The sequence below is a fragment of the Crotalus tigris genome, unplaced genomic scaffold (assembly GCF_016545835.1).
Source record: "Crotalus tigris isolate CLP2741 ecotype Arizona unplaced genomic scaffold, ASM1654583v1 scf7180000018058.1502924, whole genome shotgun sequence".
Classification (NCBI taxonomy): Eukaryota; Metazoa; Chordata; class Lepidosauria; order Squamata; family Viperidae; genus Crotalus; species Crotalus tigris.
In genome coordinates this window covers 14,151-136,046 of record NW_024096801.1, presented here as the reverse complement: position 1 = coordinate 136,046, position 121,896 = coordinate 14,151, and the positions used below count along the sequence as shown (strand labels likewise).

Here is a 121,896-nt window from a genome sequence, read left to right as displayed (position 1 = left end):
GTTATCCTTTTGTGATCCTGAATCTCTTGCCAGTTCTTTTTATCGACAAATTCCATTTTAACATATGGCTAATTCTTCAGTACAATTCTTCAAATTCATAAGTGCAATCATCTTTTCTAATTGCTTCCATTTTACTTTATTTATTTAATTTATATTTATTTAAATTTTTATATTTATTTATAAAATCTATTTTGTTCTGAATGATAAAAACTCTAAGTTATTTAGTTCAGATTATTTCCTCCAGAGAACTCCTGAATTAGCATTGTAGACATCTAGAAATGTTCTTACATGAGAAATGATCTGATGTTTGTAGATGTGATGCATGCCGTAACAACCTGATTTCCATGGGATTCACATTGATGAATGGCAGGTTGTTGGCAGCCATAAGGCCAGAACAAGCTGGGGCACAAAGAGCATGAACAATGTGAAAAAGAAACAGGCAAAGGGGGTTCAGAAAGGGGTACCCTCATGTTCTTTCCCCCAATACCCCCATGTAATGAAAAGACATGGACACAGGATGTCACTCTATCACAAGTACAAGATGAAGGATTATGGGGCATGGCCGAGGAGCATGGGAGAGAAGTGAAAGGCTATTGAAGTCCCAGAAAGAGGAGTCCAATATCTTGCTGAGGATTACTTATATTGGCAGATGTCATTGTTAGGGCTGAATGCAACAGAGTAGAGTGGGCTGTCTGGCATGCTCACTCTTTCATCTGTCTGGGAAAGATAGATGAGTTTTCCCTTGCACTTCAACCAATCCCCCTCTTCAAACTTCAGCTCTGTAGGGTGTGTGGCACAGGAGAAGAGGCGGAGCGTCACACTTATACCAGTAATGTCTAGCAGACACCCCAGCTGCACTTCACATAGCCTCATTAGACAGCAACAGAAGCGAGAGAGAGAGAGAGAGAGAGAGAGAGAGAGAGAGAGAGAGAGAGAGAGAGAGAGAGAGAGAGACTGGACACCCCAGAGGTTCTTCAGCACAAAAGGAAGTGGGTAAGTTCTCGATGCCATTGTGGTTCCAGTTACTGTGGTGAGGACTCTACTACCTAGGCTGCAAAGATGGGGTCCTGACAGGACAATCTTCAAGGGGGATTATTCATATAACTGTTTTTGTGTGTAAATTTATGCACATATTATGATATTTTGCAAAAGAGTATGGAAGAATGAGCTAATGTCTCCAGGCAGGAATCAAAGTTAGCACATAGGGTTTGTCTTTTGATGTCTAATGAAATATCTATTATTGATCCTGATATTCGTCAGAAAGTGTTTGTTAAAAAATGGTTTTGGCTCTCGTCCAGGCACCCAGAATGTAAAAAATTACAGGCAGAAGAAAAAATGGGCAGAAATGGGCAGGTGTGCATGAATGGCTTAATGCTGAATTCCAATAAATCAATCATTTATTGGTTACTGCTCTGAGTTATATTTTTTGTGGTGCCACATGTAAAGCACTGAGATGTCATTTTGTTTCTTTGTTGCAACCTGCAGCACACCTGGACAATAAATGGCAGAATTAACAGTAAATAGCAATGGTATAAGATCACATATACTGTATAACATGGGGAAGATTGGAAAAATAAATACAGAAAAGCAATGGTTTCTTTCAATGTCTACTTTTATATAGAGATGGCTTACAAAAACTGGGACTTTGGGCAAAATGCATGAATATGGGAAGGATTTTTTCATACATTCAGTGCTCTCAATGAATGTTGCCTTATGTCTGTCTAACACAGTACCCAGTAATTGTAGAACATTAATGTAAATATAAAGAAGTTGCTTAATCATTATATTTTCCCATCATTAACCAAGTAAAAAATGGCATTCTCAGTGGCTGCTTCACACTTAAGGAACTCTCATATTTTTGGAAATGTTGTAATGCTAAAATTGAGGATTATCAAAAAGTTTCAATACTTTTGTACAAATAGGTTAATTTTTGCATCAAGCAACCAATTGGTTCCATATATATTATAGTAAATATATAGCTAGTAATCAGAATATAGAAATATATTAACCAAAAATTTAGTAGACAAATGGGCGTTTGATTTAAAAGAAAGGCAGCATTTGAATTAAAACAGGGTAGCAGATCTAATAAAGGCTTTTTTTAGAATACATATGCCTATTTTTCATTTTGTTTTATAATTTTATCACATTGCTCCATACACTTTTTTTTGACTGATGTGCAGCACATCATCAGACATTTGAACCATATGAATTAGTTTATGAATCAATTCAGAACAATATTCTTGTTGATATGGATGGCTAAATTTGAGAAATACAGTCTTGGGAAATAATGACTTGATACTGACAAAAAGCACCTGGCTAGATCATCATTGCTAATTCAGGAAAAGATGGTGTTGCTCAGAGCTATTGTGTGAATCGGGCCTTAAGGGCTGATGCATATGTCAGTTGGTTGGGTAAAATAAATCCCTGGGATCTTGTTAATTATAATTTAATCAGAATTGTTTATGAGGAAAGAGAATTGCAGATAATTAATGGTGACCCTGTATAACCCAGGGATATTCTTTCTCACAACATTCTTGTTAAAGAACCACTGTTCTTACTCTATGTCAATCACAATGCCTTTATCTCCTCCATTTTTGTTCACAGCTCCTTACAGATCTTGGGTCAAGACATACTTGAAGAAGTCAAGCATTTGACCTTTTCAAATACTAGTTTTCTGAAATGACTGTAGAAATCCAATTTTATTCAGTATTTAAGTACTAAGAATGAGTACTTTAGGCTGAATTTTACCGTTAGTTAAACAAATTCTCTCATACCAACCACAGAATTAAAAAAGAAAAAATTGTAAGGACTGGGTGAGGAAAATTTGTTTTAGACGCGGACCAACTTATATGTCATATAACATGTCATGTCACCTGCGGTTAATGGGAAACAATTACTTTGTTATTACTAAAACGCACAGGAAACATTTCAGTAGTGCATGAGAGGGGATATATGGTGTTTTATTTTATTCTGGCTCCAGAAATTCCCCTTTTTTAAAACAATAATAATTCCCAGATATTTTTTCAAAAATGCATTGATTATTCATGTTTATTTTCATGGCCCAGAAATAAGCTGAGGTGGTTTTGGTTCACTTAAAAAAAAGAAAAGAAAAAAAAAATAAGTGAAAAAGGTGAAGATAGCAGAAGCAATTACAAATAGTACGGACTGGAATCTGACTTCAAGGATTTTCAAATGCTGAAGGGTAAAAGTGTAACATGGAAATCTTTCTTATTTATCCTAGTGTTCAGTGTTAATTTGGCAACCTTTAGCCCAAAGATGTATGTTTTTTTAAGCCTTCTAGGCAAAACAAAACAAAATAAATAAAATAAAAATCTACTGGAAAAATAGGATAATAGGATTTTTTTTCTTTTGTAACTTCAAAGGTATTATTTTCCTTCTCTTGGGCTTGAGATAGAATAGGTGCAAAGATTCTGAAGTCCTAGAGCAACAGTGCATAATGTAGGTGGGCTCAGAAGAAAAAAGAAAAAAAGAAAAAAAAAAGAAAAAGGTGAATTCAAAATGCAATTTAATTTATACTAAGATATAAATGTATTTATTAAATAGCTAATTACTAAATTTGAATCATTTTAAATCCAATCACATTTAATAATTTAGAAATATTTAATAATGTCCTCCTCCTGTCACAAAAATGGCAATGCATTGCAACTGAAGCTATAACAGCTCCACATAAGTCTAAAACCAAGCCTGGCCTTTTTGAAATACCGTTTAAAAAAGGAATGTATATTTGCCCCCTTCTTACTGATTTTTTCCCTGTTGCTTAAAAAAGAGGAAATTAAGAATTTTGCAAGTTTGTCAATTCTATGCAGCTATACATGTATTGCCACATACTGTACATGTTTTTGCAATGAAGGAACCGATACAAATTGAAGCAAAGTTGGGAAATAAAATTGCCATGTAAGATGTGCCACTTTTGTCCATTCAAAAGGGAAGAGTGGATTTGTAAGCTGAATTTGTCTTGTTTGAATATTGCACAAAAACCATTTTTATCTCAAGTTCATGTATGTGAAATGCACATTTCTTTTGCATATATGTGAGATCACAGATTGTTCACCATAGAGCTCAGTGTCTTAAATCCAAAATTAGAAATTTACAAAAAAAATATATGGTTGGGCTAGAAAATAGATGTACAAAATAGATAGCTTTATTCTGAGAAGGGATCAGCAAAGTTCACATCTAGCTTTCTTTTAGAAGTTCAGAATAAAGGGATTACTCTCAAATATGTTATTCAAGAAGGCTTTCAGCAAAAAGTCCATTAAGGGTTACCAGAGATATAAACATATTTATTTTAGTCTTGATCAAATAAACTAATTTTGTTTTAATTTGTTCATTTTCACAAAATTCTTCAATGCTTTAACAAGCCTCTTTTATAAATCTAATATAAACAAATTATCCAGGTCACTCTCTTTGTTTGTTTTTTGTATATCCCTTTCAAACATTACAACATCCATTGATTTCAGTGTCTAGTGTAACATTTTTTCCAAATCATTATTTTAGTCTGTCATTTTAAAATCCCCTTTCAGATCATTCTCAATTTAATCAGCTAAAATTGTTCCTCTTCCATAACATTGTTTAAATGCAGTCTATCTGTACAGCAATCACTAAGAGTTAAGAGTTAACAAAAGTTAAGTTCTGCCTTCATCATTCAACAGTATCCTTCAATATGTCCAATGTTAAAGTATTTTGCTTCATTCTCTATCTGTAAATTAAATGTAAGTGTTCTTCTCTTTTAATTTTACTCTTTAGTTCTTTCTAGCTTATCTTAGTGGCCGATTGTCTTATTATGTACCTATATTTAAAACATTAAGGAAAAGGCATTTTCCTATGGAAAGCATTCTTATTTTTAATTCCAAAATCTTATTTCAAATTTATCTGGATTTGTAATTTTCTAAAATCAAATTTTTTATCACCCTACTGCTTTTACATCACTCAGCCAGTGATGTAAAAACTGTTAATCCAAAGGTCTTAATAGCTGAAAAGCAGATAACAAGCAATTTCTAAAAGTGATGAAAATGAACTCTGAGAACCCAGGATCTGCTTAAAGGTGTCAAACACGGTTGAGCAAGATAGTTGTTCCCTCATCTCCCAGGGTTTTGAATCTTGCAGACCAAGATCTTACAATCTCCTTGGGAGGAACAACTGCCCGGGGGCACTTGTGAAAGATCTCAAGTCTATTCTTTGTCTGGAGAAAAATTACAATGAACCACAATAATCACCATTTCTTCATTAGACTGAGAGTTGGGTCAATTTTTTGTGGCGCTATCTTCAAATTGCCATTATTTCTGGAAATTGGAGGTACCACCATTTCCCAGTATTTAATGGGGCAAGACACTTCATTTGTCTAACACTTAAAGTAAGATGCAATATTCATAACTATCTATACAATTGCTGTAAGTTTTGACATTTATATTATGACATTTATTTGTGATATTTACTAGGCGGAACAAACAAATAAGGACTGTGTCATAAGAATAGCAAGAACATATAACAAGAACAATAACATATATCTTGATGGAGAATTATTTCTGCAACATTGTCCCTATGAAAAGAAATTCTGAAAAGTATTCATGGATAGTAGAGATTAACTAGGAGCCTCTGTACAAAATACTTTCTCCTTAGGTAAAAAAAGTTTAAATATGATTCTCTAAAGTGTTTTAGGATTGTATCACTTGGATTGAGCCCCAAATTCCCATAACCCTTAGAGCATGTAGGACAGAACACTTGGCATGAAATCAGAAGCCAGGCAAATTGGCATTAAGTGACTGTGTCCATTTTCAGTGGGTCACTAGAAATACAATAAAGAACATGACATCGGGCCAGTTTGCAATGATTTTGCTACCCCAAAATGGAAGAGAAGCAAGAGAATGCCTAAAAAAAGGCCAGCCCTGAAATATTTTCCACTCTTCATTCCAAGATTTCACAGTTCTGTAACTAGGACAAAATTCTGCAAATGGCATTACTTAGGGAAAATGATATACTTAAAGAACCTGCTAAATTCTGCCTTGCTAAATTTGGAATGAGATTTGCATGTGGAAATGGGGGAGAGGGGAGGGAGAGACCACCCATGAGACATGGTGTCTAAAAACACGAAGGAAGGATTGTAGTTTTGGTTCATGTATAGATGCATGAATCAGCTACCTGCATATCAAGCTTCCCAGGATTGGCACATAAGAGATTGTGGGACAAAAACTTTCAAGGAAATCAAGGTCACCTCTAAACACACTGCCAATGCATTTCCATTATTATTGCTATTGCATTGCTTTGGACACTAGGAAAACAACTGAAAAGCTTCACAGTAAAGGCTCACTAACTGAGTACAGTAGACTGGCTAACTTAATTAAATTCCTGTATTGATTCACCAAGACCTATATATTGATTAACTTCATAGTGAAAAATAATGATTCACCTCTTAGATAGGAAAGTCGCATTCATATGGAAAAAATGGCAATGCCTTTTCCCTTTCCAAACTTAAAACTGAAGTTTACCAAGTTTTACAAAGATTACATCTTTCAATATAAAAGGAAGAGATCAAGTTAAGGAAAACTGTGTATGTTTGTCAATTGCAAGGGTTTTTTCCCCCTGAAAGTGTTGTTGGTCAATCTGTAGCAAATAGCCTGCACATATACAAGGAGAATGCAGGAAAGGTGCTCTCCTCTTTTGGTCATGAGTCAGGTTTCCCAGAGGCCTCTGTAGCTGTAGTATGACCCTATTTATTGCCTGTTTTGAAGTAAGACTACATAGAAAGCATATACAACTTGCTGGAAAATTGGAAGAGTGCATCAACTTTCTTTTCCTCTTGTATTGCCAAAGAAATCTAAGATTAATGAAAACAACAATATCCATGTTAAGTCTCATAGACCTAGACAGATTTCATTCTTGGGGTACTGAGTGCAGAATAAATAAATCTTACTTTTCTTTTCTAATCTATAAAGCTGTAAGATAATAAAAGCCCAGTCCAGCACAATTCCAACAAAGAGGAAAAATAAAAGCTCTCAAAAGAAACCAGCATGGCTGATCAATTGAAAGATAAAAAGGACAAGTATAGAAAGTGGAAAGAGGGGCACATAACTTAAGTCAGAATATCAGCAAATAGCTTGCAATGATGAAGTGAAGAAAGCTAAGGCTCAAAATGAACTAAGGCTTGTGACCAAAGTCAAAAATAACAAAAAAAGCTTATTTCAACATGTAAAAAACAAGAAAAAAGTGAAGGAAGTGATTGGTCCATTAGTGGGTGAAAGTGGCAAGAAGATGACAAGCAACAGGGAGAAAGCAGAACTATTTAACTCGTTTTTTGCATCTGTCTTTACACAAAGGAGAAAAAGCAGACCAACCTACCAAAAATAGTGCCATAAAAAACAGAATAGAAATGCAAGTTAAGATAGACAAGAAAATGGTAAGTGAGTACCTGTCCAGCCTAGACGAGTTCAAATCATCAGGATGAGATGGATTACACCCCAGGGTTCTCAAGGAACTGGCAGATGTGATCTCAGAAATATTGAACTATATTTTTCAAAGATCCTGGAGCACTGGGGAACTACCGGAGGACTGGAAAAGAGCTGATATAGTTCCCATCTTCAAAAAAGGGAAAAAAATGGACCCAGGAAATTACAGATCTATCAGCCTGACCTCAATACCTGGGAAAATTCTGGAAAAGATAATCAAACAACGAATCAGCGAACACCTAGAGGCAAACAAAGTCATTACTAAAAGCCAACATGGGTTTGTCAAAAACAGATCATGCCAGACAAACCTTATTGCATTCTTTGACCAAGTGACAAAATTAGTGGACCAGAGGAAAGCTGTGGATATAATTTACTTGGACTTCAGTAAGGCATTTGACAAAGTAGATCACAACCTACTACTAGATAAGATAGAAAAATGCAGGTTAGACAGCATCACCACCAGATGGATCCGTAGCTGGCTGACCGGCCGTACTCAGTATGTAGTCCTCAATGGAACCGCATCTACATGGAGGGAAGTGTGTAGTGGGGTGCCCCAGGGCTCTGTTCTGGGCCCAGTGCTCTTCAACATCTTTGTCAACGATTTGGACGAGGGGATAGATGGGGAACTCATCAAATTTGCAGACAACACCAAGGAATAGCCAACACTCCAGAAGACAGGCTTAGGATACAGGAGGATTTGGATAGACTTGAACACTGAGCACTATCTAACGCTATCTAAAATGAAATTCAATGGTGAAAAAAGTAAGGTTCTACATTTAGGCAAGAAAAACCAAATGTACAAGTATAATATAGAGGGTATCTTGCTCAATAGTAGTAACTGTGAGAGGGATGTCGGAGTCCTAGTGGACAATCACTTAAATATGAGGCAGTAGTGTGCTGCAGCTGCCAAAAAGGCCAACATAGTGCTGGGCTGCATTAACAAAGGGATAGAATCAAGATCACATGAAGTATTAATATCACTTTACAATGCCTTGGTAAGGCCACACTTGGAATACTGCATCCAGTTTTGCTCACCACAATGTAAAAAAGATGCTGAGACTCTAGAAAGAGTACAGAGAAGAGCAACAAAGATGACTAGAGGACTGGAGGCTAAAGTATATAAGGAAAGGCTGCTGGAATTGGGTATGTCTAGTTTAATGAAGAGAAGGACGAGGGGGGACATGATAGCAGAGTTCCAATATCTCAGAGGCTGCCACAAAGAAGAGGGAGTCAAGCTATTTTCCAAGGCGCCTGAAAGCAGGACAAGAAGCAACGGATGGAAACTAATCAAGGAGAGAAGCAACCTAGAACTGAGGAGAAACTTCCTGACAGTTAGAACAATTAACCAGTGGAACAACATGCCTCGAGAAGTGGTGAATCCTCCAATACTGGAAGTTTTTAAGAAGAGACTGGACAGCCATTTGTCTGAAATGGTATAGGATTTCCTGCCTGAGCAGAGGTTGGACTAGATGACCTCCAAGGTACCTTCCAACTTTATTATTATTATTATTAAAACCAAAGAACAACAATAATAAATCTGTATGTTCAAAAAAAAAAAGGACTTGAAAGAAAAATTTTTGGGGCTTCAGGAAAAGAAACTCATGGGTGACAACTGACCATACTTCACTTGAGTTCTATTATGTGCCATTAATGTTCTTAATACACAGAACATGGAAGGGGAAACTGTTTATTTTGCTGTTTTGTAACTCTGCTTTCTGTAGGACTGAATGCAAGTAAAAGGTATAAAGAAAATTATAATTACAAGAAAAATTAAAATATTTATTTCATATTATGATGCAGATTGGAGCATGCAGAGTTCATGAATAAAAGCTACAAACTAAAACTGTTAAAAGTGATGGCAGATTTCAGTGTTGCAAAATACTGTTAATGTAGATTAACAATGAAGCACAATTAACTCATCTAGTCATGTTTCTTGTATGATTTACCTGAGAGGGTTGACATCAAATTTTTAAGTCAAATACAAATCTCTGACTGTCACTTTGTCTGGTGAATTAGGCTGGGTCTAATTCTTCTCTGACCATTAAGGCACTGGAGCCTCCTCTCTCTCTTGTCTGAGAGAGCAGCATCATGATTCCTTATTCTTTGAGGCCATTTTCTTATACTGTTGCAATAAGATATACTCACCAACTTCTTTGTATTTCTTTTAGGCTTTCACCATGAATCGTACCTTGGGGATGGAGGCACAGGCTCGTCTCACAGACATGTTGGAGATCACTGCCCAGAGCCTGGTGCACATGGAAGTATCAGAACATTACCAAGTCATCAAGGAGCTGGGCAAGGGGAAATATGGCCAGGTGGTCCTGGTAATGCACAGGCAAAGAGGTAAAGATTGTCTTGTATAGTCAAACAATCCCACTCTCTTTCCAACTAAACCATTTTAAATGTATTTCTTTGTTTATTTCCAACCTTTATTATTTTTACAAATAACATATCCACAACCCATCTTTCTCCTCTTATTTCCCCCACAACAAGGGCTGAGAAAGAGGGACTGGCCCAAAGTCACCCAGAAGGCTCTCATGGCTAAAGTGGGAGTAGAACTCACAGTCTCCCACTTTCTGAGGAGGTTTTTTGAATGCAGGACTAGTAGGAGTCAGGACATGAAGATGAATGGAGAAATCAAAAAATAAAATATAATTAAATATATCTAGTACAATTATATTTACATTTTCTTAAAATGTCTTCCTTCTACCACTTGAAAAATTGAAATTTGATTGAGGTGAACAATAAGGGCTATATTCAAAGCTATGGAGAGTGTATGAAATGCTGGAGTTTCAGGTTAGGCTGTCCTGCTTTATACTGATTTGACATACTGATTAATAGTATTTTGATCCCAGCTGAATAACAGTCAGATATTCAGTTTCAATGGAAAATAGTTTCCATTATAGTTGCTTTTGAAAAAACAGATTGATTCATATCACCTAGAGCTAAGGAGAAATTTCCTGACAGAACAATTAATCAGTGGAACAACCTGCCTCCAGAAGATGCAAATGCTCCAACACTGGAAGTTTTTAAGAAGAGACTGGACAGCCATTTGTCTGAAATGGTATAGGGTTTCTGGCCTGAGCAGGCGGTTGAACTAGATAACCTCTAAGGTCCCTTCCTCCTCCTCCTCCTCCTCCTCCTCCTCCTCCTCCTCCTCCTCCTCCTCCTCCTCCTCCTCCTCCTCCTCCTCCTCCTATTGATCATCACACAGTCAGCCAGATGTTCAGACTTGATTTGGCATTTTTGTCTACCTACCAAGTCCTTATCAAGGACCTGGGATAGGCAGATGTGGATGTTTGATAGTATTACAGATATCGTCGCAGGATGGAAGCAGTTCCTAGTAAGGCCGCCTTTTGCAATTGACTAATGGCGAATTTGTCAATGCCAATGTTGTTCAAGTGGTGCTCCAGTTGTTTTGGGATTGCACCCGAGGTGCCTATTAGTATTGTACTACCCTTGCTTGCCTTTGCCACAGTCTTTCTATTTCTATTTGTAGGTCTTTGTATTTTGTTATCTTCTCCAGTTCTTTTTCCTCTATTCTGCTGTCTCCAGGCACTGCCACGTCCACTATCCAGATTTTTTTGTCTTTCTTATCGACAATTGTTAAGTCCGGGGTGTTATGTTGCAGGTGCTTGTCTGTTTGAATTCTGAAGTCCCAGAGCAGTTTAACTTTATCATTTTCTATGGCTTTCTCTATTTTATGATCAGACCAGTTATTGCTTACAGGCAAATGATATTTCTTGCAGATCTTCCAATGCACCATTGTTGCTACTTTGTCATGCCGCTGCTTGTAGTCAGTCTGTGCAATCTTCTTGCAACAGCTTACCAGGTGGTCCACTGTTTCTTCAGCTTCTTTGCATAGGTAGCACTTACAGTCTGTTGCTGTCTTCTCAATTTTGACTTTATATGCATTTGTCCTTAAGGCTTGGTCTTGTGCAGCCAGAATTAGTCCCTCGCTCTCTTTCTTCAATTTTCCTGCTCTTAGCCATTGCCAGGTCTTGTTAATATCTGCTTTCCCAGCTATTTTTTTAAATGTATTGGCCATGTAGTGCTTTGTCTTCCCATGCCTCTATTCTGTTCTTCATTTGGTCTTTCTTGTAGGCGAGTTTGGTCTCTCCAGTAATCAGTAAGCCTTCCTGATATACTAATTTCAGTGCATCTTCATCATTGTTCTTCAGATATTCTTCCAAAGCCATTTTTTTTCTTCAACCATCTGATGTACTTGTAGCATTCCACGTCCACCTATTTGCCTTGGTAGATAAAGTCTGTCAATGTCACTGCATGGATGAAGGGCATGATTCATTGTCATTATTTTTCTGGTTTTCCTATCCATTGCTTTAATTCTGCTTGAGTCCAGTCCACTATTCCAGCTGTGTATCTAATGGCTGGAATTGCCCAGGTGTTGATTGCCTTTATGGTATTTCCTCCATTGAATTTGGATTTTAAGATCTTCTTCACTCTCTTGATGTATTCACCTCTAATCTTTTTCTTGACTTCAGTGTGCTTGATGTTGTCAGCTTGAAGGATACCCAAGTATTTGTAGTACTCTTCCTCATCCAGACTCTTAATGTTATTTTCGTGGGGCATCTTGATTCCTTCAGTTTTCATTATTTTTCCTTGTTTGATAGTAATTGTGGCACATTTGTCCAAGCCAAACTCCATTACAATATCTTGGCTATATATACGGACAGTGTTGAGCAGCAATTCTATTTCAGATGATGTTTTTCCATCAGCTTCAGATCATCCATGTAAAGGAGATGGGATAGTCTGGTAGATGTTTTTGATGTTTGATAGCCATGTCCTGAGTTATTCAGTATTGTTGACAGAGGAAACAGTGCAATAACAAATAGTAATGGTGATAATGAATCTCCTTGAAATATTCCTCTCTTGATATTAACCTCTCCCAGTCTCTCACCATTGATCTGCAACTGTGTCCTCCATTGTGCCATCGATCTTTGCACAAATTTTCTGATGTTTCTACTGACTCCTGTTATTTCTAGGCACTTTATTATCCAATCATGTGGCAGAGAGTCAAATGCCTTTTTGTAGTCAATCCATGCCACATTTAGGTTGGTCTTCCTTCTCTTGCAGTTTTCCAAAATCATTTTGTCTATTAGGAGTTGATCTTTTGTTCCTCTGCTATTGGGGCGGTTTCCTTTTTGCTCAGGTGGAAAGAGATTGTTTTCAACTAGATGCTGTTGTACTGCGTTAGCTATCACACCAGTTAGTAATTTGAAAGTTGTTGGCAAGCAGGTAATTGACCTGTAGTTGCCTGGTGTTGCCCCTTTTGCTGGATTTTTCATTATTAGGTAGGTTTTCCCAGTTGTTAGCCACTTTTCAATTTCTCCTCCTTGTAGTATATTGTTGAACTGCTTGGCAATGAGTGGGTGTATAACAGTTAGATGTTTCAACCAAAACCCATGTAGTTCATCTTCACCTGGTGCTGACCAATTTTTGATTTTCCTTGCTCTTTTTTCTACAATTTTTTTTGTTATTACTAGTTCTTTCATTTCAATTTCTGTTTTATTTGCATCCACCTCTTTTAACCAAGCCGCATCCTTGTTGTATTTCTTTGGGTTATCCCATATCTCAAAGCCTTACCAGAAGTAATTCAGAATGTAGAAACAAACCAGGGGGACTTGGCAGTGAAGGAATCCAGCAGAGATATACAACTGTTCTCATTTGGAAACCAGGCACCTCTTCCTCAGGAAGAACAAAACTCTCTAACTAAAGAAATAAAAGAATTGAAACAAAGAATAACTGAGCATTTAGAACAGCACAAAAACAACAGAATAAGGCATCCTGCATTGAAGTTTGTTCCAAAGAAACAGCTAGCACAAGCAGTAAAAGATGCAAATACTGCAATATCAAGTATAAGCACCAATTCACTGCAAGAAACAAACCAACTAATGTACAGCACAGCGGCAGTTATAACTGAATACCTGGGATGCAAAATCAACAAAGAAGAAAAACAAACAAACAGTGCACCACAAATATATATATATATCCCACCACCTACCTGGAAAAAACCACCAGATCCAAAATAAAAGCCTCCCCCATTAGCGAAGAGATCCAGCAAAGAATCATTCCCAGAGAGAAATCATCCAGATGCCCCAAACTCTATGGTCTCCCCAAGATACACAAAGAAGGAACCCCACTCAGACCTATAGTCAGCTCCATAGCTCACCTCTACAAAACCTAGCCAAATTTCTCGCCAAAGAACTACAGCCCTATGCAGAATCCATCACCTCACACGTAAAAAACTCATTCCAGTTTATAAAGATCATAAAGAAACAAAACTTACAGCCCAGCGACCTACTAGTGAGCTTCGATGTCATATCCCTCTTCACCCAAGTGCCTATCAAAGAAGCCTTGACAGCTATTCAAAACAAATATAACCCCCCCAAACACATCTTAGATCTGACCAACCACTGCCTATCCAACACATACTTCATCTATAATGGACAAAAATACAAACAAACAGAAGGAGCACCCATGGGATCACCCCTCTCACCTGTCATTGCCAACCTCTACATGGAACACTTTGAAACCCAAGCTCTAGAAAAATCGGATCACAAACCCAAACTCTGGCTCAGATACGTAGACGACACCTTCATAATCTGGCCACATGGGAAAGAAAAACTGGACAACTTCCTCACACACCTCAACAGCCTACACCCCAAAATACAGTTCACCATGGAAACAGAAGCTAACAACCAACTTCCCTTCCTGGATGTCTTAGTCTACAAGAAATCCAATGGCTCCCTAGGACACACCATCTACCAGAAGAAAACACACACAAACCGCTATCTGCACGCTCTCTCACACCACCACCCAGCACAGATCAACTCTGTAGCCAAGACACTCATCTCCAGAACAAAACGCTTAGCTGACGAACAACACCTAAAACCCGAACTACACACTCTCACCAATGTACTAACATCCAATGGATTCCATAGAAATAAGATTACAAACCTAATCCAAAAAGAAACCCCCACTAAAATCCAAGACAAAGAACAAGAAAACGGCAAAGCCCTCCTCCCATACATAAAAGGCACCACAGACAGAATCAGTAAGATCCTCCATAAACACAACATCAAAACAGCATTCTGCACAAACAGAAAAATATCCACCATCCTTAGAAACCCCAAAGATAAAATTGAATTAGAAAATCAAGGAGTATACGAAATCCCATGCACCACTTGTCCCACCACATACATCGGACAAACCAACAGAAGAATAAGTGCACGCATTGAAGAACATAAGAACTCAGTCAAAAAAGAGGAACCAACATCTTCCCTGGTCCAACACCTTAAAGCCACAGGACATGAAATTGACTTTAAAAATACCAGAACCATTGCCAAAAGTGAACATTTTAATAACAGAATAATCAGAGAAGCCATCGAGATAGAAAAACGCCCACACAGCATGAACAAGCGAGATGATACCTCCCGCCTACCAGCCATTTGGAAACCCGCCCTTATTGACAAACGACTCCCTAACACAAAAAATGATACCAGACCCACACTCACAAAAACCACACAGGATGTCACCACCACACATCCATGCAAAAAGCAAACCCAAAGCCACACCGATGATGAGGCACGACCACAAACCAGAAGCCAGACCACAGCTGCATCATTAGCCACTTTAAACCCCTCCAATCCATACATGAAGCAAACTGACACCCTCCATGAAGATGAGGCACGACCACGAACGCGAAGCCAAAAAATAGCAAGGCAGCCCAAAATCTTAAACCCCCTGCAACTCAGACTAACCTGAGCACAACCAAACAGAACACTCCCCCAGCCAATCAGAGCACAGCCACAGCCCAACCCCCCAGCCAATCAGAGCACAGCCAAGCCCCTAACCAATCAGAACACACCTCCACCCAATCAGAACACAGCCAAGCTCCCACCCAATCAGTTCATACCCCCACTGGCAATTAAAAGGAAGAAACAGCTAAGACCACACATTGCTGCTCGAAGCACGAAGCTGAAAACACCAGCCTGAAGATGACAAATGGGACTTCATCGAAACGTCACCAAGACACTTCCAATTTTACATGGGAGAAAACCCGAACAACCAAAGACCTACATACAAACACCCACAAAAAGCTCAGAAAACACACACACACACACACACACATTTATATATATATTATTATTGTTATCGATCATCGCACAGTCAGCCAGATGTTCAGACTGGATTTGGCATTTTGTCTACCTATCGAGTCCTTACCCAGGACCTGGGATAGGCAGATGTGGATGTTTGATGGTATTACAGATATCGTCGCAGGATGGAAGCAGTTCCTAATAAGGCCGCCTTTTGCAATTGACTAATAGCGAATTTGTCAATGCCAATGGTGTTCAAGTGGTGCTCCAGTTGTTTTGGGATTGCACCCAAGGAGCCTATGACTATTGGTACTACCCTTGCTTGCTTTTGCCACAGTCTTTCTATTTCTATTTGTAGGTCTTTGTATTTTGTTATCTTCTCCAGTTCTTTCTCTTCTATTCTGCTATCTCCAGGCACTGCCACGTCCACTATCCAGACTTTTTTGTCTTTCTTATCGACAATTGTTAAGTCTGGGGTGTTATGTTGCAGGTGCTTGTCTGTTTGAATTCTGAAGTCCCAGAGCAGTTTAATTTTATCATTTTCTATGACTTTCTCTATTTTATGATCCCACCAGTTTTTGCTTACAGGCAAATGATATTTTTTGCAGATCTTCCAATGCACCATTGTTGCTACTTTGTCATGCCGCTGCTTGTAATCAGTCTGTGCAATCTTCTTGCAACAGCTTACCAAGTGGTCCACTGTTTCTTCAGCTTCTTTGCATAGGCGGCACTTACTGTCTGTTGCTGTCTTCTCAATTTTGACTTTGTATGCATTTGTCCTTAAGGCTTGGTCTTGTGCAGCCAGAATTAGTCCCTCGGTCTCTTTCTTCAATTTTCCTGCTCTTAGCCATTGCCAGGTTTTATTATTATCTGCTTTCCCAGCTATTTTTTTCATGTATTGGCCATGTAGTGCTTTGTCTTCCCATGCCTCTATTCTGTTCTTCATTTGGTCTTTCTTGTAGGCCAGTTTGGTCTCTCCAGTAGTTAGTAAGCCTTCCTGATATACTAATTTCAGTGCATCTTCATCATTGTTCTTCAGATATTCTTCCAAAGCCATTTTTTCTTCTTCAACCATCTGATGTACTTGTAGCATTCCACGCCCACCTATTTGCCTTGGTAGATAAAGTCTATCAATGTCACTGCGTGGATGAAGGGCATGATTCATTGTCATTATTTTTCTGGTCTGCCTATCCATTGCTTTTAGTTCTGCTTGAGTCCAGTCCACTATTCCAGCTGTGTACCTAATGACTGGGATTGCCCAGGTGTTGATTGCCTTTATGGTATTTCCTCCATTGAGTTTGGATTTTAAGATCTTCTTCACTCTCTTGATGTATTCACCTCTAATCTTTTTCTTGACTTCAGTGTGCTTGATGTTGTCAGCTTGAAGGATACCCAAGTATTTGTAGTACTCTTCCTCATCCAGACTCTTAATGTTATTTTCGTGGGGCATCTTGATTCCTTCAGTTTTCACTATTTTTCCTTGTTTGATAGTAAGTGTGGCACATTTGTCCAAGCCAAACTCCATTACAATATCTTGGCTATATATACGGACAGTGTTGAGCAGCGATTCTATTTCAGATGATGTTTTTCCATACAGCTTCAGATCATCCATGTAAAGGAGGTGGGATAGTCTGGCAGATGTTTTTGATGTTTGATAGCCATGTCCTGAGTTATTCAGTATTGTTGACAGAGGAAACAGTGCAATAACAAATAGTAATGGTGATAATGAATCTCCTTGAAATATTCCTCTCTTGATATTAACCTCTCCCAGCCTCTCACCATTGATCTGCAACTGTGTCTTCCATTGTGCCATCGATCTTTGCACAAATTTTCTGATGTTTCTACTGACTCCTGTTATTTCTAGGCACTTTATTATCCAATCATGTGGCAGAGAGTCAAATGCCTTTTTGTAGTCAATCCATGCCACATTCAGGTTGGTCTTCCTTCTCTTGCAGTTTTCCAAGATCATTTTGTCTATTAGGAGTTGATCTTTTGTTCCTCTGCTATTGGGGCGGTTTCCTTTCATCATCATCATCATCATCATCATCATCATCATCATCATCATCATCATTATTATTATTATTATTATTATGCTAGTGACCCTATATCAGTGTTTTCAAACTTGACAGCTTTCACATGTGTGACTTTCAATTCCCAGAATTCTTCAGAGTTCTGCATGTTTCTGCCTACAATCTGAACCCTTAGATGCACATATGTATGTATGCACTATATGTATGTTTTTCTCTCTCTGTGTGTTTGTGGGTCTACAGAAATACAGAGAAGACAATATGTAAAGACAAATTTTAAAAGTGATAATATGCACACATCTAATACATTAATGATTAAGTTATAATACCAAAAGAAAAATAAGAAATAAAATATTTCAAAAATTAACAAGCTAAATTGATACAAACCATGATCACTTATACATTTAGTAACAATGTAGTAAATTTTGCATACAAATTGTCTATATTTTCTAAATATGAATCATACACTAAAGGAAAACATAGTTTTTGATTAGTAAAAATAATAATCTTTTTGAAAATTGATCAATAGCAGATTTCAAATTTTTGATGTTTGGATTAATGATACTTCTCCAATATCTTGTGCAATTCTGTTAATAGACGATATCCTACAATGGCTTGTGGTGTATACAAAATAATTTGTTATCAGAAGCCACCAGATCATTGTTACAAAGACAAAATCAACCACGATTTCCTGATAAATACCCAATAATTTTTGAGCTGTCACTTATTTGAGCCAAGTTTTTAAATTAAAATTAAATAATGATGCGATTGGTTGCTATGGTTAGAGTAAAAGTTATCCCCCCCCCATGTATAAATGTAAAGTGCATTCATTACTAAACCCAAGGAATGTTTCCCCCCCTGCTTCCAATATATATGGTGCTTAAAGTGCCCTTATAAGAAAATATTCATAGCAAGCTGAATTGACTCCAATAGGGAGAGGCTTAGTTGGGAACTCGTGGCTAAGTAAACCTAATTGTTTCTATTAACTGAGAGAGTACAGCTGCCATGCTGACCTAGTAGAAAATGACAGAGTCACTTTGGTCTAGTAACTGAGAGGGACCTTGGAGTCCTAATAGCCGATCACTTGAATATGAGCCAGCAGTGTGCTCATGGGTTATATAAACAGAGGCATAGAATCAAGATCATGTGAAGTATTAGTACCGCTTTATAAAACCCTAATGAAACCACACGTGGAATACTGCAGCCAATTTTGGTCACCATATCACAAAAAAGATGTTGAGAGTCTGGAAAAAATTGAGAGAAGAGCAGCTAAGATGATTCAAAGGCCTGGAGATGAAAACATATGACTGTAGGATTTGGTTCCTGGCTAATCTAAAGAAAAGAATAGTATCCCAGTATTTGAGGGGCTGCTACAAAGAAGAGGAGGTCAAATTATTCTCCAAAGGATCAGAGGGCAGGACAAGAAACAATGGTTGGAAACAACCTGGAATTAAGGAGAAACTTCCTAACAGTGAGGACAATTAACCAGTGGAACAGCTTGCCTTCAGAAATCAAGGGTGCTCCATCACTGGAGGTTTTAAAGAAGAGACTGGACAGTCACTTGTCTGAGATGGTATAGGTTCTCCTGCTTGAGCGGGGGGCTGGACTAGAAGACCTCCAAGGTCCCTTCTAGCTATATTCTATTCTAATGGTTAAGGCACCAGGTTAAAAAGTGTGAGTCCATGAATTCTAGTCCTGCCTTAGCCATGAAAGATAGCTGGGTAGTTTTGGGCCAGTTACTCTCTCTCAGCCCAACTCACCTGATAGGATTGTTGTGGTAGGGAAAATAGGAGGAGGTAGGGTGTTGAATATGTTTGCTGTCTAGAGCTAATTGTAAAAATAAATGTGGGATATAAATAAGTAAGTAAGTAAATAAGTAAGTAAGTCACCCATATGGGTTTATCTAAAATAGTTCAACATCACACTGTAGATAATGGGCACTAATATATAATACATAATATAAGCTCTGTTTTTATTGTTGCTCATGGCCACTCAGTAAAGTATCAAAGCTTTGCTGAGTATCTGGTATATAATATATGATTGCTTATAAGCATGCCAATAAAATTATGTTGTATCTTCAAATTATTTGTTTGCTTTAGACGAGTCAGATTTGGGCTACAACAGTACATCTGTACTTATATACATAATATCTATTCTGTGAACAGAGTTTTATTCTAGCCCTTGTCTCTCAACACAAGAGTTTCTCAAAAATGTGAAGGGGAATTCCTCTTGCCGAGTCTCATTCTACTGCAGATGTGGTTTAGTAGAAATTTAAATACTGACTTTACAGTATTTTTTTCCTGAACTGGAAAAGAATTTGATCCTAGAGTCTTTCAATTTGAATAAAAAAGAATTGAGAAGGAACAAAAAATTAAATCATTTATTCAAAAACAAACAAAATACTTAATATAGTGTATAAAATCATATTTGCAAGAATTTGTACAGGATGCTATATTTCAGGCTCTTCAGCTCTGAGGTACATTAGGCAAGAATTCAACTGTATACCTGTTTCCTGCTTGTCACACTGATTTGATCAACATATACATTTCAGGCATTATTTTTTTTTAAAAAAAATAGTCCTGGAGAGATTAACATTATATATATACATGAGGTGACACAACAATAAAAAATGGGCAACTCTATTGTGCATTTAAATATATATAAAAGTAAAAATTATGTTTAGCATATTGATGAAAAAATGAAGAAATAACAAAATTACAGAAAGAGGAAAGAAATTGTTAAGCAAAGGTTCTCATTACATGAGTATGAAAACAAATCTGTTTTTCTTATGTTATTTGTAGCACTTAGTGTTATTCCTAGCATTTAACTGCAATCATTTAATATATACTAACTTCTTTCAGCAGCCCCTACCCCCCCCCGCCCCCCACAAACCCCAATGGTGATGTGATCACATTTTGATAATAGGCTCGCCTTTATAGCTGTTTGCAGTGTCTTGTGATCACATGGCTCCAATTTGCAATGTGTTTTTATCAGTCTCTGGCATTTATCTCTGATTTCTGGCAAAAACACGCATTAGGAAAGTGAATTCATTTAACAATTATGTTTCCACTTAACAGTCATATCTTCAAACTGGTCATGTGATGGTTTGACTTATGACCATGACAACTTGTGACTATAATTGCAGGTTCAGTTATGGTTGTAAGTTGAGGATTATCTGTCATAATGACCCAAAGTTTTGGTGACTTTGCATAAGATATTTTGCATACAGAAAGCACTGCTGGATTCAATGCCTGAAATTACACAATGACCAAAAGGCAGAAAAAACGTCTGATTATTGGAAAATGAGGATCTTGATGTCTTATCCATATTTCTGCCTCTCCCAACTTCTCTCAGGGACACCTATGGCTCTCAAGCTACTACCTAAATCTAGCACCAAGCTCCAGAATTTCCTATATGAATACTGTGTGGCACTCTCACTTTCTGCACATCCTGCCATCATTGGTATGTTTGGCATTGCTATAGAGTCCAGCCAGCATTATGGTTTTCTCTATGAAGCAGCCTTTCATCGAGATCTTATTTCCATTATCAAGCCCAAGGTAAGCATATTTTTATATTTCAAGATTAAAAAAATAGTATTATTATTAGATTTTATACTTACTGTATATTTTAACATCTACAATTTGTTATTTTAGATTTTAATAATAATAATGACTTGAACATTGGGCACTATTTAACAAAATTAAATTCAACAGTGACAAAAAATACAGTTCTACATTTAGGCAAGAAAAACCAAATACACAGGTATAGTGTGGGTGATACCTAAATCAATAGTAGTAACTATGAAAGGAATCTTGGAGTCCTAGTGGACATCACTTCAATATGAGCCAGCAGTGCATTGTAGTTGCCTAAAAAGTCAATGCAGTCCTAGGCTGCATTAACAGAGCGGTAGAATCAAGATCCCCTGCCTGGTAGCAGCCACTGCCTCCTCCACTGATGGTAGGCTCCCTATATTGTCCCTGGGCTGACAGTTTTGGCCCCCTGGCCCTCCTTCACAGCTCAGTTATACTAGGGCTGATGGTGGCAGCGCTCTGAAGACTGTGCTGCCCTGACTCCAGCCACCAACTCTCCTGTGGCTATGTGGGCCTCCAGAGTTGCCGCCATTGAAACCATACAATACAGGCAGCGCGTTGCAGTGCTGCAGCACAAATGGCAGGTGGTGGAGGAGGCAGTGGCTGCCAGACAGATGACCTAAGGGCAGGGCAGGACGAAGCAAGGCTGGTGGGGAGCAAAGAAAGCCCCTCCAGTGGTGGATGTTGCTGATGCACAGCGGCAGTGAAGGCCTTTCGCCGTCACTCCATGGCTCTGAAACAGCGGAGGGGACCAGGTATGGTGATTGAGCCTTCCCTACCCATCCTCCATAGCATGGCAGCCTGGCTCGGGAGGGGAGTGAAAGGGAAGAGACGGGTAGGCAGCTGGGTCAATGAACAGGTAAGGAGAGGTCACCAAGTGGGGAGTGGTTTAGCTGTGGGGACCTCGCCTCAATTCATGGCAGTGACACCAGCTTACCACATAGCCTCCTGCCCCATTGCAACTGTGAGGAACCAGATGGTGACATGGAGTGGGTGGGTAGCCACAAAATAAGACATCCTCTGAAAATAAGCCCTAATGGGTTTACACACACCAAAAAACCCATTAGGGCTTATTTTCAGAGGATGTCTTTCATATATATATATATATATATATTTTTGGCAAAACACGGTAGAATAGAAATTTTCTGACAGTTACAACAATTAATTAGTGGAACAACCTGCCTCCAGAAATTGTGGATGCTCCAACACTGTTATAGACCATTGAGAAGAACTAATGGATTAAAAAAATGTTCTTCTGTTATCCATCTAGGCAGGCATTCCTGAGAAGGCAGCCAAGCTCTGTGCCAAGCAACTAGTGAGCGCATTGGACTTTATACACAGTCGGGGCCTGGTGTATCGAGATGTTAAACCAGAAAATATCCTGCTTTTTGACCGTCACTGCCACTGCATCAAACTGACAGATTTTGGATTGACCCGACCCCAAGGCACTCTGCTGCAGCTTGTGACTGGGGTCATCCCTTACACTGCACCTGAGCTGAGCCGTGGCACCATTGGCACCCCAGGCTTACCCATCGATGCCAGCCTTGATGCCTGGGCTCTCGGGGTGCTGATCTTCTGCCTGCTCACTGGCTACTTTCCTTGGGAAAAGACTCTGCCAGAGGATTCCTTTTTTGACGACTTTGTGATATGGCAAGAATCAGGTTCAGATGAAGATCTGCCATTTCACTGGCGTCCACTGTCTCAAGATTGCATTGCTATGTTACAAAATCTTTTAGCCCTGGAGCCTACTAATCGTGGCCCCATCCGCCAAGTACTCAGCTACCTGGATCGGCCATGGCGAGCAGACGTGGCTGCTAAAACTGGCATCTGAGCTGAAATTTATCTGAGTGAAATGGGGATGGAGGGAGGGAGGCAGAAGTCCCCCCCTCATTATTATGTATTTGCAAAAGAAAAGAAATGCTATACATTGGGTAATTTACAACAGTCCTCCACATATACCTGTTGAATGGTTTGATTTTATTGGGAAGAGTCTAAATCAATGCATGTGATCATGTTGAAGATGATTATAAAACATAAAGGTAAATATTTTTGCATTAGTAAGTTGGAATTTAAATTATGAAAATATATCATTTAGCAAAATGCTACTTCAGACCATGCTGGTGATCCTAATTATATATAAACCAGTTTGGTTCATATATGTGAATATATTCTAGTAAGCCAGAATGCAGTTTATCTGAGTTTCAGCTTAGGCTATCATTGTGCCATTGTGGTTTGTTAACCATTGTTTATAGTTTAGATAAGAAGCCATGCTTAAAAACCTATGGCTTAGCATGATATGTGAACTTAGTCAATTACTGGTTTTATACATTGTAGTCATACTTGTTTGGTTTTGGCTTAATTTGCTATGGATCCAATCACAGATTTTTTTTTAACGGCAGAGATGAACAACCTAAAAATCCAGGGCTACATATGGATTCACTTTTTTTGCATTAGAAAAGCTTCTTTAGCACAATTACCAAAATATGTATGTCTAAGTTTCAGGCCAGGAGTGAGAAAAAGTGCAGTAAACATATTTAATACTCTTTCCTTCTCCTATTTTCCCCAAAACAACAACCTTGTGAGATAAGTTGGACTGAGAGAGTGATTGTCTAAAGTCATGCAGCCAGCTTTCATGCCTAAGGTAGAACTACAACTCACAGTGTCCTGGTTTTAACTTTGTGCCATATTGCTAGATAAAGGTTTCTCTATCTTGGCAAATTTAAGATGGATGGATTTCAATTCCCGGAGTTCAGTTCAGTATTTTACAGTTGCCATGCTTGTAAACACACTAGTCGAAACTGGCTCTCTCTTTTTAAATATTTTTTTCCAAGTTGGTATTTTTAGAGTTATATGAACTGACTAGCTAACTAAAATAACGATTGTGATCTCATTCATTTTAGTTAATTGTCATGTTTCTTGGGATTCTTTGCCTATAAATGGGAATTATGGTTCAGATAAATCTTGCCACAATGATTTAACTGCAATGTGTTCAATATAGGTGACTTCAAAATTTAATCTTGAATAGACTTGTTTATATAAATCCAGTCAATTTGGGTTTACCAGCCATGTGGGCACAACACTGGAGAACCCATTTGTATAATTATTTGTGTGTTTGTTTGTGTGTGTGTGTGTGTGTGTGTATGCGCTTGCACATTGTTTTTCTCAAACAAACCATGCTTTTTTTCAGAAGAAGCACAAGATAGCTTTTCCTAGACTGGCATTTTCTAGGTTAGCTAATCCTGAGGCAAAATGGTTAAAATTATGATGCTATGGCCTATTATTTCTAGAGATCGAGAATGGTTGAATTACAGATAAACCAGACGTGTTAATAAATGTTTTTAGTAATTTGATTTAAAAATGGAAATGTTAATTTTTTTGCAGTTCAGTTATACATATATCATGAGAGTGAGGGACAGAGATAAATTATCTTTCTATTTTAATTAGTGTCTTTGAACTCTAAGGCATTGTAAGATCTCATCTGTTCTCACTGGACAGTCACGGAGAAACCTCCCTTTCTATAGGCTCCTCCATTGTTCCTGTCATCTTTCCTATCTGCATTATGAAAGTATAATACCATTCATTCATTTGTGTTTATTAAACAAACATATTTTATATGGCAGCACACCTCACACAGATGATTCCGAGCAGCTTACAACGTAAAACCATAATATGAAAACCATCGCTGCGCTGCAGACGCAGGAAGACGTCTTTTGCGTCTGAATTCGTTCTGCTGGGAACCCTAGAAAGAGTCGAAAGTCACCCTGTAGGGGCAACGAGCAAGGAGTGGATGCATCTGATTGCAGGAGGGCGGTGGCCTTTCCGTTTGAGCCGGGGAAGCCCTCCAAACCGGCAGGGGAAAGACTGGCCATACCAATATGTCCCGTCACTAAGCTGCTGACAGCTGAAGTCAAAATCACCACCAAGCACCTTTAAAGCTATGAGGATGAAACTGGGTGAGATCTGATCCTCTCTTTAAGATTTTAAGTATTTTTTCTGGTAAAAGATGCCCAAAGTATTTTCCCCCCTGTGAGGAGAGAGGGAAGGGAATTTCTATCCCACCTTCTAAGAAAAGTAGAAACTAACTACCCAGAGGAAACAGAGCAACTATAAGAACAATTTTAATCTAATTGGATGCATATTCTTTTGAAACTTGGGGACTAAAAGTGTTCCTTCTTTCATGGGAGATGTTTGTTTTTTATCTAAAAAAAAGAAATAAGACTTGGAAAACTACCATAAAAATTTTGGACTTAAAAAGCTTAAATGGCGTCAGTGACATTTTGTGACAAAGTATGGTATTACTAGTTGTTATTGCCTAAAAGAGACTTGGCTTGAAGCCCAGACTCTAGAAAAAACTTCTCGGAGCTTGACAGTTACCATCTGTGAAAAACCCAGCTGCAAAGAAGGAACTTCTGGGTGGCATATCTGGCCTGTTTGAACTACGAATGTAAACTTTTACTGACTTTCAGAGCTATACTTGGGGAAATGCTTTCCTATTTCTTTACATGAGAAGTATATGTTATTATACGAGATGATAGAATACCTTGGATTATAAACTTTTACTTGACAAACCATTTCTATTATAAAGACCACCTATAACACCTGAAATAGATGTCCCATACCCAGCTGCAAAAGACAAAAAACTATTTTAACGTTTGATTCTAAAGTCTTCAACTTACTATACTATCAAGAGAATATGGACGAAGATCAGGAAAAAATCCTTTCCGTGTTGAAATCAATACACTAAACCATCCTTTCAGCTTGTGACAAAATAGAAAGCAACATAAAGGAACAAAATGACAGCTTAAATATACAAACCCAGATTTTGACTATAACCAAAGAACTAACAATGCAGAAAATAACAGGAAAATTGACAGAGGACCCAACTGACCAACAGACCCAGCCAATGGAAAAATCAGAAAAGGGAGTGAATACTGAAACTGGAAAAGACTTTTTACAAAAATCAGAAGAAATTTGAGAAAAAGGAAGAAGAACAGATTGAATGGAAGATAAACCTATCAGGACAATTATGGGAAATTGGAGTAATAGGGAGGTGATCTAATGAATGCAAATGGGCTAGTTCTTCCAAAAAAAAAAAAAAAAAACCTGCACTCAACTGGTCTTTCTTATTCCAAATAATATATATAATAATAGAGGGAGCACTATTTGATGATTCAAAGGCACTGACATGGAAGGTTAGTGGCAAAGGAAGAAAGCCAGAATAAGGCTGAAGAAAATAATGGCTTTGATATTATATTACTAACTAGAGGATTGAATATGGTGGAAAATACATAATTTAAAAAAAATTAAGTAACATTATAACTGAATAGGTAATATGTGTAACAAGACTATTAGACTTTGATATGAAAAAGGAAAAAGGGAGAAGTTGAGATAAGGGAAACTTTGGTCACCTAACATAAAATCTTTGGAAATCATAAATAACAGTGTTTTCCCCCCTTTTCTGAATATGGATGGGAAATTAAAGTTTATGTATAGGATAAAAAGTATTGATAAATGTAACAAGAATTTTTTTTACTTAGTTGAAAATAAGAATTCTATTTGCCCAATATGAGATAACAGATATTACTAGAAAAAGAGAGGAGTATTTGAGCTTCCAAAAATTAGACCTAAACTAAAAAAATTGTTATTACTGATTTATTTGTTAACCCAGTCAATACATATAATGGTTTTGACTTATTAGAGGGGATACTGTATTATTAATTAGATGGTTTAATATGGTGGAAAATAGATAACTTTTAGAAAACAGATCAAGACTATATTCAAATAGATAAGATGTATATTTAGAATATTAGACTTTGTTTTGAAAAAGGGAAAAGGAAGAAGTTGAGATAAGAGAAACTTTGGTCACCTAAATATAAAATACTTGGAAATCATAAATAACAAATGTTAATTTGAATATTGATGGGAAATTAAAGCTTGGAGGAAAAAAAAGCAATAACAGGGCATTGATTGTATATAAGGATCGAATGCAAACACAAGTCAAGATATGTATAAGCTAAAAATTATTGATAAATGTAACAAAGATGTTTTTATTTAGTTGGTAATAATAAGAACTATATTAGCCTAACACAAGATAGTAGATATTAAGAGAAAAAGAGAGGAAATATCTGATGTTATAATTTGAGATTTATACTAAAGACTTATGTATGCTATTGAACTATTGATTAACCCAGTCATCACGTTGCTTTTTAAATACTTAATTGTAAAATGAGAAAATTAATAAAATATTATTTAAAAAAAACCGTTGACCCATCCATCCCCAATGGCAGCAACCACACAATCAGATCAACCACTTGACTGCTCCATCTCAATCCAGGGCCCCCAGACCTACAGGCAAAACCACGTATTGGGGGCCTTTTGGAAAAGCAATAAGGTGGGGGCAAATCATACCTCTGGAGTACTGATGATCCATTGAGGAGTCACTAGCAAGTAGGCCTTTTATTCGGGCTCTACCAGGTATACATATCTAATAGATGGGACCTGCAACATACCTGGCCTTGCCATCCTGGTGGGCCAGGTGGATATAATGGGGGAGACTGTCCTTCAAATAACATTCTTTCAATACACATTTATTGTTGCTTTGCTATGAATTCCCCAAAAGATGAATTAAATAGATTACACAATGAAATGCAATCTAGGCATGTTTCTCAGTATTCAAGGTTGGTTTGAGGATTCAGTACCCTTATCTGGCAAGAACCAAATGCTTGACATCAACGAGCTAAAATCCAGGAGACAATGTGTTTTCTGTTGGGGTTAGAATGTTTTCTACCTTTTTCCACTGTCTCCATATAGAGTAGATTATTGCCTCTCATGACAGTTATTTTTGACCTACTGCTTGTTCTTCAAAGCATTCTCAGGCACTTCCACATCAATCTCCAGCATTACCCCCAAGCTTTAGAGCAGCTTATACCACATCCAAATAGGAAGAACTGTTTCTGAGTGCAAGATTTATTAATGTAAAGTCCCCTAACATTCCTAGTAATATTACAGACACCTCCATGTAATTTTCTTAACAATAATACAGAAGTGATTTATCAGACATGTTTTTCCAAGATATTTATTTCAGTCTCCCTATCAAGTACACAACCTTGAGATCTCCTAATGATGCCTGTTCAAGTCCCTACAATGTCTGGATCTGCTTCACCTATTGAGGTCAGTCAGTGTCAGTTGAGGTCTGCCACCTAACTGTACATACAGCTTATCATTTCTTAGTGAGAAATGTGGATAAAGTAATTTACAAACAAAATTGATTGCTCTTTTCCCCATGAACACTAAAAAAAGTTACTCCTAGATTTTTTTTAAAGTTAGAAATTATCCCCTGAAATATTTTTAATAATTTAAGCAACCTATATCTTGGAGTTCTATGTGAATTGGTAATCCCATTTTACTAACACACATTTAGCATAAAAGAAGGATTAAGTTTATCAAGATGTCCTACAAAGCTAGAAATCAAAGTAACAGCATTTGTTGCATCAACATTTCCTTCCTATTACCTGGAAGGTAATACAAACAACTGGAGACATACTCTACTGCAGAGGTGTCAAACTCGCAAAGTCACATGGTATGTCATGATATATTGAGACTTTTTTGCCATTGCCAGCAATGGAGTGGGTGTGGTTTTGCTATGATATATCCGGCCCATGGGCCAGCAGTATGACACCCCTGCTCTACTGAAAGACCCTGCTGTATTCTACTTTTAAGGTTCTTTTTGTTAAAGAAGACTTTTATTGTATCTCCCTATCTATTTGATTCTCAGCTAATCCTTTAGTTCAGGTTTTCTCAGACTGTTCCACAAGAAGTTGATGAAGTTTTATGTAGAGTAGCAGCCCACAACCTTTTGGGCACCAGGGACTGCTTCTGGGGAGAAAGGTTTTTCCATGGACTGGAGGCTGTTTTGTGTGCTGCCTGCATGCTGTGGATGGGGCTTCACTTGGTTACGCGGACCAGTTTCTGGTGTGCTGCAGACCAGTGCTGGTCCACGGGCCAGGGGGTTGGGGATCCCTGATGTAGAGGGTAAGAAAGATGATCTTGATGAAACTGTGCAAGAAGCATTACTTTGGCAAAGGAGGCTGAAATGAGATAACACTTGGAAGTTGTTCTGACAGGCACCTCCCTGATTCAATGAACTATAAGAGGACAGATAAGCACAATTCAACTTGCAAGATTCTGCTACAATAGTCAATGTTAATAGAAGCAGTTTTAGCCTTCCTGTGAGATGATATCCTCATTTGATCCTTCTAGTGTGGTTGTCAGGCAATGATTAGGGACTAGAGGAAAACAGAATGCCTACAAAAAACAACAACAGAAAAGGGAAAAAATGAAAACAAAACCGCCCCAAAAAACAGTTCAGCTGCTCTTTGAAAAAAATCATTTTTGAGACAACTATGGCTGAGAATCTCCACAGAGTGCCTGCAGCACACAAAAAATGTACAATAAGAATTGGGCAAATTTCAGCCTCCAATTTCAACTGCACCATGTTGAGTACACAACTGGAAGTCTTGAAAGCCTAAGTTAGAAATAGATTGTTATGGAGAAAATATATCTTTGTGGTCAGTATGAATTGAAAAGGACTTGATACCACATAATCAACAAACCAATCAGATTGTATCTCCAGCAAAAACAATATTAGGGAACTGCTTTTAAAATTGCAACAGCTAGATAACATCAAGCTACCTTTGCTTTGGGTTAAGGATGAGATAAAAGCAGTGTCACAATGAAAGGTCATAAAAAGGATTTGCTAGGGCATGTTTGTGCTGGTTAGGAAGCAAAAAACAAAGTCACGACCCTTGGCTCTGTAAAGAGACTTTGCCTTGATCAGGAAAGGATCCATTTGTAGCACTTCCTGATATTTACATTTCCCCCGGGGGGAATGATACAGGACAGCCTGTTGATATCCATTCACCAAAGAAGGGGAGAGGGAATGGAAAATGCTCTGAGAAAGATGTCAAGGCTTTGGAAAGGGATCTTGTCACCCTTGTCATCCTGGCATTGTAGCAGCTGCTGGAGCTGCAAAGCAGAAAAAAGGTGTTTGTAAATATGCTGCCCTGTTCGCAGCCATGCTCCCTGCACAGTGGGAAGGCTACTGGCCTTATGCCTGTATCCGTGAAAGGGCAACACTTCGGCTAATGCAGCAGGGTGGATCTTGTAACATCCCCAGAGAGGCATCGAGTGGCTGCTAAGGGGGAGGGGAGGGCCAGGAATGTGTTCCTCTTGAGGATAGAATAAAGAAATAATAGGGTGAAGTATCAAGAAGATAGTATATAGAAACAGCCTTTAAAAAAAATGTTTTACCCTTATTATACATGGTCATACAGCATTATAATTCTCAAAGTCTGGTGCAAATTAAAATAAAAAGTATTAGAATTCTGATATCCATGATTCTATACAGTCCACATTAGTGTTTCTCAGCCTTAGCAACTTTAAGGTAAGGAATAATAATTTTAAAAGATGATTTAATAGGATGGTTTTTTAAAGCATCACTGGCTGGGGAATTCTGGGATTTGAAGTCCACATGACTTAAAGTTGCCAGGGCTGAGGAACACTAGTCTGTGCATATCTCAGCAAAAGATAGATAAACAGACAGACAGATACAACAGGAATATGAAATACTAATAGGTATCTGCACATCCAACTGAGACAGAAATTTGTTCCAGGTTCCTTCCTTAAGTTCCCACTTTCCTGATCCAAAAATGTAAAGCTGTTTCCTTCAACACTATTATGACAATTAGATTCTGGTTTGAGTAGCATCTATTTGTAGAATCTCAAGGAGATTGAGCCTTTACTATAGACAAGTTGTTATATTTTGCACAGTGTCTCTGTTGTCATGTTCCCATTAAGTTAGCATTTTTGGTTCAAATACCATTGCAAAATATGTCTTCTAGAATGACCTATAGCTGATTGAGAAACCTAAAGCAAATAGAGGTAATACAGTCTTTTTTCCCATACATTCCATCTTACAAGAGGAAGAAGTATACAAAGCAGAGAGATAAAATCTTCTTTGAACAGAGGTTCACACATGTTAATTTTATGGACACATTCAGGCAACTTTCTTAGCAATGATGTTGGAAGTTTTTTGCCACTGGCAGGATATTTTTTAATTTCTAAATCCTTTCAACAGTTTTGAATTGCCCTAGTGATGTCCCATACAATCTCTACCCCTATCACACTGATTCTGTTCACATTTTAAACAGCACATGCAAACTGATCTTTATCTATGGGCAACAGTTATGTCTCTTGATTATGACTATCCCATGATCTCTGTTGCATTAATAATGAATTGATAATAAAATGTTCATAGATATTTCAGTCTAAGGTGGCTTTTGAAAAAGAAAAAAAAAGCAAAACTCAACACTGTCTTTTAGTTACTGAGATAAATCTTGATGGTCTCTAATGACACCTGCACGAGCTGCTATGAAACATTTTTTTCTATTGGGAAAACTAATGACTTCCTTAATGTCACATAGTTTAAGGGAACGGTGAAACTTATCAGCTGACATTCAGTTTTTTTGGGCTTCTAAAGCAAAGTCCATTGATGTCACAGGCAGTATTTGATACAACCACCTTATACCCTGTGTAATGTTAAGTGCACAGTTGGAAACCTGTCTGGATTTCTCTTAGATGTTACCTAATGTGCTGCTTATTTTGATCCAAGAAGATGACACAGTAAAAATTGATACGTATCTCATAAACACATAGAGTTTTTTTTCAAAATTTTCCCACTTCATGAAATAATCAGAAAATATAAATGCTGAAAAAGAAATGTTTGATTTTGTTAATCTGCAAAATTAGTGGGATTTTTTATTTTTCTGAGCCATTCTACTTCTGATAATTGTTACATGATTTACTTTTGAAGGTTACATCTGACTGCATTCCAAGAGATCATATTTAAATGACTTGTACCTTATTGTAGTTGAAAATGGGGTGGTCAAAATGCATAAGAATCAATAAAAAAAATAAAGTGCCCAAAGAAGTGGTCATTAAGCAAATGATGTGACCACAGGGGTGGTATGATGTAGTTTTGAAGACAGGTCATAATCACTTTTTTCAGTTCCATCATACTTCTGAATTATTGTTAAAACAAATAGTCCTAAGTTGAGGACACCTGTATATCCATGGGATGTGTTTTTTTTTTTTTTAACAAGTGATTGTCTTGGCTTCTTCAGGGATACTTTTTAACCAAATCTAGACTTCCCTTGTTTCCCACCCTAATACTAACCAGGTTCAACCTTGCTTAACATTTTCAATACCATTCACAGTTGACCAGGTGAATAACATTAGGGAAGGTTGCCAAATTAAACTTGTATGAAAAAAAATCACACATAGTGAAACTCTCTCTTCTGCAGACAAACTAAGATGCAGGTGCAACAGATCAAAATCCTCCCATTTTTTCAGATACAAAATACATAACAAGGAGTGGGGTATCTATCTTATATTCACAGCTGTAGTCCTGACTGATCTTAATCCCTCTTTTGCACAATTTAATGGGATGAAGAAATACATTATTTTGTATTTAGTCATCCTAGCTGAATTCCTGATTGGTTCCAATGTAGGACTCTAGAAATATTCATTTTAAGAAGTACTGAAGACTTCTCAAAATTAATGACCAAAATTCTCCAGGCCCTTAGAAAACTAGTTTTTGGAGTTTGATAAAAAGCAATAGACAATTTAATCTTGGTTGATACATTGTGCAAAACAATATTTTAGCAATGGCTTATTTTAAATCAGTTTACCAATAATGCTAAGCCTGTAACTGTAGTTTACCAATTAAGTGACTGGATTTACACAGAGCTGTAAGCCGTAATTAGATGTATTTGGTTTTGACAATGTATCAGTCTAAGCTTTAATTGTTTACAGGTCATAATTTATGGCTTAATATTATGTAAGACACTCAGCCACTATAGAGATAATACTGGTCTGCTGTTTAAGGCTGTTTTAACAGTGTCATGTGAATATAAACCTAGGACTTTCAGCACAGAACAGCTGGGTTTGTGTAATATGCTTAACTAAATAAAATGGTGTTTGTGCTTTTCATGATTCAAAGTAAGAGCTCAATCATTCTTTTAATATATTGTGGGAATCTGGCTATCATCTTGATTTATATAATATCAGTTTTATATTTGGTATGGAATATTTTGCAATCAAAAGTATTGTGCTTTCCTAACCAGCATGAACTCAGTTCATAAATAGAAAATCTTGGTTGAACATACCTATCGTTAGGCAACAATTCTAGCTCAAAAGCCAAAATTCCCAGGGAGATTCTCAAACTCATTCTCTAAGATTTGAAGATTGGTGATTCGCAAAAATCTTTGAACCCTTATTATCCAGCAAATCTTACTGCCATACAAATCTTGTTGAATACAAACTTTAACCTCAGGAATAAGATTAATTATTTGGCACAGCTAGGCTTGCCAGGAAATGCATTAGCAACCAGAGCTTGCTTGCATGCTCTCTCTGCACATAGTTAACATTATTTCCATGAATGCAATAGATATGATTGGGGAAGCGGACCACTCCTCATTCATTTATCCATCCTTCTCACTAACAAGGGCAATTAGGACCCTATCTCATCTCCTAAATGTCACTGAAACTCCTGGATGTCTGAATTTTACTGGCTTGCTACAACTAATACATGAATTATACACTGAAACGTACAAGAAAACTGAGGAAAATTCCTTAATACGAAAGTAGAAAATCTGGAATCCTCTAGATCAGGGTGCCTCACATGGAAGATGCGTCCATCCCAGCTCCGGCAAGGGGAAAAAAGTCATGATACATCATGCTATATCACGTGATGTGGCAAGTTGACACCCTGCTCTAGATGTTATTCTGTTGTGATTCCCTACAGCTCATTCTGTTGATTAGGCTGGCTGAAGCTGCTGAATGTATAACAATGTCTGTGGAATACAAGCTTCATACTTTGCTTTATTATTTCTTTTCTATTTAATATCTCTCCTTCAAAAGTTTCAAAAACCTAAATAACATGTTCTAATCTGATTTTTAGAAAAAAAAAAGAGAACCAGATATGGTTTATCTATGTTATGTTGGTTTTGAGTTCTGGCCAAAAGAATACAATTATAGTTGGGCAAAACAAGTTCAAAATAAGGGCTACTTTTCCCTTGGAATAAGATGGTAATAGTTCCATAATTTTAAGTTGTAAGAACAAACTGTTAAGTTTTTACTAAATGCATTAGAACAGAAAAGGGAGATTGTAATGATTTTCTTCATAATGTGAATTATGTCTTCCACCAATTTCTGATCACCCAAAAAAGACAGCCTAAAAACTCAGTGAATTACTAGAAGACAGCCTGGAAAAAAAAATCCAATTCACAGTTGCACATAATTGTTGTTAAGATTTTTGTAGCCCAGGTATGGTAGACTTGGCTTATATAAGGTTCATAGGGTGTATTTTCAAAAGAATATATGCTTAACTCAACTAAATTGTTATTTTAAAACTCATTGAACAAGGATAACTTGGGACAAGGTGGATTGAAAACCATATGCAGATTGTACTTGACTAATGACTATTCATTTAATAACTATTCAAACTTATGATAGCACTGAAAGAAGTGACTTATGAATAATCTTTGCACTTACGATCATTGCAGCATCCTTCAGTCATGTGATCAAAATTTGGGCACAGCCTACTATGGAAGAATGGATACTCAAGGTGTCTAATTTAGCAGAAATGGCAAAAATCTCTGCTTATTTGAAGGACTATTCACAAGAAAGATATATTTCGGTTTGGAGAAGATGGATAGATTATATTCAGAATAAATATGAGACTAAAAAGTATTATCTAGCTTATGAGTAAATTTTAGATTATTATTAATAGTTTAATATGGTTGAATTTATATTAGTTTTAGTATCATGGTTTAATTATATTATTATTTTCGTTTTTAATTTGTTAATATTTATCTTGAAAAGGAGTTAAAGTATGTTATGGATTTGATTGTTAGTATAGTTGGGTAATGTTAGTTAGATTATGATTGTTTATTTGTAACCCTGTAATCAGCTCTGGGAAGTGGGGGAGGGGGGGAGGGGTAGGAGGGATTTGGGATATATATTGTATAAAATCTTTAAAACTTTTAATAAAAAAAATTGGGCACAGCAACAAGTGTGTATTTATGACAACTGTAGCATCCCAAGATCATGAGATCACCATTTGTGACATACTGTAAAGAGGTCATGGTGAAGGAAGTAATACTTGTGAGATTCAGTTGTAAAACTCTTGATCTGGATTCAGATTAAGATGCTTTCAGATTGGACAAACTTCACCCTTCACACTAAGTCAGGGTCTTTTTACCATAAGACATTGAACAAGTTTGATTTTTACATATAACCTCAACTTATAATCAGCACATCATACCAGAGAAGTCTATTGGGGGATGAAAAAAGTCAAAACTTTGTTTGAAATGCAAATTAAATCTATCTTTTTTGTTTGTTGACATAATGAGTATACACAAAGGAGTAGGGCTTCGATTATAAGGTTGCAACTGTGAATTTTGATTTTCTTAACCTCCCCTTCATATGCAGTTGTATTATACATCAAACTAAGACAAAATCTAACATACCTTTCCACAGTTTGGAACAATGTTTTAACTAAGCCTTAATGACATATTATTTGTAAAAAAGCAATCTGTTTACAATCTTGGATTTGCACATATGCACAAAGTGTTAGCCCTTGGTTATTTTTGTGCAGAGAAGTCTTTGCCGTATATTCTTTTTCAACCCATCAGACCCACAGTGACATTGGATTCAGGAGGAATCAAAATTCCATAAGGTAGTAAGGACCTTTAATTTAATAAAACAAGAACGCTGTACGATTAAGCTGTTGATTGTTTTCTTCCTGTGCCTCCACTGTATATCTAACTTTGCATGTTAGCATATGTGTTTGCTCTGTATACCTTTTTCACATTCTCAAACCACTTTTCTTTTTCCATAAAAATCTTTGGACATGGGGTTAAGAACTCCTGATTTGGCACATATTCATTTTTTTCAGGATGAACTATGAACCAAGTTGGCAGCCATTTTACGAAAACAGCCATTTTATGACATTTATGTTACTTGATCCAAGAACTGGCACAGAGGCAAGATTCTATGATGAGTCACCAAAGCAACAGGTTTCTAGGATGAGAATAAACCATTATGCTGCTAAAAGCAAATATTGGCAAATTGGAGGTAAAGGGGAAAAATGACTGCCAAGATACAAAATGGCATAGCCAGTCAAGGTATTTTGGCAAATGAAAAACTTTCCCTCTCCAGGGAAGTCATTTTTTTTTAAAAAAATTAACGCATTAAATAACCAATGATCTGATAGTAAGATTTAGAGGATTGGTCTAGAATATTGTTTAAATTTAAAGAAGAGCATCTAACATGGAAACTTGAGAAAATAAAAAAGTAAAACCTAGGATTTTCTCAGTTGTTTCATGTAAAAAATGTGAAATTTGGAGAAATTATACCAAAATTAATTTAATGTAATGTGAACTGTCTAAAACCTTAAAAGTAGTACACATATAATATGCACACACGAAATTATGGGATGTTTGTAGTGTTAAGCAAAATATAATGTAATGTAATATAATTTAATATAATACCTATTATGTAATATAGTAATAGTAATGTACTATTATATACTATATATTACTGCTATAAGTATGATGTCCCCAAATTCAAGGATCATCAAGTGGAACTAACTGATAACACTCATAGTTAAGTCTGATACCTTGAGAATGACCTCTCATATCTTAGAGAAATAACAGGTCATGTGATAAATTCTTTACATTTAAAAATGGATTAATTTGTAGCTTTCTTTTTTTTTTTTTGGGCCTGGACAATAGAAAGTCACTTTTGCTAATGAAGGATTCTACTTTACTCAGTATTCAAGTTCCCCCAAGTTAAGGCTGGCAACATAAGAAATTAAAATAATTTCTGTTCCCTTTGGATACCTACCCTTAAACTGTCTTTTGACATGCGATTGAGCATGTGCTAACTTCAAGCATCACCTATAGCAACATTACACAGTCTTTAACTCCTAGAATTCTCAAAGCTACATGGTCATAGCTGAGAATTCTGGGTGTTGAAGTCCACATATCTGAAGGCCATCAAAGCAGGGAAGGATCACCTAAAGTTTGTTTATTTATTTGTAAAAGTTATTGGCTGTCCATCTTACCACAAGGTACCTCTGGGTGGCTTACAATAGTAAAGTTACAAAAACCTTACAGAGCTTCAGTCACCAGAAGGTCTTATTGTAGAATTGCAATATTTTGATCATAAGAACCATAAAATCATAGAAGTAACCATTTAGACCAGGGGTCTTCAAACTTGGCCCTTTTATGACTTGTGGACTTCAACTCCCAGAATTCCTCAGCCAGGCATGCTGGCTGAGGAATTCTGGGAGTTGAAGTCCACAAGTCATAAAAGGGCCATGTTTGAAGACCTCTGATTTAGACCATCAAGTCCAATTCCCTCAGAAGCCAGTTCGGACTCCATTTGAATTGCATCCAATAAATAGAAGTCAGGTTTTCCTGAGTAATTATTCTTCTCGTTAAAAAAAGTGGGTTTTTTTTTTGTGGGATTGGAAGCTGCCTTCCAGTACTTTAAATCTATCATTCTGAATACTATTTTCTCATGAGAATGGTCTTGGCTTGCTTCTTTTTAAACACATAAGAGTATATCAAATCATCCTTCTAGTTAACTTTTAGTAAAGCTAATTATACCTAGTTCCTTCTATCTGACTTAATTATTGTTCTCTCGTGATCAAGAAGATGCTTTCTAGACGTCTCCCAGATCTCTGTACACTAAAGAGAGATACAACTAGACTTTTCTTCCATCTTTCCAATTCCATGATTTTTACAGCCCTCTTCCTTATGTTGTATCTTTTTGTGAACTTTGTTTGACAGCTTCTTGTTTTGAGTTGTGTATTTATAAGCACCGAAGCAACCAGACCCACATGCTTGGGAGAATTGTGGGTCCAAACGTGGAGGAGAAACTGGCAAAACCCAAGGTGGTGACAGAAATTTTTGTAATAATTCCCATGAGATGTCCCTAGTTCCAAAATAGTCCTGCAGCCGTGTTACACGCTTGGGCAGTTTTAAGATTCCAAGGGACGCTGCAGCAAGTTCATATTCTGAAAGGCCTGATACTTGAGAAGCGTGGCAGGACCATCTCTTCTTTCTTACCTCATCTCAACCATGGATTATCTGTACTAGCTTGGCCTACCTCTTCCTTGGCTTTTGGAATCTTTCACCAATGAAATATTAGCAGATACCGCCTTTCTTTCCTTAGATGGATCAATCACAAGATTTCCACTTGAGCAGAATGAAAGTAGATAAGTCTGCTTCTGCACCTTTGTAGGACACTGCGTAGCAAACATCAGCCATCACAGCTTTGCATATCACATTCAATTTTGTGATTTCACCTGCTGCAAAACTGGAGAGAAAACAAGCACAAACTTATTTCAAGAGAGTATGATAAAAATATGGGGTAGTTTCATTCAGAGAACTTCTATCTACTCTAAAGACAGGTTTCAAAGTTTATCTTTACTAATGGTTCAACTATTTTTTTTTCTTGAAAGTATCTGGAGAGCAGGAGGTGGCTTGACTCTAGAAGACAAAATAATAAATAGAGCTCAAATGGCTGTGGAACTGCAAAGATTTAGAGTCCCTTTTCCTGGATCCAAAGCCTTACTGTTAAATCTTTGGATCCAAAGCCTTACTGTTAAATCATGTCTTTGTACTTAAGTTCTTGAAAAATTTCAGTTCTGCCCTAGTAGCCTGAGGCAGAGGCAAGGATATTTTGGAGTCTATGAACAGGGAGCTCAGTGCTACATAGTGGTTAGTGTCATAAATGATACACACAGATTAATTGAGAAGAACTGGAGTTTAAAAAAAAAATCTGATATGCCTGTTTTAGATCTCACACTACAATTATCATCTGTTTCTTATCCCCAGAGAGTAGAAAAATTTGCTTTCAGTTTTCAATACTCATTGCCAGAGGAAATTGAAAGGTTTGCAATGTCTCATTATAATGAGAGTCTTCTATTTTTTTTAATTAGAACAATATTGGTAGATATGAATTTAAGTGTAACAGGATGTATTAACACATTCGTACTATGTAAACTGGAAAAAGTCCTAAAAACTGATATTGGGAGGCAGTTGCTAGGAGATAGTTGCTAAGAGAACTGAAAGTAAAAAAGAAGAGTTAGAAAAGACAGTTGGAAGAAGGGAAATGGAATGAGAAAGTAATCAGAAAAAGAAAAAAATGCCATCTTCTCTGGAATATGAGAAAAATTATTATCTCAGCTAAAAGATACCATCAGATACTTGCCAGCTTATTATGAAATAGAAAGGCAATGAAAGACAGACAAGATTGGGTGGCCTGCTGTGTTGAAAATTATTATATTTACATCATCCAAGATGCTGTCAGCAAAAATCAAGGTTAATGAAGATGGAACAACTGAAAAAGGTGAGATACCTATTAATTCAAGAGGCAGAGTAAAATTGATTGAATTTTAATAATCATTAGACTACCATCCTATGACTTGTTCGGTCATAATTTCAAAGATATTGCCTTACCAACGGCAGAGTTTTTAAGGTACTGCCGCATTGGAAAAATTCTTAAAAATAAAAGGCATATTTATAGATGTATTGTGAAAATTAGCCCATGTTGAACTGCATATTACAAATATTAGAAATGTTTACAATACTTATGATAAAATGTGGTAATTTTTATGTCATAAAATGTTTTATAAAATTCCACAGGAGTTATGGATTCTGGATTTTGGGCACATTCTGTATATGGTTCAAAAATTGTTGTCCTAAGATGTATTGTTTTGCCCAGTTAAAGATTATACACAGATGAACAGGAGTTTTAGCAGTATATAAATTATATGTAGACCTATCAATGCATTTTAATCAATTTGTCCATTTTTAGGAGCTACACAAATTTGTAACAGCGTGTTTTTTATTTTCTTTGACAATGTATGAAAAGGGAAGGGATTTGAATGCAGCCAACTTAGTAACAATTGACTCTGATTAATCATGAAAGCTAAATGTAATTTCCATGTTCAGAGGCAAGATATCTAAATGTTCAATGCTAGACAAAAAGGACCATGGTAGGAAGGACTGTTATCTTTAGGGATAGAATTTTTGGACCTCCAAAATATTGCTAAACTATATGTTCCAGCAGTTCCAACCAATCTCTCTAATGGTGAGGAATGCTGGGAGGTATAGCAGTATTGAGGGTGATCATTTTCCTATTAATGTGCCCTATTTAGGGACTTCCTGAAGATACTTGACTCCTCACAGGTAGAACAGGATACTAAATTGGAAGGATTCTTAATAACACTTAATAGACATCTGATGTCTCTCAAGAAAAGAGGAAGATAAATAAGATTGACACCAAACTCTCATGTACTTTTCCTATTCCACTATGATTGTTTTCAACTTCCCTATTACAAGGAACATATAATTTCTTTTTAAACACCTTAAAAAGATGGTTATCCTGTAAACCATGATATACTGTAACTTACTACAATGCTAAGGGGACCAACTTTTTTATAACGAAAAGGAGGACACGAATAAATTGAAGAAAAAAATATTGTAAATAAAAGAAACATTGTATTTATTGCAACAATAATACAGAATACAGTATAATATGATAAATGCATAATAAAAAACATTTGTAACAATAATATTTTATATTGTAATTATGCTTACATTCCTATTAATTATTTAAATGAATACTTTTCCATTGAATGAATATTTTTTGTCAATGTATCATCTTCTAACAATATATTGCAAATATATGAACAAGAAATATCCTTCATATTGAATTTTACGGCAAGTGCTGCAGTTAGAGTATCAACATTCAATCTCGATTTCTCACTTATCCAAAAATCTACACGGCTGGACTGCGTGGGGATGGGCGGCGGAGGCAGGTGTTGTGAGCCAGTGCTCCAGGACAGCCACATAGGTGCTCAGGGTGAGGTGGTGGCAGCGCAGGTCAGCTCTGTGTAGACCACCAGCTGGTATGGCCCATGGAAGGTCAACTGCCCGCCGCGCCCCTGCCCACAGCTGCCCTGCCAGCACCACTTCCCTGCCATGGAGAGCTGGCCCCATGGCTCGCAAAGCACCAGCCACGCCAGCTACGGCCCTGCAGCCGCCCCCCCAGCCATCCCCCAGCACTACCACCCACCCTGCACATCCCCGTAGAACTGGTACCGCGGCTCGCAAAGGCAAAGCACCAGCTGCCCCAGCTCCGGCCCTGCAGCTGCCCCCCAGTCACCCCCCAGCACCACTGCCCACCCTGCACATCCCCGTAGAGCCGGCCCCGTGGCTCGCAAAGCACCAGTCGTGCCGGCTCTGGCCCTGCAGCCACCCCCCAGTCGTCCTCCTGCACCACCGCCTACCCTGTGCATCCCCATGTAGAACCAAACAGGGAAGATCAAGAGAAACTTACTGCTCCAGTCTCCTCCAGCTATCTTCAGAACTAAGTAGGAGATGGTGTAGTTGGGTAGCAGTGAGGGGTGCAAAGTTCCTGCAACTTGCACGTGCAAAGTTTGCCGCCCGGGTGTTTTGGCGCGCTCAGCAGCAATTCCTATTGACTTTCGAAAGCCAATAGGGGGAGTAGCACAGCTCATGCAAAAGTTGAAAAAAACCATCAAAAAAAGGTTCCGGAACGCCTTCTGAGCGTTCTATGAGGGGAAAAAAGCCCTGCAGATTAGTCTTCAAGTATAGAAAAAGAGGACAATTTAGAAGGACACTTTTCGAGGGAGGACAGAACTCACAAAAGGAAGACTGTCCTCCCAAAAAGAGGACGGTATATGGAAAAGAAGGACATTTAGGAGGACACTTTTTGAGGGAGGACAGAACTCCCAAAAGGAGGACTGTCCTCCCAAAAGGAGGATGGTTGGTCACCTTAACAATGCACTAGAGCAGTGTTTCCCAAACTTGACAATTTTAAGGCATGAGGACTTCAACTCCCAGAATTCCACAGCCAGCAACGCTGGCTGTGGAATTCTGGGAGTTGAAGTCCACATGCCTTAAAATTGTCAAGTTTGGGAAACACTGCACTAGATACATCAATATTTGTTTATTTTTATTTTTGATTTGATTTTTATTTATGTTTATTATTTTAATTGTCACTGCCCTGGGCATTTTCTTCTATATGAAATTAATAAATAAATCAGGTTTTTGCAGTGTATGGAGCTGAATATTAAAGGCCAGTTGTCATCATGTTACTGTGAGTTCCTTTTTCAGAAATTAGAATACAGGTAGTCCTCAACTTATAATCACAACTGGGGTCAGAATTTCCATTGCTAAGCAACCTGATTGTTAAATAAGGTGTGCCCGATTTTACCTTTTTTGTTAAGTGAATCATGCTGTCAGTAAGTGAATCCAACTTCCCTCATTGATTTGGTTATAGGAAGCTAGCTGGGATAGGTAACAAATAATGATCACATGATCCAGGACATTGTAACCTTGGTAAATACATGCTAGTTACCAAGCACCCAAATTTTGATCATATCACTGTGAAGTATTGTAAGATTTTTTTCAGTGCCATTGTAACTTTGAACAGTTGCTAAATAAATGGTTGCAAGTTGTAAGTTGAAGACTACCTGAATGGTTGCTAAATGTAGGTACTCTATTTTCCATTACTACTAATTATCCCAGTTTCCTGTTTCTTTTTCTTACTTATATCCACCCTCCATGATAAATCTTTAAATATTAATTTAAACTTCTTCCTTTACAAAGGACAAAAGAATGGAGCCCTTGCTAGAATAAACTGTTTCTTCATGTACCTAGGATATACAGTTTATTCTCTTCAGCTCTCAGTTTATTTCTGCCTACTAGATGGCTGTTTAAGGCACAACTGCAAAGATCAGATAAGAAAATTACAATTTCAGCCAATGCCAATCTTATACTCCCACAATTTCCTACTTGCCCACCTCACCCACTTTTTAGTAATTCTCTTTTCAAGCTCTACGTCTGATTGATTTGATTCTCTTTTCAAGCTCTACATCTTCAGTTGTGATACTTCTTTGCAATAGCTAGAATGTTATCCCTATGTAATAATATGAGCTTCCCACACCTCTTGACAAAATAATTTTCAGTTTTTTCTCATAAAACTATTTACTTTGTTGGTTAACATTCTGTGACTAATTCTGTATCTGTGGTCAAACATCTTTAATTTCATATCAATTTTGCCAGTTCTGTCTGAATTTTGACAATATTTGAAGATGTGGGTACTTCAATTGCCAGAATTTCCCAGCCAGGTTGGCTAGGGAATTCTGAGAGTTAAAGTCTACACATCTTAAAGTTACTGAAATTGAGAGACAGTGTCTGAGCCTAAGGATCTTATCTTACAGATGAAAGATAATATTCACACATAAGCACACAAGTACTACTGTAATGAAACAGGTCTATAACTAGGATTCCTCAAGATCATCAAAGACTTCACTTAACTTTTTACATTATGCAGATGAAGTTTTAATGGATAATAGTAGATTGCAAAAGATTGCTAGTTTGCTTAGTGGTAAAATACTAGTCTAAAAACCAGGACTATCTGAGTTCCAGTCCTGCCTTTGCCATACAGCAGCCAGCTAGGTGCTTTGGGCCAGTCACTCTCTCTCAGCTCTAAGAATTGACAAACCACTCCTGAAAATATTGCCAAGAATACTGCAAGGACTTAGCTAGGTAGTCACCAGGAATTAAAACTGTCTCAAGTCCCTGCTCTGCCCTCCACAAAAAGGGAAATAAAGGATCTACCCTGGGACCCTTGTCAGGAAGTTACAAAAGTCAAAATAGTGGCCATGACTGTGTGTTGAAGCCTAGCTCCCTTTTATTTTGCATGCATGGGTTAAAACAAGTAGGGCTTCAATCAAATAGTCACAACTACCATTTTGCCTTCCCCCCCCCTCATCAGCCCATCTCCAATGATTCCCTTTTCTGCATATCACAGTGCTGTAAAAGAGAAGAAGACTAATTAAACTGCTGTTGGTGTGAAAAATTAGTATGTATTTTTGAGTTTTCTGCAGGGCTTTTTTTCTCATAGAACGCCCAGAACGGAGTTCCGGCATCTTTTTTGGATGGAACTTTGTAGGGTAGGCAAGGCGGGTTGTATGATGTGTGTGAGTTCCGGCACTTTTTTTTTTTTAATAGAAAAAAAGCACTGGTTTTCTGGATTGAGGAACAATGGTTTCTTGTCCTGCATTCCAGGTATTAATTAAGTAAAATAGTTGTGCTTTAAAAACTCTGTCTTCCTTTTGCGTATGTTGTAGCTTTAATATCTATTAATATTATGTTTTAGATTTTTACTATCATGTACATGTTTTTCCTCTTCCTCTCTAGCATCACCTTAGGTTGATACAACACAATCAACTAGAATAGTCTGTTTGGATCTGGCTTAGCATCATCTATATCAGTGTTTCTCAACCCTGATAATTTTAACATATGTGGATTTCAACTGCCAGAATTCCCCAGCCAGCATACTGAAGTCAACGTCTTAAAGTTGTCAAGGTTGAATAACTGATCTATATAGTCCTCAATGTACAACCACAATTGAGCCCAAAATTTATGTTGCTAAGTGAGACAGTTTTGCCCCATTTATTACCTTTCTTGCTAATCAATCACTATTGTTAATTTAGTAAAGGGGTTGTTAAGTGAATCAGATTTCCCCATTGACTTTGTCAGAAGGTTGCAAAAGGTGATGACACTGTAACCGTCATAAATATGAGTCAGTTGCCCAGCATCTGAATTTTGATCATGGGGATGCTGTAATGGTCATAAGTGTGAAAAATGGTCACGTCACTTTTTTCAGTGTGTTGTAACTTCAAACAATCACTAAATGAACTATTGTAAATTGAGGACAACCTTCATGGTTGTAAACTATAAATTATACCTTAGCATTAGGAATGAATGTAACCATTTTAATTTCAGTAAACACTTGTTTAATGCAAAGCATGGCCTGGCAGAATTTATAATCGCAGTTGTCTCTGCTCAGAACAATCCTTTATTATAGTAGGAATTATAATTGTATCACTTACATGTTTGAAGTGTTTTCCCAAGGCAATCAAGCTCAAGCACACATTCAGTGAATTTTCTGTGCTACTATGTGGTGATCAGCTTATAGGAGACACTGAAAGTGCTCTAAACGCTATCTTGAGCTGTTACAGAAAAGACTGAGTATAAAAATTTAACAGTGCCTCAAAAGAAACAATAAAATACAGCAATTAAAGTGCAGTACTAATTATACTTAAATGCTGTAGAAAGTTAAATAATTAGCAACGCAAGTGCAAAGCCCACCTATAGGAGAAGTTTTCTCTTTTTTCTAAGAAAAAGAGTGTGGGGCCATGTTCCAATATTCATGGAAATACAGGGTTATAGTTTATACATGTGTTCTTCCATGACATTCTAAGCTACCAGTTAACAACTATGGTTATCATAAGGTTTCCTGTGCTGAGAAGAAGAAAAAAAAACATTTGATATATCAATCAACAAAACAGCTTTGCGTTCCTAAACACAAGTTGAAAATAACCTGCTAAGCATAAAAATAATTCCAAAAATATCTTTACATCCAAAAGACAGGATGTAAAGAGGAAATTGCAAGCAAAACATGGCTTACGAAAGCAGACAGTAAACACTGATCTATGAACATGAACATGTATTTCATGCTTTTTGCTGATATCTGTGAAAAGTTTGATGGGAAGTATAAAAGCAATTATGCTAAGACAGCAATTGAATGTAAGAACTTGTGATGTAAAGAGTTTATGGTTTTTAACCTACCACGTTTCTCCGAAAATAAGCCCTAGCCTGAATTTTTAGCATGCATCTAATATAAGTCCTACCCCAAAAATAAGCCCAAGGGTGAGTGGGTGTGGCCAGCACAGAAGATGGTGAACGCACAGGGGCCAATGGTATCTGGCAGCAGCCATAGCCTGTGCAACACCAAATGCTGTTACCCCAGGCAGCCCCTCCAAGCAGAGGCGCACCAGTAGCAAATGGAGGCAGAGATGGGGGAGAAGCAGGTGATTCTGACAGGCCGCACAGCTGCCTGCCCTGGTGTGGTTGCTGGCAAGCCAAGAGACGGTTCAACGGAGTGGGTGAGTGGCCACTTGCAGCAGGCGGAGGTAGAGACATGGAGGGAGGGAGGTAATTTGGATGCACTATGTGGCCGCCTGGCTCGTGGAAGGCTTGCACAGTGGCATCAGCAGCAGGCAGAGACAGAGGCATGGGGGGAGGCAGGTGATCCAGATGTGCTGCGTGGCCATCTGGTTTGCAGAAGGTTTATGGGAGATTTGCATGGTGGCACCGACAACAGGCAGAGGCATGAGAGGAGGTAGGTGATCTGGATGCTCCACCTACTCCGTCCCACCGTCTCTCTGCTTACTTGCAACCGTGACAGGGCAGGCAGCCACGCAGTGCATTGGGATCACCTGCCTCTCCCGTGACTCTGCCTCTACCTGCTGCTGCGTGAGCTTCCCATGAGCCAGGTGGTTGCGCAGCATATCCACATTACTTGCCTTCCCCCGTGTGTCTGCTTCCAGCTGCTGCTTGGACAGGTAATCAACTCACCAGCCTCAGAGTGCGCCAGCCAAGGGGGCTCTGGTTGGACATTGTTGGTCCCCGCGCACTCGCTGCCTCTTGTGTGTGTACTAGGGAGCTGATCAGCCTTATACCATGTTTCCCTGAAAATAAACCTTAATGCGTTTTTTGGAGCCAAAAAAATATAAGACCGTGTCTAATTTTAGGGGAAACATGATACAAAACCCCTCAATATCTGAGAGATAGGTATACAGGCTTTGAGGGAACCCCCCATCTCCTTTTTCCATAAATCAAATGTGAATCAAATCTCCATATCAATGTGTTCAATTGTAATTAAGCACTCCAGGGAAGAACCCCATCGTGAGTGGGGACAACTGTGCAAACTCAGAAAATTGGATCAGTTGAATACAGGTATTCCTCGATTTATGGCACAATTGAGCCTAAAATTCCTCTTATTAAATGAAATAGTTGTTGAGTGAATTTTGCCCCATTTTACCATCTATTTTTGCCACAGTTGTTAAGTGAATCATGCTGTTGGTAAATAAAACTAGCTTCCACCTTGACTTTGCTTACAGGAAGTTAGCTGGAGGAAGGTCGCAAATGGTGATCACATGACCCCAGGACACCACAATCTTTGCACCACATGCCAGTTGCCAAGCACCCAAATTCTGATCACATGACTATTGCTATGGTGCAACAGTCAAAAGTGTAAAAAATGGTCATAAATCACTATTTTCAGTGTCATTGTAACATTGAACAGTGGTTAAACAAATGGTTGTAAATTGAGGACTCTCTGTAATAGGCAAGTTAATCATAGATAAACCTGTGGTGAAAACTCAAAATACAGACAGTCCTCAACTTACAGCCATTTGCTTAATAACCATTTGAATGTGCCATGGCACTGAAAAAAGTGAGTTATGATATAACAATCATGGGATCCCTGTGGTCACATGATCGCAATTCAGGCTCTTGGTGACTGGCATGCAGTTATAAAAATCGCAGCATCCAAGATTGCCATTTACAAACTTCAAGGCAGCTTCTGATGAGTAAAGTCAATGGAGGAAACCAGATTTGCTTAAGGACCGGCAAAATATATTGTAAAATTGGGCCCAGTGACATGACTCACCTGGCAATCACAACAGAAATTGCAACTGTGGTTGTAAGTTGAGGACCACGTATATGGCTAGTGGGCTGAGAATAGGAGTATATCTTCTAATAAGCTTTATCTAACTTAATATTTGAAACCTTTTGCTATAATACATTTCCAGATTCTAATTTACTTACACTAAAACCTGACTGCTACAGGAAAAATATAAATAATTTCAACGGAGAGCTCAAAAGTAGTCTACTTATACTAAATACAAAACTGGCTTATTGCTGTTATTCCTCCTGTTGCCACCCAGTGGCCAATTTAAGCAGTAAATGTTTCAATCCCATTTCTACCACTACAGCAGTGGCTATAGGTAGTCCTTGATTTACAACCACAATTGAGATCAGAATTTTGTTGTTAAGCAAAGTAGTTAAATGACTCATGCCTAATTTATTATCTTTTTACCACAGTTGTTAAGGGAGTCATTGCAGTTGTTCAGCGAATCATTCAGTCTTTAAAGTTAATCCAGCTTTCCCTATTGACTTTGTTTGCCAGAAGCAGGCTGGGAAGATTGTAAATGGTGATCATATGACTCCAGGACACCGTAAACATTTCAAATACATGCCAGATGTCAAGCAATAAAATTCGGATTACATGACTGGGAATGATATTGTGACAGTTATAAGTGTGAGGTCTGGTTGTAAGTCACTTTTGCAGTGCTATTATAACTTTAAATCAATAGTTGTTAAGTTGAACCTGTATTGTCTCTCTATAAGCTATAGGATTCTAAATCATAAAGTTTGATTTAGAAATAAGTTAATCAATTACAGAATAGTCTATTGTGTCTGCAAATTCTTTCATTAGCCTAGTCCACTGGATTTGCACAGTGCACGGAACTTTAAACTAGCTCTGCTACCTGGGTTTGCATCATGTTCCTGTTCCATAAAGTACCAATTGCACCATCTATGTGTTGTATAAAATCAGCCAAGAGTGCTGATGATGTTACCTAATTTGGGATAATGAAACATCTGAAAAAAACAACCAAGCTCTAAGAGCACTAATGACCCCTCAAATTCAGCCAATGCCTGCAGTAAACACAATTTTATTAACAGTGATGATTGGGAAGAACAGATTGGGATTCCCACAATTTTCACTATCATATTTGGGCTACAATTTTGTGAATATCACAAAGAGTTATGTAATAATTTTCTATATTTCTTTGTTGCCTCTGAATTGGTATTCAGCTCAAGATCAATTATTTTTGTAATCAAGGTTTGGTTCCTCATTCACATAAAGGATGGCAAGACCTATATATACAAGATGACTAATACATGGATTGGATTTATCATGTGATTCTGGCCTATATATACTCTTGGAAAGCCCGAGTTATGAATATTCAGAGAGCTCCACAAGTTGCACCAAATTTTAAATGATCAATGAAAACTTTTTGTGCGCTCCTGGTTTGGAGGGAGTAGCAGTACAGAGCAGTCATTTCTTATTGTTTATATTTTTACTTATATCAGTATTTATAAAGAACATTAATTTGTTCTTACAGCCAATACTAACTTTGGAAAAAGTTCAGAGATGATCCAAGGCCTGGCACTTAAACTGATGAAGAACGGCTGTAGGACTTGGGTTTGGCTAGTCTAAAGAAAAGAAGAAACACAGGTGACAGCAGTATTCCAGTATTTGAGGGGCTGCCACAAAGAAGACGGTGTCAAACTATTCTCCAAAGCACTACTGACCAAAGAGAGAAGCAACCTGGAATTAAGGAGAAACTTCCTAACAATGAGGACAATTAACCAGTGGAACAGCTTACTCCAGAAATCATGGGCACTCCATCACTGGTATTTTTAAGAAGAGACTAAACAGTCACTTGCCTAAAATAGTATAGATCCATGGTGGCAAACCTATGGCACGGGTGCTAGAGGCGGCATGCAGCGCCCTCTCTGTAGGCCGTTGCCCCACTCCTAGGCCTTCAGCTGGGTTTTATAAAATTTTTTCGTGTGAAGACTCTGCCCCAATGTGCAAAAAACCCAAAAAGGTTCATCAATCAACTTCAACTTCTCCCAGGGGGAAAAAAAAATCTTACAAAGTTGGGATTGATTGAACTTTTTAGTCCCACCCAATCTGCCATTACCACTGCAGCCATGCCCACCCATGAGCCACACCTACCCAATTGACCACACCCACCAAATGGTCCATGCCCACCCGGCACCCAAAGATACATAAGTGGGTTTTGGATTGCAGTTTAGACACTCAGTCTTTAAAAGGTTTGTCATCACTGGTATAGGTTCTCCTGCTTGAGCAGGGAGCTGGACTAGAAGACCTCCAAGGTTATTTCCAGTTCTATTCTAACTGCTTAAGTTTTTTTGTCATTTGCAATCCCCTGTGCTGAATATTAATATGTAGTTTTAATCACTTATAACATGATTTCAAATATTTACATGGGGCATGGGCATCAGCATTCATAAATTGCGCAGAAACATCCCTTGATTGAGCAAACTCAAATGGTGCCTAAGGAATTCAGCCTTAAGTCACAGTTTACAACCCACAAAAGCTGGCTTCACAATAAAGCAAAATCGAAAGAATCGTAGGTGACTCAGTTTAACTCAAAATGTGAACCTAGCCAGCAATTCCTCAATTCCTTCTCCAAAACGACAGTGGAAAATTTCGGGATATAAAACTTCGGTCAACTCTTGAATAGCAACGAAGCGAGTTTGCTATCTCTTTTTGCAGCCAACCGTTCGAATTTTTGTAACATACAATGCCTCACGCTGCTCCGAATTCCTTGTGTGTTCCAAGCTTTTTTTTCCCCCCATCTCAAGGCTCTGATTGTGGTTTTAACATTTCCATGTGACTAAGAACCGCCCACTCACGGCAAATTCTCTTTCTTCGGGGAGGAGGCCGAACTTGGTCACGTGCTTCTGCTTTGGGATCACATGACGAAACGAGAGGAAAGGGTTAGGGCGCGTTTTTTTCTTAAGGCTGCTAAACTCTGTTTTCTTTCTTTTTTTTCAGCTTCCTCTGACCCCCTTCAGAAGAAAGGGCTTAACTTAGGTAAGGATCGAAAAAGATTGATCGCTTCTTCGTCTCAGTATACTCATACTGACTCTTTGGAATAAATTCACCCCCTCTCCCGCCCTCCCCATTTTTCTGCCACTTCTAAGTCTAGTTGAAGGTAGTTAATACAAAAGTTCTGAGAGAGTCTGAATAGCGAAAAATGTATATCTTCGAATGAAGTTTGTTTGTCGGAGAAGGTGCTACCGGGCTCCTGGTTTTGTTTTTTTTAAACTGGAAAATATGTATTTTGTGGCAAATCCATAGCTAAAGCCTGATACAAGAGCCAGTCTGATGTAATAGTTAAAGCATCAGGTTAGAAAGCGGGAGACCAGGAGTCTTGTGCCGGTCACTCACTCTCGATCCCAGGACGCAGGCAATGGTAAGCCATTTTTCTAGTCCAGGCCGTAGCTAGGAATCAAAGACTGAATGTATTGACATTAAAGCCCTTCCGGAGAAAGATTTTGTTGGGGACTATTATCAAGGCTTCTGACTACCACTTGTTTTTTTTCCCCCGAGAAAGTTTTGAGGGTGCCTGTTTCTCGGTTTCAACTTTATCCGAGAAGTCTCCATTTGCAATTTTTCCCCTTCCTCTAGCAGTGTATACTGATAAAAGAGGGTCAGTTGCTGTTCCTTCCGTTTTTACTCCCTACACTTCAACTCGAATTTGTAAGGCATTATATAAATGTAATTATTTTAATAATGACATTGCCTCTGTCCAGGATGGCTCGTAGTAAATGTTTCGGGCTGCATTCATATGCTAAACCAACATGTGCTTTATGCCTTGTGTAATCCCATTCAGTGTGGTAAGCTGTTTGTTTTACCCGTAGTACGTTGCTTGGGAATTTTTTTGATAAATCATAATTAAGACATGGTTTAATATGGATTTTAGGTTCTGTTCTGAAATAAACCTCAGTAAGGAGCCCTAGTCCTTAGGATAAGGATAAAGTAAGGATAAAAAGTTATTTAATTATCAATATGTGATTTGTTATATTACTGATAGACAATTTTCCTCCCAACATGACAAAGAGTCATGAAACTATCTACAGAATTGTAGTTTAGCCATGATTGCTATGTAAACTTGCCCAGAAATAAATTCTAAAGACTTCTAAAATTCAAAGTTTGAACACGGAAGAACAGGTTGTAGTCAAACCTTGCCAAAACTAAGTAGTTATGGGTTTTGGGTCCTCCATGGTAGTAGGAGGGTTTCTGTCTTTGGTTCTGAATGGGATGTCTATCTTATTCAGACTTATTATGCATTCTGGGGGTTCTCCTAGCCCTGGGATAGGCAACCTTGGCCCTTTTATGATTTGTGGACTTCAACTCCCAAAATTCCTGAGCCAGCCATGCTGGGAGTTGAAGTCCACGAGTCATAAAAGAGCCAAGATTGCCTACCCCTGGCCTAGCCTCAGCTGCTGCTCAGTTGCATGGGTCAGTTGCACCTATTCCTGGACTTCAAGGCCCTGCTCATAGTCACTTATGCTTTACTAGCATCTAATGGGTGGTAGTACAGGTAGCTACGTACAGGTAGTCTTTGATTAAAATCATTTATTTAGCAACCATTCAAAATTGCATTGAAAAAAATGGCTTATACATGGTCCTTATTACAACCATCACAGCATTCTCAAAAATCACATGATCAAAATGTGGGTGTTTGGGTGCTCCATTTACAATGGTTCAGCATCTCTGGTATTATATGAATACCATTTACAACTGCCCCAGCTAGCTTTCAACCAGCAAAGTCAATGGGTCAAGCTGGATTTGCTTAATAACCACATGATTCCCTTAACAACTAATGATTTGCTTAACAACATGGCAAAAGTCGTAAAATTGGGCACAATTCATTTAATTGTATTGCTTAGCAATAGAAATTGTGATCATTATGGAGATTCTGAGTCATCCAGATTATGCTTGTCCCAAAGGTGCTTTTTCTTGAAGACATTTCGCTTCTCATTCAAGAAACTTCTTCAGTTCTGGCTAAATGGTGGAAAATGGAATGATTTATATTCCTTGCAGTCCTTTGGTTGTTAGCCCTCTTTCTGAGAGTCATTGAGGACACATGCACATTTATCTGTATCCTCAGGTTCACCTAAATAATATAAATGGCCACTCTTGAAAACTATATGAAAAATTCAGTTAGTCCAGAATGAAATGGCACTGGGTTGTTAGGGTGCATCATTTCTCTGATAGGCTTCCAGGTGCAATTCATGGTGCTGGTTATCACCTTTAAAGCCTTAAATGACATAGGACTGGGTTATTTGAGGGCAATGGTGGGATTCAAATATGTGAACATCTGGTTCTCTGTGTTGATGCCGCTTCTGGAAGTCAGTTCTGGGCTTGGGCAACAAAAAATTAGTTGCTGGTTTTGCCGAAGTGGTGGGAGCTGGCTGAATCCCACCGCTGCTTGAGGGATAGCTTTCTCCCAAGAACATCTGCTCACCCTATATCAGTGGTGACGAACCTATGACGTGTGCCAGAGGCGGCACTCAGAGCCCTCTCTCTGGGCATGCGCGCTGTCGCCCCAGCCCCACCTCCTCTCATGGTCCCCTCTTAGAGGAGAGTTGCCCCTGGGTGCGGCCCATGCGGAACAGTGCAGCCAAGGACATGGCAGCTGGGCAGTGGGGACAGACACCGCCCTCACGCCCCATCACATGCAGATGATCCTGCAGGGAACGGGCAGAAGGCATGGCCACCATGGTGCTCCTGAGCCACCTGGGCAATCTGTGGCAGGTCATGGAGACGGTGGGTGGCCCACAGGGCAGGGAGGGTGTGGGGGGCGGGGGGTGGGTGGGCACTCAGTCTCTAAAAGGTTCTCCATCACTGCCCTAAATCATGGGTGTCAAACTTGCTGCCTCATGTGATGTGTTCCTACTTATTGTGACCTTTTTCACATTGCCGGAGCTGTGGTGGACACAGCCTCTGCATGATGCAACCGGCCCATGGGCCAGCAGTTTGACACCCCTGCTCTATATCTTTCACAGGGAGAGCTTGCTCCATATTCCTTCTTTCAAATCTTGTCATTTTATGGGACCTAGAAAATGCCCTTTCGATGGTTGCCCTTGTGGAATGCTCTACAGGCCCCAACCTGGGTTTTTTTTTGTTAAGCAAACTCATTATTCACTACAGCAGCCCCCAACGTTTTGGGCACCAGCGACCTGTACCATCGACAAATGTTTTCCATGAACCGGAGGGGGCGTGATTTTATATGCTGCCTGCATTTCACTGATGGGGCTTTGTTTGTTTGTGTGGCCTGGTTGCTGGTATGCCATGGGCTGGTGCTGGTCCAGGGACCGAAGGTTGGGGACCCCTGCACTATGGAATATTTTTGCTGACAACTGGCATTTACTTCTGATTCTCAGCAAAAATGTTGTAAATTGCAGTTCCATAACTGGAATGCTAGAAACAGCCATAAATGTGACAGAATGGTGGAGGTGGTGACTGTTGGAATTTCAGAACTGGGTCGTAAATACTTTTTGGCGAAGCCCATTGTAACTTTGAATGGTTGCTAAGTGAGTAGTCATAAGTCGAGAACTACCTGTATATTTTTCCCCACTTTTATTATTTTTGATAAATAACTCAAGGCAGCAAACATAGTTAATACTCTTCTTCCTCCTATTTTTCCCACAACAACTCTGAAGTAAGTTGGTTGGCTCAAAGGCTTTCATGCTTAAGGCAATACTAGAATTCATACTTTCCTGGTTTCTAGCTTGGTGCCTTAACTACTACTGACTCTAAATTATTTTCTGAGCATTCTCCACACCCTAGCATGTTTTCATTTCAGAACAATAGATTGTGGTTATATATTATGTTTTGCCCATGTTTGCTGGAATAAAACAGTTCAGATCACATGTTCTACTAAGCCATAATTAAACAAGCTACATCTTGTTATGATCGGTAAACAATCAGTGAGAGAACTAGCTGGTGGCATTTAGTCTACTACTGTTTACTCTTCACTGATTTCCTGCTTTTCAGTCAACTACCTTCAGAGGTAGCTGATTTGTTTCTTCATTCCTGTGCTGGTTGGGAATTTGGCGAGTTACACAGTTATGATATTCCTAGAGGAGATTTGGTTGGTGAGAGTACATTCATTGTTTTTAGAACAAGGTATGATAAGTCCCCAGGTGATATAAAACAGTGTTGATGTTTTTGATATGTTAATTTGGCTTTAGGTACTGATGGACTTGGAGCTGAAGGACCCTTGGATCTTAAAGTGCAATATATTGCAAGTACTAATCAACTACCCAAATGGTATCAGATTTGGGGACTTCATTGGAGCTTTTTATGAAATCCATCATTTTCATCCCCAATTCTCTCATTATGGGTATAGCTCACTCAGAGAGTTGCTAGATGACATGAGGAAAATCGTAATTGTAGAAGGCAGCAAATCAGGTAAACCAGTAATGAAACTAGCAAATGATGTTAATTTTGATGGCTGGCTGGATGAAAAGAAAAAAAATGGACTGGACAATTTTGAAGAGGAACATCCAAGGTTGAAGGAGGAGGAAGGCAGACAAGAAGAAACAGCGGCAACAGGTGAATGCATTACCTGATGGGGGAAATGGCAGTCCAGTACAGCTAGAACTACGTCAATTCCCTCATATATTTTTAAGCAAACATGGCATTATATTTTAAGCAAATATGGCATTATAGCCCCACAGCTGAAGCCTGCTTCCCACCCAGCTACCCAAGGGGTCCTAAAACTGGCAGCAGAAACTACTGACGTACAGAGGACTATTACAGGTTGTACTACCCAGGGTCTTATAGGATTTAGGCTGTTTGGTCAGCTCCAGCACCCAGCAGCACTCAACTTGCCTTTCTGTTTTTTGCAGAGAAGTGCCTGGCTGATGCAATCACAGGCTCAGCTTTACTACAGAGGTCGCCTCATGAGAACCACATGCTAGGCTCCTTTTATTTATGGAAAATCCTTAAGAAGGCAGAGCTCCCTACAGGATCATGAGAACAATACTTGCCTGCAGAATAGCAAGACATTGCCATGAGGCAGCCTCTGTAGGAAAGCTTAATCTCACATTGACTGGGTGCCTCTCTACAAAAAAAAAAAAAAAAAAAAAAAAAAAACAAGGTAAGATTTTATTTTATTTGGAAAATTTATATTGCGTCTTATTCACACACGGCGACTCAAAGCAGCTTACAAGTGAAATAAAAGGAGAATATAAAAGAAAAATAATTAAAAAAATAAAATAACCCCTTACCCTGGCGACAACACATCCTCATACCAGCCATTTAATGGGCTCCATCCTGCTCTGGGTTTCCCAGGCTCACTGGCAGAACCTCGTCTTCAGGGCCTTCCAAAAGAGTGTTAGAATGGGGGCCAGTCTAGTTTTCGCAGGGATGGTGTTCCAGAAGGAGGGAGCCACCATGAAGAAGGCCCTTCTTGGTCCTGCCAGATGTATTTCCTTAGTGGTCGGGACCCACAACTAATGCCGGCCCACTCTAGTGGGCCAGGTAGATGTGACTGGCAAAAGATGGTCCCTCAGACCAGGGCTTTTCAACCAGTGGTACGGGTACCACTTGTGGTACATTGGCACCTGGCAGGTGGTACGCGACCATCCTAGAAAAGTGGTAGTGGGGGAGGAGAATGAGCTGAACAGGTGGCAGCACTGCACAAGCCTGAGTGAGAGATGGCTGGAGCTGCAGGGCTGTCAGGGTTCAGCTGATCCTGGCGTTTCTTCGGGGCTGTCAGGGCTCAGTGGAAGTGCCAGGATCAGCGCCAGGCTCCAGCTGGAGCTTGGCACTGATCCTGGTGCTTCTGCTGAACCCTGAAGAAGCACCAATCAGCTGGAAAGCAGCACTGATCCTGGCACTTCTGCTGAGCCCAGAAGAAGCGCCGATCAGCTGAAATGTTGCAGCATCTCGAGGATCTTGTGATTTACATTCAGATGCTTGGCAACTGGTTATGATGGTCACAGTCTCCCAGGATCATGTGAAGTGACCAAAACCTGCTGCAACCACCCAGCAGACTGGGGGGGGGGGGATAAAAACCAAACATCCCCCACCCCCGCTGCCAATCCTCAACAGAAATGCTCACAAAAATGAAAACCTTGGACAGGAGGAAGACCGCCATCGGTTGGGCAGGCAGGTGTCTTGCTTGGCTGTGGCTTGGGGGGCACATTTTCAGTGCCATTGTAACTTTGAACAGTCACTAAGCGAACTGTTGTATGTCGAGGACTACCTGTACTTTATCACTTTTTTCCTTTTTTGGGGGGGTCATCAGGTTTTTGACACCTTGCTAGGTGACTGGTGGTACTCGGATGTTACCATATCCTAAAAGTGGTACAATGGGTGAAAAGGTTGAAAAGCTCTGCCTCAGACAACCTAGTCCCAAGCCATGTAGGCCTTTAAAGGTGACAACTAGCATCTTGAATCAGCTGGGTGCTGCTGGGCCCTGGTGCTGGCTAAGGAGCAGGCTGAGTCCTGCAGGTCTCTAGGTGGCTTTTGGTTCTCTTGTGTGGCGGAGTGGCTGGGTAGAAGGAGATCTTGGGCTGTAAGCTGTAACAACCCTGTGCATGCTGGTAGCTTCTGTTGCCCCCTATCTCTGAGGCACTCAGTGCTATGCTTAATGACTCATGGTCACTTAATATCCTCATCAGGTAGAGGAGGGGTGAGGTTTGTTAAGTGAGGCAATCGTGTGGTGTCTTGCTTAATAATCATTACAATTTGCAATCGTAATGGGCAGGCTCCATTATGATTGTAATTCAAGAACTACATGTATTGCAAGTTGAATGAGACTTATATTTTGCTTGGTCTTATGACTTAGCAGCAATGTAATTTAACTGAAGCAATTACAAATAGCCTAGAAAATTTAGTGTGATTATTTATACTCTGTTAGGAAAAATAGGACCAGAATCCAAGCATTGGACTGAGAGATTGCCCCTGTACTGTATTCATTTATTCACTAGGCATATTGCTTGATCTCTGTATGACATACAGTACATTGAAATGAATGACTAGATGCAAAGTTTCATAGAAGTATACCTTTACCTTTTATCCAGTCTTCTGCAATTCCTTTGCATCTAATTATTCAAATGAAATATTTGTCCATCTGAAGATAACTCATGTTACAAAATTACATTTATTTGAACCCACATAACTGATGTAAATTATGGAATGTAGAATACTAGCATACTTCTCAGCTTTTTTAGATGATAAACAAGAGCTACGTTTTCTAAATACATATAGATCACTAAGAAATGTTCCTAGGTTTCTACCTCTATAAGTTTACTTTCTAATTAATATATGTGTTTGAATACTCAAACTCATAATACTCTTATTTGATAATTGGTTATTGAGATTTCAAATTTCTTAAGAACGTTTATATAAGAATGACCAAGTTAATTGCAGATTGACACAGAATCATGGAAACACAGGGAAAAGACAGGTTCAGGCTAAGACAATGATGGCGAACTTTTTAGAGATTGAGTACCCAAACTGCAACCCAAAACCTACTTATGTATTGTAGGGTGCTGGGTGGGTGTGGCCCATTGGGTGGGTGTGGCCCATTGGGTCGATGTGGCCTATTGGGTCGATGTAGCCCATTGGGTGGGCGTGGCTGCGGTGGTAATGGCAGACTGGGTGGGATTAAAATGTTCAATCCTAACTTTGCAAGATCTTTTTTTTCCTGTGAGAAGTTGAAATTGATTGATTGATTGAACCTTTTTTTTTTGCACATGGTGGTGGGGGCCTAAAGCGAAAAGGTTTTATAAAACCCAGCTGAAGGCCTAGGACTGGGGCAATTGCAGGCATGCCACAGAGAGGGCTCTGTGCCACAAGTTCGCTACCACGTGGCTAAAATAATTGATAACATAAAATACTACATTGAGATGTGGATTGTTTTTTTTATCACTGATTTGCATTATTTGGTAGATCTGGCTGCAGTCTTGGCAGCAATTACCAATCTCCTAATGGAATATGAGTCGGGTTTGAAGATTAAGAAATTCCAGGCAATCTTGCTTTCCGAAGATGGAATTGATCTGGAGACATTCAGCATCACCAAAGGCTATAAGAATGTCCTAATGTTTTTGGATGACCAGATACCTGGTATAAAAATCAGATGGCAAGGAATCCCTCACAAATGTGTTGTTCAACTTCCTAAAGGTATAGCCACAAAATCTCAATTTTATTTTAACAAAATTGATATAAATAAAAATATCAATAAAATTTGATTCTATATTTAATGTTGCAATAATAATTAGAGATAGCATTGATAAGATTAAACTCTTTATCAAATTCAGCATCTTCTTTCACACATCATCCAAACGCTTCCAAAAATCTTCATGCTGTCTTTAACACCTGTCTCTACTTGTTTGAAGTTAGAAATAAATTCCCAGAACTTTTTCTTAAAAGGATTTTAATCCAGTTGTTACCTTGTGGAATTGGCTAATTGAAATTAGATTATTTATTTATCTCATCTCAGGTCATCCCAATATGAGTAACTTTAAAAGAATGCATAAAATCCATTATATCCCAGAGTTTCTGTATATATTCCAAGTGGATTCTCAGCAAAACTGAGTCAGAACATTTTGGTTTTCCAGATTATGGGAGAAGAGAAAGGCTAGAGGGTTTTCATGGGGTGAATTGGGCAAGGCTAGGATGCCTTATTCTTCTTCGTTTCCATGACTTGTGTACTTCTTTCCCTACTACCCCTTAACAATTGTATTCTTGGTTCAGGCATGGTACATACTTAATTAGCCAGCCTAACTCTCCAATCATCCCAGTGTCATTTTTTTTTTGTCTGCATCTCCATAAGCCATAACTGATATCCTCAAATGCAGGGCAATCTATCCAACTGGCCTGTCTTCCTATTGCTTTCTTTTCTTTCTTTCCCTTTAATTACTGCATGCCCTTACTACCAATCTCCTTGGCTTTTTGCTACTTGCTTGCCCCCATCCCTGGGTAACAACAATCTCTTTCCCGAACTCAGGTGTTTGAACTGGATATAGACAGCACATAAAGTAGCTGTTCTGCGCTCAGAATTGTTTGTGCGTGGAGCATGCTGTACATCCTTGGGAAACTTTCAATGTGGCCGTCCTGTTCTGGTTTTGGGGAATTTAGAATTAATGTATTTGGAAGCTCCCACATTGGAAAACACTATTACTATTTATTTTGTTGTCTACCATGACTGATTGGGTTGCTATAGCAGGGAATACTTATTAGAAGCCATGGCAGTTCTAATAAAGAAAAATATTTGTAGCTCAGCGTTGAAAAAAGGGATTCTTGGATGCTCTCTGAGCTTGGTTGATTTCTTGAAGGTGTTTCATTATCCAAACAAGGTAACATCGTCAGTGCATCAGAACACTGACAATGCTACCTAGTTTAGTTGTTTTGTTGCAGATGTTTTATTACCCAAGCTCAAAGAGCACCAGGGATCCCTCATGACAATTTTTTCTACTTCCCTGACATGGTTTGTCATACTTAAAAGTACAAGAAGACAATCTGTTTCTCAAAACATTAAATACAATATTCCTATAGAATGTTACTTACTTTATTCTGAAAAAAACTAGAGAGCCTGTTTAATAATGCATACCTAAATTTATTTATTGATAAGTAAGTATTTTTCCTTTGTTGCAATAATTATTACCTCAGTAGAAGTAATAGAACAAAATATTCTCCTTCATCCTCTTTTTTAAAACCTGCTATCCTAATGCTCAGTTTGCCTTTCAGCAACTAGCCTTATTCTGGAAAAATATTTGTATTATTAAATAGCAATAATTTCTCAATGGCCAAAGGGGGGCTACCTTTCAGGGAACATATCACAAAAAAATGGGAATGGAATACTTTCACAGTTTCAGAATGATTGTGAATTTCTTCTTTCTTTTATGTACATTTCTGCAGTAGATACAAAGCTAAAAATCACCCTTGCCTGGATTCATTGGGATCCATGATAACATTTATACCTAACCTTAATGAGATACCTGTTAAGAGGAAGCTTTCAAATTCTTATCCTTCAAAAAATCATCACTCAATTTCTCAATGAAACAATGAAAAGTTTTGGGGAATGTATGAATATACTGTATCTGTGCATGTTTATGAAATGGTGGATTTGTTTATTTAGTTCCTAGCCAACAGTTGATTCTGTAGCCATTCCTTAAAACCTTTTCACTTCCTTGAATTTAAGCTAGTTGGAAAAGTATCACCTCTTTTGATTCCAGAAACTGAATTTGGCCTTTTGGTTATTAAGCAAAGTGCCAGCTTCCCAAAAATGTACTGAATAAAGCCAGGAGCAAAATTTCATTTGATTTCATCAATTTTTGTCAACTTTAAATACAGTAAATGTGGCTGTTTCAAATTCCACACTGAATTATTTCATTCTTCTGGCACCTTTGAAATTACAATTTGCAACTTTTGGAGATTTCTAGGAGCTTCCAATGGACTATTCTTGCAGAATTGATTCATTTGTAGCAAGACTACTTAACTAGTTACATAACATGGGGTTGAAGTCATTATCTTCATTTGCAGATTTAACAGTTGCATCTGTGCCAATCTGTAGCATCTTGCAATCATATCCTGATGGCTTACAGTTGACAAACATAAAAGAGGCAGTGAAGAAAAAATGTGGATATGACCTGGAAGTATTTTGCTACCAGGTTGGCTATGATGACATAGTTTCCTGCCTCCAGCAGATTCCTGAACTGATAATAAACAAGGATAAAAACAGGAATTGTCATGTTCGACTTAAGTCAGGTAAGAAATATGATGGATGGACAAACAGATGTTTGGATAAATGAATATGGAGTGGCTTTGAGGCATTTAAAACAGCATGCTTATGCTGAGTAAGGTAATTTGGGCAGGAAATAGCAATAAAGTAAACAGGGATGTGAACTACAAATAAAGTGGAATTTAGCTTATATAGCCAGTATTTCAAGTATCCTGCATGTCTAATATTACTTTCTGAAGTTTAGCCTATCAGTGGTATATGCTTCCAGGATTTGAATCCTCAAATGGCAGGATGTTTATAGAAGATGACACATTTATTTCCAGATAGTCCTCAGTTAATGGACTACTTGTTCAGCAATAGCATCGAATGACTGGTACTTACAAATGGTCTGTAAACTTCTGGAATTGTTGCAGTCTGCTCAGAAACATGCTTACATTTCCAACTGTTGCAGAATCCCATGGTCATATGATCGTAATTTGTGACCTTCCTATAGGCTTCCCACAAGCCAAGTGAATGGGGAAGCCTGCAGGAAGTGGGATGTCTTGGTCCCATGAGGTCCTTGCTTAACAAACCTTGCTTAATGATGGTAATTGGGAACTGCTGAAACTGCCATATCTTAAAATGGGGCAAAGTTCACTTAACAACTAATTTGGCTTAGCAATGGAAGTTTGGAGCATAATTGTAGTTGTAAATCATGGACCACCTTTTTCTAATAATAATTTTAGCCTATATGTATTCCAAAAGGAGGAAGGAATGGTTTGCTCAATGTCATAAAAATCATAGTAGCTAATGTATTTCTTCATGCTATTCCTTCATGCTGGTGAAGCAATATGATCAGCATACATGTTTCAGTCATTTGTAAACTGGAATACTGTATCCAAACACCTAAAATTTTTAATATCAGTTTCATTCTCTTTGGTGCCTCATTTTGGGTTTCTTGGCAAAAACAAAAACAGTTTTCTGCTATTTAATTACCAATAAGGACTTCCAACAGATATCATTGAGTGTTTTGAGTGCTCACCTATCCTTCACATGCTTGTGAAAGGATAGCTACGTCATTCACATGTAGAAAAAGTGAAACATAAGCCCAAGTATAATGAAAATATTGAAGATTTTTTTTCTCCTTTTTGTGTTTGATTAAACTGAACAATTTAAAAGCATTAAGAGTCATAATTTTATATAGAAAGTCTTTACTGAGGCCATCAGAACAACTGGGAAGTACAATTTCAGTGAGCTAATCCAAGGACATTAGGTTCATCTGGACTCACTATGATGCCACAGTGGAAAAGACAATAGTATCGAGATATATTAAGCAAATTCAGCCAGTGTTAGTAGAAGAGGCATAAGTAAAGCTTATACCTTTGTAACTACCAGTTTCTGAAATATATAAGCAAGGTAGCATAGATGTTCTTCTGAAGAATAATAATAAATAATAAATTATTCAAGACAAAATCAAATCTACTTGAAATCTTGTAATTTATTTTAGGGAAGCTATAATATTAGAATGATGTGGAGGAATATGAGCTAATTCAGTATGGTGAGTAAAGATGCCAGGCTGGGAATGGGTAAAACCAAGTTCTGGCCCTCATGTAGAAAACCAGCTGGATGACTTTGGTCAGTCATTCATTCTCAGCTTAGGGTGAAGGCAAAAGCAAACCATTTCAGAAATCTTCCTTCATACCATGCTGAGCATGAGGTCTAGCTAAATCTCCTTGGAACCCCCCCCACCCCCCCCCCCGAAAATCCACATTCTATGACAATGTTCTTATTGTGATGCATAATCTATCGGTTTTCCAGTATAGTTGAGAATTTACAGTTGGAGGATTTGTTTTTGCCAGATTTGTTACTCTGAATTGCCATACATTTCACCCCTACTTGTCTTCTATTCCAGCTTCTTTCAGCTGTTCTTCATTTCAATCCAGCCATTCTCCCTCTTGTGATGCAGAACAGTTTATGTGCACATCAAACAATCCAAACCAAAATGAATCTGAAAAGAAGCCTGGTAAGTTTGATCTGATTCACTTAACAACTACCATTTTTGTTATGTGTAAATATGTCCATTGTGGTATTCTAGATTTGGTTTGATGTATTAGCTTGCTCTCCATAGCTTTTATGACTTCTATGTGTGTCTATATATTTTCTCTTCAACAGCACTGAGTGAAGTGATGACATCACTCACTGCCCTCTTAAGCAAGTATATGGCGGGCCTGAGAGTAAAGAAATTGCAAGACTTCTTGCTGGCAAAAGAAGGAATTGATCTTGAGAAATTCAGCATTGCCCAGGGCCACAAAGACACAGTGGAATTTTTGGAGCAAAAGATGCCTAAGTTGAAGTTGAATTACCAAACTAACAGGCTTAATAGTGTTGTTAAATTTGACTCAGGTAATGCCTCCCCTTGATAGACCCATCACTCCAGGTGATGGTTATTGGTATCCATAATATGGGGGGGTGAGTCTTGCATGTAGAGTATTTGGATTTGAATTGGGCTACAAAAAGAAAAAAGTTTTGTCTAGTAAAAGTGCTGGCCTACAGTCTAAGCCAGTGATGGTGAACCTGTTAGAGACAGAGTGCCCAAAAATTGACCCTGCCCCCGCTCCACCCTCCCATCCCCCGCCCCATCTACCCGCAGGGCACTCAGCGCCTCCAGGGCCCACCGCAGATCGCCCAGGCACCGCAGCAGTGCTATGGCAGTCACACCCTCTGCCCGAGCCCTGTAGATCAACTGTACATGATGGGGTGTGAGGGCAGAGTCTTGTCTACTCTGCCTGGCTGCCATGTCCTTGGCTGTGCTGCTCCGCGTGGGCCATGCTCAGGGGTGACTCTCCTTCAGGGGGCTGCTGGAGAGGAGGGTGTCATGGGGGGAGGCGAGGCTGGGGCAACAGCATGTGTGCCCACAGAGAGGACTTCGAGTGCCACCTCTGGTACCCGTGCCATAGGTTCACCACCACTGGTCTAAGCTGTAATCTCCTTCAAGTATGAAAACTGGCTAGTCACATTCTCTGAATCTAAGCAAATAAGTAACATTATGTGGGTCAACTTGAGTTGTTAAAAATAAAAGCCAGATATAAATCTGCAGGTGATCCTTAATTTATGACCATTCTTTTAATCAGAAGGTGAAGTTACACTGTTGGTGAAAAAAGTGACTTACAACCCATCCTCAAAGTTACAACCATTATTCCACTCTAGGTTTTATGATCACAATTTGTGCACCTGTCAAATGTCTCATATTTGTGAGGGGTGTAGCATCCTGCAATCACATGATCATGATTTGAAACCGTCCCGGCTGGTTTCTGACAGGCAAAGCTAATGAAGGAAGCCAGATGTGCTTAATGGCCATTTGATTCACTTAACAACTGTCATTACTATCTCAAACACCATAGTAAAAATTGTTGTAAATTGGATCTGATTACACCATGTCTCACTTACCAACCACGCTGGTTCGTGACTAAATTCTGATCCTATTTGTCCTAAATTAAGGATTATCTATAAAATCCAATGAATAATCTCTTCCCTGCTTCCCACATTCTTTCTTCTCCATTTGAGGTAAAAGAAAGCCAGGGAGAATTTTATAGAGGAAAAATAGTATGATGGGGTGCTATCTTAGAAAATGACAGAGTTTCTATTTGCTGTATAGAGTAGTATAGAAAAATAAAGTGTTGGGAAAAATGCGGACAAAAATGTGGACATATGACTGCACACAATAGATTTTTTGGGCTTTGGATTCACTGAAAAATTAGTTGGAATCTGTTAGTAAATTCCCATAATGATTGGAAAATGGGGTGTGATGGCGCTGAATTTGTCAGCTGGAAAGCTTGTCCGCCTGGATTTGAGACCCGAGCACCATGTGACAGGGTAAGCGCCGGTTATTTGCCCCAGCTCCTGCCAACCTAACAATTCAAAAGCATACAAATATGAAGGGATAAATAGGAACCACTTCAGTGGGAAGTTCCATGTGCCTCAGTGTATAATCATGCTGGCTACATGACTACAAAAGTCGGACAAATATTGGCTTCCTCGGCCAAGAAACAGAAATGAGCACTGTCCCTTAGAGTCAGACATGAGTGGACGGGAAATCTTTACCTTTTTTAATGATTGGAAATTCTGCCACTGGTGGTTTACATTTATCTGGAGGGAAGAATAATTGAGAAGGACAGAGAACATGGTCTTCCATATTACCCAGATTGTGAAGATGGAGTGAGGTTTCAGTTGTTGAACTGAGTAAATAGTAAATCTTATTCATCTCATCCTGTCTACCAACTATTGTAGCTGAGAATCTGCAGTTGGAGATTTTGCCAGATTTATTATTCTGAATGTTCTCACATTTTCCTCCTACGTTTCTACTATTCTAGCTTCCTTCAGATGCTCTTCATCCCAGTCCAGCTCTTCTTTCACTTCTGACTCAGATCAGTCTACCTGCACATCAAAAATTTCAAACCAATTCAAATCTGAAAAGAAGCCTGGTAAATTTCTATTTGATTTTGAAATTTTGGGAACAATGGGAACCAGGCTTAGAGGATCAGGAAATGTTAGACGAAGTGATACATTTCTGTGAAAATGGGTCCTTAATATCATTATGAGAAGCCTTCTTGTCAACCAACTAGAGCCTTCATCTTTTTCTGCATCAGCTATAATTGATACTGCACATGGTTACTCTCAGTCCATCATGTGCATAGTCCTTCTCATAATGAGTGTGATTTATTTAAAAAAAGTTGGTATATAACTCCAAGTTTATAGGGCAGAATAGGTTCATGTAATCCTATAGCTGTTTTCTGTAGGTAGAGTAGAACAACTTTTTCTACTCTGCTATCTTAAGGTGTGTTGGAATAGGATTTCAGAATTCTTTGCTACCATATTTCAGACAATTTTTTCGAGTTGTAGTTCCAAAACATATCTAGAAGGTGCCAATTTGAATTTTGTTGGATCATATTAGCAGCCATCAGCATCTTCAGCCATATCAACAGCTGTCCCCACCATTAGCCATAGTTCACCATTTTCCTTACTACAGTGGATCAGTGGACCTGATTATTCTATACAATGGACTTTTCTTTCTGCTATTTAGAGCAATTACAAGTTCTATTCCATTCTAGAGTCTAAATATTGGCACTTTGGTGTGCAGCTCTAATCTTAATCTTTTAAAATGCCTAATCTTTTAAAATGTTCCTACTTCATTCAGAACAATTTATAATGACATTGTGAAGCTCCTGCTTAGCCCAGGGTTGTTGGTTTTTTTTGGATCAGCTTTGCTGATAACTCATTTTCTTTGCTAGTTTTGATGTGGTTATTTGTACATAAATATTCCAAGATAATTCAGTTTATGAGAAAATTATGAATGTAGGATATCTGTGCAGCCCTGCTTGAAAATGGGAATATCAACATTGATTTAAACAGCCTTCCCTCGTCTAGTGTACATTAGTTTATTAATCTAAAATTCTAATATTACTATTAATGTATGCTAGGACCCATGATAGGGATCTAACCCTATTGGAGGATACCAGAATGGAAATAAGTAGATTAAATAAGGCTTAGAAATGAGTATAATTGCGTGGTATCCTTTTCAGGAAGTTGATAAACTTGTAAAATTAAAGGAATAATATATTTTAAAAATATCTTTTGAATGTCTCGGAAAAAAGACAAATTAGAAAATTTATACATTATCAATTTTTTGTAAAAGAATTTGCCTTTTTCCTTACTGCTTATTCCCTTCAAATGTGGAACACTCTGTCCAAGTACAAACAGTGCTAAAATAAGGATCAAGACATCATAAACCACAGAATAAATAAGCTCTTCTGAACAAATAAGTGATGATGTTTTTGTTTAGTTCTTTCTTTCTAGAGGTGGATATAGAAAAATGGGATTCATTCACTTTCAAGCAGTGAGCCGTTGGTTATGATTTATGTGTGTTTATATAGGCTGTTTTAACCATGGTCTTCAAACACACCTGATGAACTAGTTCACATATCATATTGTGCTTTATTATGCTGAACTAAAATCTAGCAAATCATACTATGACTTAATACAGTATATACATCTAACCAGAGGCCTAGTAAGTAGGCTTAGGGTTGTTGATTTGAATCTTATTTGCTTTGCTATTCTTGGCATAATACCTTGTTTTGCACTTTTCAGAAAAGTATATCATGGTTTGTTTAGTTGAATCAATGTTAGGTTCAACACTAGCAAACACATGCATATAATTATTGATTAAGATGGGATCCCTAATTATTTTTATTATGTGTAAATACAGCCATTGTGGTATTTTTGGATTGGTTTAATGTATTAGTTTGTTTTCCATGGCTTTTCTGACCTGTATATCAGTCTATATATTTTCTCTTCAACAGCACTGAGTGAAGTGATGACATCACTCACTGCCCTCTTAAGCAAGTATACAGCGGGCCTGAGAGTTAAGAAACTGCAAGACTTCTTGCTGGCAAAAGAAGGAATTGATCTTGAGAAGTTCAGTATTGCCCAGGGCCATAAAGACACAGTTGAATTTTTGGAACAAAAGATGCCTCAACTTTTGATGCACCATAGAACGAATAGGCTTAATACTGTTGTTGTTGAACCCCACTCAGGTAATGTGTGGCCTGGATAGATCCATCACTTCTGGTGATGATTATTGGCATCCATAATGTGTGTGTGTGGGGGGGGGGTGAGTCTTGCATGCACAACACATTTAGAGGATTTGGATTTGGATTGGGTTACAAAATGAAAAAAGTTTGGTCTAGTAAAAGTGCTGGGCTACAGTCTAAGCTGTAATCCTCCTTCAGGTATGGAAACTGGCCAAAGACTTTCTCCGAGATTAAGCTAGCTCACAGTGTTGTTATGGAGCAAATAGGTAATATTATGCGTGCCAATGTGAGTTTTAAAAAAATAAAAGCCCAGTATAAATCTGCAGGTGGTCCTTCATTTATGACCATTCTTTTAATAATGATTTGAAGTTGTACTGTTTATGAAAAAGATGGTGACTTACAACCCATCTTTGAAGTCATCATACCACTCTCTCGGTTATGTGATCACAATTTAGGTACCTGTAATTCTCTTGCATTTGTGATGGTTGCAGAATTGTGTAGTTACATGATCATGATTTGCATTCTTCATTGGCTTCTGACAAAGCCAATGAAGGAAGCTGGATTTCTTTGATGACCATCTGATTCTCTTAACAACTAGCATCATTCACTTAACCACCATGGTAAAAATTGGGTCTGGTCATATAATGATTCACTTACCAAACACATTGCTTAATGACTGAATTCCTTTTTGTGGTCATAAATTAAGGCTTATTTGTCATCTTTTTTCTGAATCTGGCTATAATTGTTATTGCCTATGGTTATTCTCAGTTCAGTCGTGTGCATATCCCTTTTTACAATGAATGTGGTTCATTAAAAGAAATTTGGTGTAGAACTGCATGTTTATAGGGCAGAATGAGTTCATATAGCCCTACATCTGTTTTTCTTCAGGTAGAGTAGAACAGCTTTTTCTATTGTGTATCCTAAGGTTATGTCGGAATTAGAATTTCAGAATTCTTTGCTAGCATACTTCAGAGAATTTTCTACAGTTGTAGTCCCAAAACATCTAGAAGGCACCAATTTGGATTTTGCTGGATCAGCCCTCACCATCCTCAGCCATATCACCATTTTCAGCCAAATCAACAGCTATTAAGCACCATCAGCCGTAGTTCATTTTCTTTATTACAATATAATCCATGGATCTGATTATTCCATTCTCTTGCTGATGTTCCACAGCAGTTCTGTTCCATTTTAGAGCCTGCATATTGCCATTTTGGTGTGTAACTCTTGATGAGCGTGAATATGCATAATCTTATTTTAAAACTGTTCCTCACTACTCCATTCAGAACAATTTATAGTGACATTGTGAAGTTCTTCTCAGCCCAGGGTTTTTTTTTCCTGTACCAACATTATAGTGTGATGTGTGAATATGGTCATTGTGGTATTCTTGAACTGGTTTGCTGTATTAGCTTGTTCTCCATGGTTTTTCTGAGCTTCATGTCTGTCTACACATTTTCTCTCCTTTTCAGCAGTACTGAATGAAGTCATAGCATCACTCACTGCTCTCATAAACAGGTATAAGACGGGCCTGAGAGTTAAGAAATTGCAAGACTTCTTGCTGGCAGAAGAAGGAATTGATCTTGAGAATATCAGCATTGCCCTGGGCCACAAAGACACAGTGGAATTTTTGGAGCAAAAAATGCCTCAACTGATTTTGAAGTACAGAACGAACAGGCTTAATACTGTTGTCCTTGAACCTCACTCAGGTAATGTCTGGCCTGGATTGATTCATCACTGATGGTGATGGTTATAGGTATCCAAAATGTGGGGGTGGGGTGATTCTTGCATGTACAATAGATTTGGATTTGGATTGGGCTACCAAAAAAAAAAAAAAAAAGTTTAGTCTAGTAAAAGTGCTGGACTATAGTCTAAGCTGTAATCCTCCTTTAAGTATGGAAAGTGTTGTTGGGGAGCAAATAAGAAGCATTATGTGTGTCAGCTTGAGTTGTTAAAAATAAAAGCCAGGTATAAATCTGCAGGTAGTTCTTAATTTATGGCCATTCTTTTAATCACAATTTGAAGTTACACTTTTGGTGAAAAAAGTGACTTACAACCCATGCAACCATTATACCATTCTCGGTTATGTGATCACAATTTGGGCACCGGTCAACTGTCTCACATTTGTGATGGTTGCATCATCCTGCAATCACATGATCAAGATTTGCAGTCTTTTTTTTGATTAAAGATTTTATTGATTTTTTTCATCAACATATGTTAATTTTTCCAATCAACAAGTTGTCTGGAGTTTGCTATGCTAATACATGTTCAATTCCTAATCCTTCATTCTTTCCTCTAGCCAAGAATAAAATAGGTTCCAAATTTGATAGTAGTCTGTATCTTCTTTATCTTTCAACCTCATGGTTAATCTATCCATCTCTGCACATTCCAATATTTTCCTGATTATTTCTTCTTCTGATGGCAGTCCTTCATTCTTCCAGTATTGTGCAAAAATTATTCTTGCTGATGTAGTAATGTGTAAGATTAAATACAATTTCTGCTTATTAGTCTTTTCAGGTAAAAAATGTTCAGGTTTAAAATCCACTTGTTCACCCAATATTTTTTCTAACCACATATGTATCTTTCTCCAATAGGCCTTTGCCTTACCACCTGTCCACCAAATGTGATAATACGTGCCTATGTTATGTTTACATTTCCAACATCTATCTGACATATTTTTAAACATTTTTGCTAATCTTGCTGGCGGCAGATGCCTTCTATAAAACATTTTATACAAATTTTCTTTGTATGAGGTTGACATTGTTAATTTGTAGTTTCTCTCCCATAACATTTGCCATTTTTCTAATTCTATATTATAGCAAAATTTTTTTGCTCATCTTGTCATTGTTCTTTCACTTGTTCACTTTCCATATCCAAAATTAACAAAAAGTTATACATTTTCTTGATTAATTTCTCATCTGAGGTTAACAAAATCTTATCAAACACAGTTTGATCCTTATAAAATCCATACATTTTTATATCTTTTTCATATCTACTTTGTATCTGTAAATGTGCCCATAAGATCAAGTTAATTCCCTGATTTTCCAGTTCTTGTTTAGATTTTAATTCCCATCAATATCTAGAATATCTTTATATGTCCATATTTTTTCAAAGTCTGTCAAGTTCAGATGTATAAACGCCTCCATCGTTGATAACCACCCTGGAATTTTTAAATATATTTTAGCTTTAATTTTTTCCCATACTGTTGACAGGGTATTTCTTATAAAATGATTTTGAAAGTACTTAAGGACTCTGTTTTTCCCATACCATAAGAAAGCGTGCCACCCCAATTATAAATCATGTCCCTCTAAATACAGTAACTGTTTATTTTTAAGTGTTATCCACTCTTTCACCCATGTTAACACAGATACTTGGTAATACAACGTCCATTCCGGCAACCCAAAACCTCCATTTTCCTTAGCATCTTGTAATGTTTTCATCTTAATTCTAGCTTTTCCCCCCTGCCAAATAAAGTTTAAAACTATTAAAATTTAAATCTTGAAAGAATTTTCTCTCAAGTTTTATCAGAATCGTTTGAAATAGAAATAAAATTTTCGGCAACACATTCATTTTTACTGTAGCAATTCTTCCTAATATTGACAGCTGCAGATTTTTCCATCTTTCCAAGTCTAGCTTTATTTGCTTCAATAATTTTGTATAATTGTCTTCTTTTATTGACGAACACTTAGCCGAAAGATGAATACCTAAATATTTAACTTTTTTCACTATTTGTACCTCTGTTTCTCTAGTATTTGCCTTTTTTGTTTATCTGTGAGGTTCTTTACTATTACTTTAGTTTTTTCTTTATTTATTTTTAGTCCTGCCATTTCTCCATATTCTTCTATCTTTCCCCATAGTTTAGGAATCATCTCTAAAGGTTCTTCCAAGATAAACACTAAATCATCAGCAAATGCTTGTATAACTTATATGTTTCATCTTTTATTTTCAATCCTTTAATTTCTGTGTCCTGTCTTATTGTTCTATTTAGTACTTCCAAAGTAAAGATAAATAATAATGGAGATAGTGGACACCCTTGTCTTGTACCTTTTCTTATCTCAAAGCTCTCAGTATAATCTCCATTCACTATCACTTTTGCTATCTGGTTGCTATATATTGTTTTTATCATATTTGTAAAATTCTTTCCAAAATTCATTATTTGTAATTGCTGAACCGTAAACTGCCAGGAAACGTTATCAAACGCTTTTTGGACATCTGAAAACACTAGTGCTAATTGTTTTCCTGGGTGTAATTCATAATATTCTAATACGTCCATTATCACCCTTAAATTGTTTTTAATTTGTCTCTTCGGTAAAAAGCCGTTTTGATCTGGGTGTATAAATTCAACTAAGTATTTTTTCAATCTCTCTGCCATTATTGAAGTAAAAATTTTGTAATCCACATTGAGTAATGAAATCGGTCTATAGTTCTTAATATATATCAAGTCTGAATTTTATTTTGGTATCAAGGTAAGATTTGCTTCTATTCATGTATTTGGAAGTTTGGCCACTAACAATAGTCCATTACAAACATTTTTCAGTCGTTCACTTAATGTATCTTGTAGATTTTTATAAAGTTCCGCTGGTAGCCCATCTGGGTCTGGTGTTTTTCCATTCTTTTGTCGTTTTATAGCCTCTAATATCTCCATCATTGTTATTCTTTCTTCTAACATAGTTTTGAATGTCTCTGGAATTTTTGGCAATTTACTTCTTCTAGATATTGAGCAATTCTCTCTCTTGCAGCCTCCTCTTTACCATGCAATTCTTCATAATATTTCTTAATTATCTTTTTTATTTCTTCCTTTTTAAATTGTAAACAACCTTTCCCATCTACTAAATTATGTATTATTTTCTTCTCTTTCTCTTTTTTGAGCTTATAAGCTAGCCATCTTCCTGGCTTATAAGCATTTTTGAAATTTTTTTGTTTTGCTCTATTTGTTCCACCATTTTTTCTGAGTCCAACAAATTCAGCTTATGTTTTATTATTTCCATTTCTCTTTTCAAAGTCTTTTTCTATGGATTTTGTAATTCTGTCTCTAACTTTCTAAATTTTTCTTTTAATAATAAATATTGCTGTCTTCTCTGTTTATTTTTCTTTGCCATATACGTTATAGCTATATCTCTAAAATATGCTTTAGCTGTATCCCATACATTTTGTAGTGATGTATCTTCTTTATTTTCTTTAGAGAAGAATTCCATTTCTCTTTTTGCCAACTCTATGAATTCTTTGTCTTTTAGTATAGATTGATTTAAAATCCATCTTGGGTTTTTTTGTATTCCTTTCCATGTCGCTTTTAAAGGGTTGTGATCTGCCCATGTGCCTATTTCTATCTCAATTTCCTGTATATCCATCTTTAATTCAGAAGTCATTCAAATCATGTCAATTCTTGACCAAGATTTATGGCTATTTGAGTAAAAGGTATATTGTTGATTTTGAGGATTGGTTTTTCTCCAGACATATTGTATTCTAATTTCTTCTGCCATATCAAAGAATGTGTCTTCTTCTTACGGGTTTTCCTGTTTTGCTACTTTTGTAATCCATTGTTCCATTTACTATCACATTAAAGTCTCCTATTAAACAAATATTTTGGTATTCCATTTCTATTAATTTCCTGTGTAATCTTTGATAAAATTGTTCTTGACTATCATTTGGGGCATAAATTGCCACTAACAGTATCTGTTTTTGATGTAAATATATTTCAACCATTACAATTCTTCCTTCTTCATCTGAATATATTAATTTAGAATCTATTGTCTCTTTAACGTATACCACCACCCCTCGTTTCTTTTGTTATGCTGATGTATAATGAAGCTTCCCCATTTTCGGGTATTCCAACAATTTGAATGTTGTTTTTTTATGTGTGTCTCTTGTAAACAGATTATATCTATATTTAATTTCTGAAGTTTCCTAAAAATTTTATTTCTTTTTATTGGGGATTTTAATCCATTTACATTTACCGAAAAAATTCATTTTTTTCTCATTTCCTCTTTGGCAGTTCCTTCTCCTTCACCTATTTGTTCACCTTTCTCCTTCTGTTGCTCTGCTTGTGCCGTTGCTCCTTGGGCTGTCTCTCCCATCTGCTTATCCTCTTGTTGTTGATACAATCCTTCATCCAAAATTACTCTATTTCTTACTTCAAAGTCTTCTGCTTTCCAAATTGTGTCCAGTCGATATCTTGTATTATTCCAGTTTATTAAAATACCTTCTGGCATTAGCCATCTGAAATTTATGCCTTTGGCAATCAATTTTGTAGTTAGAAAATGGTAGTGTCTCCGGGTATTCCTTACTCTCTTGGGTATCTGTTTTAGGACCACAGTTTCTTTATTTTTATATTGTAAAATTTTATTTATATTCATGAACCTCATGTGCGCTTCTCTTGGTAATCTTTTTTTTCTTGCATAGCTTGAATTCATACGGAATATTTGATCGGTCTCATTCTGAATGTCTACTTGGTCTGCATTTAAAAGTTCTGCCAACAGCTCAATAATCACCTTTTCTATACTTTCTTCACTATCTTCAGGAATATTTTGAAACCGCAAATAATGTTCCACTTCTCTCATTTCTACCATTGCCATAGCCCGTTCTAGCTCTTGATTTGTTTGTTCCAGTCTTTCATTCTTCTGCAATAACATTTCCACCTTTTTGTCAATGTCTTCAGTTTTATTTTCCACTTCCTGGATTTTCTGTTCATTTTTTATGATCTTTTGATTTTGAGCTTCAAATTGTGCCTTTATATCCAGAATTTCTTTGCTTACTTTCTCCAGTTTACTTTGTGTTTCTTCATGGTTCCTCTGCAAAATTTGTTGAATTAATTTTAAAGAGGCCTGTGTTTCATCTTAGGCCGTGCTTGCTTTATCACGCTGTAGCAATGTGCTGACAGAACTCTTGAGTTGTTGGACTGGCTTGTCCGACAGAGGGTGCCGAAGAAGTTTTCAAGTCTGGAAGTATTAGATGTACTCATTTTGTGGCTCACAGTCTTAAACTTATATCCAAAGCGTAATCAGGAATCAGCTGTTTGAGGCAAACCTACCTCCAATCTCTTCTTGGATCTAAAATGTTCTCTTTTTCTTTTCTTTCCCCAGGATAATGTCTATTTAGTTTTTAGCCAATGTCAATAAGTATAGCTATAAACAGTCTTTCACTTGTTATCTCAGACCATTTGTTCTCAAGCTTTCCAAGGTCACTGTGTTTTTAATTCTTATTTTTCGCCAGTAGGTGTCGTTGTTGGCTTATTTATCAGCTCTCCACACTCCGGTATTCGAGTAATTTGATATTCATTTACATTTCCCCTTAATGTTAAATTGCCGTTCCAAAAGTCTCTCTGGGGGTCTTTACTCTTTCAAGTTCTCCTTTTCACGGTCTCAACATTTTCAAACACAAGGAGAAGGAAAAGGCTTCAACTCACCCAGACATAACATGTTGGAGATCAGCTGTTTTTCATAGCTTTCCTTCTGGCTGCAGACACCTTGGGCTGCCTCGGCACTCCCAGCAGCCTTTCTTCCACCCCTTTAGAGGGGGCATTCAGTACGCACAGATTGATCGCCACCAAATCCAAGTTCCTGAAATATCCCTCTTTCTTTGTTGCCCCTCCAGGGCAACTTTCCGTCCCTTTAAGAGACGCTAGGCGAAGCGAAACCGGACTAAGAGGCTGGAGACCCAGTCTCATTCCCTGGCCGGGGATTTGCAGTCTTCCTGGTTGGCTTCTGATAAGCAATAAAGGAAGCTGGATTCAGCATTACCATCATTTGCTTAACACCTGCTATGATTCACTTAACAATTATGGTAAAAATTAATGCAAAATTAGATCTGGCCACATAAAGTCTCACTTAACAAGCACATTGCTTCATTGATAAATTCTGGTCCTAGTTGTTGTTGTAAATTGAGGATTATCTGCAAAATCCAATAAATAATTTGTTCCTTGTTTCCCATTTTCTTTCCTCTCAATCCAATAGTGAAAGAAAACTGTCACAGTTTTCTATCACATCGGAATGCTATCTAGCCACAATGACCCACAAGGCATCCCTGAAGGGAATTATTTGCCATTTATCAATCTTTCTTTTGTAGTATTTTATTAATTTTCTAATTTTACATTTAAGCATTTAAAAAGTAATGTGGTGGCTGGGTTAATTGGTAATTCAATAGCATACAAAAATCTTTAGTACAAATCTCGAAGTATCACATCAAATATTTCCTCTTTTTCCCTTAATATCTACTGTCTCATATTTGAATTAATACAGTTCTTATTATATCAGTTGAGTAAAATTATTATATTTATCAATAAATTTTAGCTTATACTTATTAGTTGCTTTTACATTCAACCTTTATAGACAATCAATGTTCTGTTATTAGTTTTTCCCAATTTTTAGTTTCCCATCAATATTTAAATTTAACATTTGATATTTATAATTTCCAAGTTTTAGGTAACCAAAGTTTCCTTTATCTCAATTTGTAACAAAGTATTCAAGATACACATCTTATCTATTTAAGTATATTCTATTTCCCACCATCTTGCATCATCTAGTTCAGGGATAAGCAACCCAAAACACTCAAAGAGCCACTTGGACCCGTTTCCCACCGAAAACAAAACACTGGGAGCCACAAAACCCTCTTGATATCTAAAATGAAGATAACACTGCATATATCCTTTTTTACCTTTATTACAGGTATATATACATATATATTCATATACATAGGAAGTTTTTCAGACAAACCGGTCTGATTGATTACATCTTGGCATTTTGACTGCTATACTGCAGTTCTACTTTTTACAATTTCTTTTGCCTTGCAGCCCCCAACTAGAGGCGATACATATATACATATACGTATACATATACATACATACATACGTACATACATACATACATACGTATATACATATACATACACACACACATATATATATCATAAAGGTAAAAAAGATGTATGCAGTGTTATCTTCATTTTAGATGTCAAAAGGGTCTCTCTCTTTCTCCCCCTCTTTCTCTCCCTCTCTCCGATCTTCTGCTCACCTGGCAAGCTAGCTTGAAGTTGTTTTCCAACAAGCTCAGGGATAGGCAACCTCGGCTCTTGTATGACTCATGGACTTCAACTCCCAGAATTCCTGAGTCATCATAGCTGGACTAGCTAGCTCTCTCTCCTGTCCTTCCTGCATTCTGCTTCCTGCAGAGACGCAGCCAAGGCAGGAGCCCCACCCAGTCAGCTTTTCAGCTCCTCGGAGAACACCGTGAGTCCACTTTTTTTTTTAACTTACACACACACACACACACACACACACACACACACACAGAGAGAGAGAGAGAGAGAGAGAGAGAGAGAGAGAGAGAGAGAGAGAGCAAGTGCCTCTCTCTGTCTCTGTCTCTCTCTGCAAATGGAGGCTGGGAGCAGCAGAGGAAGGCTCAAAGAGCCACATATGGCTCCGGAGTCGCAGGTTGCCGACCTGTGATCTAGTTAATAATACAATATAACATCCTTATTTTCAACTAATTTCCAAATGTCTTAAATTTAATGACCAAAATTTCCCTTATTTCAACATCAAATACTTCCTCTCTTTTCCCCTTAATATCTACTGTCTCATATTTAAGCTAATACAGTTCTTATTATATCAACTAAGTAAAAACATGCTTATTACATTTATCAATAAATTTTTAGCTTATACATATCTTAATTACTTTTACATTCAATCTTTATAGACAATCAATATCCTATTTATTTGTTTTCCCCAATTTTTAATTTCCCATCAATATTCAAATTTAACTTTTAATATTTATACTTCTAAGTTTTAAGTGACCAAAGTTTTCTTTATCTCAATTTATAACAAAATCTAGTATTCAAAATAGACATCTTGTCTATTTGAGTATATTCTATTTTAATTAGTAATATAAAATCCTCTCTAATAAATCAAAACCCCAATTTTCTTCAGCCTTATTCTAGCTTTCTTCCTTTGCCAGCTCGCCTTCCATGTTAGTGCTTTTAAGTCATCAAATAGATCTCCCTCTGTTGTTTTATATATATTATTTAAATAAGAGAGACCATCCAGTCGCCAGTTTTTTGGAAGAGCTAACGAATCATCTCTCTATTATTCCTAATCCCCATAATTGTCCTGATATGTTTGTCTTCCTTTCGGTCTGTTCTTCTTGCTCCTCAAATTTCTTCTGATTTATATAGAAAGTCTTTTCCATTTTCCGTATTGTCAGTCCCTTTTCTGGATTTTCCATTGACTGTATTTGTTGGTCAGTTGAATCCTCTATCATAGTATTTAATTGTTCCACTTCTTCTGTTATCTTCTGTGTAGTTGATTCTTTAATTGTGATCAACATTTGGGTTTGTATATCTAGGTTGACATCTTGTTCTTTTTTGTAGCATCTTATTTCATCACAAGCTGAAAGAATGGTTTCATGTATTGCTTTCAAAATAAAAAGAATCTGTTCCTGGTCTTCATCCATATTCTCTTGATGGTGTGTTAATTGAGGGCTTTAAAGTCAGAGAATGAAAATAATTTTGTAAGTGGATATAGGATACAGCTAAGTTTCTCACAGCTGGTATTTGTCAAGGTTGAAAAAGTCTTATCTTTAGTCTGGGCTTCAAGCCAAGTCTTCTTAGACAATAACAAGTTGTAATATCAAACCTGGCCACAAGATGTCACCTGTTAAGTCCTCAGCGAAATGGCAATGACGTGAGAAGCAGTTGTAGTTCTCAGGAACCTCTTTATTTCTGTTCAACATACTGGTTACAAAACGCCGACAACGCCCAGGTCTCCCTGCCCCTTTTATAGGCGATCCCCGGGCCAAACTGTAACATTTGGCGCGCCTGCACTTTGCGCATGCGCGCGAGTGCTGGCGACAGCCAGTCTGGTCCCGGGCAGCTTGCACCTGCCCGGGACCGTTGCAATGCCCCGAGCCTGCCTTCACAGGCTCAGGACATAACACCCCTTACCCCCTGGCTAAGACTATAATCATACAAATAATAATATGCAACCCAATACGAGTGTGATACCCATACTAGCTTTCGTACCAGTTATCTCTTTTGCTTCTATTGTTCCCAGTGTTCCATTTTTTTCTACATGTACAGGAATACTCTCTGTTAACTCTGTTTTGCCAGTAGGGTTACAAAATCTTCTAAATACTTAGGAGATCTTTTAGCTCTCTGTGACCTCCTGATTTCTGGGTACCTTCCAAGTACCCCTTGAATGAGGAGTGCTGTATGCTTGTTCTCCTTGCTTGGCCCTGGTGATTCCCAAGGACTGTGCTCCAATGCCTGGCCTGCTTGCTTGCCCACCGGGCTCGTCAGGCCAGGGCTTCTTTCTCTGTTTGACCTGGTTGTCCTGCCTGGTTGCAGGCTCTCTGGCCCTCCTAAGTGACTGCCACTGTTGGGCAACTCTGTAGAACCTCCCAGGTCTGTCCTAGACCTATCAAGAGGCTGTCTTCCCTCATGTTCCCGTTCTGTAACTGGGCTTACTAGGGTTTCAGTACTGTCCCAAAACTCAGTTGTCCCCTGAGTGATGCCAGAGGTGTTGTAGTCGGGATTCGGTTCCTCGACCACCTCCCTATGTGCTTGCCCCCTTCTAGGAGCAGTGGCAGTGTTGGGCCAACTAGACGGAATGTGTGCCAGCTCTCTTGCAGGGTGTGGGTTGTTTGGATGTTCCCGGATATCCTCCCTGACTGGAGTACTGAATGATGCTGGTGTGTAGTGATTATGCCCCCGGGGTGACTCCCTGGCTGGAGTAGGCACTGGTGCCTGAGTTCTAGTTGGACTCCATGAATTCCTGTTTGGAGCACTCGCGGAATTTTGGAATGAGCTTTCTGTGGTTCCCTCGTTAATGATAGGCTGCAGCCCACACCCTTCCCTTTGCCCATAGGGGTCCCCCTCCCCACCTGGAAAAGAACCAGGAGTCTCAGTGGGAAGATCCTGTCTTGTGCGTAGCTGATCGATGTGTCGTCGCAGGACACGACCGTTGTCCAGGGAAACCTCATAGGACAAAGGACCTGTGACCCTGGACACCGTGGCAGGGACCCATAAATGACCAGGCCCGTAGTTACAAGTCCAAACCGGGGCACCCACTAGCAGTTGTCTAGGTGTCCTGGGGTGTGTGATTGTAGAAGGTAGTCTGTCCGGGTGCAACCGGTCAAGCTTGGTAGTCAGTTTGCGCCCCCAACGAAGTTCAGCTGGGCTCCTCCGGTAGAAGTGGAAGGTGTAGTGCGATAAGAAAGGAGGAAGTCAGCCAACCTGTGATGCCAGTCTCCATAGGTTAGTTTCAAAGCATCCTTGGTGATGCGAACCATGCGTTCAGCCATACCGTTGGTGGACGGGTGGAAAGGCGCAGAGGTGGCATGATGAATCATGTTGGCCTGTAAGAAAGCTTGGAATTCGGAAGAAGTGAATTGAGGGCCATTGTCAGATACGAGGACATCAGGAAGCCTGTGTGCAGCAAAAATCCCCCTCAGTACTTGAATAGTCTTTGCAGTGGTGGTGGAAGAGACAGGTACAACCTCAAGCCATTTTGAATGGCTATCAACCAAGACCAAGAAGAATTGACCCTGAAAGGGCCCAGCATAGTCAATGTGCACCCTAGACCATGGAGACTGTGTTTCCTCCCATCTATGTACAGGAGCTTGGGGCATTTCAGGGCGTGAGCGTTGACAAAGGTGGCATGCATGCACCTTAGCTTCAATGTCTCTGTCTAACCCAGGCCACCACAAATGGCTGCGCGCAAGCGCCTTCATATGTACGATGCCAGGATGACCCTCGTGGAGGGAACCTAAGACCCTAGTCCTCATTGAGGTAGGAATGACAACTCTGCTCCCCCAAAGCAGACAACCCTGGAAAGTGGATAACTCGTTCCTTTTGGACCAGAAACTCTGAAACTCAGTGCCTGGACAGCTCTCTGGCCATCCAGATAAAACCCAAGATAGGACACGAGAAAGTGTGAGATCTGTGGCTGATTCAGCAGCCACATCCCTGGCATCTAAAGGGGACTCAGGCAAGGCTTGAATTGAGAGGATATTGATCGTTGATGCAGGGTCAGCCTCTACTACTGGCAGGGGTAATCTACTGAGGCCATCAGCATGGCCCATTTCTTTCCCAGGTTTGTGAAGTAAAGAAAAATCATAGGCAGACAGAAAGATAGACCATCTCAGCATTCTGGGGGAGATGATTTGGGGGATTTGTTTATGTGTGGTAAACAGCCCCAACAAAGGCTTATGGTCAGTGAAGACCGTGAAATGCCTGCCATATAGGAAATCATGGAACTTTTTGATTCCAGCAACAACAGCTAAAGCCTCCCTGTCAATTTGAGCATAATTTCGCTCTGCAGAAGACAAGGTCCTGGAGTAATATGCAACAGGAACCTGAGTTCCATCTGGTCTGAGGTGGCTTAGTACGGCTCCCACCCCATAAGGAGAAGCATCACAAGCGATGCACACAGGAAGGGATTCATTGAAATGTGCAAGCACACTGTTAGAAGTGAGTAAGGCCTTAACCTCATTGAAACTTGCTTCATGTTTTTGTGACCACTGCCACACTGCCTGTTTGTCCAGGAGCCTATGAAGAGGTTCGGCTACACTAGCCTTGTTTGGAAGGAAGGAGTTGTAAAAGTTCAAAAGGCCCAGGAAGGCCTGTAGTTCGGCCTTGGACTTTGGCCTAGGAGCATGCATAATAGCTTTTAATTTGGACTCAGCAGGGTGAATCCCAGTAGCATCAATTTTGAATCCCAGAAAATCTGTAGAAGGCACCCCAATTTTACATTTGTCCTTCTTGAGTTTGAGGCCCGTTTCCCTGAACCTCAGCAGGGCAACCCTTAATCTCTCAGCTAAGTTGTGTGTGGAGTCTCCAGCAATTAAGACATCATCAAAATAGGGGCAAACCCCTGGTATACCCCGTAGTGTGTTTTCCATTATGCTTTGGAAAATTCCAGGAGCAACATTTACTCCAAATTGTAACCTCTTTACCTTGAATGCCCCCCTGTGGGTCACAATGGTTTGAACTACAGCAGCAGCAGCATCAACAGGCAACTGTTGATACGCCTGAGCTAGGTCAAGCTTTGCAAAAACACGCCCCCCCCTTGAGGGAGGCCAGAATATGACTGACCACGGGGACAGGATAAGCATGTTGCTGCAATGCCTTATTCAGAGTGCATTTGTAATCTGCACAGATGCGAATGTCCCCATTTGCCTTAAGAGGTGTGACAATGGGGGTCTCCCAAGGACTGGAGTCGACAGGTTCTAAGACTCCTTGCTGAATGAATTTGTCCAATTCGGTGTCAATTTTATCTTTCAAAGCAAAAGGAACCCTTCTTGCTTTAATTCTAATAGGGGTGACAGTGGGGTCTAGTTTTAATGACAGAGGGGGTCCTTTGTACGTGCCCAGCTGTGGGCTGAAAACATCTGCAAATTCTTTGCAGACTTCCTGTAGGTCTACTGTTTGCAAGCTATTGTGACATGTATTCCCAAGGCTTCAAACCAATCGAGTCCTATGAGACTGGTTCGCTCACCCCCTACTACTATTACATCTAATGGACCTTCAAAATCCTTGTACTGCACATTAAGGGTGGCCTCCCCCTTAACACACACTCTGGAGTTTTGAAAGTCTGTTAACGCAATGTCGGAAGGCCTCAGTTTGGCCTGAAATCCGCTGCCAGAACAAATCTTCCTGAACGTGTGCATGGAAATGATTGAAAGTGCAGACCCCGTATCCAGTTCCATAGCCAATGGAACCCCTTGTAACTTCACTTTAAGTGACAGCTTTTTCTTAATGGGCTTGTGTGTGCCTGTCCTATAAACGCTTCTTCGCGAAGCACAGAAACCCACCCTGTTTTGGCTGGGGACCCTGGTACCTTTCAGGCGCAATTCTTCTCGGGGTTGTACCTTCTGATGGCCCAGACACACAGCTGCAATGTGGCCCTGTTTTCCGCATGCTCTACAGATAGCGGAGCGAAATCTGCAGTCGGTCCTCTTGTGACGACCTCCACAACCGAGGCACTTGGGGATAGCTGAAGAGCTTTCCTTCTGCTTCCCTTCTTTTGTGGGGTAGAGACGGTCTACTTCATCGTCAGGATCCTCCTCTGGATTCCTTTGGATTCCTTCCTGGTGCACGGACACAGCTTCTGGAGTACTTCTGATCGGCCTCATGTTCTTGATGGCACCACCTGCTGCCTCTTCTGCAGTAACCTCTCTCAAGGCATCTTGGAATGATAAGTCTTCTTTAGCGAAAAGTCTCTGCTGCAATTCTCTATGTCTCAGTCCGCATACAAATCTGTCTCTCAGCTGTTCTTCTAGATCTTTGAACTCGCAGTGTTTAGCGGCTTTTCTCAGCGCAGCAATGTACTCTTTGGCTGATTCTCCGGGCTGCTGATCCCTCTGTTCGAAGGTGTGGCGCCAAGCGATGACGGACAACTTGGGCTGGAAGTGTTCCCTTAGTAGTTTTTTGAGATCTGTGTAGTTAACAGATTCTAGAGGTGCAGGTGCTGCTATGTTTTCAGCGATCTCGAATGCATCTTGACTGCAAACGCACAGCAGGGTGGTGGCTTTTAAACTATCTTCTCTTACTTGATTGACTAAGATAGTTTTCTACCCTGGCTACGTAGGACTCCCATCTTTCCGGATGCGAGACGTCGAATTCTGAAAGTCTTCCAACTTTTGCCATTTTTGTAGTACAGGAAGGGTCTACCAGCCAGCTTATCCCCGATGTTCGCTGAATTGGCGGGTAGCTGCTGAGTTTAACGCCGTTTCCTACTGCTCAGGACTCTAGGGTAAGCTTACAACTTGTCTGTAGTCGTTGTAAGGCATCCCACCTTCGTCGCCAGTGTTAAGTCCTCAGCGAAATGGCAATGACGCGAGAAGCAGTTGTAGTTCTCAGGAACCTCTTTATTTGTGTTCAACATACTGGTTACAAGACGCCGACAACGCCCAAGTCTCCCTGCCCCTTTTATAGGCGATCCCCGGGCCAAACTGTAACATTTGGCGCGCCTGCACTTTGCGCATGTGCGCGAGTGCTAGCGACAGCCAGTCTGGTCCCGGGCAGCTTGCACCTGCCTGGGACCGTTGCAATGCCCCAAGCCTGCCTTCACAGGCTCAGGACATAACATCACCAATGCTGTTTAACAATTTTAAGTCCAAAATTTTTATAATCCTTTTTCCAATTTTATTTCTTTTTTGTAAATAAAAACCAAAGTCTTCTGTAAAGATAAGAAATCTTTTGGTTCCCAAATTTTAGAAGCATATAAATCCAGTTAGATTAAGGTTATTCTTTCAGTGTTTTAACTCCCCTGGATAGTCAGTTGCTGCTATTCTTAGAGGGTGGGAAAGAAGTTCCCTTTCCTCTCACCGGGGGGGGGGGGGAGAAGATGCTTTGGGCAGCTTTTACAGAAAAAGAAAATACTTTGGATTGAAGAGAGATTCAGATCCAGTCTCATCCACGCTGCTTTAGAAGCGCCTTGGTAGTAAGTTTGACTTCGCTTGTTTGCAGCCTAGTGATGAGTTATATTTCTATGGCCGATCTTTCGTCTGCCGGTTTGGAGGGCTGCCCCGGATTGAGTGGAAGGGCTACCTCCTTGCTTGTTTCCCCTACAGGGTGACTCTCGACCCTTTCCAGGCTCCCCCAGCGAAGTGAACCCGAACGCAGAAGATGGAGCTCGCCTTTCAGCATCCGCAGTGGCCGCGATGGCCAACCGGAAGTCTTTGCCATTTATCAATCTTGTTAGCAAGTGTGCATTGGGGAAAGTTGCCCACATTTGAAAAATACCCATGATTTTATAGGGGAAAAGTAGTATAGTGAGGCATAGTACTTGCTTAGAAAGTGAAAGACTTTCATGTACAAAAAGATAAATTATAGGGGAAAATGTATATAAAATTCATGTGACACCAGAGCATGCATTTTCTGGGCATTAGGATTCCCTGAAAAATTAGTTGGAATGTGTTATTAAATTCCCATAAACAATTGGAAAATGGGGCACGGCTCAGCAGTTAAAGGCACTGAGCTTGTAACTGGAAAACTGACAGCCCAAGTTAGAGACCTGAGTGCCACATGACTAGAATATCTCCCGTTATTTGACTCAGCTCCTGCTCGAACCCTTGCAAATGTGAGTGGTCTAAATAGATACCACTTAGGTGGGAAGGTAACAGTGTTCCGTGTGCCTCAGTGTATTGTCATGCTGGCCACATAACTACAGAAATGTCTTCGAACAAATGCGGGCTCCCTCGGCTAAGAAACAGAGATGAGATTTCCCCCTAGAGCCAGATATAACTGGATAGGGGAAACCTTTGCCTCTTTAATGATTGGAAATTCTGCCATTTGTCTGGAGGAAAGAATAACTGAGAGGGATGGAGAAGGTGTGCTTCCATCTTACCCTGATTGTGAAGATGGAATGATGTTTCAGTTGTTGAACTGAGTAAATAAATGGCCCAGCATCTTAACCATCTCATCCTATCTACCAATCTTCCCCTGCATTTCCATCCCTTTATTTCATCTTGGCATTGGATGTAAATATGTTTTTGAAAAGATTGCCGCTAGTGTGTGCTTGTACTTTTTTGACAGCTATCTACCAACCTTTCTGTGTGAAAGTGCATTCTTGGGATTCTGTCCTGCTAATTAGAGTTAGCCTGTAATTGTTAGCATGTTTATTTTCTGTATTGCTCTTTAAAAAAGAACTTTAGCTTTTTGATCAATACAACAATAAGGGTCAGTACCTGATTTGTTCATTTTCTGTGCCCCCATTATATTAAGATGTTATCTTTGTCCCTTTGTTAGATGTGCCAATACCTTTTGTGAAATCCACAGGAACAGCTCACCCACTAAACTCTGCACCAGGCAAACCTTTAGTCTGATTCCTCCATACAACAAGGAAGGTAGAGATGGTTTTCAGCAAAAACTATGTTAAGCCAGGCAGAAGATATCTTTTTTTGAACCAACTTGGAATTTTGAGAACATGCCATGAGCATGGCAAAATTCTGTCATAGCAGTCATGTCCATTCAAAAGTGATCCACCAAGAGGGGCAAACTGTTAGTCTGGTTTTGATTATACTCAGTCTAATTTATTGGTTTTGTTGCTTCTGCAAGCTCACAAAGTACTGAGCTGCAGCTGTGCCCATTTTTTTAAATTTCCTAAGAATGTTTGGGTATGAATGAAAAAAGGGGTAGAAATGTTTTGAAATGATTACTTTCATGAGGAAAGACAGTGTTGCATTGGTGCTTTACAGTGTATAAGCTTTTCCTCCTAATATAGCCAAATAAAGAGAGATAGTACTCTGCATACTTACCCCTAATTAAGCTCTTTGGAAATTGTAACTGATAGCCAAATCCACCAATTTTTTAAGGCCATTTACAAAATCATATTACTGCCTGAAGTCTGCAGGGTTTTCTGGAAACTGCAGGATAATGTTACTTTTTCTAATTCTACTAGAAGAAAGTCATTTAGTGTAGCAATTAAAGGCACAAACTAGGACTGGGGTTCTTCACCTTCCTGAGGGATGAAAGCCAGCTGTGTGTGTTTGGGTGGGAGTTTCTCTCAATCCTAGAACCATAGTGTTGGCAAGCCCTTTTAGAAATGTTGCCAAGTGACAGCATGGACTTGTCCACATAGTCAACCAGGAATCAAGTGCTCAAAGAACCATAACCACTGGTATCTGCAAACTATATAGCATCTTTTATAATACAGTATTTTAATTTTTGACTATCTTTCCTTGACCACCTGTGAGTTTTTCTCAGCACTGTAAAGGGTTTCAAGTGATAAAACACTTGCATTTTTTTGAGATATTGTTGGAGTATAGTCTCCATTATCACCTGCTAGGACTTTAAATACAATAATGTATTTAAAGGAGGAGAGAAAGAGGAGGGAAGTAGGGAAGGATTAGAGAGGGTGGATGCAGCCTGGGGGGAATGGGCAGGCGTTACCAATGGTTAGGAATTTAATTGTAGTTTGTATGAATAAATGAAAAATAAAAACTTTTTTAATAAAAAAATAATGTATTTACTGCATAACTCATTGATTTATGTTGTATCAGTTATAAAGTTTAATAGTTTGATATTTTGAGTGGACATACACTATTTATAGCATTTCTTCAGGTTTGTAACAGGAATGTTTTTTGACTGTTATTAATAAGGTCTCTGGTCAAAATGCAGCAGTGGTTTTTTACTCATTAACAAAGCAGGGTATATTGTCATTGTGTAATCTTTGTATTTGTTCAGCAAGAAAAACAGCTTTTCCTTATGTACATTGGAGTGGTGAGAGATCAGTCTGACTTTTTGCACAGTTTTACCTTACTTTTACAGGGCAAAAAGTAGAAAGAGCAAACAATGGAAAAATAGAATATATATATTTCATGAGGTGCCAAGTGCAAAATCTTAGTAGGTAATAATAATTGATACACACACACACACACACACACACACACACACACACACATTTATATATATATATGTGTGTGTGTGTGTGTATACATACATACACACACTCACACACACACACACACACACACACACACACACACACTAACCAATAAGCCATATCACCCTTGCAACAACATTCAGACTAGTCACTTGATAAGCTCTGTATCACTCGGAAGTCCCCTGGTGTGTTGACAGAATCATTTCTTCAGATCCTTGCAAAAGACTGTTGAGGTGAGGGCAATCTTATTTCTGCAGGGATGATGTTCTATAAGGAGGGAGCTGCTACAGAGAAGGCCCTTCTTTTTGGTCCCATTATATTGAAGATAGGGGACCCACAACATTCCCTGCTTCCCTGCTGTGGTGGGTCAGGTAGATATGACTGGGAAAAGATAGTCCTTTAGATAACCTGGTCCCAAGTCATCTAGAGTCTTGAAAGTGACAATCAGCACCTTGAATTGGGCCCAGAAGCAAATCAGCAGCTAATGCAGTTTCTGTAGGACATATGTGCAAATATAGGCATGCATAAAACCATTTAGGCTACCACATTTTGAACCAATTGAAGCTGATCCTGGACACTTTTCAAGGGCAGCCCATCTAGAACGCATTGCAATAGTCAAGATGAGAGGTGGCTTGGGCATGGGTAACTGAGCAGGGATTGTTAGTCTAGGAAAGGCCTTCAGTTGCATAAAAGTGGTCCTGGCCATGACTGCTACTAGTCCTTGAGCAGTAGGGGTCCAGGAGAATCTCTAGATTACTCACCAGGTCTGTCTCTGGCAGTGGAACCCTGTCCAAGATCAGAGATGGCAACTCTCCTTGGACAAAAGATCCCCAAACCTGAAGCTATTCTGTCGTGCCAAATTCAGTTTCACCCCATTGCTCCCCATCCAGCCATTAACAGCATCCAGGCACTGCAAAACGGAGATTGACTTAACTTGCCATGGGCTGAGATACATAGTTGGGTGTCATGAGCATATTGAAGATTTTTTCTCCTTTTTGTGTTGGAGTAAAGTCAACAAATTAGAAACAATAAAAATCATAATTTACACCTAAAGTCTTTATTGAGCTCAGTTGGGAAGTACAACTTCAGAGAGCTAATATAAGCACTTTAAGTTCACCTGGACTCAGTATGATGTCAGAGTAGAAAAGACAGTAGTGTCAAGAGATATATTAAGCAAATCCAGCCAGTGTTAGAAGAGGAGGCATACATAAAGCATACAACATCATTACTATTAGTTTCTGAAATATAAAAGCAAGGGAGCCAAGATGTTTTGAAGATACCGTTCCTTTACTGAAGAAGCTCTTGACCTAATAATATTTCTGAGGCATAGCATTCAGATAATCAAGACAAAATCAAATCTACTTGAAATCTTGTAATTTATTATAGGGAATATAATATTAGAATGATGTGTGGAGGAATATGAACTAATTCAGTGTGGTGGATAAAGGTGCTAGGCTAAGAATGGGTAAACCCAAGTTCTGACTCTCATGTAGAAAACCAGCTGGATGATTTTGGTCAGTCATTCACTCTCAGCTCTAGGCTGAAGGCAAAGGCAAATCACTTCAGAAATCTTCCATATCATGGTGAGCATGAGGTCTAGCTAAATATCCCTGAAAAAACCTTGTAAATCCACATTCAGTGACAATGTTCCTATTATGATGCATAATCTATTGGTTTTCCAGTATAGTTGAGAACCTGCAGTTGGAGGTTTTTTTTGCCACATTTGCCACTCTTGACTTCTGAATGTTGTCACCTTTCCCCCTCCCTACATTTCTACTATTCTAGCTTCCTTCAGTTGCTCTTCATCCCAGTCCAGCCCTTTTTCCTCTTCTGACTCAGATCAGTCTACCTGCACATCAAAAAATTCAAACCAATTCAAATCTGAAAAAAAGCCTGGTAAATTTCTATTTGATTCTGAAATTTTGGGAACAATGGGAACCAGGCTTAGAGGATCAGGAAATGTTAGATGAAGTGATACATTTCTGTGAAAATGGGTCCTTAATATCATTATGAGAAGCCTTCTTGACAATCAACTAGATCCTTCATCTTTTTCTGCATCTGCTGTAATTGTCACTGCATATGGTTACTCTCAATTCAGTCGTGTGCATATTCCTTCTTATAATGAGTATGGTTTATTTAAAAAAAAGTTTGTGTAGAATTCCAAGTTTATGCGGCAGAATAGGCTCATGTGGCTATTGGCTGGATGGGAAGCATGCCCAAGGCCTACAAGCTGCAGCAGGTTTACATGCACCAATAGCTTCTGCAGCCATCTGACTCTCCCCTCTGTGGCTGAGTGGAAAGCAGGCCAAAAGTCTCTAGGAACCTAGTGTGTGAGCAAGCACAAGGTCTGCAGCTTAACAAACATCATGACTTGCAGCATTGAAGTCATGGTAATGACTCCATTATTGTCATAACTTGAGGACCGCCTGTATTGTAACATCGAAGGACCACTTGTACTGTAACACTCCTTAAGAAGGAGATACCCAGTGTTTCTGAAGAACCTGTTTGGGTTGTTTTGATTTCAGTTTGCTGCTAACTATTGTATCTTGCTATAGCCTTTTTGGAAGAGTAGCTCTTTGTCTCTTGTTCTCCCTCTTAAAGACTAAAATAACAGATGAAGTACTAACACATGTCCTCTTTTGGTTGTCTCTGCAATAACTGTACACTATTTTTTTCCTAGACTTAAAAGACATCTCTAAACCTGCTTCCACCATCAGTGATCTCTCTGCAAGTGACTCTCAGCATCAAAATGTACCTGCTTCAATTGCTCTAGTTCCTCCTGAAATAAATAAGTTGTCTCACACAAAGCAGCCTGGTCCAGCTACCATGACATCAAACTTCCCTTCATTCCAGGAGCCCCACAATGCTTTATCAGTCAAAGTCAAGAGTTCCTCTCGTTTTCCTTCTATTGTTTTGTCACAGCAGCCATACCAGCTCAGTGCAAACTCACACACTGAAGACCTTCCCAGCCATTCAAATGTGATGACATTCCAAACCTCAGCTGTTCAGGATAAATTGAAGCAACAAGTGGCCCAGATTCTAGCCATGTATCCAGAGGGCATGTCTCTGTTCCAGTTCCGTATTGCCTATAGTGCTACTTTTAAACAACATTTCCCAGTGGGCAATGCTGCTTCTACCAAGCAACGTCTTCTCGAGATGCCGGACACTGTTTATATGAGGGGTCATGGAGTTCAGGCATTACTGTTGCCCGTGTCCCCTGATGTATCACCTGCAAAGCCAGGTATGTGCTATTGTGGAATTTCCTTCATTTCCTAATGTGACATTTCTTCTGCATTGTGTTTTTGAAACAGGAAAATAACTTGACTGCCCCAGATTCTCTTCCCACACTTTCCACAAACCACATGACCAAATTAAAACAAAATTAGAACTTTTATTCACACTGCAGACATATGAAAATGCTTCATAAGCATGAATACTTCATATTCATCAGGCACAAGGATCTTAAGCATGTAGGATAAAGAAGAATTAAATAAGGTTGTTCTGTGGGGTAATTTTAGACTGAAACCGGTACCACCATCATTTCAGGGAAAGAAGTATCCCTAATCTTGTATAAAAAAAGAGAGCTAGGGACAAGAATTTGGGAGAATAGGGATTGGTGGGTTAGGGGGTGGAATACAAGAACACAGACATGTTCTATATTTTGATGCTTGGATTTAGGGAAAATGTAAGGAAAATGTAAGATTGTGTAGAACTTTCTCCCTCTCATTCAAATGGTTATTTAATTGTTTTTTAAGCCAAAATCAGTACATGGTAATTGAGCCCTCAGAACTCCTATAACTAGCAATTTCCTGACATTGTGCAATGGAAACATGTAAAACTATTTTTCAAATCCCAAAATAGACATATGACTTAAAAAAAAGTCGCTAAAGGTTTCCTCCACCCAGCCCACACATCTATACAAGTGATGCAATCTTATCTTAATATGTTGGGTTTTATTATCTTAATATGTTAGGTTTTGTTATAGATAAGATGAAGGCCAATAAAGAGCCAACAAAAGAAATGCAAAGTTGATATGTGAGCATACTTATTAAATGCTCAGAGATCTGGCAAAATTCCCTTGGAACAGTTTTATCACAAGTTAAGCTTTCTTTTATAGCCTCTTTCCCAAGTGATTATGAGCCCTGAAATTATTGTCCAAGATCCTGTAAGGTGCTCTGCTCTCTGGCCTTCAATGGTACCCACTACTTTTATCTACGAACCTTTCAGATAAATTTATGTTTTGTTTCTCCCCAGGTCAACCTGCCTCTTCCAAAGTGGAGAATGTTGCAGTGGTCCCTAGCCATGCATTGGTCCATCCTGTAACTCTGACTAAACCTGCTGTAAAAATCTTTGAATCTTGCCTGGAGCCTGCTGTTCCCAAGGTTGCCATTATGCCTGTACCTAAACCCCATAATTCCTTCTTGCAATATTATGAATCCATAAGAGCACCAGAAAATAATGGGAATAAACCATTCACTGAATTTCATCCCCAAAGCGTCCCAGGTTTTATTAAAATCGTGCAAACAAACACATCTCCTTTGAATGGTCCCAGTCCCAAGCTAAGAGAGATCTCCTTCATCCCACATTTCTGTGCAGCTTTACCTACATGTTCTCAAGGCACAGTATGTGGTGATAATTTGCCGCCAGGTATTCTTAAATCCAGATTTGCATCTCCCACTAACTCAAAGATTTCTGACACTCTCCCATCAGTTGACTTGACACCAGTTCCCCCAGTTTCTGTAAAACCTGAAATTTACTCTCCAAGGAGTACATCACAGAGCTCTGTTGGTATTCGGCCTAGCCTTCTTGTGCAACCACCATTTCCCATCTTGAGTACCGAACAAAGGAATAGTAATCATGCTATTGCAGAATTTGATTCCTTTTCTGAAGTGCAGAAACAGTCCAGAACTTTGCAGCACTTCTCAAGTCCTGACTCTTCTGCAAAGAGAAATTCTGTTTCTCCATTGTTTAGAAATTCTGCAAGCTTCTTTCCACCCAGATCCCAACCAGACCACCAATTACAACAGCCTACCCATGCAAGACTAGATGGTCTACAACCCAGTTCTGTTTCTTTAGCAGATAAAGGCCTCCTAAAAACCTCTTTGGACAGAGTATCTCCTGTAGCCATGTATCAGAGAGAACCCACTTACGTGAATCCTCTTGAAACCAGCTCAACTTCAGAATCATTCAGTACCTGTTCAGTCAGTGGACCTCTTCGGCCTTTGCACACTTCATCTGTGATTGCCAATAATTCCATGGCTTTGTCATCTGTGTCCTCCTCAGGGACAGAAGCAGTAAGTCCAGCTTCTTCTCCAATAGACTCTATTGCCAGTGCTTCTGCTAATATCACCAGTAATTCCAGTCCTTTGTTTCCTGAGACTCCTACTTCCACTCAGCAGAGACAGTATGCCAGCGCAGCTGCTACTGTTATCTCAAACAAAAAAACAACAAGCCCTACTTCTTTGTCATCAGAATCCACCACCAGTTCACACTACCAGTTTGCATATGCTTCCAGCAGGATGACCACTAGTTCCAGTGCCCTATCTTCTGAGACTTATGCTTTCACACATCAGAGACAGAATGCACAGGCAGGTGGGACTATAATTGCCTCAAGTACAAAAACAGTGAGTTCCATTTCTTCTCTAGATTCTTCCACCAGCTTATCTTGCCACCATATCTATGCTTCTGCCAAGCCCTCCAGTAGGTCTAGTGTGTTGTCACCTGAAGCTTGTGCTTTTTCATATCAGAAACAACAAAGTGCAACTGGTGCTGCAGGCTCTTCAGGGACAAGATCAAGAAGCAAAACACCTTCCCCTTCAAAGTCCACTGCATATCATACTCCAAATGTTGCTTCCAGAACTACTTTAAATCATGATCCTTCGAGTCAGGATAATGTCACATCCTCATTTTCTAAACAGGGGAACCATTATATGTCTTTGCAAGAAAAGCAGATGCCTGAGCCCACTTTTACTTCTGCTGTCTCCCGAATCTATGATGCATGTCTCATCCTATAAAGCTAGCCTTAAAATGGTCCATATGAAGACATTTGCCTATGGATACTTTTTTTTCAGGGAGAGATGCCTCTTGAAAGTGCTGCCTAAGTGCATTCAGAGACCATCCTTGTCTAAGCCAACAAGTGACTAACTATCAAATTCAGAGAATTCTCTCTTTAGAATATTGAAAATGAATTGATGCAGCCATAAAAAGAACTGTCATTAAGATTGCACACAGTGAGATAGCTACCTCAAATGGCACATAACGGAGTTAGAGTACAGTAGAGGAAAGAATGATGGGTGCTCTTATAGCTATTACAGTGCCCTCTAGCTGATTATCTGGCTTTTTATGTGATGGAAAACTCCATCAACAGCATTGAACCAATGTCAGCTGATTTAACTCATTTTCTGAATGAGCAGAAGCTGTGATTTCTCCCCCCCCCTTAGGTGGGTGTACACCAGGGTTCTTCACGGCAAACTTAGCCCTTTTATGACTGGTGGACTTCAACTCCCAGAATTCCTCAGCCAGATACACTGGCTGAGGAATTCTGGGAGTTGAAGTCCACAAGTCATAAAAGGGCCAGGTTTGAAGATCCCTGGTGTACGCCCTGGGTTGTCTTGCCCAGAAATATCACTGTGAGATCTTTCTTTTAGTTCTACTAACTAGAGCTCTTTTTTTTGGTGGTGGAGGGCGAGGCAGGGTAAAATTGTAATTGTCCAGGGTGGTCAGATTCTATGCTGGAAGCAGCTTGGTTTGCTATTGTGCAAGCTGTAATTGTGTATAATTACTTTATATTGTTCTTTTCTGAAATCATGGGCACAAACTGATTCCTGAACCTTTGGCCTTCTCTCTCAATCTTCTGAAATGTTTGTATGCAACACATTTGAAACAATTCTGAAGCAATTTGTTTCAATAATTTGCAAGATGTTGAATGTATTGCTCTCTGAATCCTGTAATACCTGGGAGCAGAATGGTTGAAGATTGTTCTTTCTGTATTTTTCTATGGGAATTCTGCTGAATCATCTTCACATGAGTTGTGATTTGGCAAAAATAGAAACCTGGATTGTTCTGATTCTGAGTTGTGACCAAAACAAATATGAAGACATGCTGGAATGATTTTAAGAACGAATGCAGCTAGGTTGGAATGTGTTGCTTTTTGCCCTCCTGCTTCTCCACACAGGGTGGGTATTTGCCTGCTCACTTCCTATTTTCCCAGCACTCTTCCCTTTTACTCCTTCAGCTGTGACTGATGTCCCAGTGCTGCATATGCCACTGGCTGACCTGTCCTTCAATCTTCCCAGCACCTTCTCCTTAGCTACCTCCTACCCTTTTCCTCATAGTCTTCTCTTTCCTTCTTTTCTCGATAAACCTTTTTTCTAAACCTGCTTCTGGCTTATTACCAACCATTTCTATTTGCAACTACCTTCCCCTCCCCATGTCTATAGAGAAAGAAGTTAACCTCTTAAAGGTAGTTATATTGAAGGATAAAAATTTAGGAGAATATATTCAAGCAACAATAATTTAAGGGATGTGCAAATTGTTTTGCAGACAAATATTCCATCTCCAACTTAATTGCTGTTTAGAAAATTAATACTTTATGTAATACTTTTGTTCATTGTATGTGGATCTTTTGACTTATATTTTTGTGTCAAATAAAATAAAATGTTTAGCAGAGAATAAGTTTGTTTGACATGTTTTAATTGTCACGGTTGTTTTATGTAAATGGGTGTGGGCAAAAATCTGTAGGAATTGCTTAAGAAGTTAAGAATTTTATTAGTATTTTTTTTAAAAAAAGATTTTATTGAGTTTTATAGAGTTGGGGATAAGATAGGATTGATGGGGATTAAGGTTTAGGGTAGGGTTAGGATCAGGATTGGGATTAGGACAGGGTTGGGATCAACATTGGGGTTATCCCCCAATAATATTTTCAATCTTTAGCAAACAGACTATTGTCCGGGAACATATGTTCAATTAACAATAATTGATATAGTGGTAAATAGCTGTAGTAAATATGATAAATGATAATCATAAACAGTATCAGTTGGTCAATGCCTATCATCTTACTAATATGTATTCAAAATAACATCACATTCATTTCTCACTAGTTTGTTTGCCTAACCATTGGTAAAAATTATCCCATGTTTTAAAGTAAACTGAATCTTCTTTCTCTTTAATCTCTAAAACAAATCTATCCATTTCTGTACATTCTAAAATTTTCTTAATTAAAACCTCTTCAGTTGGTAAGTTTTTATTTTTCCAGTATTGGGCAAATACTATTCTCGCTGCTGTCAGTACATGCAATATTAAATATTCATTCTCCTTCTCATAGTTAGGTTCTAATATTCCTAACAAAAACAGTTCTGGTTTAAATTCTATCTGTCTTTTGATCATCTTTTCCAGCAATGTATGTATTTTAACTCAAAACCTTTTTGCTTTAGGGCATATCCACCAGATATGATAGTAAGTACCTGGCCTTTGTTTCATTTCCAGCAATTATTCGAAGTATTTTTAATTTTTTTTTGCTAATTTTACTGGTCTCATATGCCATCTATAAAACATTTTATACAGATTTTCTTTATATGAGACTGCTTTAGTCAATATTTCTATCCCATAATTTTTGCCAGTCTTCCAAATCTATAGAATATCCAAAGTTTTTTGCCCATGTTATCATTGTTTCTTTTACTTGTTCTTCCATCTTCAAGTTTAGCAGAAATCTATAGAGTTTCATAATCAAGTTTTCATCTGTTTTTAACAATATTTGATCGAATTCTGTCCTTTATAAAATCCCGTTGTCCCGTTGGTAATTTTTTTATTCATTTTATCAAGATCATTTTTCAACTCTTCATGACTTTTTTTTTGTTGAGGTTGCCTTCTTGAGCTGCAATTGCTTGCATAATTGCTTGAGTATCTTTTTGGTGAACATCCATTTTTTCTTGCTGCAGCATTGCTGTATTGATTTCTGATATACTGGACTTGCAGGGGCGGAAGATCCTTTCCCCTCCAAGTTTAGATAGATTTGAAGTACTCATCTTTGTCTTTATTTGTTATATTGTAATCCGCCAGGTAGCCAAATGGCCAGCTTTTATAATCCAATAGGTTCCTATTGCTAGGAGAAGAAATCCATAAAAATAGTTAAAAATAAAAAGGAAAAATAAAAAATAGCAACGGGGCAAAAAGAAGGAAGCAATAAAAAAGGAGGGAAAAATGCTCCCAAAATGAAAAGGGAAAAAGGAAAGGAAAAAAGCAAAAATGTCAAAATTATAATCCACCAAATTCTGTTATGTAAAATTTCTTAATTTTCAATTCTTCTAAAACAGCCTGTTATAGTTCCAAAGCAGATAATGTTTATAATCCAGGGAAATAGATGGCTCCGAATACTATTTGTTTATAGATATAGTCTATCTTGTAAAGCCATATAAACAAAAGAAAGTCTTTCCTCCAGCAAAGTTTCAAGGACTTTCAGATAAAGAATGTCTGGGCATGCAACCAACATTGAGGTGTTGGTCTAGAAACCAAGAGACCTCTAGGCCTCCCTTAGGCATGAAAGCTGGATAACTTTGAGCCAGTCACTTTTTCAGTCCAACTTGCCTCACAAGGCTGTGTGGGGAAAATAGAAGGCTGGAGTATTCAATAAGTTTACTGTCTTGAATTATTGGATAAATAACAACATGCTATTTGTAAATGTAATAATAAATAAAATACTGAATAGTATTTGTTGTAGAAAAATGAGAGCATTTAAGACAATTATACATCTGAACCCTGGAAGGATTGGGAGCTAATTTGGTTGACATGCCTTTCAGAATGATGCAACTAGGTGATTTATTGCTGACTTTTGAGAACCCTGGCTGATCATCTTGATTTCTAGAATGAAGAGTTGCTCTGAGAGGCAGCTTAGTTTAATGGTTAAAGGCACCAGACCAGAAATCGGGAGACCAAATTTTTGTTCTGTCTTAAATACAAAACCAGCTTGGTAACTTTGAGCCAGCCATTCATTCTCAACCCTAGTAAGTACAGAATGGCAGGCAATCTTCCCAAGGAAAATATGACAACTAGTCTGGGTAGTCACCAGGCGTCGACATTAATTAAAAAAATAAAAATAAAAAATAAAATAACTACCATAAGATTCTCTTTCCACTCCCCTGTAGTTGATTATTTTTTATTATGTTTTATTATCAAACATTAAGCACATGTAAAAACCTTTTCTGTGTATTCAGAAAGTTACTGAGGTTGATCCATTTGTTAGATTTAATCTAACACTGTTAGGAATAAGGTAGGAAGGGAGACTTATTTGCACCTGTATTATAGGATGGTATGCATGTACGACATATAAATAAACTGGCCTCTACTTAGATTCCCATCTGATCTGTGAACACCCACTTACTACTGCAAGAGGTCTCTGGGAGGGGAAAATGATTGTTCATGACTTACACTGTGATAATGATGGCAAGAAAGGAGATATTTTTCTTGTTTACACCTCTCTTGCTTGGCATTATGCACTATGGCTTTTCCAAGTGTGGAGGATCTAAATCAGTATATTTGCTTGAACGGTGTCTTCTGCAACCTGATAAAATTGTTTTTCTCAACTAACCTTTGTTTCATTCCCAAATCACTTTTTTTTCCTCATAATAATATATGGGTTGTTGTTGTTGTTGTTGTTAATTGCGAAGTCGTGTCCGACCCATCGCGACCCCATGGACAATGTTCCTCCAGGTCCTCCTGGAGTTGTATGGAGTTGTATGGGTTGTATGAAACCTTTTTAAAGAAGTTTTGCTATCATGTTCTTCATGAGAGAGACAAGCCGTGATGGGAGATACTCTCAAGGGAAATCCTATTGATCTGAGATCACAATGACCTGTTTTAATTCAAGACAAACAACATCTACTGGAGATCAATATAAGTCTGTCCATTTCCAATATTTCAGTGTTAATGTTTTCATGTCCAACAGGAAATGTCAGAAAATCAATGAGGCTTACTTTCCAGGAAGACAATATCAGTCTGAGGTTATCCAGCTGAAGCTGTTTTACTTATTTTAAAAAAAATGTGGGGAAAATGCTAAATTTTGGATGTTTTGCAGTTGAATTTCAGTGATGTGATTAGGAATGCAGTATGAGTTGCCACCCCTTATTCCATGAAATCATATTCTAGAATGAATTAAATTCTAATCTTTAACTCGGCTTTTCATAGACAAGGTTACCTTTACACTTGCCAAGACTTTAGGATGAGAAATAAGGTCATGATTTGTTTGGTCTTCATGTATAGCAGGACATAGAAAATATTGTTTGTCCTTATTTCTTGCACGTGCATACTCAAGCAATAGATCCAATGAGTAGATCGAAAAGAACAAAGCATAAATAATTAAAGCTGTAGCAGGAGAAATGAAATTTCTGGAGGTTTAAATGAAGAGCACCAAGAGTGTATGCCAAAAGTATATAATCCCAGAAAGGCCACCAACATGTGAAGGTTATCTCTGCTCCCCAGATAAAACAAACAGACATCTATATTGGGCAGGAATGATATAAGAAAGTGCTTAAAGCAAAGGATCACTTTAGTGACAATTGCAAAATCATCTTTTCAATGCTAGTTGATGGACTTTTCATATTAGGTGGCACTAAATATCCTAATCAGGAAGAGCTAAGGATCTTTTATAGTGCTAATGGTATTTATGGTGTGGATAGATTAAAGCTGCCTAGACATGTAGTTGCTGATATTGCCTTGCAGGGAAAGAACATCTGAAGATGCTGTTGGAAGTACAATCTGGCCCTGTTCCAAGCAGGGAGAAGGATGCTGTAGAAATGAACTGGAGTCAAGCAGCACTTTTGGGGGGGAAATACCAAATCTGTTTATTTGGTAGTTGGAAACCAAATGATAACAGCATGTTTCTGGGGCAGCTAACAAAACAGTCTGGCAAGCGGACAGGTTTTTATGTGGTTCTAGGGCTTTGTGAGTTAGATGTCTAGGTTCATTGTGAAATGTACTTTAATCTGTGTTTGAAGGTGCCCTTTTAGTATTCTAATTATTGTTGCCTGACTCATTGTGGCTGGGAGGTCATGCCCTGTCCTTGGAATTGGGTGGGAAATGTAGATTTTAGATGTCTTTTGTCTCTGCTTTTTAATCTGATCAATTCCAGCCTTCTGGGGATGAAAGTGTTGTTTATGAATGGAATAGTTTATCTTGGTGAATGGAAACTATCCATTCAAGGGGCCGGCCATTTGAGTGATTTTACTTCAAGGAAGCCTTTTCTCTTCCAGAGGTGTTGGGGGCATTTCTTTTTAATATGGGGTCTTTCTTATATTAAAAAGGAGGGAATTCTCCTTGCAAAGGGAGAACTAGAAAAAGAATATGGAAAGTCCATTAAAAAAACCCCATGCAATAACAAAGTTTGTAAGAGCAGGCAAGATAATGGAAAATGTCAATGAAGATGATGGGAAGAAAATGTCCCCCCCCCACGTCCCCGTAAATGCTAAAGAAAAGAACCTGACTGTTAAAGGGGAAACAGATAGAAATGGTGAATGATACTCGAAGTACACAATAATTAATTTGCAGCTAATTTTATTATGCACAGTTGCAAGTAAGGAGTAATAGTTGTTGCTAACTATATATATTTGCCCCTGATCAGCCCTGCCCACACAATCATCTTGCCACTTACAGCACAATTTGCTTAGAACAATAATATGATTGTTAACTTTGGTATGTTATTAGATACTTAGAGATACTACTTGGGATAAAAAATTACCTTTTCATATTTCTCAGTGAAATAGATATTTTAAATTACATTACAATGCTATTTGTTCATTGTTAGAGTCATCTAAATCAAGTAGGAAAACAATGAAACTTCTTGTTTAAAGGACTTGGACAAATTATTCAATATTCTTACAAAGTTACAATGAATGAATGATGAATGAATGATGGTGCCTGTTATAGGAGAGAGAAATGAAACATTCTTTTAATCAATACAGGTCATAAATAGAACATTGAACATAGTATAAGAGAATTGGAAGGGATCTTGGAGGTCTTCTAGTCCAACCCCCTGCTTGAGCAGGAGACTCTGTCTATACCATTTCAGATAAATGTTTGTCCAGTGTCTTTTTGAAAGCCTCCAGTGATGGAGCAAGCTGTTCCATTGGTTGATTGCTCTCACCATTAGGAAATTTCTCCTTAGAATTATAGTGGCACAGTGGTTAGAATGCAATACTGCAGCTAACTCTGCTCACTATAGGAATTTGATTCTGAATGGCTCAGAATTAACTCAGCCTTCCATCCTTCTGAAGCCAGTAAAATGAGGACCCAGATTGTTGGGGGCAATAAGTTGACTCTATAAAAACTGCTGAGAGAGGACTGTAAAATATAAAAGTATATAGGTCTAAGTGCTATTGGTATTGCTAATTCTAGGTTGCTTCTCTCCTTGGTTAGTTTCCAGCCATTGTTTCCCATTTTGCCTTTTGGTACTTTGGAAAATAGTTTGATTGCCTTGTCTTTGTAGGAAGCTCTCAAATATTGGAATACTGCTATCATGTATCCCCTAGTCCAGGGGTGTCAAATTGGTAGCCCATGGGCTGGATGCGTCACATGCAGGCCATGCCCACCCCAACATCGCAATAGTCACGATACGTCATGTGACACGATCGAGTTTGACACCCGTGCCCTAGTCCTTTTTTTCATTAGACTAGAGTAGACATACCCAATTCCTGTAACCATTCTTTGTATGTTTTAGCCTCCAGCTCCTAATCATTCTTGTTGCTCTCCTCTGTACTCTTTCCAGAGTCTCAACATCTTTTTTATATTGTAGTGACCAGAACAGGATGCAGTATTCCAAGTCTGGTTTTATTAAAGCTTTGTAAAGCAGTAGAAGAATTTGATGTGATTTTGATTCTATCTCTCTATGAATGCAGCCTAGGACTGCACTGGAGTTTTTGGCTGCTACTTCACACTGTTGGTTCATATTTAAGTGATTGTTCACTAGGACTCCAAGATCCCTCTTACAATTACTGGCATTAAGCCAGTTTTCATCTATATAGTTGGTTTTTCTTGTCTAAGTGTAAAACCTCCCTTTTATCTACACTGAATTTCATTTTGTTAGATAGAGTCCAGTGTTCAGGTCTGTCATGATTGTTTAGGATATTGAACTTGTCTTCTGGGTGTTGGCTATTCATGCCAACTTAGTGCTGTCTGCAAATTTGATGAGTTCCCCTCCTATTCCCTCATCTAATTCATTTATGAAGATACTGAAGTATTGGGCCCAAAATGGAGCATTGTGATACCCCACTGCTTACTTCCCTTAATGTAACTGTAGTTCCGTTGAGGGCTACATGTTGAATAAAATTTCTCAGCCAGTTAAATCATACTCAACATGTAGTCCCCACTGGAACTACATCTACATGGAGGGAAGTAAGCAGTGGGATAACTCGAGGTTTCATTGAACAATGTATTTTTCCTTACTCTGGTGCTCTCCTTTAATTTCAGATCACTGGCTAGCCCAGGGGTCTTCAAACTTGGCCCTTTTATGACTTATGGACTTCAATGCCCAGAATTCCTCAGCCAGGTACGCCTGCTGAGGAATTCTGGGAATTGAAGTCCACGAGTCATAAAAGGGCCAAGTTTGAAAACCCCTGGGTTAGACTGATTTGGGCTGCTGGAAAAGCAGTGGGAGATGATTCTAAAATTTTCACAAAATAGGTTAAGATTTGTTGATGTCCCTCTTTGGCCAATGTCTATCATATCAGTCTTCTCTTATTCTGTTTCTCCATCTTAGTTTCCAGCTTCTCCTATGATGTTTTCTTTTCTTCCCATAGCACAACTATGCTTCCAGTTATCTTGGGTTCTAATCCCCTATTTGGTCTCCCTTTGAAGCATAGATCTAAAACTATTCAGTGTTTTTGGATCAGCACTAGAAATAGTACAGGTACCAGCAAGTAGTAAGACATTAATCTGTGGTTAGTACCAGAGAGGAAAATTTAGTTTAAACTAGTGATACTTTAACCATTGTTTCTTATGATGCCAGAGAGTTGTTACCAAGGTTCTCAGTTACTGCGTTTATTTTAGTTGTAAATTATGGAAGTTCTTAGTTGGTTCCCCACAGAATTAATTAGACAGGCAGCTTCGGTTATCAATTCAGAAACTTTGTCTACCATTAGGGAAGAAACCTTTGGAGAAAAGGTTACTTAGGAATTAAATCCTTAGTCAAACTGAACTTGATTCTGCTTTAATGACTAGTACTGAGATTCTGTACTGTGCTAATGCAATCCTCAAAGCATTTTTTCTGAATCATTCTTGAAACATGAACAGCTGTAACACACACTTGCCTGTAAGAGATGGTACATAATAGCATTCCAAATGAGATCAGGATGACTACAATCCTATGTTTAATTTATTGGGGACAGGTTTTATTTCTTTGCTATATTCTATAAATCATATGAACATTTATGAAAGAACAGCTCAAATACACAACTGAACCTTTTAAACAATAGCCTTGTTGGAGCTTCACACTTGCAGTTCAGTGATAATGCTAGCTGTAACTTGCCACCTAGTGTAATAATTTGAAATTACAAGTGCAAAGCACAGGCTACTACAGCAAAGAAAGATTCAATATCAATGCCAGTTGTTATCTGAAACTAGCCTCTCCCTAATGAGATCTATCAGTTCCATAATGTCTGACAGAACAAGTGTCCTTTATATCCTGTTTATTAAACAATAGCATTTGGTGGAACCTTGGAAGCACATATTTTCCAGTATTGTTCCTGCCTTTTGGATTATCATTCCCCTGAAGGTTCAGACTGCCTAAATCCCTTAAATGACCTTTGAAAATCTGTTCTTTCCCCAAGTCCTAGGTCAGATTGGGATGTGCCCATCTTCTGTATACTGTTCTGTATATTTGTTTGTTCCTTGTGACATTATTATTATTATTATTATTATGGATCATTGCACAGTCAGCCAGATGTTCAGACTGGATTTGGCATTTTGTCTACCTATTGAGTCCTTACCCAGGACCTGGGATAGGCAGATGTGGATGTTTGGTGGTATTACAGGTATCGTCACAGGATGGAAGCAGTTCCTAATAAGGCCGCCTTTTGCAATTGACTAATAGCGAATTTGTCAATGCCAACGGTGTTCAAGTGGTGCTCCAGTTGTTTTGGGATTGCACCCAAGGAGCCTATTACTATTGGTACTACCCTTGCTTGCTTTTGCCACAGTCTTTCTATTTCTATTTGTAGGTCTTTGTATTTTGTTATCTTCTCCAGTCTTTCTCGTCTATTCTGCTGTCTCCAGGCACTGCCACGTCCACTATCCAGACTTTTTTGTCTTTCTTATCGACAATTGTTAAGTCTGGGGTGTTATGTTGCAGGTGCTTGTCTGTTTGAATTCTGAAGTCCCAGAGCAGTTTAATTTTATCATTTTCTATGACTTTCTCTATTTTATGATCCCACCAGTTTTTGCTTACAGGCAAATGATATTTTTTGCAGATCTTCCAATGCACCATTGTTGCTACTTTGTCATGCCGCTGCTTGTAATCAGTCTGTGCAATCTTCTTGCAACAGCTTACCAAGTGGTCCACTGTTTCTTCAGCTTCTTTGCATAGGCGGCACTTACTGTCTGTTGCTGTCTTCTCAATTTTGACTTTTATGCATTTGTCCTTAAGGCTTGGTCTTGTGCAGCCAGAATTAGTCCCTCGGTCTCTTTCTTCAATTTTCCTGCTCTTAGCCATTGCCAGGTTTTATTATTATCTGCTTTCCCAGCTATTTTTTTCATGTATTGGCCATGTAGTGCTTTGTCTTCCCATGCCTCTATTCTGTTCTTCATTTGGTCTTTCTTGTAGGCCAGTTTGGTCTCTCCAGTAGTTAGTAAGCCTTCCTGATATACTAATTTCAGTGCATCTTCATCATTGTTCTTCAGATATTCTTCCAAAGCCATTTTTTCTTCTTCAACCATCTGATGTACTTGTAGCATTCCACGCCCACCTATTTGCCTTGGTAGATAAAGTCTATCAATGTCACTGCGTGGATGAAGGGCATGATTCATTGTCATTATTTTTCTGGTCTGTCTATCCATTGCTTTTAGTTCTGCTTGAGTCCAGTCCACTATTCCAGCTGTGTACCCAATGACTGGGATTGCCCAGGTGTTGATTGCCTTTATGGTATTTCCTCCATTGAGTTTGGATTTTAAGATCTTCTTCACTCTCTTGATGTATTCACCTCTAATCTTTTTCTTGACTTCATGTGCTTGATGTTGTCAGCTTGAAGGATACCCAAGTATTTGTAGTAATCTTCCTCATCCAGACTCTTAATGTTATTTTCGTGGGGCATCTTGATTCCTTCAGTTTTCACTACTTTTCCTTGTTTGATAGTACGTGTGGCACATTTGTCCAAGCCAAACTCCATAACAATATCTTGGCTATATATACGGACAGTGTTGAGCAGCGATTCTATTTCAGATGATGTTTTTTCCATACAGCTTCAGATCATCCATGTAAAGGAGATGGGATAGTCTGGTAGATGTTTTTGATGTTTGATAGCCATGTCCTGAGTTATTCAGTATTGTTGACAGAGGAAACAGTGCAATGACAAATAGTAATGGTGATAATGAATCTCCTTGAAATATTCCTCTCTTGATATTAACCTCTCCCAGTCTCTCACCATTGATCTGCAACTGTGTCTTCCATTGTGCCATTGATCTTTGCACAAATTTTCTGATGTTTCTACTGACTCCTGTTATTTTTAGGCACTTGATTATCCAGTCATGTGGCAGAGAGTCAAATGCCTTTTTGTAATCAATCCATGCCACATTCAGGTTGGTGTTCCTTTTCTTGCAGTTTTCTAAGATCATTTTGTCTATTAGAAGTTGATCTTTTGTTCCTCTGCTATTGGGGCGGTTTCCTTTCTGCTCAGGTGGAAAGAGATTGTTTTCAACTAGATGCTGTTGTACTGCATCAGCTACCACACCAGTTAGTAAATTGAAAGTTGTTGGTAAACAGGTAATTGGCCTGTAATTGCTTGGTGTTGCCCCTTTTGCTGGATTTTTTATTATTAGGTAGGTTTTCCCAGTTGTTAGCCACTTTTCAATTTCTCCTCCTTGTAGTATATTGTTGAACTGCTTGGAAATGAGTGGGTGTATAACAGTTAGATGTTTCAACCAAAACCCATGTAGTTCATCTTCACCTGGTGCTGACCAATTTTTGATTTTCCTTGCTCTTTTTTCTACCATTTTTGTTGTTATTACTAGTTTTTTCATTTCAACTTCTGTTTTATTTGCATCCACCTCTTTTAACCAAGCCACATCCTTGTTGTATTTCTTTGGGTTATCCCATATCTGCTTCCAGAACTGCACTGTTTCTTCCTTGTCAGGTACTGACTGATTCCTTGTAGTTTCTCCATTGATGGATTGTCCAAGTGATGCTCCAGTTGTTTTGGGATTGCACCCAAGGGACCTATTACTATTGGTACCACTCTTGGATGCCTTTGCCACAGTCGTTCTATTTCTCTTTGTATGTATTTCTTCAGTTCTTTCTCTTCTATTCTGCTGTCTCCAGGCACTGCCATGTCCACTATCAGACTTTTTTGTCTTTCTTATCGACATTTGTTAGGTCTGGGGTGTTATGTGGCAGGTGCTTGTCTATTTGAATTCTAAAGTCCCAAAGCAATTTAATATTTTCATTTTCTATAACTTTCTCTATTTTATGATCCCACTAGTTTTTGCTTGTAGGCAAATGATATTTCTTGCAGAACTTTAAATGCACCATTGTTGCTACTTTGTCATGCCGCTGCTTGTAGTCAGTCTGTACAATCTTCTTGCAACAACTTACCAGGTGGTCCACTGTTTCTTCAGCTTCTTTGCATAGGTGGCACTTACTGTCTGTTGCTGTCTTCTCAATTTTGACTTTGTATGCATTTGTCCTTAAGGCTTGTTCTTGTGCAGTCAGCATTAGTTCCTCGGTCTCTTTCTCAAGTTTCTTGCTCTTAGCCATTGCCAGGTCTTGTTGTTATCTGCTTTTCCAGCTATTTTTTTTAATGTACTGACTATGTAGTGCTTTGTTTTCCCATGCCTCTATTCTATTCTTCATTTGGTCTTTCTTGTAGACCAGTTTGGTCTTTCCAGTAGTCAGTAAGTCTTTCTGATATACTAACTTCAGTGCATCTTCATCATTGTCCTTCAAATATTCTTCCAAAGCCATTTTTTCTTCTTCAGCCATCTGATGTACTTGCAACATTCCACACCCACCTATTTGCCTTGGTAGATAAAGTCTGTCAATGTCACTGCGAGGATGAAGGGGATGATTCATTATTATTTTTCTGGTCTTTCTATCCATTGCTTTTAGTTCTGCTTGAGTCCAGTCCTCTATTCCAGCTGTGTATCTAATGACTAGAATTGCTCAGGTGTTGATTGCCTTCATGGTATTTCCTCCATTAAGTTTGGACTTTAACACCTTTTTCACTTTCTTGATGTATTCACCTCTAGTTTTTTTCTTGATTTCAGTGTACTTGATGTTGTCAGCTTGAAGGATATCCAAGTATTTGTGGTAATCTTTCTCATCAAACTCTTAATGTTATTTTTGTGGGGCATCTTGAATCCTTCAGTTTTCACTATTTTTTCTTGTTTGATAGTAAGAGTGGCACATTATTATTATTATTATTATTAGAATTATTATTAGAAATTATTATCATTTAAATATTGCTTATGTTTTCAATTGGCAATCTACCCAGAATCAGTAATAATAATAATAATAATAATAATAATAATAATAATAATAATAATAATAATAATAATACCCCCAGTGAGGCACTAACCCCCAGTGAGGCACTACCTTGACGTGGTTGTGGGGCTTGTGTACTCTGAGGAAGATGAGAGCTATGCCAGAGGTTCAACCATACTGGACAGGGTCTCATCAGAGGAGTAAGACAAAGAGTGTCTCTACCATAAAAAATATAGTGAGACGTAAATTTCAGAATGCCATACCGGCTCGGACACGTCGCTCGGTTAAAAGGTCCGCGCATAGATATTGGAGTTCCTGGATATCCGGTGGAAAATCCGGTTACAGGACTCAGGACTGTTGGCTGAGCAACCAGTGCCAGCAGCTGCAGAACTACTGGAAGAAAAGGTGTTTACCCGTCGCAGATACACAGTGATGGAAAACAAAGAAATAATGATCTGTTACTACAGATCAAGTCCAACAAGAAGAGGATATCTAAAACGAATGCACCAGTTCTGGAAAGAACAACATCCAGAATCAGAAATAACAGAACAGAGACTAGCAGATCAACGCCGATTTATAATACGAAATAAAGTATTCACAGAAACAGAATTGGACGAACTGCAAAGGTTTACCCAGGGCAAAGAAATCAAAGCCTTACCAGAAGTAATTCAGAATGTAGAGGCAAACCAGGGGGAGTTGGCAGTGAAGGAATCTAGCAGAGATATACAACTGTTCTCATTTGGAAACCACGGCACCTCCTACCTCAGAAGAACAAAACCCTTCTAACTAAAGAAAGCAATAAATATAGAATTGAAACAAAGAATAAACGAGCATGCGTGAACAGCACAAAATACAAATAGAATTCAAGCTATCCTGCATTGAAGCTTGATTCCAAAGAAATCAGCTAGCACCACGCATTAAAAGATGCAAAATATTGCAAATATCAGTAATAAGCACCAATTCATGCAAGAAACAAACCAACTATTACAGCACAGCTGTGCAGTATAACAGAGATACTCTGGCGGTGCCAAAATCAAACAAAGAAGACAAAAACAATACCAAACAGTGCACCAGAAAAAATTGCAAGGTATATCTAGACTAGAAAATAAGATCAGCAAGTTAAAATCACATGCAAGCAAGCTAGAACAGATGAAAGAAAAGAAGCTGAAGAACAAGAAGACCAAAGAATACCTAATCAAGAAATACCACTTAGAAACAAGGAAGATCAAGGAAGCACTGAAATAATAAAGCAACAAATAACAGCTATAGCCAGGAAAATCAGTAGATATGAAGCTCGAATTGCAAACTATAGGCAGAACCTCCAATTTCAATCCAATCAGAAACGTTTCTACCAATCCATCAATGGAGAAAATGCAAAGAATCAGTCAGTACCTGACAAGGAAGAAACAGTGCAGTTCTGGAAGCAGATATGGGATAACCCAAATAAATACAACAAGGATGCGGCTTGGTTAAAAGAGGTGTATGCAAATAAAACAGAAGTTGAAATGAAAGAACTAGTAATAACAACAAAAATGGTAGAAAAAAAGAGCAAAGAAAATCAAAAATTGGTCAGCACCAGGTGAAGATGAACTGCATGGGTTTTGGTTGAAACATCTAACTGTTATACACCCACTCATTGCCAAGCAATTCAACAAAACTACAAGGGGGTTCGGGTGGGGGGTGTTGGGTGCGGTTTCTCGGTTTGGGTTGGTTTTTTTGGGGGAGAGAAATGAAAAGTGGCGAAACACTGGGAAAACCTACCTAATAATGAAAAATCCAGCAAAAGGGGCAACACCAGGTAACTACAGGCCAATTACCTGCTTACCAACAACTTTCAAATTACTAACTGGTGTGGTAGCTGATGCAGTACAACCGCATCTAGTTGAAAACAATCTCTTTCCACCTGAGCAGAAAGGAAACCGCCCCAATAGCAGAGGAACAAAAGATCAACTCCTACTAGACAAAATGATCTTGGACAACTGCAAGAGAAGGAAGACCAACCTGAATGTGGCATGGATTGACTACAAAAAGGCATTTGACTCTCTGCCACATGACTGGATAATCAAGTGCCTAGAAATAACAGGAGTAAGTAGAAAAATCAGAAAATTTGTGCAAAAATCGATGGCACAATGGAAGACACAGTTGCAGATCAATGGTGAAAAGCTGGGAGAGGTTAATATCAAGAGAGGAATATTTCAAGGAGATTCATTATCACCATTACTATTTGTTATTGCACTGTTTCTTCTGTCAACAATACTGAATAACTCAGGACATGGCTATCAAACATCAAAAACATCTGCCAGACTATCCCACCTCCTCTACATGGATGATCTGAAGCTGTATGGAAAAACATCATCTGAAATAGAATCGCTGCTCAACACTGTCCGTATATATAGCCAAGATATTGTAATGGAGTTTGGCTTGGACAAATGTGCACACTTACTATCAAACAAGGAAAAATAGTGAAAACTGAAGGAATCAAGAGGCCCCACGAAAATAACATTAAGAGTCTGGATGAGGAAGAGTACTACAAATACTTGGGTATCCTTCAAGCTGACAACATCAAGCACACTGAAGTCAAGAAAAAGATTAGAAGTGAATACATTAAGAGAGTGAAGAAGATCTTAAAGTCCAAACTCAATGGAGGAAATACCATAAAGGCAATCAACACTTGGGCAATCCCCGTCATTAGGTACACAGCTGGAATAGTGGACTGGACTCAAGCAGAACTAAAAAGCAATGGTAGGCAGGACCAGAAAATAATGACATGAAATCACACCCTTCATTCCACGCAGTGACATTGATAGACTTTATCTAACCAAGGCAATAGCTGTGGGTGTGGAAATGCTCAAGTACATCAGATGGTTGAAGAGAAAAAAATGGCTTTGAAGAATATCTGAAGAACAATGATGAAGATTGCAACTGAAATTAGTATATCAGGAAGGCTACGATACTACTGGAGAGACCAAACTGCCCTACAAGAAAGACCAAACGAAGAACAGGATAGAGGCATGGGAAGACAAAGCACTACATGGCCAAGACATGAAAAAAAATAGCTGGGAAAGCAGATAATAATAAAACCTGGCAATGGCTAAGAGCAGGAAAATTGAAGAAAGAGACCGAGGGACTAATTATGGCTGCACAAGACCAAGCCTTAAGGACAAATGAATACAAAGTCAAAATTGAGAAGACAGCAACAGACAGTAAGTGCCGCCTATGCAAAGAAGCTGAAGAAGCAGTGGACCACTTGGTAAGCTGTTGCAAGAAGATTGCACAGACTGACTACAAGCAGCGGCATGACAAAGTAGCAACAATGGTGCATTGGAAGATCTGCAAAAAATATCATTTGCCTGTAAGCAAAAACTGGTGGATCATAAAATAGAGAAAAGTCATAGAAAATGATAAAATTAAACTGCTCTGGGACTTCAGAATTCAAACAGACAAGCACCTGCAACATAACACCCCAGACTTAACAATTGTCGATAAAGAAAGACAAAAAAGTCTGGATAGTGGACGTGGCAGTGCCTGGAGATAGCAGAATAGAAGAGAAAGAACTGGAGAAGATAACAAAATACAAAGACCTACAAATAGAAATAGAAAGACTGTGGCAAAAGCAAGCAAGGGTAGTACCAATAGTAATAGGCTCCTTGGGTGCAATCCCAAAACAACTGGAGCACCACTTGAACACCATTGGCATTGACAAATTCGCTATTAGTCAATTGCAAAAGGTGGCCTTATTAGGAACTGCTTCCATCCTGCGACGATATCTGTAATACCATCAAACATCCACATCTGCCTATCCCAGGTCCTGGGTAAGGACTCAATAGGTAGACAAAATGCCAAATCCAGCCTGAACATCTGGCTGACTGTGCGATGATTGATATAATAATAATAATAATAATAATAATAATAATAATAATAATAATAAAGTTGGAAGGGACCTTGGAGGTCATCTAGTCCAACCCCCTGCTCAGCCAGGAAACCCTATATCATTTCAGACAAATGGTTGTCCAATCTCTTCTTAAAGACTTCCAGTGTTGAAGCATTCACCACTTCTGGAGGCAGGTTGTTCCACTGGTTAATTGTTCTAACTGTCAAGATGTTTCTCCTTAGTTCTAGGTTGCTTCTCTCTTTGGTTAGTTTCAATCCGTTGCGTCTTGTCCTGCCTTCAGGCACTTTGGAGAATAGCTTGACTCTTCTTTGTGGCAGCCCCTGAGATATTGGAACACTGCTATCATGTCATCTCTTGTCCTTCTCTTCATTAACCCAATTCCAGCAGCCATTCCTTATATGTTTTAGCCTCCAGTCCCCTAATCATCTTTGTTGCTCTTCTCTGCACTCTTTCTGGAGTCTCAACATCTTTTTTACATTGTGGTGACCAAAACTGGATGCAGTATTCCAAGGGTGTCCTTACCAAGGCATTGCAAAGTGGCATTAACACTTCACGTGATCTTGATTCTATCCCTTTGTGGTATTATATGATGGATAGTTCAAAGAGAACATCTAGAAAGCTATCTTATCCTGGGTCTTTGATTCAATATTATGTAATGCTGTGTCAAAATGTCTCTCGAAATTCCTGAAAAGTGTTCTTCTATAAAAAAGTGTTTCTCCATATCAATTCTCTATCCATAACCCAACTATTCTCCCCAAACCTCTGGTAAAAGCTGCTTCAATAATGCTGTCATCAGCCACTTTTCCCTACAGGAATCCTTCTCTGCTCTGGTTTTCTTGGGAGAAAGTAAGTGGCGATCCTCCTTTGTCCCTAGCTGGACCAAAGGGTGAGAAATGCATGCTAAAGGCTTTCCTCAGAATGAGTGTTTCTGAGCAATCAAGTGAATTCTTGGTTGTCCACATCAAGCCTAAAAACTGGAAAGGAACAAAAAAGGCACAAGAAGAGAAATGGGGGGGGGGGTGATTTCATCACTTCTGCCAGAATAAATTTTTCCTCTTCGTTCTTCTGTCTTTCACGGACAACAAAGTTACATCTCAGAGCAGAGCCCATACAAAAAGTCTAAACTGCATATTATTTTGTTAATCCCCCCCTTTGCCATAGGGTTCTGTGATCTCCAACCAGAATTGAGACGTTTCTCATCTGGCTTTTAACCACTTTGAGGAAAAAAAGCTCAAAAAGGACAAAAAAAGCATAAGCAAATGGAGGTGGATGCTTCCCCCTTTGAAAAATGCACCCCAAAGGGGGGGAAATTGCTATTCCTGATTGGCTGTTAGTTAACTTTTGTTTGTCTCTGGATTGATACCTTATCTCGTTTTTGTTGGATTTCTTCAATGTCTGAATGCCTTCTTTACATTACATTGGAGCTAGAACAAGATTTCACTCTTCTAAGGAATTTCTCTGAAATTCTCTTTTCTGAATCAAACTTACATTCATAAGTTGAATAAAAACTAGTAGAAAAGATGCAGGAGAATATCACTGCATGGTAGAATGTCTGTAATCCTGGGCCATCATAACAATACAATATGACAGCACTGGAGTTGAAAAAATGGATGACTCCCAACTCAGGTGCTATATCCCATTTTATTTTTTTAAAAAAGCTTCTCCTTTGTATCAAACAGCTGAGTAATCAATGTACCACAGAAACATTTGATTTGTTGGCATCTTATGCCTGCTGCAAAGACATGACCAACTACAAGGATAAGTAGAATTTTTTTTAAAAAAACATGTTGTTGCAAGATTTTTCAAGCTTCTGATATCCACAGTCTCTGATATGCCTTGAAAGTGTTCTATCCTCTATACATTGTGGCATCCAAGAGGCTTGCAGTTATTGGTGTTCTTCTTATGAGTCTGAATATGTGATCATCAAGGTTAAATTGGAAAGAGAAGCTTGAGAGTTTTGCTGATTTACTGCTAAAACATGAACAGAGTTTTGCAATAGCAATGGCAGACTATCCTAATGCTTAAGAATATGTTAATCTGAAAAACCTTTATATTACAGAAACTAAGGGGGAATGAAAACATCAAGGTAAACATTAAGCTGGTGCTGGTAGAGCTAAGGAAATATTTGGCTCCTCTTCGTGAACTGTAAGTTGTAGAGTAGTTGATATGCTGTGTTGCCCTCTAACATCTCCAGCCTAGTCTTCTGGGGATTCTATTTTAAACTCATTTTCCAATTCCCGTAGCTCTGTTTCGTTTTTCAGATTAAGCAAATGGCCAACCTTAATTCACTGTACTTAGTCGGCTTATTCAAACAGTCTCTTAATGTATTCAAGGAAAAGAGAGGCCACAGTTCATCATTTGGAGGTGGAAGAAACTGTTTATCCTCCTTATATATTGTAGTTTGTATTCCAGATTGAGGATTGAGATAAGTGAAAAGAACTCTCTAAATGATGAGAGAGAGAGAGAGAGAGAGAGAGAGAGAGAGAGAGAGAGAGAGAGAGAGAGAGAGAGAGAGAAGGGAGGGGGGGAGAGAGATATTAAATATCTTCTGTTACAGAGACTAAAGGAAGAAATGTTGAACAAAAACCCTACAGAGAATCCACATTGTTGTTCAGGAGAGGAAACTTGTAAAAGGGGCGTTGTCTTACCTGAACGCCTTTTCTCAGCATGATGATGGAGAATCCACGGATGGGTTGTCTTAATCTATCTGCTCCAATTGGACTAAGTCTGAAATTGGTAACGCCCCCTCTGTGCCAAGTGCACCCCAGTTTTAGACTAAGGCGATACCCAGACTTTAGTCCGACGCGTCTGAACAAATGGGAACCAGGCCAACTGACCTAATGGGAGGGAGTGGATTCTCCATCATCATGCTGAGAAAAGGCGTTCAGGTAAGACAACGCCCCTTTCTCCAGCATGATTGGATGGAGAACCCACGGATGGGACATACCAAAGCCCTGTGTCCCTAGGGTGGGGAATTAGATTGGGCCTTGGTCCCATCCAATGTTAATGCGTGTTCTAGTACCTTGCGGCCAAATGAAGCTGTAGAAGATGCGTATACATCCATCTTGTAGTGACGGACAAAGGAGGAGGGCGATGCCCATGTTGCTGCCCTACAAACTTCCTCTATGGATGCCTGGATAGACCAGGCTGCTGTAGTGGCTGCGCCCCTGGTGGAATGGGCCATGATATGGCTGGGAGCTTGAAGTGACTGAGTTTGGTATGCCAGAGAAATACAAGCTCTAATCCACCTGCCTATAGTGGGTGAGGAAACCTTTTGTCCTAACGACGAAGGGTGAAATGACACAAACAGAGCCTCAGTCTTGCGGAAGGATGAGGTCCTCTGTATATAGCAATATAAGGCCCTGCGAACATCCAATCTGTTCCACTGAGCCTCTGTGTCATTAGATGGGTTCAGACAGAAGTCCAGCAAAACTATGTCCTGGGACCTATGATACAAGGAGTTGACCTTGGGCACGAAAGAGGGATCTAACCTGAGAGTAACCCTGTCCTTATGGAAAATACACAGGTCCTTTCTTACTGACAGGGCAGCCAGCTCAGAGATCCTTCTGGCTGAAGTTATAGCAACCAGAAATGCCACCTTCATTGATAATTGTTTGAGCAAACAAGTGTCAATCGGCTCAAAGGGTGGTGAGACAAGAGCCTGTAGAACCTGATGAAGGTCCCAGGAGGGATATCTATGTACCGTTGGTGGTCTGGCATTGTTAGCTCCCTTTAGGAAGGAGCATATCATAGGGTGCTGTGTTAAGGATTCCTTGCCACAGGAAATAACCGTGGCAAGTGCTGCTACCTGCCTACGGATGGTGCTTGTGGAAAGCCCTTTGTCCAGATCATCCATCAGGAACTCCAAGATAACTGGCACTGCAGCCTGTAAGGGTTCAATTTTGTGAGCTAAACACCAATTACAGAAGCTTTTCCACGTGGCATCGTATATTCTATTCGTCGAGGGTCGCCTGGATTGCTGGATCATGGCTATGACCCTTGACGAATATGAGTCTAGGCCTAAGGCCTGCCTCTCAAGTGCCAGACGGTTAACTGGAGCCATTGAGGGTCCGGATGATGTAACTCCCCCTGAATGAGGGAGATCCGATTGGCTGGAATCCTCCATGGAGGGGATGCGGAGAGCTCCATCAGGTCGGCGAACCAAGATCGTCTCGGCCAATGCGGGGCGACCAGGAGGACCTCTGCTTGTTCGCGAAGGATCTTCCTGATCGTGGCAGGTAGAAGGGTCAGGGGAGGAAAGGCATAGAGCAGTTCCCTGGGCCAGGGACTGCGGAGTGCATCTGTTCCTTCCGCTGATGGAGACAGGAATCTGGAAAGGAATCTGGGAAGCTGTGAGTTGGCTGGGGAGGCAAACAGATCTAGGGTTGGGGAACCAAACCTGTCCACGATCTCTCTGAAGATCTTCGGATCCAGCTGCCATTCGGAATGGTCCACGGTGGCTCTGCTCAGTGAGTCCGCCTGCTGGTTGGCCACTCCGGATATGTGCTCCGCCCTGATGGAGGCAAGATTCAGTTCCGCCCAAGACCCCAGCAATCTGGCCTCCTGCATGAGAGGCTTGGACCTTGTTCCCCCCTGTCTGTTGATATGGCCCTTGGCTGTGATGTTGTCGGTTAAGACCAGGACGTGCTGGCCCTGTACTAAGCTGCTGAATCTCTTTAGGGCCATGTGTATGGCTCTTAGTTCCAGCCAGTTTATATTGTTCTTTAGATCCTGCCTGGACCACTGACCTTGGGCCCAGTGTGTGTGGAGGTGTGCCCCCCACCCAAATAGGCTTGCATCTGTGGTGATGGTGATCCTGTCTGGTTCTTTGAATTCTGCTCCCCGTGACAGTGCCGGAGAGTCCCACCAACGAAGGGAGTTCAACACCGACTGTGGAACTTGGACCTTCTGGTGGGATGTGCTGGTATGAAGTCTCTGAAATGGAAGGAGAAGCCACTGTAATTCTCTGGCATGGAGACGTGCCCATGGCACAATTGCACGCAGGACACCATCTTCCCTAGTAGCTGTGAAAGGGATGCCAATATGACTATCCGACGTATGAGAGTCTGGATAGAGTTCCGTCGGTTCTGAGATAGATAGACCGTGCAGTTGTCTGTGTCTATAACTGCGCCCAAATGGAGGAGCCGAGTTGTTGGTACAGTATGACTTTTCTGGAAATTAACAGAAAAACCGTGCTCCTGCAAAACTTTGATGGCTAGGGCGAGGTCTGCTTGGGCACTTTGCCATGATGATGACTGAATTAGAATGTCATCTAAATAGCATTGAACTCTGATGGGAATTTGTCTAAGGTGGGCTGCAATCACTGCCAGTACCTTTGTAAATACTCTCGGTGCAGATGAGAGGCCAAATGGAAGGGCTCTGTACTGGTAGTGGCGTCAGGCATAACTGAATCTGAGGAATTTGCGGTGTCCAGGAAAAATGGGAATGTGCAAATATGCCTCAGTCAGGTCTATGGAGGTAAGAAAGTCACCTTGTCTGACGCTAGCCAGGATTGATTGAAGTGATTGCATCTTAAATTTTTTATACTTCAAGTAGAAGTTTAGACCTTTTAAGTCCAAGATCGCCCTCCAGCCCCCTGAAGTCTTGGAAATGACGAAGAGGTTTGAGTAAAACCCTCGTCCTTCTTGTTCTTGTGGAACTGGTTCAATTGCTTGTATCTGCAATAAGTGGGCTATTGCCTCTGACATAAGTTCAGCTCTGGCCCTGTTCGTTGAAATAGGACAAGAGTGGAACCTGTCAGGTGGATGGGAACAAAATTCTAGTCTCAGACCTTGGGAGACGGTGTCTAACACCCATGCATCCATAGTAGTGACCGCCCAAATGCTGGAATAGGGGGCCAGTTGGCCTCCTATGGGAGGTGAGGCTGCAGGTTCACTTGCCTCGCTTGAAGGAGCGGCTCCCTGCGCCTCGAAAGGACCGCTTGGTCTGGAACTGTGATCTGCCTCTGTATGCTGAACGATCTTGTTGTCATTCCTGTCTCTGAAAGGAGGGGCGAGAAGCCTGGGCCCAGTCCCAGGATGGCGCTGGCCGAAAGGGCTGCCTTCTGTAGTTACTCTGCGACAAGTTCCCCCAGCGTCTATCTCCCCTCCTTGATGTATTAACCAAGGTCTTGTGTTTATCCTTACCTTCGGTTAGGTATGGCTCTAGCGCCTTACCAAAGAGATGTCCACCTGTGTAAGGTTTAAAGGCCAGACGCCACTTGGCCTTGGTGTCTGCTCACCAGTTTCTGAGCCAGAGGAGCCTTCGTGCTGAAATGTCTGCCGCGATGGTCCGGGCAGTGTATCTGGCCGTGTGTAAGGAGGCATCGGCTAGATACTGGGACGTGGCCACCAACTTACCCAGATTCTGGTGGGCTCTGAACTGGTCCGGAGAGATCATATCCTGGAGCTCCCGTAACCACAGGACCGAAGCCCTGGCAAAGAAGGCCATGGAGGTTGCCGCCCTCGTTGCCCAGGCTGATGCCTGGTGGGATCTGCGTAGGGCGGACTCGATCTTCTTGTCCTCTGCCCTTAGTGCCTCATTTATGTCCCCAGGGATGTTGGACTTGGGAAACAATGAGTTCAAGGGCTCATCAATCTCAGGAATCTCCAAAAGGGAGGTCAGGGAAGGAGCAACATTGAACAATGTTCTCTCTACTGCACCAGGGCTCAAGGGGGATCCTAGGTTCTCCCATTGTTTCTGGACTATATTTAGAAAAGGGGGGGGGCAGGGAATATGATTCTGTGAGACAGAGGGCTCAGTGTATATGGCATGGGGACCCTGGGATGTTGGTGGGGTCTCCTGTTCTTGGGCGAGGTTTGCAGTAGTGCAGGCCTTGAGTAGCAGGGGATTGAAGAAGGAATGGTCAAAGAGACTGACGGGGGGGTGGATTCAGATGGGGCGATGCCCTCGTCATCAGACAAAATCAGGCCAGGTTGTTCAGCTCCTGTAGATTCCAGATCTGATGCGGGATCATCCATCCAGTCCAGAGATTGTGAATGATGTATGGACTGGGGGGGGTGGCTGTGGGGTGTTGGAGGCCATAAATTGAGCCACAGCCTGGGCTATCATGAACTGGAGGAAGTTCAGGTTGAGGCCCTGGTTCTCAGGAAGGCAAAGCCCTGCTGCAGTGGGGGGTGAATGTGGCCTGGGGCCCTGAGGTGTCCTGACCGGTTATACCCCTCCCTGAAGCCACTATTAGGTTTGAATCTGACTCGGGAATTCCCCTGGGGGGAGACCAAGCCCCTGGGGCTGAGGCACTATGTGAAGAAAGGGGCTCAAAAATAGACCTTCCCATCGTGCATGCCAGATCTGGGGAGACCGCTCTCAGTCTTTGGCACCCTTCCTCCCTCTGTGGCTCCCTGCTTGGCCGGGCTCACTTGGTGGTGCTCTTTCCACTTGCCTCTGATTGGCGACTCCTCTTGGCCGGCTCGCTGCCTCTCTCTGCCATGATGAGTTGCTCTGGTCTCAACCTTGGCAAAACACCCCCCCTCGGCGCTGTACTTCACCAAGGGAGTCTACAGAGATAATTCAGCTCAAGAGGGGGGAGGGCGGGGAATTGATGGGCACCCTGATCACTAGGGATCGATCAGGCCCTCCCCAGTCGAAACTGCTCTCTCGAAGAGCTGGCCACCGATGATCGAATACTGCCTTCAGGAGAAAGTTCCAGGCAGTCTGGGCCCCAGCCACACACAAAATGGCCGCCGAGGGCTTTAGCCACGCACAAAAAGGGCCTCCGAGGGCTTCAGCCACACACAAAATGGCCACCGATGACTTCAGTCACAAACAAAATGGCCACCGAGGGCTTCAGCCACAAACAAAATGGCCACCGGGGCTTCAGCCCCACTCAAAATGGCCGCCGAGGGCTTCAGCCACAAATAAAATGGCCGCCGAGGCTTCAGCCCCAACACAAAATGGCCGCCAGTGACTTCCGCCACTCACAAAATGGCTGCCGAGGGCCTCAACCACATACAAAATGGCCACCGGGGGCTTCAGCCACACCCAAAATGGCCGCCGGAAGGCAATTCAAAATGGCGGCTGCCAATTTGGCGCCCTAAAAAACGGCCGTTGGAAGAAGGCCTTGAGGCCTAGGGTCTAAGCTACAACGAGCCCTCGTTTGGGTGAATCGCCTGGGCTCCTAAAGCAGCTGGTGGCATGTGATTAGGCCGGCTGGAAAAAGCTGTCGTCCAAGGCCTGAGAGGCCCTCCTGGCTCCGAAAATTGGGCCGCGCCCAAATTCTCACCTGCTGCTGTCTGCTGGGGCCGAGGGACCTGGGAAGGCTCCCTCCAGGCCTGACGAGGTTCGACGACGTTGCGGAGCCCTCAGTGCGATCGACAGCTTACTCTTGCTTCTGGGAGGTGCCGGTCATCGGAGCATGGTGTCGGAGGCCTCCGACGATCAGCTGGCAGTCGGAAGATCGTCGGAGCAGCTCCTGATGAAAAACGACTTAAATCGAAGGTTTGATCTTGCTGTCCCTAACTGAGGGAAAACAACAAGGGGAAAGTTTCCCCCCCCCCCAGAGGGAGAGGGTTGTGAGTCTGTCAGCCTGAATAGACTTCAGACTGGGATAATTGATCTTTCTTCTAGATATAATCGATTCTGAATCAATAATAAAATAACAAATAATAATGGCCTGAGCTAAGTAATTAAATAGAATTAAACAGAGAGAGAGAGAGGGAGGGAGGGAGGGAGGGGGGGGGGGAGAGAGAGAGATATTAAATATCTTCTGTTACAGAGACTAAAGGAAGAAATGTTGAACAAAAACCCTACAGAGAATCCACATTGTTGTTCAGGAGAGGAAACTTGTAAATATCTGTTTCCCTACTATACATAGAAGTTTGGACAACCATTCAGTTACATACTTTGAGCTAAACTTCAGCTTCCAAATATTTCCTCTAACCAGCTAACTCTTAGTTGTAGAACAAGAAATATTCTTAGATTTGCTTGCATGGTCTCCATGCATGATAATCAATAATATTTAGGTCTGGAGACTACAAAATCCATTCCAAAAACTTTCTTTCATGTATGTAAGTACTTCCTGGATAATATGGGCATATATTTGAGATTATTGTCTTGTCAGCTGCTTTTTCCTTGCCTGCCTGTGAAACATTGGTTACTAATGTTAGGACTAGTAGCCCCGGAATCTTTTAGTAAATTTGTATTAGTCTTACAGTATTACTTATATATGTATTGTGCGTGATATGTAATCCTTTCTCTTGTCTTGTACTGGAATGCGATATGGATTGATCAGCTTTGTGTTCTCTGCTGAATGTTGAACATCGACATGCAACATTGCTATTGCTGCTTCGGCTCTTATTATGGAAAGGAAACTATCTAAAGCAATCGTTTGTATCTCTTTATGTTCTCATAAGCATAAATATGCTGAGGAACCCTATAGCCTGGGAAGAAAAGAATGATAACAAATGAGGATTCTGTCTAATATCAGTAAGGAGGTTGAAGAGCTAAAGTCAGGAGTCATGGATACTGGAACACTAAGTTGTCAAGAGATGCAGCATCCTTCTCTTCCAGTGGTGGGATTCAGCTAGTTCGCATCAGTTTGGAAGAACCGGTAGCTAATTTTTGTTGCCCAAGCCCAGAATGGACTTTCGTAAGCCACATCCACACAGAGAACAGGTTGTTCACATATTTGAATCCCACCACTGCTCTTTTCCAATCATACAGATAGGAAAGTTGGATCATTGCCTACCGGAGCCAATCCCAAACTCAGCTGAGTAATAGGGGTCCAATCTAAGGTAGCCAAACACCCAAGGAAAGAATGAACTGGAGCCAACTAGTAGCAAAGGACAAAGGAATTCACCATGATATTTTGATCTTTGTTCTCTCAACTGTAAACCAACCCTTCCTTGCTTTTTTTTGCCTATGACTGTTTCAATCTCTCTTTCTCAGTACTTCTGAAGGCAGAGGGGATTGGCCAACTGTCTCATGTGGCTGCGTATAAGTATATTCTTATGCTTCTACTTTTCTTGATATTGCCCATTTCTTATAGGTTATGTGCTTATTTTGTATACTTTGCAAAATTATTTAAATAACTAAGAAAAGTGTATCAATTATGTTCCCCATTTATACCTAAAACCTTACCAAGGTACTTGTTGTGTCCTGGGCCTGCTGAAGCTTTATTAAAAACTTTAGAATTAAAAAAATAGCACTGAAAGAAGGATATCAATACTTCTGTACCTGTCATATTCACTGTGCTCTTGGATTGAATCCAACTCCACACAAATTGTTAACTATGTATTCACATTTGGGAAAAAAAGATGCTGTGTTTAACATTATATTGAAGTTGGGTCAGTTTGTGTTCCCTTAGGGGTTCATTGACATACACAGTTTGACCAGGGTTGCCTAAATATTTAATACAGCTGTACATTTTGATGACTGTGTGTGTATGTGAAGCAGGCCTGAACTGGGCTTGTAATCTAAACATTAAGAGATGAGGCCCATTTGGGGACATGGTTGTCTCTTCCCATGCTTCATCTCCCTTAACTCCTTAAATCATGGTGAGCACTTTTTATTCCATTGTATGCCCTCTATATGGACATAACTTTATGTTACCAAGTTCAGTTTCAGAATTTGTCAAAAGAAACTACCAGTATGGTTAGTAATACCTCAGTGTGTCTTCATTGCTTTACTTGGAATTACCTAGAAATCGAGTACCTAATAAGTAACAATTGTGAAGGTCTATCCTCTATGAATATGAATTATTTGTCATTGCCTTCATCTAATATGATCTACCAAGATTTCCCTGTAGCCTCCCATTCAATTACTAACTTGAATTGATACTGGCCTTAGCTTTTTTTGGAGATCA

General features: G+C 39.3%; 2 protein-coding genes across 7 annotated transcripts; both read left to right on the top strand.

Annotated features, from left to right (window-relative positions):
- Positions 1 to 470: 470 nt before the first annotated feature.
- Positions 471 to 25,888, top strand: LOC120309749 (serine/threonine-protein kinase SBK2-like). 3 transcript variants are annotated; one of them, XR_005557171.1, is made up of 5 exons: positions 8,915 to 8,941; positions 9,629 to 9,803; positions 20,959 to 21,161; positions 22,465 to 23,233; positions 24,815 to 25,888. XR_005557171.1 is itself a non-coding variant. In XM_039347275.1 (4 exons), the coding sequence occupies exons 2-4, from the start codon at positions 9,638 to 9,640 to the stop codon at positions 23,023 to 23,025; spliced, it is 930 nt and encodes a 309-aa protein (XP_039203209.1). In that variant the 5' UTR covers positions 471 to 993; positions 9,629 to 9,637; the 3' UTR covers positions 23,026 to 25,888. The 3 variants fall into 3 exon arrangements, 2 of the variants coding, with proteins under 2 accessions (XP_039203209.1, XP_039203208.1); XM_039347275.1 differs by lacking the exon at positions 8,915 to 8,941 and adding an exon at positions 471 to 993 and having other exon boundaries at positions 22,465 to 25,888; XM_039347274.1 differs by having other exon boundaries at positions 22,465 to 25,888.
- A 13,621-nt stretch (positions 25,889 to 39,509) lies between these two features.
- LOC120309748 (mucin-4-like) lies at positions 39,510 to 95,175 on the top strand. 4 transcript variants are annotated; one of them, XM_039347269.1, is made up of 12 exons: positions 39,600 to 39,674; positions 50,865 to 50,903; positions 55,073 to 55,436; positions 58,785 to 59,015; positions 61,377 to 61,601; positions 63,467 to 63,577; positions 63,727 to 63,957; positions 65,925 to 66,035; positions 67,911 to 68,144; positions 69,608 to 69,844; positions 90,188 to 90,748; positions 91,762 to 95,175. In XM_039347269.1, exons 3-12 carry the CDS (start codon positions 55,079 to 55,081, stop codon positions 93,519 to 93,521), a joined length of 4,059 nt encoding a protein of 1,352 aa, XP_039203203.1. In that variant the 5' UTR covers positions 39,600 to 39,674; positions 50,865 to 50,903; positions 55,073 to 55,078; the 3' UTR covers positions 93,522 to 95,175. The 4 variants fall into 4 exon arrangements, with proteins under 4 accessions (XP_039203205.1, XP_039203203.1, XP_039203204.1 ...); XM_039347271.1 differs by lacking the exon at positions 55,073 to 55,436 and having other exon boundaries at positions 39,510 to 39,674; XM_039347270.1 differs by lacking the exon at positions 39,600 to 39,674 and having other exon boundaries at positions 50,788 to 50,903; positions 69,611 to 69,844.
- Positions 95,176 to 121,896: the final 26,721 nt, after the last annotated feature.

Excerpts from the sequence above, each read along its gene's own strand:
- LOC120309749 (XM_039347274.1), top strand. Across the intron at positions 9,804-20,958 it reads GGTAATGCACAGGCAAAGAG|GGACACCTATGGCTCTCAAG; the intron begins GTAAAGATTGTC and ends AACTTCTCTCAG. Across the intron at positions 21,162-22,464 it reads TTTCCATTATCAAGCCCAAG|GCAGGCATTCCTGAGAAGGC; the intron begins GTAAGCATATTT and ends TTATCCATCTAG.
- LOC120309748 (XM_039347269.1), top strand. The coding sequence starts at position 55,079 with ATGGACTTGGAGCTGAAGGACCCTTGGATCTTAAAGTGCAATATATTG. Across the intron at positions 61,602-63,466 it reads TCATGTTCGACTTAAGTCAG|CTTCTTTCAGCTGTTCTTCA; the intron begins GTAAGAAATATG and ends CTTCTATTCCAG. Across the intron at positions 63,958-65,924 it reads TGTTGTTAAATTTGACTCAG|CTTCCTTCAGATGCTCTTCA; the intron begins GTAATGCCTCCC and ends CTACTATTCTAG.